General features: G+C 43.6%; 1 protein-coding gene across 3 annotated transcripts; it reads right to left on the bottom strand.

The window, feature by feature from the left end:
* Nucleotides 1–29,491: 29,491 nt before the first annotated feature.
* On the bottom strand, nt 29,492–104,576 carry vapb (VAMP (vesicle-associated membrane protein)-associated protein B and C). 3 transcript variants are annotated; one of them, XM_072238838.1, is made up of 8 exons: nt 104,438–104,520; nt 66,965–67,046; nt 64,136–64,288; nt 38,125–38,228; nt 36,743–36,823; nt 33,730–33,756; nt 31,351–31,524; nt 29,492–30,626 (listed from the first exon to the last, which is right to left on the bottom strand). In XM_072238838.1, exons 2-8 carry the CDS (start codon nt 66,999–67,001, stop codon nt 30,468–30,470), a joined length of 735 nt encoding a protein of 244 aa, XP_072094939.1. In that variant the 5' UTR covers nt 67,002–67,046; nt 104,438–104,520; the 3' UTR covers nt 29,492–30,467. The 3 variants fall into 3 exon arrangements, with proteins under 3 accessions (XP_072094939.1, XP_072094935.1, XP_072094943.1); XM_072238834.1 differs by lacking the exon at nt 66,965–67,046 and having other exon boundaries at nt 104,438–104,576; XM_072238842.1 differs by lacking the exons at nt 33,730–33,756; nt 66,965–67,046 and having other exon boundaries at nt 104,438–104,545.
* Between the last annotated feature and the right edge of the window lie 4,130 nt (nt 104,577–108,706).

The following is a 108,706-nucleotide window of genomic DNA, read 5'->3' as shown; positions in this document are numbered from 1 at the left end:
GCGCGCATCCCTTCCGAATGATATCGTATGTGTTAACTAGGGGGCTATGCACAATCCTGATTTGATGGAGACAGCCATGATAAGCACAGAGGAACATCTGGAGAAACCTCTGAAATGCTTGCTTCGCTGCCGCTGCTACTGCGCAATCGAGAATCTCCGGAAACGAAGGCCCCAAATCCTCGGCTTTGCCTATTGCCTGTTGCCGGGGCCGGGGTCGAAGCGCTTGGCAAGGATGGTGCTCAGTGTCGGAGAGCTGTTCGGAGGCTCGGAGTTTTCAGACGGACTCGGAGTTGGACTGTGGTCGGGTGCTTCCAGGATACTGCATCGGCAAGTTTGCGGCGCTGGAGATTTACCGTCTGTGTGAGATGATGGGACTTTCGAGAGACTTTGAGACCTTTTACCGTGCCCATGGTCTGTTCTCATCATATTACGGTATTGCTTTGCTCTGTTGTAACTATATGTTATAATTATGTGGTTTTTGTCAGTTTGTCATGTGTTTCTGTGATATCGTTCTGGAAAAACATTGTATCGTTTCTTAATGCATGCATTACTAAATGACAATAAAAGAGGACTGCATGTCCTCATAATCTAATAATCTAATCTAATTGGCAATTGTTAAATTGGTTCACTATTATCAAATCTACTGAAGTACGGTGAATAAAACGTTGGTTTCCATGCCATCCAAAAAGATCACTTTATCACGTGGAGGTAGTACAGATGGAAAATAATAACGGAATGCAGAATATAGTGTAAAGATACAGAGAAAGTGTATGCAGGCAGAAAATGAGGTACAATGGTAACACATTCTCCTACCAGTTCTTTTCCTGTGGCTGGTCAGATGGAGGAAGGGCCCCTGACATAGCATTGCATGTCTCAAGTTTGGTGAGAGTGACATCAACTCCCTTAGCATCAGCATAGCTATAGAAAAGGATAAAAACAGACAAAATAGGAAACTGCTTAACTGGGGAAGGGCTGACTATGAAGGGATGAGGCAGGAACTAGCGAGAGTAAATTGGAAACAAATTTTCGAGGGTGAAAGCACAGAAGTAATGTGGAGGAAGTTTAGGGATCACTTGTGCTGGGTTCAGGATAGATTTGTCCCACTGAGACAAGGAAAACATGGTAGGAAAAGAGAACCATGGCTGATGAAACACGTGAGGCAACTCGTCAAGAGGAAGAAGGAAGCATATGTTAGGTATAAGAAGCAGGAAGCAGGAGGGGTTCACGAGAAATATAGGGTAGCCAGGAAGGAGCTTAAGAAAATACTTAGGAGAGCTTGAAGGGGGCATGAGAAGGCCTTGGCATGTAGGATTAAGGAGAACCCCAAGGCATTCTATGCGTATGTGAAGAACAGAAGGATGACAAGAATGAAGGTGGGGCCGCTAAAGGATAAAGAAGGCAACATGTGCTTGGAGGCAGAGGAAGTTGGTGAGGTCCTAAATGAATACTTTGCTTCAGTATTCACAAGTGAAAAGGACCTTGGTCAGGGTGAGGTCGAAATAGAACAGGCCTGTGTGCTGGACAATGTGGAGATTAAGGAAGAAGAAGTGTTAGATCTTCTTAAAAACATCAAGATTGATAAGTCTCCAGGGCTGGATGTAATATACCCCAGTTTGCTGTGGGAAGTGAGAGAAGAGATCGCTGGAGCAGTAGCTATGATCTTTGAATCCTCTTTGGCTGCAGGGGGGGTGCTGGAGGATTGGAGAATGGCAAATGTAATTCCCTTGTTTAAAAAAGGTAATAGGGAGAATCCTGGGAACTATAGACCGGTGAGTCTTACGTCGATGGTCTGCAAACTATTGGAAAGGATTCTTAAGGATAGAATCTACGAGCACTTGTAGAAGTACAGTCTACTCAAGGATAGTCAACATGGCTTTGTGAAGGGAAGGTCGTGCCTCACGAGCCTAATTGACACGAAGATTGGAGGAGTTGTGGATGGAGCTGTAGGTTGTCGAAGGTTACAAGAGGATATAGACAGGACGCAGATTTGGGCAGAGAAGTGGCAGATGGAGTTCAATCTGGATAAGTGTGAGTTGATGCATTTTGGAAGGACAAACCAGAAGGCTGAGTACGGGGTTAATGGTCGGTTACTTAAGAGTGTGGATGAACAGGGGGACCTTGGGGTTCAAATCCATACATCCCTCAAGGTCGCTGCACAGGTTGATAGGATAGTTAAGAAGGCCTATGGAATGCTAGGCTTCTTTAATAGGGGGATTGAGTTCAAGAGTAGGGAGGTCATGTTGCAACTCTACAAATCTCTGGTGAGACCACACTTAGAGTATTGTGTTCAGTTCTGGTCACCTCATTATAGGAAGGATGTGGAAGCTATGGAGAGGGTGCAGAGGAGATTTACCAGGATGTTGCCTGGATTGGAAAACAAGGCTTATGAGGCAAGGTTAGCAGAGCTGGGACTTTTCTCTTTGGAGCGTAGAAGGATGAGAGGGGACTTGATACAGGTCTACAAGATTATGAGAGGCATAGGTAGGGTGGATAACCAGTACCTGTTTCCCAGGGCACGAATAGCAAACACCAGAGGGCATATATACAAAGTTAAGGGAGGGAAGTTTAGGGGAGACATCAGCGTTAAGTTTTTTACACAGAGGGTTGTGGGTGCCTGGAATGACTTGCCAGGGATGGTGGTGGAGGCTAAAACATTAGGAGTATTTAAGAGTCTCTTGGACAGGCACATGGAAAAAGAAAAATAGAGGGTTACGGGGTAGTGTGGGTTTAGTACTTTTTTAGGAATATATGGGTGGGCACAACATCGAGGGCCGAAGGGCCTGTACTGTGCTGTAGTATTCTAGTGTCTAGTGTCTAGTGTTTCTGCAATGGTAAGATTCAGCTGGAACTCTGAACATACAGCGAAGTGTGTCACTTGTGGCGTTGTTTTTGCAATGTGTTGGAGGCAGCCTGCAAGTCACCACACTTGCAGCACCAACATTGCATGCCCACAACTCACGAATCATAATTGGAGGTCTTTGTGTTGCGTACTTAATATTTCAGTAATATGGTAAATATATTGTTTGAGTAAGCATTCTTGTTTGTTTAAATAATTCATTATGGTTTCTATATAAAAATATGTAAATTGCAAATGTCAAGCCATGGCCAGGTCATACGTATGCACTTCACTTAGAGCAAAAAGTGAAGTTAAACTCGCATTCCTGGCTCCCTTGTTTTCTTCCGATCAGTTTTATGTTTTGGAGTTACAAAACCTAGGTGTCAACGAGGAAGTTTTATATGAACCTAAGGTGACTATCTATCTGTTGAAGCACAATGAGACATTTGAGTTTTTTTAAAAAAGCACAGGGCGACATTCAAATGACAAAAAGTAGTGCAGTGAGAAATGGTTGGAAGAAATAAATAGCACAGCACTTTCCTTTCTTTGGAAGAGGAGAAAGTCGGTCAAATTTAAAAAGGACAGAAAACAGAAATTCACGTATTCATAAGCAGCGAGTACTGGGTTATAATAATCATAAATTTAAAAAGGCAGAAATGGCTGGCCACATCAGTAAGATAGATTCATTCAATTGCATAAGAGAAAAATGGATTTTGAATATTTAATAGATTGAGCAGTATGTTGAAGCAAATGAATAGCCAATGAGATGCGAGTACCAGTTTTGCTAGATGCATTGAATTTAAAGGCATGCAGTTTGATTAGAGGTTTAACTGCTACAACCAAACCAGCTGAAATGAGCTTTGCTGAAAAAATGCAGGAATACTTAGAACCAAACGCTTTGCTGATCACAGAATACTGTCAGTTTTATTAGGAAGCAAAAGGAGGGGGAGTCCAATTCAGTGTACGTGGCTGAATTGAAGAGTTTGTTTGAGCAATGTCATTTTGGAAATGTGCTTAAAGATGCACAGAAAGATCATCTAGTTTGCAGAATCTTACAAGAAAATATTCAAAAATATCTCCTAACTGAAGCATAAATTTAAAAGAGCAGTTGAAATAGCTGTATCAATGGAAACAGCAGACAGAGCACATGAACATGAGAAAATCTGCAGATGCTGGAGGAACTCAGCAGGCCAGGCAGCATCTATAGAAAACAGTAAACAGTCAATATTTCGAGCCAAGACCCTTCATCAGACAGAGACACAATTGTGTTGCAGTCAGGAATGAAAGTGAATGTGAACAAAATTGCAACATCTGAACGAAAACCTGCCTGGTGGAACAAATTGTGTTACCATTGTGGCAGGGGCTTACATAAACCAGACCAATGCAGATTTAAAGGCAAAACCGGCAGTAAATAAACAATGTAGGACACATACAAGTATGTTGAGCAGACAAAAAAATAAATGGACTGCACAGAAATAAAAGTACAGTAAAATGTCAAGTCATGTTTTCAAAAAGAGCATTAATCTGCATGCTGTTAATGAAAAATCTGATAAAGATGAGAGTGACACAGGACTGAGTATCCTTGAGATTTACATTGTGAAAACTAACCTTCTGCCCAGGATGGAGGATATCTTTGCCAACCTTTCTAGAGCAAAACACCTCAGCAAAGTGGACTGAGCTGAGATCTACCTACAGATGGAGATGGAAGAAGAGTCCAAAGTGTTTCCCATCATAAACAGTCACAAAGCACTTTATCCCTATAATAGACTTATTTTTGAAGTAACTCCTGCACTCTGTTAGAAAGCTATGGAAAAGGTACTGCAAGGCTGCCCAGGCACTCAGTGTTCCTGGATGAAATCATTGTTACCAATAAGGATAGCAAGGAAAATCTCCAAACTCTCAAGATAGTGTTAAAAAGATTAGAATATTATTGGCTCAGAACAAGTGAGAATTGTTTAAACCAAGCATCACTTACTGTGGTCATACCATTGATGCACAAGAATTACTCAAGTGCGCTGAGAAAATTCAAGCACTGATGGATGCCCCCAGGCCAAAGGACATGTCACAGTTGTGGTCATTTTTAGGATTTGTCAATCACTATAACAAGTTCCTGCCAAACCTGGCAACTGTGCTCCACCCCTTGAACTCACGACTACAGATCGGGAAGAAATACCAATGGACAAGGCAGTGTGAGGTGGTTTTCAAAAAGGCGAAGGAAATGGTTATGTCAGACACTGTGCTCGTACATTATGATCCACATTGCCACTGAAGCTTTCATTGCAATTTAGGATGCCAACACGTACAGAGGAAAGGGGTCCAGAGCTGTCAGAACCACTTCCTGAAGTCCCAGAGTCAACTCCTACAAACACCACGGAGGAGGCCTCAGAATCACAACCTGGGATTGTTTTCACGGTCGCAAGTCTCACCCGTTAAGCAGAGTGATTCCCCTTGTCAGGAAAGACGTTATCCCACAAGAGTAAGAAATCCTCCACAGCAATTCAATCATTAGGCCTGAATAGGACAATTTAAAGTTGACTATGCTGTGGTTGTCTATATAGTAGCTGTATTATATAGTATACTGTGTGTGTATATATAGATAGATAGAAGTTGAGCTGCATTCTATATTGAGGTGGAGTTTTATATCTAAATAGGAAGGAGAGTTGAGTATTTGATATTCCAATAATAATTCGGTAATATTGTAAATATACTGTTTGATTAAATGTTCTTGTTCATTTAAATAATTTGTTACAGGTTATTTGGAAAACTACGTGAATTGCATACGTCATGACGCTACCACATCACATGTACATGGCTCGCTTAAAGTAAGAATTAAACTAAGATATGTTATTCCTGTCTCCATATTTTTGCTTTCAGTTAGTTTCGTGTTTTGCAGTTAGTTGGAGTGTGGGTTGAAACTGGAGTCACCGCAGGAAACCCACGTGGTCACGGGGAAAACATACTAACTCCTTACAGACACTGGTGGGACTCGAGCCCCAGTCAGTGATTATTGGCACTGTAACTGAATTGCACTAAAAAGAAATCATTTTGAATGGTGATGAGGAGAGCCCGAGGAATGGGACTGGCTGCATTGCTCATCCGAAAGACAGTATGATCCCGTGGATCGAATGTGCTGAAACAATTCTACAGTATGATTTCACTCTGTAAGTTACCTACCCACGTACAGTGTTTCATTTGCTGTGAAGCACTTTTTCAGATGCTGAGGCTATGAAAGGGAGCACTTAAAAATAAGCATTTTGTTTTAACACTCATACCAAATCATCTCTGAGAAGATCACAGTTCCAGCTGAGGAATGGTTTGACCTCCTATCTACTCGTGCTTATCTAAAAAGATAATTAGTATTTGCTCAAAATATCGTGGATGCTGGAAAAATACCAATGTGCTATTGCTGTGTGTTGAAATCTATCGTTATATGGTATGAAACTGGGAATTTTACCCTGTTGGACTCTGCTTTCAGTGTCCCGTTGACCGACAAAATGGTGGTATAAAATTAGTGAAATTTTCACTATTTTTTTAAGAATCCCTCGATCTCGAATGAAGAAATCTAATCCATGTGGCTAGATGCTGTTCCAGCTCCAACTACAAGTTTGCAGATGATTCCACTGTAGTGGGCTGAATCTCAAATAGTGATGAGTCGGTATACAGGCAGGAGATAGAGAGTTAGTAATATGGAGTCAATGTCACCAAAACAAAAGAACTGGTCATTGATTTCTTGAAGAGTGTTGCACGTATTCCTGTTTTCTGCACATCAATAGTGTTGAGGTTGGGAGGGTTGAGAGCTTCAAGTGCCTCAGAGTTAACATCACCAATAGCCTGTCTCGGTCTAACCACATAGATATCACAGCCAAGAAAGCTCACTGCCACCTCTACTTCCTCAGAAGGCTAAAAGAATTTGCCATGTCCCCGTCAACAATTACCAGTTTTTATCGATGCACCATAGAAAGCAAGCTGTCTGGATGCATCGTGGCTTGGCAAGCCAACTGTCTGACGTGTGACTGCAAGAAACTGCGGAGAGTTATGGGTACAACTCAGCACATCACGGAAAGCAGCCTCCCCTCCGTGGACTCTATCTATACTTCTCGCTGCCTCAGTAAAGCAGTAAATCACTTTGATTGATGAAGGCTATTGTGCCAAAAGCTTTCTTTATGACTCTGTCAAAAACACCACCAACCCGAAACATTCTCTCCTCTCCCCTCTCCCATCGGACAGAAATTACTAAAGTCTGAAAGGCTCAAGTGCCAAGGACAGCTTCTACCCAACTGTTATAAAATAGTTCCCCAGTACGATAAGTTGGACGCTTGACCCCACAATCTACCTTGTTTTATCTTGCATCTGCACTCTGTAAGCTGTTACACTTCATTCTGCAATGTTACTGTTTTACCTCAACGCACTGTGTAATGATTTGGTTTGTTCGAATAGTATGCAAGAAAAGCTTTTCACGGTACCTTGGTACAAGTATTTTATTGAAATTTTTATTCCAATACAACATAGACCCCATCCATGACTGTTTGTCCCACTCCCATCAGGAAGGAGGCAACACCAGGTCCACCAGACTCAAAAACAGTTACTTTTCCCGAGCAGTAAAGTTGATCAACACGTCCACCCACTAAGCCAGCCCTCCACACCCACAACCACAACTACTTTATCATTTCCTGCCTGAGTCACCTTATGTAGAGACACTCCTGTGCCTAGCATCACTTTATGGACATACAATCAATCTGAGTGTATAAGCTATCTTAGGTATATATATTTATTGTGTTTTTATTATTGTGTTCTTTATCTTTTTGGGTTTTTATTGTACTGCTTTGGATCTGGAGTTGTTTGTCCATCGTTGACGTCGATGAGGACCTTGACACCATTATGATCTGGAGTAATAATTATTTCGTTCTCATATAGTCATAGAAAAGTACAGCACAGAAACGAGCACTTTGGCCCATCTAGTCTGGCACAAACCATTTAAACTGCCCACTCCCATTGACCTGCACCGGGACCATAGCCCTCCCTACCCCTTCCTTTCATGTACCTATCCAAACTTCCCATAAACATTGAAATGGAGCTCGCATCTACCACTTCTGCTGGCAGCTCGTTCCACACTCTCACAACCCTCTGAGTGAAGAAGTTTCCCATCATGTTCTCCTTAAACTTTTCACCTTTCACTCTTAACCCATGACCTCTGGTTGTAGTCCCACCCAGCCTCAGTGGGAAAAGCCTGCTTGCATTTACCCTACCTATGCCTTCAAAATGTTGTATACCTCTATCAAATCTCCCCTCAATCTCTACGCTCCAAGGAATAAAATCCTAACCTATTTAATCTTTCCTTATAACTCAGGTCCTCCAGACCCTGCAACACCCTTGTAAATTGTCTCTGTACTCTTCAACCTTATTTACATCTTTCCTGTAGGTAGGTGACCAAAACTGCATACAATATCCAAACTGGGCCTCACCAACATCTTATACACCTTCAACGTAACTTCCCATCTCCTGTACTCAATACTTTGATTGATGAAGACTATTGTGCCAAAAGCTTTCTTTATGACTCTGTCTACCTGTGCCACTAATTTCAATGTATTCTCAGGTCCCTTTGTTCTACCGTACTCCTCACTGCCCTACTGTTCACTGTGCAAGACCTACCCTGGTTGGTCCTACCAAAGTACAACACCTCACACTTGTCTGCATTAAATTCCACTTGCCATTTTTCAGTCCATTATTCCATTTGGTCCAGATACCACTGCAAGAACTGAGGGCCTTCCTCACTATCCACCACACCCCCAACCTCAGTGTCATCTGCAAATTTGCTGATCTAGTTAACCACACTATCATCCACATCATTGAAATAGATGACAAACAACAACAGACCTAGCACCAATCTACTACTACTCTCTGGCTTCTCCCACAAAGTCAATATCTAATCCTATTTATTACCTCATCTTTAATGCTGAGTGACAAAACTTTCTTGACCAATCACCCATGTAGGACCTTGTCAAATGCCTTGCTGAAGTCTATGTAGACAACATCCAGTGCCTTGCCTTCATTTACTTTCCTGGTAACTTCCTTGAAAAACTCTATAAGATTGGTTAGATGTGACCTACCACGCACAAAGCCTTGGTGACTATCTCTAATCAGTCCATGTCTATCCAAATATTTATATATCTGGTCCCTTAAAATACCTTCCAATAACTTTGCCACAACTGATGTCAAACTCACAGGCCTATAACTTCCTGGTTTACTTTTAGAGCCTTTCTTGAACAGTGGAGCAACATTGGCTATCTTCCAATCCTCTTGTACCTCACCTGTCGCTAAGAACGATTTAAATATCTCTTCTAGAGCCCCGGCAGTTTCTGTACCTGCCTCCCACAGGGTCTGAGGGAACACCTTGTCAGGCCCTGGGGATTTATCCACCCTAATTTGCCTCAGGACAGCAAACACATCCTGCTCTGTAATCTGTATAGGGTCCATGAAGTGTACGCCGCTTTGCCTCACTTCTACAGGCTGTCTCCTGAGTAAATATAGTTGCAAAAAATTAATTTAGGATTTTTCCTATCTCTTTTGGCTCCACACATGGATTACCATTCTGATCTTCCAGAGGACCAATTTCGTCCATTTTGTCTATTGCAATCTTAGCGTACCCACAGAATCCCTCAGATTCCTCTTTACCTTGTCTACCCTCGTTTAGCCTTTCTGATCTATTTCTCTTGCATTTCTTACACTCTATAAGCACCCCATTTGTTCCCACCTGCTTATATCTGCTATGCACCTTCCTTTTCTTCCTGAACCAGGGCCTCAATATCTCCTGAAAGCCAGGGCTCTCCTTTACACTTGTGTACTGGAAATTGACATTAAACAGTCTTGAGTAGCACTGTTGGATTAGAAAGCAAAATTGTTATTTTTCTCAATTTAACTTTTCCTTTTCTTGCTTATAGTATTTTTATATAAGCACCTTTATGTGTGTAAAGGTTCAGTGAAGTTTCACTAATTATAATACGGCTGATTCTGCATTTTTCTAGAAATTTCTCTGCAGCTTGGAGGCATGCCATTGAACCTGACTATTTCCTAGACTACTTCTCATCATGGAACGTCTTGCTATCTCTCCAGCTTATACAAGATGACCTTCTGGTAAGATAGTAGGGCACTCCGACACAGCGGCCTCTCTGGGTCCAAACAAAGGTGTAATTGTTCATACTTTACGTTTTTTTTTCATGATGGCATGACACTGCTGGATATTAAGGACACCGAGTACTGCAGGTCTGGCTCACTAGCCGGTTGCTGGACAGAGGTGGAGCTGGACTTGTGCACCGCATTGCAGGCTGCTTCAAGCACCCCAGTGTCATGGATGGGAAATTTTGTTGTGATCACAAGACGTTTTTGGACAGTTGTAATGTAGAATGCTGTAAGTCTGATTCAAGCGGTGGGGGGGGGGGCGGGCTGGTGCGGTGGAAAGGCTGTGTGGTCTCGGTTGTGGCACAGGTCAGGCCCTCGTTATACTTTGGGGTTGTCTGGTGGACGAGGAAGGAAACACTGGAGCTGGCTGTGTCCTCACTGAGTTGGGGGCTGACCCCTCCTGTCGGTGCCCCCCCCCCCCAGTGCTGGATCGGTAGGAGACAGGATGAATTACCTTCGTCTGTGGCTGCGCTACACGATATGAGGAATTACTGCGAGCTGTTCTTGCGGAAACGTGACTCCAGGATAACATCCATGCACCATCAATCTACAGACCATCACACAGGGTGCTGGGCTTTATTATTACTTCTTTTAAGATTTATTTTTGTAACTCCTGTGTTTTTCCCCTATCATAATTGTATGAGCTATGTGTGATTGTTGCTTCTGTGAGTTGCACCTTGCTGTTCCGTTTGGTTGTATTGATGTGTTTGGTTGAATGACAGTTAGACTTGGACTTGAATTTAAACTTGACTTCTTTGTGCTTTGTTCTGGGTATTTCTTTTCACTCTTTGTTCATTCTTTGTTTTCTCTCTTTCTTACAGCAGAGTGTTTTGTTGGTTACAATTATCTTCTTTGTTATCAACCCCTAATAAATGGCTGTAACCACCAGCTTTATGCCTCATTTTTGATGTTTGAAGAACCTCAGGATCAAACACCTCCAGATCCCCTAGAATATCAACATAGCCCTCTTAGATCTGGCCATCAAACTTGTCCTTCTCCTTGGCGACTGCCAGTGCAACTACTCATAAGGACCTCACCTCAGCCACTTCTTTTGGCTTCAGGGATAAATTCCCTGCTTTCTCCTTTAGAAAACACACCCTTTCCCTAACTTCCCCGTACCTCTTGATATATGTACCAAATTCATTGGTATTCTGCTTAATCCTACTGCCAAGGTCATTTGACAGCTCCTTTTAGCTCTGCTAACTTCATATTCAAGATTTTTCTTACTTCCTTTATATTCCTGAAGGGTCTTCTCTGATTTCAGCTTCCTAAACATAGGACATAGAACATTATGGCACAGTATAGATCCTTTGGCCCACGACGTAGGGCAGCTCAGAAGTGTGGTGGTCAAGGCAAAGTTTTACAGCACAGGCACCAGGTTCAGTTCCTGCCACTGCCTGTAAGGAGTTTGTATGTTCTCCGTGTGTCCACATGAGTTTCCTCCATGTGCTCCAGTTTCTGTTTCTTCTCAAGGTCCAAAGACGTACCGGTTGGTAGGTTAATTGGTCATTGCAAATTGTTCCACGATTAAGCCAGGATTAAATTGGGGGATTACTGGCCGGCATCGCTCGAAGGGCTGGAAGGGCCTACGCCACACTGAAATGTCATGCCAACCTTTTAACTTACTCTAAGATCAATCTAACCCTTCCCTCCCACATAGCCCTCCATTCCTCTTTCACCCATAAGCCTATCTAAGAGTCTCTTAAAAGTCCCAATGTATCTGCCTCAGCCACCACCCTCAGCAGTACATTCTGTGTACCTACCATTCTCTGTGTGAAAAAACTACTTCTGACTTTCCTCCTTGAAATTATGCCCTCTCATATTTGCCATTGCCACCTGGAAAAAAGGCACTGGCTGCCCACCCTATCCATGCCTTTCACCATCTTGTTCACCTTGATCGTCACTTCTCTTCCTTCACCTGAAAGGGAAAAGCCCTCATTCACTCAACCTCTCTACATACGACATGCTCTCTAGTTCAGATGGCAGCATCCTGGTAAATCTCCCCTGCACCCTCCCTATAGTTTCCACATCCTTCCTACAATGAGGTGACTAGAACTGAATACAATACTCCAGGTGTGATCTAACCAGAGGTTTATAGACCTGCAACATCTCCTCATGGCTCTTAAACTCAACTCCCAGACTAACGATGGCTAATATAAAACCATCTTCTTATCCACCCTGTCAACCTGCGTGGCAACTTTGAGGGATCTGTGGATGTGGACCCAAAGATCCCTCCGTTCTTCCACACTACTCAGAATTCCACCATTAACCTTGTACTCTTCCTTCAAGATCAAAGGGAATCACTTCATATTTCTCTGGATTGAACTCCATCTGCCACTTCTTAGCCCAGCTCAGCATCCTGTCAATGCCCCATTGTAACATATGACAGTCACCAAAATTCCTATATACATTTCAGGCAGTTCCTACCTTTGTTCCTAAAACATTTTTTGATAGAATAGATTCTATAATCTTATCTTATATTTGGAATAATAAAAATCCTCGATTGAGTAAACCTTTATTACAGAAATTAAAAAAAGGTTGGTGGTATGGCTTTGCCAAATTTTAGAATGTATTATTGGGCAATTAATATTCGATATATTACTTTTTGGATTCATTACTCAAACATACATGAATGTCCTTCATGGTTGGATTTGGAGGAAAACTTGGTGAAGGGGTTCTTTTTGGCCTCTTTACTGGGAGCTCCTCTTCCCTTTTTGTTTTCTAAGATTAGTAGATGAGACTTTAATCCTATTATTAAACATACTTTAAGAATTTGAAATCCGTTTTGTAGATTTTTTTGAGTTAAATAATTTTGTTCTTTCTAGTAATATCGATTTTAATTATTTTTTTAAACCATTAATTTTCAATAAGACCTTTTCAATTTGGAAAACCAAGGGAATAACAACTTTTTCAGATTGTTTTTACAGGACTATTTAATGTCTTTTTCTCAGTTAGTGGATAAATATGGTTTACCTAATGTACATTTCTTTAGATATTTACAAATCAGGAATTTTTTACGTGGTTTTCTGCCAAATTACCCTTCTGCTTTTCCACCTAATATGACAGATGGTCTTTTTCAGCTTAAACCACTTCATAAAGGGTTGATAGCTATAATTTATAAACAGATATTGAATTTACGAATGATATCTAACGATAAAATTAAACATGCTTGGGAATTGGAAGTTCAAGAGTCATTTGCAGATAATCAATGGAGTAAAATTCTTTATTTGGTTAATAACTCATCCATTTGTACCCATCATTAGTTACTGATACAATTCAAGGTGGTGCATCGGGCCCATATGTCAAAGGATAAACTAGCATGTATTTTTTCCAATATCATTCCTATTTGTGACAGATGTAATAATGAGGTGGCCACTTTAACTCATATGTTTTGGTCTTGTATAAAGCTAGACAGTTTTAGTAAAGGTGTTTTTAAAACTTTATCAAAAGTATTGGATCTGGACTTACGACCTAATTTACTTACAGCAATCTTTGGGATTACCCCATCAAAACCAGGAAATATTCCTGTTTCTGCTCAACGTATGATAGCCTTTTCGACATTACTGGCTAGGAGAGCCATTTTACTGAAATGGAAGGATTTTAATCCACCTATGGTCTTTTATCGGCTCTCCTCCATTATGTCCTGTTTAAGTTTAGAGAAAATAAGAAGTCGAACATTTGATACATCCTTTAAATTTGAGCAAATCTGGCGACCTTTTATTCAATATTTTCATTTAATTTGATTTTTTACTCTTCCAATTTTTTTTTTGAAGTTTTAGATTTGATCAGAAAGTCTTTCTTTTTTTTGGTCGTATCCTCAGAATGGACTGCCCAGTCCCTTTTTTTTGTATAGTGCAGTGGGTTTTTTTTCTTCATTTAAAATTCAAAGTTTTTTCTTTCCTCTTCATGAACCGCTAAGAGGAGAATTGCTGTTTTCTTTTCTTATTATATATTATATAATAGCTTAACACTATGTATGATTTTGATAATGTTTATTTTAATCTCTGTTTGTATTGTTATTGATATATATATCTGAGATAATTCTCCTCTTGTCTGTATTTATGTTCCTTTTAAATCAATAAAAAGATTAATAAAGAAAGAAGACAATCTTCTAAACTGTCCACAACTCCATCAGCTTTTGTGTCACATGCAAACTTACATCACATCCACCTTTCCACTTCCTTATCTAAATCATTTATAAAAATCTCAAGGAGCAGGGGTTCTAGCACAAATCCCTGTGGAAGATCTTATTAAACCTTACTCTTTTTGACTGAACTGACAATATCTCTTGCCATTCATGTTTCCTGAACCTTGCCATCCTTATCTTTCATCCTTACAAGAAAATGCTGGTCCTGAACTCTAACCAACTGGCCTGCAAAAGACTGCCATGTGTCAGATGTGGATTTACTCTCAAATAGCTGCTCCCAATCTATTTGCCTGGATTAGAGGGTAAACAGGGGTTATTTTCTCAGGAGTGCCAGAGGCTGAGGGAAGAGCTAATTGAAGTTTATAAGGTTATGGGACACATAAATAGAATAGGCAGCCACTATATTTTCCCAGGGTCCAAAATGTCTAATACCAGAGAGCATCAGTTTAAAGTGAGAGGGGGCAAGTTCAAAGATGTGTGGGGCAATTGTGTTACATAGAGAGTGGTGGCTGTGTGGAACAGGGATTGTAGTGGAGACAAATATGATAGAGGCATTGAGGGATATTCAAAGGTTCAAGATTCAAAAAACTTTATTGTCATTCTAACCGTACATCAGCTCCACAGGGCAGAATGAGACAGCGTTTCCCAGGAGCAGTACAATCATAACATAACAAACACAACACTAAATAATAAACATAACAATAAGTAGTAAAACACAACAGCTACATGTCAATTAAAATCAAGTTATAAGTGTCCAGTGCAAGTTAAAAGTGTCCAAAGCAGAATCAGGTAGAGCAGCTATTTAGCAGTCTGACTGCCTGTGGGAGGAAGCTGTTAAGTAGCCTTGTGATTTTAGTTTTAATGCTCCTGTAACATTTGCCTGATGGCAGAAGAACAAATAGTTCATGGAGAGGGTGTGAGGGGTCTTTAATGATGTACCATGTCTTCTAGAGGCATAGACCCTGAAAGAGGTCTTGGACAGAAGGTAGGGAGATCCCAATAACCTTCTCTGCTCCCCTAACCACCCTCTGCAAGGCTTTTTTGTCGACAGCACTGAAGCTGGAGTACCAGGTTGTGATGCAAAAGGTCAGCACACTCTCAACCACGCCTCTGTAGAATGTAGTTAAGATGTTAGTGGGGAGTGATGCTTGTTTAAGCTTCCTCAGAAAGTGCAATCTTTGCTGGGCCCGTTTCACAATCCCAGTGGTGTTCCTGGACCAGGTGAGATTGTCCGAGATCTGCACCCCAAGGAACTTGATGTTTTCCGCTCTCTCCACTGTGGAGCCGCTGATGCTGGGGGTGTGTGCTCAGGCTGAGACCATCTGAAATCGACGATCATCTCCTTGGTTTTGGTGACATTAAGCATCAAGTTGTTATCCCTGCATCAGCTCTCTAGGTGTTTGACCTCCTCCCTGTACATAGTCTCACCATTTTTGCTGATGAGCCCCACCACTGTGGTATCATCCGCAAATTTAATGATCAGGTTCTCCTTGAATCTGGCTGCACAGTCATGTGTTAGCAGTGTAAACAGCAATGGATTAAGCACACAGCCTTGTGGGGATCCAGTGCTCAGTGTGATGGAGTCGGAGATGTTCCTGCCAACACGGACTGACTGTGGTCCCTCTGTCAAGAAATCCAGAATCCAGCGACACATGGCAGCGTTAAGGCCAAGCAGTGACAGTTTCTCCACTAGTCTCTGCGGGATGATGGTATTGAACGCTGAACTGAAATCAATGTACAGGATTCAGGCATAAATGTCTTTATTGTCCAAGTGAGAGAGAACTGTGTGCAGTGTGGTGGATATTGCATCCTCTGTAGAGCGATTTGGACGATAAGCAAACTGTAGAGGGTCTAGTGATGAGGGGAGGCTGGCTGTGATATGAGGCTTGACAAGCCGTTCAAAACATTTCAACATGGATTTTGTGTCAGCAGAAGGGATTACTTTTATTAAGTATTTAATTACTATTTTAAGGGTTCAACAGAACATCATGACCTATGTGCTTTCTTCATTTCCTGCATAATACTGTTCATCCACACCTTCACCTGAGGTCCAGTCTTATCCTTTTCTGCAACTGTTCAAAGCTTATGGAATTGTGATCATTATTTGCTAAATGCTCCCCCACTGAAACTTCAGTTATCTGGCCAGACTTATTCCTGAACGTAAGGTCAGATATAGCTCCATCATTTGTGGGACTACACGAGTTGTTTTAAGAAGCCCATCCTGGATTCAACCCCATGGAAGCCTCTTGCACTAAGGCAATCCCAGTCAATATTGGGGAAGTTAAAATCACCTACTATATTAACCGCACTAACTTTACATCCTTCCATGAGCTGCCTGCATTTCTGTTCCTCTAGTTCCCACTAGTTAAAGCCAAGGACAAATTTTGGGTAGCCTTCCACAAGCTTCTCACAGTAAGTTGCTGGAATTTTTTTCCATTCCTCCAAACAGAACTGGTGTAACTGAGTCAGGTTTGTAGGTCTTCTTGCTCACACACGCTTTACCATCACCTACGCTCTGTCCGCCAGAGAAAGCAGGATCTCCCAGTGGCCACACATTTTAATTCCACATCCCATTCCCATTCTGACATGTCTACATGTCTATCCACGGCCTCCTCTACTGTAAAGATGAAGCCACACTCAGGTTGGAAGAACAACACCTTATATTCTGTCTGGGTAGCCTCCAACCTGATGGCATGAACATCGACTTCTCTAACTTCCGCTAATGCCCCACCTCCCCCTCGTACCCCATCCATTATTTATTTTTATACACACATTCTTTCTCTCACTCTCCTTTTTCTCCCTCTGTCCCTCTGACGATACCCCTTGCCCATCCTCTGGGTTCCCCCCCCCTTGTCTTTCTCCCCGGACCTCCTGTCCCATGATCCTCTCATATCCCCTTTGCCAATCACCTGTCCAGCTCTTGGCTCCATCCCTCCCCCTCCTGTCTTCTCCTACCATTTTGGATCTCCCCCTCCCCCTCCCACTTTCAAATCTCTTACTAACTCTTCCTTCAGTTAGTCCTGACGAAGGGTCTCGGCCTGAAACGTCGACTGTACCTCTTCCTAGAGATGCTGCCTGGCCTGCTGCGTTCACCAGCAACTTTGATGTGTGTTGCTTGAAATTCCAGCATCTGCAGAATTCCTGTTGTTTGCATTGTTGTTGTTCTTTGGTGTTTGTTTTGTCTTGTCCTTGCCCCTGTGGGGTAAGTCAGGTTGTTCTGCTGTTGCCCTGTGGGGGGATCTGTCTTGTCTTGTCTTTGCCTCTGTTGGGTAAGTTCTGCTGTTACTCAACAGGTGGACCTGTCCCACCTTGGTGTGGAGATAAAGTTGAGTCCTGGCTTGTTTCAGAATAAGTCCTGGCTCTATATCTATGTACTGTCCAGTCTTGTGTTAGTGTCATGTTAAAGATGAGTTCTGGCTTTTTGATGGATAAGTCCCGGCTCTATGTCGATGTACAGTTCCCAGTCTGTCTCTGAGCTCCAGCCTCCGAGTTATCAGCTTCTGCATTCCAAGACCCAAGACCCCTGCCTGCAGCCTCAGGAGCCAAGACCCCAAGCCTGTCTCCAAGCCTCAAGGGCCAAGACCCCAGCCACGTCCTGTCCGGTAGCCATGTCATATCCTTGCCTAGTTCTGGGGTCCGAGCCCAAGGCAAGACCCAGGTCCTGGGTCCTTGTCCAGTCTCTGGCTTGGAGTCCAAGCCCTGGCTCCTAGTTCATAGTTCCTTATCCGGGTTCCCTGTCTAGTCCATGTCCAAGCCCCAGTCTGCATTCTTGTCCCTGTTCCTTGTCTGTATCCTATCACGTCCCTTCTCTAGTCAAGTCCTGTTCCTTGTACTTCAGCGTCTGTGTCATGCAATTGGGTCCGCTACCAGCACCCCCTCTGTGACACAATGATGATATGAGGTGGGTTGTAAACACCACAAGGGGGCTTCTGATGTTGGATCATCATTTTTTTTCAGACTGACCGTTAACTCGAAAGCCCTCACAGCCTTGGCAACACACAGCTCTGTGTGTGTGCGAATAGTAGCTGGAGAATGGGCTCTTGCACGGGTCTCATATGGGCGAGAAGGCGGTGGCGGTTGAAGATATTTCCGTCAGTGCGGAAGTTATTGTAGATGCTCTCCAAGGCGGTTTCTTTGGCTTCCTGTAGCACCATGCTGAAAAAGATGGCAAAGAGAGTTGGTGCCAAAACACGGCCTTGTTTCACACCAGTACTGACGGGGAATGTGTCAGACAAGTCGCCGTCGTGTTTCATCTGACTGCTTTCGCCTTCACGCTGCAGGATGGTAAGGAATTTCGGGGGACAGACTCTTCTGGAGACCATGGCCGCTGACTGCATCAAAGGCCTTGGTCAGATCAATGAATGCTGCATACAGTGTCACGTTCTGTTCACGACACTTCTCCTGCATCTGGCGCAGGACAAAGATCAGGTCAATGTGCCTCTGTTCGCTCTGAATCCGCACTGACTCCTTGTGAGGTTGCCTTCGGCAATGGGAGGGATGAGCCTGTGCAAGAGAATTCTGGTGAGGATCTTCCCGGCAGTGGACAGCAGGGTAACACCTCTGTAGTTTGAGCAATCTGATTTCTCCCCTTTGTTCCTGTACAGGGAAACAATTGCAGTGTCGCGAAGATAATTTGGGACTGAACCTTTCTCCCAACCGAGTGTGAAAAGGTTTGGGAGTTCGCTCAGGAGAATGTCTCCGCCCATTTTGTATGCTTCCGCTGGGATCCCATCACTGCCTGGGACTTTATAGTATTTCAGCTTGGAAATAGCGGCTTTGACCTCGTCCAGAGTTGGTGGGCCATCAAGCTTAAGCCTGACATGCTGGGGATCATTTCAATGGATGCTTTTTGTACTTGACGATTATCCCCGAGAAGGCTCTCGTAGTGCTCTGTCCATCGCCTCACGATGGCTTCCTGGCCCGTCAGCAGACTGAAGCCATTGGATGAGCATAGAGGGGCTTGAATCTGATGAGTTGGACCGTACACTACGTAGAAAGCTCGAGCGTTGTCAGTGTCTGCATGGTGCTGCGTTCGTCCTGCTAGGGCAGTTCGGCAATCGTTTTGCATCTGTCTCGGTTTGTTGTGGAGGGTGCGGCATGCAGCTCTGTGTTCTACTTGTTGAGGAGGAAAGGGTTAGATTGATCGTAGAGTGGGTTTAAATAGGTTGGCACAACATCATGGGCCGAGGAGCCCGTACTGTGCTGTACTGTTCAATGCTTTATGTTCTAGCCTGTGAAATTGACCTGGCTTATTAATATCCTTTGAACTCAGCTGTCCCTATGTACTTGGATTTACTCGTGTCTCCAGAGCTCAGGAACAGGGTTGACTCTATTCTTGATTTTTAAAATGGCTAACAAGCCATTCACTTAATGGGCAATGAGCGTTGGCTTTCCTCGCGGGGACTGTGAATGAATAAAACCATTGTTCACTGCACTTTGTAATGTGAATGTATGGGGGGTGGGCACAACTGTTGCAGGTGACAGTGTGGAAAACACGGAGCCAGTCTCATCTTTGGCTTTCAACAACATTTTCGAGTTTTGTTCACCAGTATTGTCCACCCATGATCAGTTCTCACTAGAAAGATCATATCTAAATAAATATAAACTGGTTGATAAAAATGGCTTTGACATTCAGGTTCCAAAATGTCTTGTAGATTAATATCAATGGAGTATAAATGTCAATGTATAACGAGAACGTGAAGAGTCTCCCGATACCCAACCTACTGCCCGCTACTGTGCCTATTATCTTGTTTATTATTTATTGTAATGCCTGCACTGTTCTGTGTACTTTATGCAGTCCTGGGTAGGTCTGGAGTCTAGTGTAGTTTTTGTGTTGCTTTACGTAGTTCAGTGTAGTTTTTGTGTTGTTTTATGTAGAACCATGGTCCTCGTTTTTACTGTGTACTGTACCAGCAGTGATGGTTGAAATGACAATAAAAAGTGACTTGACTTGACAAAGGCCTGTGCTTAATTTCAGTATTTGATCAGTTGTATTGAGGAACTGGAGAGTTATTTGGCCATCATTGTGCAACTGGCACAGACAGACAACAGAAACAGTGATCAACACCAATTCAAATTCAGAATCGGGTCTACTAACATTGATTTAAGCGACATGGCATTTGTTCTCTGGACATGCAAAGACATAGAATTAATAAAATTATAAAATAAAAGGAATAAAAAGGTAGTTTTCATTCGATTGTTGGAAATCCGGTGGAGGAGGGGGGAAAAACTGTTCCTAAATGTCTACAGAAAGTGATGGAGATTGCCCAGTCCATCACAGGCAAAGCCCTCCCCACCATTGAGTGCATTTACCCAGAGTGTTGCCAAAAGGGAGCTGCATACATCATTAAGGAACCCCACCATCCAAGCCATGCTCTCTTCTCACTACCACTATCAAACAGCAGGTACAGGAGCCTTAGGATCTCACACCACAAGGTTTAGGAACAGTTATGACCCCTCAACCATCAGGCTCCTGAACCAGTGTGGATAACTTCTCTCCCAACCACTCTGAAATAATTCCACAACCTACAGACTCACCTACCAGGATTCTACAACTCATGTTCTCATTTTGATTTATTTTTTTATTTCCACAATTTGTCTTCTTTTGGACATTGGCTGTTTGTTAGTCTTTGTGTATGTATATTTTTCATAAATTCTATTGTATTTCTTTATCTTCCAGTAAACGAATCCCAAGGTAGTATACGGTAACATATACACAGTTTGATAATAAATTTACTTTGATTTTGAGCGTGTGTCTTTGAGGCTCCTGTACCTCCTCCCTAATGATCTAACGAGAAGAGGGTATGTCCCAGATGGCAGGGATCCTCAGCGCTGGCACCGCCTCCTGAAGGTGTCCTCGATGGCGAGGCTTATGCCCACGATAGAAATGGCTGAGTCTGTGTAAGAATGGCAGCCTCTTTCAATCCTGTGCAAAGGACCCTCTGTACCAGTACTTACTTCCTGCTTGTTACATCAGTGGTGTTTACTTACTGCTCATTACATCACTGGTGTTTACTTCCTGCCCGTTACATCACTGATGTTTACTTACTGCCCATTACGTCCTTCATTTGTCTGTCTGTCTGTCTTTGGTTATCTCCTCTACTGTGTTCCAGGTGTGGTTCAGGGTCCTCGATGGTACAGCGCCAGGTTACCTTTGGTTTCCCACTTCTCCTTCGCCCTTCACAGGCCCAGAGAAGTGCTGTCTTAATGATGGAGTTGGCCTCTCCTCATCAGTTACCTAATCCATCTCCAGTGTTTCCTCATGAGGATTGTGGCTATGTCCTCTTGATGACTGTGAAAGAGTAGGGTGTGGTTGGATGTCTTTCTTGGCCAGAAACGATGGAGGATCTTCTGGAGGCTTGCAGTGTGGAATGATGACAGCTTCACAAAGTCACTCTCTGTCATACACCAGCATTCTGACTGGTACGAAAATGTGGACAGAACACAGCTCCAGCACAGCTTCAACTTGGTGTGGACATTGTATTTGGTTGATCCCCAGACATTGCTCATTGATCAGAGATATTTATAGGTTTGCTGTGTCTGTTGTCCTTGGTCCCACCATCCTGCTGAATGATGCTGCCCAGGTAGATGAATCTGCTGGTGCTGGGTAAGTTGATGCCGTATTCCTTGACGGGAGGAGATTCTACATTTAGGGTCATGGTCCCCGTCTTTCTCTGGGTGACTGAGTCCAACCTGTCCACCAAAGATACACAGCTGCTGAGTTTTCTCTTGCATGTGCTGGTATGTATGTGATAGTAATGCGAGGTCACCTGCAAATTCAAACTCTTCTAAAGTAGAGAATGGAGTCCACCTAAAGCCTTTCTGCTTATCGTTCGTTGTTTGCCTCATAACCCAGTCAATCGCCAGGTTAAACAGTATTGATGACATCACACAGTCTAGCCTGACTCCCATCTTGACTTCAACGCTCAAAATTGAGGTCCCCAACTGCGCAGGTGAAATTAGCACAGACACTCTGGATAACCTAGACAATTTTGGAAGGGATCCCATATGATCTGAGAACTTGCCAGAGGCTTTCCCTGTGGATGCCATTAAAAGTCTTTTCAAAGTCCACAGAATTTAAATGCAGTTGTCTCTGCCACTGTGCACTGCTCTATGATGTTATGCAGTGTGAAAATCTGGTCCTCACAGCCCCTGTTCTTCCTGAAGCTAGCTTGTTCCTTCCTCAAGTACACATTGACAACACCTGTAATCCTTGCTGGGCACTGACAAAAGTCTGATGCCACGCCAATGATTGGAATCACTTAGAGCTTCTTTCTTGGAGATTCCTAACAATATTTCCCTTTGTCCATTCCTTGGGTACTTGTCCCATTCCCAAATTATGGTAAACAGTGGTTGCAGAATGGCTACTGCAACTTTTGGTTCAGTTTTGAACAGTTCAGCATTCAAATTGTCATGTTCTGGAGTTCCTTAATGCTTTAATCACAGCAACAACCACTTCTTTCTTGGGTGAATCTGTGTTGATGTCAAGGTCCTTGACTGCCTCTTGTATGTCAGGCTCTTCCTCAGGAGGTGGTCTATTCAGTAGTTGTTTGAAATATTCTGTCCATCACATTTCTTGGTATTTCTGTTGTCAAAAGAAGAGCGTCCTCACCTCTCAAGGGATCACTGGATTTGGCCTGGAACTTTCCACATACTGTACCAATTTTGAAATCTTGTACATATTTCCCTGATCACCTTGACTGGCTACTGCTTTAGCCTCCTCAGCAAGGATGTGGACCCTATTATCCTTTCTTACAAGTCTCTTCACCTTTTTGTTAGCTTCAGTATATGCTAGTTGAATTTTCACCTTAATTCGTGTTGACTTTGCAGCTAAAACTTGCTTCTTAATTTTCCTTCTCTCTAAGGCTGCCCATGTCTCCTACCGTATCTACTCCTTCTTCTTTCCAGCTCTGCATCCTAGGCAAGCCTCACTGCTCTCCTTGAAGACAGAGGCAATCCATTTCCACATTGTGTAAACCTTATCTACTGACACAACCTCATCAAGGTCTTGCAAGGCCTGTCATCAGTTATTAAGCTGAATGGTGAAGGCAGATCTCACACCTCCCAACATCAAAACACCTTTGTGCATGTGTTCTGGTCTCAGTGCTTCTCAGCTTGAATTTCATCACTGCTACAAGGTGGTGATTACTTCCTGTATCTGCTCGTCTCTTCACCTTTGCATCCTGCTAGGATTGTCTCCACATACTATTGATCATCATATGGTCCATCCGGTTCTTGTCATGTCCATTGTACATCTGCAGAAATTTGCTACAATCTTTGGTGATGTACCAGATCTCCTCAAACTCCAAGTGAGTTAGAGGCATGCCTTCTTCATGATTACTTCAAAATGTTGGCCTATGGCAATGCTGATGTCCAGGAACTTGAAGCTGCTCACCATTTCCATCACTGACTCCTCAATAAGAACTGATGTGTATTCTGCCAAATTCACCTTGAAGCTCACAATTTCCTGGTCCTGTTGATATTGTGTGTGGTTGTTATTGTGACACCACTCATCCAGCTGAACTATCTCACCCCTGTGAACCACCATGTCACCATCTGCAATTTTACCTATGGGGGTGTTGATTAATGTGGAGGAATGTGGGGAGATACACTGCCAATCGGTGTTCCTGTGCACAAATCCACCAAACGTTGCCAGTAGTGTGCTGTACAGTCAAAAGTGTTAGCAACACTTAATCAATTCAACTGTACTCAACCAATCTCAATGTCACAGGCTGGTTAACACAGTATTTAGATACAGTCTAATTATAACTGAAGCTAGATTCTCTTAAGCTAACACATGGAACAGCTTTAAATGTCAGATGCAGAACAACAAAAATTTATGACACAAGGCCATTTGGACCATCATATAGAGTGTATTCTGGCTGGAGGCTCGTAGCCAGTAGTGTTCTGCAGGGATCTGTTCTGAGATCCTGCTCTTTGTGATTTTTATAAATGACTTCAATGTGGACGTAGAAGGGTGGGTTATTAAGTTTGCAGATGACATGAAAGTTGGTGGTGTTGTGGATAGTGTGGGAGGGATATAGACAGGTTGCAGAGCTGGGCTGAGCAGCAGCAGATGAATTTCAACTTGGAAAAGTGTGATGTAATACATTTTGGAAGATTGAAATTGAAGGTGTGGTACAAGGTTAATGGCAGGATTCTTAGCAGTGTGGAGGAACAGAGGGTTCTGGGGTCCACAACCATAGATATCTAAAAATTGCTGTGCAAGTTGATAGGGTGGTTAAGAATACGTTTGGCATGTTGGCTATTATTAGGCAGGGGACTGAACTCAAGAGCTGTGAGATAATTTTGCCGCTCTATAATTCTGGTCAGGCGTATTAGTATGCTTTTCTGTTTGCCTCATTATAGGAAGCTTTAGAGAGGGCGCTGAGGAGATTTACCAGGTGATGCCTGAATTAAAGGACATATCTTATGAGGAAAGGTTGAGCATGCCAGGGCTTTACCCTTTGGAGCACAGAAGGATGAGAGGCAATTAGATAGAGATGTACAAGATGATAAAAGGCATAGATAGAGTGGGTGGCCAGTGCCTTTTTCCCATGGTGGTAATGAGCAATACTAGAGAGCATCTGTTTAAAGTGAGTGGAGGAAAATTGAGGGGAGATGTCAGAGGGAAGTTTTTAACAGAGAGGTAAATGCCAGGGGCAGAGTACAGTCTCTCACAAAGGGGACATTAATTGAATTCTTAGATAGGAACATGGATGTAAAAAAAAGTGTTATGGCTGTGTAGAAGGAAGGGTTTGATTGATTGTGGTGTAAATTTACATAGATTGGCACAACATCATGGGCCAAAGGTCTTATACTCCCATGCTGTGCTCTACTGTTCAATGTTCTGTCTGAAAAAGAGGTACCTACCTTAAGCCTAGCACTTGTCTTCAGCCCTGCAGTTTACAGCTGAAGTAGCATCCGGTCACAGATTAAATACATAAGTATTCTGCTTCTCCCAACCTTTCAAGCGAAGCTCCTAATTACTTTAAATCTGCTTCTCTCTGCTGTGTGATAATTACATTTACTCTGCCTTAGATCTTTATAATTTTGTACACTTTAATCAACTCTCCTCTCAGCCTCCTCTTTCTCAAAATGAAAAACCCAATCTATCCTACTTTGCCTTACCACTACAATTTTCTAGCCTGACAACATCCTCATAAATCTCCCACGCCTCCTCCAAATATCGTTGTTGTTACTGAAGGCACAGCAGGACCTATCATTACATGGGAGGTATATCCAACAGCCAGTGGAGGGGCTTGTGACCTGCAGCAGAGAAAGATTGTCCTGCTGGGAACTGAGATGGAAGGTTAACTCTGCAGCACACCTCTGCACATTTACTGTGTTTGCAGCATGGAAAACGGCACATGGTCTTAAAAAAGGTATCCCTTACCAGAGAACAGCCAGTTTCAGACACGCCTTAAACGGTCACTAGCTGTAACTCAAGGAGACAGGAGATTTACATCATCTGCTCCAGAAACCTGAACCCAAATGTAGCTCAGACTAGCTGCCTGTGTCACTACACAGCAACACAAGATAGCAGAGCTGCTCTCTTACAGCTCCAACTCTTCCAGCACTGCCTGTGTGGAGTTTGCACATTTTCCTTCAGATACTTTGGTTTCATCCCACATTCCAAAGCTGCATGGGTTGGTAGGTTAACTGATTTCTGTAAATAGGTGTGTGATGGTCAGATGGACTTAGTGGGTCAAGGGGCCTGTTTCTGTGTTGTATGACTCCAGAAGAGCTCTTAGCCAAGATCCTATGTCTTTATAGGAAGACATAAAAATATCACGTTTCACAAATAGCTGAGTTTTCCCCAGTGGTCAGTACAGCACTGACCCCTCCAAACAACCATCGGTATAATTGATCATCAGGTAATATCACATTGTTTGTGCAATTGTTTCTGTGAAGTGTCCTGGTTTGTGGAGCACAATGGGATATTCTATATTATTAATAATGTAGCAGGTACAGATTTGCCAGTGTCACGTGTATCAGGGTTTCGATGCATGGGACAGTCACTCATGACTGCTGCTTCAATGGATTACAAACATATGCTTGACATTTACGGGTGTGATAAATGCCTTGTGAAATATTCTGGGGGAATTTCTCTGCTGAACCAAATTCAACCAAGTTCTGCTGGGAGACAGCTTAAGAAATCAACTGGACTGAGGAAAATATTTCTTTAAATTGCCATGACGCCTCCCTATTTCTGAAATTCTCACGAGTTCTGAACTGTCCATTTAAATCTCAACATAACCATTGCTTCTATGTTTCAACTGCTCTCTGCTCTCAGCATAGCTTTAAGAATAATTGTTGCTTCAGAGGTCAGAACTCTTCAGTGAATGATCAATAAATGCATACAGACACCCTAATGCAGGCATTTGCTTTTCTCTGTTCCATTAAGTGCAACCTGATTAAACCTAACCAAACTTGCAACTTAGATTCAAATGATCAGAGTTTTATTCTTTAGTTAGTGCTTTAGCACATGATGAATAACAGTGAGATAATTGGCATCAGTTTTGGCAGAGGAGGCCAACCAGTCCATTGGGTTCATGGTAGTTTCACTGTTCCATTCTCTTCTCTGCTGCTTCTGTCATCCTGATTATCTTACCATGTGGCAATCACACTGGAGGTTCTCAAACTTGTAAATGAGAACTTAAGTCTGTTTAGTCCATGAAAGGTATCACACCCTTCAAGCCTTCTTGGCTCCTCAGTTTCTCCTGTCCAATGTGGGCAGAAACACCAGACTGCTCAGTCATATCTGTGGCAATTCATTTTGACTAAAGAGAAAAGACTCCCAATACAAAATACAAACATTTGTATATGCTGACATTCAGGAGTTATGGGAGGGCAGCTTATGTTTTGGGCCAAGACCCTTCAGCAGGACTTGAAAGAAGCCAGATAAAAATTTCCTTCAATAGATACTGCCTGACCTGCTGAGTTCCTCCAGCATTTTGTGTGCATTGCACTAAATTTTGAGCACCTGCAAACTCTTGTGTCCTGTGTCAGGAAGTAAATCCTTTGTAATCTTGCAGCTGCATTATTGCAAATCATCTAGTCTTTTACCACACTGATATTTATGTGGCAGGCAACTCATAACATTGAGAATATACTGCGGTTAAATATGACAGCATCGGTGAAGTACCATTCACTTGCACTGTGTTCAGTGTATAGCCAATCATCGTGCTGTGGTCTCTACACTGCAGAACTGATTGCTTTGCAGAACTTCATTCCATCTGCAAGGGTGATCCTGCCCTTCCAGTGGCCTGTCATTTTAATTCTCCATCCCTCTCTGACCGCGTCTGCCTCCTGTCCTCTTCCAACCAAGCTCATGTTAAGGCATGTTGCAAACAACAATGAATTCAGATAGGTACCTAACTTTGATTCAAGAGTATCTAATCATTCTCAGCCCAAAACACCAACTGTCTACTCTTTTCCATAGACACTGCTCAGCCTGCTGAGGTCCTCCAGCATTTTGTGTATATTGCTATAACATTCACTGTTTTCTTTCACCACAGCCACCTTTGGATCCACTATTTCCAGCATTCTTCAATTTCAGATTTCCAGGCTCTTGCTTTGGATTTTTAATCCCCCCCATGCATTTTGTTCCTTTTATATACCTCAGAACAAGCTCAAATGATAGTCCCAACAGAAGTTATGAGCTGACAACCAGCAGCCTTGCTTCCTTCTCCCCTTCCAAGGGCTATGGAAGCTCAGAGATGTCTCCCACAGCAGCACTCTATCCACTAATTTATTTTCAAGATGGTACCGAATTGTGATGTCCATCAGGTTCATGGCTCAGACTTAGATTTTTAGGTTCATAGGGATGGTTCTTGGAAACTCCAAGGGAAATTACGGGTAGGCACAGAGATGAGGGGAGTGAAAGGTCAGGGGCAGTAAATGAAGAGTTAGAGAAAGCAACTAGAGGTTGGAGTGCTCCGAGATTGGAGGCCAGTGATTCCCCAGGAAGTATGTCTGAGCTTGAGGGCTGGTGATCCCAGACGTTGAGTCAGAGGTCAGTGAGTCTCGGATTGGAGGCCTGAAGACATTCAGCAGGTCCCAAGATCAGAGGCCCATGATCAGTGAGCCTGGACGTCGGAAGCCCACCTGCGTGTGAGTGGGGGAGTAGCAAAGGGCTTGTTTTATTGCTGTTGCATGTTGGCACTGGAATGTGTGGCGACGCTTGTTGGTTGCCCCCGGCACATCCTCAGATGACACCTTTTGATGTACATGTGATTAATGAATATATCTAAATTATATAAAGTTCATCAGCAGCACAAGGTATATCCATGGCTAGCGAAGCAGTTGATTAACTGTGGGTCCCTGTATTAAATTGCACTGTTCCGCAAGGCAACAGCATGGAGGCTAAATAACTGGATGCCACATTATCAAATATTTAATAGTAAGGGCTGTTTCAAATTTCAAAGTTGAGGGGAAGTGATTAAACTACGAGTAGATCTGAAGTGCAGTCACCATTTGCTGCAAGGCTGGGATGTCCAGTTACTCAATCAGCTGGATTTTCCTAATTAATTTGGTCCACTTAACAAACAGCACATGCTTCTAAGTTTAAAGTCAATTGCAGTTGGTTTCAACTCTCAAGCCTTGGGCTATAATGTTAGATCATTTCACTGGAAAATCCTGGCCCCCAAGGTATTATGACCAAGGAATTTCCTCAGCAATTGTTCCGGACAGCCCATTAAAAGTTGTTCTGCCTTTAAATGAACATTAGGCATTTGATGCACAAGTGAAGGGTGCGTGGAAACTTATCATGTTACAAAAAGAACCTCTATCATCATATATCCCCAACCATCCAGACAATGCCATCTTCTCACAGCTACCATCAGGCAGGTAGTACAGAAACCTGAAGTCTTACACCAGGTACAAGAGTTTCCCTTCAATCATTCAGTTCTTGAAACACCCACAAAATCTTAGTCATTACAGTTTAGTAACACCATGACTAATTTGACCACCTTGCATCTAAATGGTCTTTTTTAAGTTCTTGTGTTCTTTCTTGTATACATTGTGTATAATTTATATAATTCTCTTGTGAATGCTGCTATATGCCACGATGGTGCTGTAGGATTTTTCGTTGCACCTGTGCATGACAATAAACTTGACTTAGATCTTGCACTTGGAGTCAGCACTCTCAGTTACAGGCTCCTAGGATCAAATATTTTATCCAACACTAATGTTTGCTTGAAAGTATTTTAATCTGTTGCATATTACTTACATATTGAAATAACTGATTCATGTATTGTTCAAGGAACAGCTGCTGACAAACTCCAGATACCAGTAGAAGAAATTTTGGAAAATAATGAGATCAAGTAAAATCAATTAAATTTGGGCTTTATTAAGATGCTACATAGCCAAACAGAATTGGTCATTATGGCATGGACTATTTAACTACTAATATTCATCGTATTCTTTCTGATAAACAGTTAATTATATACAAAATAGTTGCCCAACTGCTGTATTCCAATGTTGGATGATCAAAGCTGATAGTACACGTCTAATTTCACTGTAGTGCCTAAGGCATATGTGGAGACGACTATTCCACAATGCAGTTCTCAGCAACAATGGTCTTCAGTCAGTCCACCTAACTGCCAACGTGGGTTGAGCAAATAGTAGGTAACAAACTGCACTGGACTTTAGTTACTTGTGTTAAGTGTGAAATGGAATACAGGAAGTCCTTTATTATTCATCAAATATAAGCATGGGACAACACCTTAAGGAATAAATGGGTCTAGCCATCATAATATTTTGTTTTGTTTTCTTTTGAAACCTTAACACGGGCCACTCTGAAAGACCGCATTGACAGAAGCTATTCAACTCCCTACATGTCAGGCAGTGGAAGGAAAGGGCTCTTGTGGAAATATTACATGGGAGTTGTTTGACCCTCCTTCCCAGCCAGCCAGTTCATTTCTACACACCAGATGTTAGAGGCAATCATACCAAGTACTTAAGAGGTAATCCTGTCACAGGTACCATAATCTAACATGATTAAAATGACACCTAGAATATGTCGTCACCACATCAAAATGGCTTTGTTCTCCCTCATACCCCATCCACCAATAACTTTGAGCTCTGTGTGCAACTTACTGTACAATTTTAATTAATACAAGGTTTCTCCCGATATCTTTCTTGTTGTGCAAAGGGGTAACTGAAAGGCAAGAACCTGTGATATGCTGTACATTAAAGTGTTTTTTTTGTATTTTAATTTTCGATCATGAAATAAATTCTACCCCATGATATGGCAGATCAAACAAAAAACAACCCAAGCTAACAGATCACCAGCATGCTGCCTTTCTACAACAACAACTTCCCTACAATTGTCCCCAGGATAAAGAACAGGACAACCATGGCAATCATCCGAGCGGCTGGTCCTTCTTCTTTCATCACAGTGTTGCTGGAAGGTATAGGATTACCCACCTGAGGCATCCTCCTCATTCGCAGCCCGTCATCTTCCTGCAATACAAGAACATCGCTAAGAAATCAGTCGCTTGTGCCCAGCGAGTAAGGGCATATTTCCACTTCAAACATCTCGAGAGTAGATGGATATGAGTGAAACTTAATTTGGACCTACCTCAAAGCCCTTTTGCACTATGTCCCATCAAAGACTCGAAGGATGTGCACAATATGAGATAGATTCAGAATACTGTTTCACTAACACCATACCACCAATTCTTCCAAATAGATTTCGTCATTTTGATCCAACACTATTTGCGAAGGATGCAATGGCAAGTCAGGGTCTAAACTCCAGCAATGAACTTTAGCGACCCCTGTTACCTCCATCCACACAAAGTGCTGAGATGCTGCTTTCAGCTTCAGAAGGACAATTTGTCCAAAATACAGAAATGCATAAGGCCTTTACCACTGTGCTTTTGGGAGAAGCGGCCAGGGATCTCATTGTGTTGACTTCTAAGTCTGCTGTGGATGACCACACAGGTGAAACTTGTCTTCGAAGTTTCTGAGAAGTAACAGCACTTTTCTGGAGATAAGCAAGGAGTTCCACTCTGCCTGGTGTCCTGGGTGTATTTATAACTCTTATATCTTCACTAAATAAATGACCAATTATCACACTGATGTTAGTGATCCAAGCACCACCAAGATGGTTGTCACTTTTTCTACTTTACAACTGTTTCTACTTTGAAAGTTACTTCACTCACCGTGATCATTCAGACAGCCTTACCTTTAACTGTTTGTTCTCCTCACGAAGCCTCTGAACCTCTGACTTAAGTGACCTGAAATCATCCATTAATTTCCTCATGTCTGAATCATCCAAGGAAGAACTGGTTGACTTTGACATCATGGAAGCTTCTGTTTTCAGTGAAGTGGAAGTAACTTTATTTATTTCCATGTCATGCTGCAGAAAGTGAGTGAAGTTACAATTAAATTTTCTAGTTCAAGCCCATCGAAGAGTTGGAATAAAATTTATATTCCTAACATCAGTTCTGTTACAAGTTAGTGTAATTGCAGAAGGGGATCAAATTCAGTGGTAGCATTCTCACCTCCAAATGACAGTATTACAGGACTTCGACATTAGAATTTCATCTTCCAGATGGGTACAACGGACCTCATTACAAGGAACACTCCTGTTCCACACTTTCAGCCAATAAATCTGCCTGTTTAGTTCTATTTTTGAGATTTTTCTTATACACTATCAACTGGTTATGAATTAGTAATGATTCAACACTTGACAACCACTTTTTATATTTAGAATGTGAAATAGACATCAGGAGATTTTTTTACTCTGAATTTAAGGATACAATGCTTTCAAAGTCCTTCAAGCATCAGACCATCCCTAGGCAACCAGAATCACAAGCTCACCCAGTCTAATCAGGAAAGGCCACTACAGTGCTGATACTTCCCAGATCAGGATTCCCCAAGTCTCTGAGAGAAGGGCAGTTCAATCACTACTGATTGAATAGGAATGTTTGCTTTACTGAGACTGTTCAACACTGTCCAGCCCCAAAGACTGGAAGCTTGTTCTGCAACATTCAGACAGTATTGCGTGGTCAACAGCCCAGCTAAAACAGTGACGATAAATAAACAAACTATTTCCCTTTGAAGGTTGAAAGATCTTGTGAGATGCTTCTTAGTCTTGTCACTGCCCTTCTGCAATCGTTGGCATGGAAAAGAAAATGCTCTAAATCAGAGAGGATGGGATGCTCTAAGGGGAAATTGAGAACCAACAGCATCTGACAAAGAAATGACAGGCTAACATGATAGGTGGAGTCAAGCAGGGTGGGTTAATACTGGAAAGTGGAGGTATGAGCACTAGTCTGAACCTTTTGTTCGGTAATCCTGGTAAAGAGCAATTATAGAAATAGTGATTTAAGAGCAGTCAAACTTCCTGCTAAGTTTTCACACGAATTGCATGCTTTTTGGTTACCATAGTACATTAGCTGAATCTCATTTTAGTGAGCCTTCACACACACGAGAGTATGCACAACCACTCATTTAGTGCACAAGATGGTCAGAGATGGCCCTTGAATAAAAGTATTTGCTCACATGCACGGGCACATTAAATCCATGGTAGAGATGCCACAATGGAGATGACTAAACTGCACTTGATGTCGCATGAATAAACAATGTGCCAAGAATTATAAGCACACCTTTCCCCTAATCAATGGAAAGTGTTGCACTCATTAAAAACATGTAAATGATGTTTATCTGAAATTTCAAAACACTGAACTTCCTATGATCTAATGCAACACTGAGGAGGTTTGAAATGCCAGCTCCTTTGTTCCTTTTATATCCACTAGAGATCAATCCACCTTCTGGAGAAATGGTCATTTACAAGTGTGGTGCATCAGAGTCTTTGATTCTTCATACAAAATCAATTCCAAGAAAAGGAGACCATTTTAAGGAAAACTTACAAACTGTGACAGTGGCATTGCTACCTGGAGTGCAGGTAACTATCAGTCAAGCTTGGTGATCACATAGCTAAGTTGAATAAGACTGGCTTTTTATGTATATTACATATGTGCAGGCATCATTTTGGACATTTCCCTGTACTCTTTAAAGACTGTTTTCCACAGCCCGATCTTCAAATTAATGCTACAAAATGCTACAGTGTGCCTGTGATATATATGGAGACCAGAACATGGGGAGAGGGAACATGGCAGCCATTTCAGATATGAGTATTCTCTTAGTTCCTGTTCCTGGTGAGAAAAGGAGAAAAAATTACTCACTGATCAATATCCCCTTGAACCTAGAGATTGTTGTAATAGCCAAGTCTGCCAAAGGTTACAACTAAAGGAGAAGCAGATGAGGAATCCTTACTCCTAGAATGCATCCGGGAGCTATTAACATCAGGAGATATCTTGTGACAGTTAAAATTCCAGGCTAGGAGTATGGGTCCATTATCTGGTATGGATGCAAAGCATTTGAAGACAGTGGTATTGAACCTTGCAGTGTTAACAGCAGCATTACTGCAATTGACATCATTAAGTGTTACAGGAGAAGACCACAGCATATATAATGCGCAACAGGGCATCACTATTCTGAGTGGTTAGGAACAAATGATCAGCGTTACAACCATGTAAGTGTATATCAATTTCCTTACGTTTCTCCTTATGCGTAGTGGACGCCACTGGAACATTAACAGAAAATGGTGCAGAGTTAAACATTCAAGAGAGCAGCACCTCAGATCTTTTAAAATTCCATGAGAATGTGCATTGCTCACAGTTGCTTTCCCTCATCAACTTCCCTCACTCACAGAGCTAAGCACTGGTTTATTCTCACAAGTATACAGTACCTTTGGTAGATATTTTGTTTATACAGTGCAGGATGAAGCTATATACCCATGAGCTAAACCATTAGCCTTACTCTCCACATTTTTCCTTTGCAGTTATTACAGCATTGGTCACTACTGTGCTGAGGAATCCTACCCAAATCAGTTTTTCACTTTAATATTCATTGTTCTGGACATTAATGATCTCACGTTTCTTTGCAACATAGACTGGGAAGGTGGGGGGGGGGTCTTTTGGTCCATTAGTCTATGAGCAATCAGTGCAATCCTATCAATCTTATTTTCTTCTCTCACATGCTCACCAACTCTACCCAGATTCTTTTATCACCCCAGCTACACTAGGAGTAATTAACCATAGAACAGTACAACGTTGTACAGACCCTTCGACCCACGATGCTGTGCTGAAGGTCAACCTAATTCTTCCCACCCACATTTTTCATAACCTTCTAGCACAATTTTTGGATGTGAAAACGCAAAGCATCTGGGAGAAACTCCATACAGACAGCAGGGGTCAGGATCAAAACCCGACCGCTGGAGTCAAGAGGCAATACCTGCCATATCGCTGTACTTCGTTCCTTTCTTCCCCCAATTCCACTCCCAATCGGAAGGCTCCTTTCCAGAATGCAGGGAGTATCATGTAATATTAAACAAAATAAACCATGAACGTCCATCTCTGAATGATTCAGAAGGTGGCCATTTAATGTTGGGTTTGGGTTTACCTGCCACCAGTCTTCTATTACAAGGGAGGCCAAACCGTTCAACCTCAGGCATCACAGCTATTTCTACTTCATGTTCACGGATGTGTACACTCCCTCAGGGTGACCAGGCAACTAACTATTCAGATAAGAGTCTCTTATTGTGTTTCCCATTTTGTGGGAGGCATGATGGTGCAGCGACTGGACAATATCCTGAGCTCAGGTGCTTAGTTTGGAGTTATGTTTCCCGTGGGGTTCCTATATCCCAAAGATGTGCTCGTGGATTAATTAGGTATTATTAACTCCTCATGGTGCACATCAATGGCAAAGAGAATCAAAGGGAAGATGCTGCATATGAGGGGGAGAATAAATTGCAGGAGCAGAATCAATGGGACTGCTCCTCCAAGTGCTGACACAAACCTATCGGGCCAAATGCCTCCTGCTGAATTATAAAGAGACGGAAGTTCATGTTTTGCAATACTTCATGCTACACAATACTTTCTGCATTCTGGAAAGAAGCCTCCCAGATGTGCATTGCTTCTGGTAGACTAGCTTGATGCTTAATTTAAAGAGGGGACAGGCAAGGGATTAAATAACCTGACATAGCAAGGACAGAGTTTCTGAAACTACAACAGTTAATATAGGACACATTTCTCCCAAAATTTCAAGTTTGGTTCCTTCCCACAATAGTTTGTGGAAAGTTGTAGCTAGTAATTTCTGCATTGAATGCACATGATGGAATTTAAATACATATCCTAAATGTTACTGAAGAAAAGCACTAAACAAGTGTAATAATTTTTCAAAAAAAAATTTCCAAGATCAAAATATCACCAATATGAAATATTGAAAAGCCTAGAAAGAGTGGATGTGAAGAGGATGTTTCCAATACAGGTGTCCACCACTTTCTGAATGTTCTCTCTACAACATTTCGCTTTTACGAAGGACCTACATTAGTACCTGTTTTTGTTAACCGAAACAGGATTTTCGCTTTTATGAAAAAAGACGCTCGCTTTAAACTTGTGCTTACCCCGAGAAAGACTACCATGACCATGAAGCCTTGCACGAGCAGGTGCATGCGCATGTGTGACGTGCGAATACGTGTACCTGTGTATGCGTGACATGCGTGTACATGCGAATGCGTGATGTGCACGTGTGTACGTGCCGATTTTTTTTTCAACAAATCGGTTTTGGCTCAACTTCCCGATTCTATTAAGTGAAACTACACTGTACATACATTATTTCTACTTTATAGAGGCTGTGTATTTATCACATCATTCCTGCTTTTACTATATATTAGTTTTATTTTAGGTTTTATGTGCTATTTGGTATGATTTGGTAGGTTATTTTTTGGGTCTGAGAACGCTCGAAAAATTTTCCCATATAAATTAATGGTAATTGCTTCTTCGCTTTACGCCATTTCGGCTTACAAACGGTTTCATAGGAACGCTCTACCTTCAGATAGCGGGGGAAACCTGTATTGGGAGAGACCAGGACCAGAGGGCGCAGCCTCAATATGAGGACATCCCTTTAGAACAGGGATGAGAAGGAATGTCTTTCACCAGATGGTGGTGAATCTGTGGAATAGATTGCCACAGATAGCTGATTAATAAGGGTGTCAAAGGTTATAGGGAAAAGGCAGGGATAATAAATCAGTCATGATGGAATGACACAGGAGACTTGATGGGCTGAATGGCCTAATTCTGCTCCTATATATATGGTCTTAATACATTTACACAGGATAATTTCCTTCACTATAAAGTGCAGGTATCACAGCATTCTCCCAGTCTGCGTTGCCCTGCCACAGATTCCAATATGTTTACCTGCTGACCTTCACGTGAGAGAACTACACTGCAGTTATCAAATCTCAGTTTTAGTGGAGAGATCTCAGGGAACCTAACCAACATTACTCTATCAAATGCAACTACTGCATTTTCATACATGTGAATACTGAAATACTTAAGTTGCAGGTAGCTATTCAACGTTGCTTTAGCCACAGCTCTGATTCAGGAAGGCCAAAGTTACAATAGTCCCCTACCACTTTTGGCATGGATAACAACGACGGGGTTAGAAAAAAATCGAGAATAGAACCCCCTGCCCCATCATTCAACTAGACAAGGAATATTCAAACTTACTGTTTTCTCATTCTCGGAGGGAAGCTCAAAGACACATCGCAGCTTGGAGTCCATTAAATCATCTGATTTTGCTTCTTTCCACTGTAAAAAAAAATTCAGAGACTACACTTAGTGTTTAATCACAATCTCAACACCTTATTGACTGAATCACATTGGGGAACAGCTGCTTCGAATCCATTTCTTAGAAACTTCGGATTCAGTAGGAGAACTGAAGAAATTCACATTGCTCACTGGTTCGGAACCCAGCCTGGGGTTTTGGCACGTGGCATTGTCACTCACCAAGACCATCCGTATTACAGCTAATGCAGCCGATTGGCAGTTCGGCTGCATGCTGAAAACTCTGAAGTTCAAAAGGGAGCCAGCTCAAAGCTAGCAATGGGGAGCCTGATTGTTTAGTGTATATCTCACAGAAGCTGTCCAAATGCACATATAAACCTGCACACACACACACAATCTGACAGTTTGACTCTATTAATTTCTAACCATTATTTATTAATGGTTCCCTAGTATGATAAAATGAACCCTTGATCTCCCAATCTACCTTATTATAACCTTGCACTGCACTTTCTTGTAGCTGTTACATTTATTCTGCATTATTGTTTTACCTTGTACTACCTCAATGCACTGTGTCATGGATTGGTCTGTATGAACCGTATGCAAGACAAGCTTTTCAATGTATCTTAGTATATGTGACAATAATAAACTAATTCTAATTCATTGTTTTTGGTCAGTAAGATCTGCTAGAGATAGCAAAAGCCCTGCTCCTTTGTGATTGGAAAGGTTATTTATCTCAGCCTGCTCTAATCATTTGCTTTCCACTGTAAACACAAAGGAGACTGCGTTCAAATAAGTTTAAAGCTGTGGAAAGCAGCAGAGAACTAAGATCCATCATATGGAGCAGGTGAATGTACATCTGTGCTATTACATAGGAATCTTCCAGGAGAAGCAAGGTGCATTTGACAGAAGATGGACAGCAGAAAAGGATGGGACAGAGTGAGTAGAAAAGGACAGGGTGGGGGCAGGAATTAGGGCAGATGCAAAGTGGAGTAGCAAGAGTAAAGCAGTGTCAGAGGGAGAGGGAAGGCCAAAAGGGAAGTGGTTGGGGCATCACAAAGGGTGGCTTTACAGGGCTTCAGAATGATCAGATCATTAAGATGGAGACAGGGAAATAATACCTCTGGGAAGAAGGGGGTGGGAAACAAGAACATGATTTAGTCATTGGTGACATTTAGATGTGCAACCACAAGGAATTTTTCACAAGGTTCTAGAATGTAGAATTTTCTTTTCTAAAAGGTTTACTCTTCAGGTTCTGCTGAACCTTTGCAATGAAGTTGCCCAGAAACCCTGGCATAAATGTAGAGAAACTAAAGGTGGGTACGTACTACTGCTTCCATGTCTTGGCAGTCTGCCGGAGCAAACATGGATTGAACCATAAATTTGTGCTTGCTTTTCTCATTCGGGTCATAGTCAAAAGGTTGTAGCATCACTGTGAAAAGAAAAGGAAAATGTGTGATTAGAGAATGGATCTGCACTGTTCCAATTATTATTGTTATTCCCCTTGCTGAACCCTGACTCCACAAATACCCAATTTTCAGCAGGTTCACTTCATGTAAATATCACCCATATCGTGGGGTACTGCTGTTCAGCTCTGCAAGATTTTTTAGGGGAGCACATTAGAGGATCTGCAAGTTGCTTTGTCTACATAGGCAATGCACACCTCATGCAGAGAAGCAGCATATTTCTGATTTTGACATATAAAAGCAGACATTCCCTATCCTCCGTACACACTGGGGCAGCAGGAGAGTGTAGCAGTTAGTGTAACACTATTACAGCACCAGCAGCCTGCGTTCAATTCTGCTGTTGTCTGTAAGGAGTTTGTACATCCTCCCTGTGACCGCATGGTTTTTCTCTAGGTGTTCCAGTTTTCTTCCACATTCCAAAGACGTACAGATTAATAGGCTAATTGGTCACATGGGTGTAATTGGGCAGCGTGGGCTCATTGAGCCGGAAAGGCCTGTCACTGTGTTGGGTCTCTAAATAAATAAAACTAATCCAATTTTCAAAGAGAAAGCAAACAAAAAGAACATTCAAGAGAAATGTGGATGGAAAGCTAACGCTCAACAATTGTGGTACTGTTCTTTTTGGTGATGAGGTAGCTCCCAGAGGCTTCAAATACCTGGTATGACCTGACGGAGTTAGAAATAAGCATCTTGAATTCTTAAGAACATTGGAACCAATGCTGAGGTGAATAAATATGCCTGAATTAGTTTTGTACAGATTCACATTGATGAGGTAGGATTGCTGCACATTGGTATTGAGAGACAAATCAAATGCATGGTCAATATTCAGAAGGGATTGCATTGCTATGTAACAACAGGGACTGGATCAGAATAAAATTGACAAAACTCAATGTAATAGGAAAAGAACCGAAAAGATATGGTCTACGTTAAATACTATCAAACAGGTGTTGCATTTTGGGAGATCAAACATAAAGGGAAAAGCACAAAGTTAATGGCAGGACCCTTAACAGCATTGAAGTACAGAGAGATGCTGGGGTCCAAGCGCACAGAACCCTGGAAGTGGCTGCACAAGACAATGAAAAAAAAACAAACAAAATAAACCATAATAAATAAGCAATAAATATCAAGAACACAAGGTGAAGAGTCCTTGAAAGTGCGTCCATAGATTGGGGTTCTGTTCAGAGTTGGGATGATTGAGGTTAAGTGAAGTTATCCCTTCTGGGTCAAGAGCCTGATGGTTGAAATGTAATAACTGTTTCTGAACCTGGTGGTATGGGTCCTAATGCTCCAGTACCTCCACCCTATGGCAACAGCAAGAAGAGAGCATGGCCTGGATAGTGGGGGTTCTCTGACAATTGATGCTGCTTTCCTGCAACAGTGCTTCATGTAGATGTGCTCAATGGTGGGGAAGGCTTTACTGTGATGGACTGGGCTGTATCCGCTGGGGTGTATGGACTGTTTCCATTCAAGGGCACTGGTGTTTCCAAACCAGGCCATGATGTAACCAGTCAATATACTCTACACTTCACATCTACAGAAGTCAATCAAAGTTTCAGATGACCTGCCGACTTCTAAGAAAGTAGAAGCGTTGCCATGCTTTCTTTGTATTGGTACTTACGTGCTGGGCCCAGGACAGATCCTCTGAAATAACACAACATCAAGGAATTTAAAGTTGCTGACCCTCCTCACCTCTGATCCCCCAATGAGGACTGGCTCATGAACACTGGTTTCCTCCTCCTGAAGTCAATATTCAGCTTCTTGGGTGTTGCTGACATTGAGTGAGAGGTTGTTCTTGTGGCACCACTCAGCCAGATAATCAATCACCCTTCTATATGCTGATTCATCACCACCTTTTATTTGGCCAATGATAGTGGTGCCATCAGCAAACTTAAATATGGGATTGGAGCTGTGCTTAGCCTCACAATCATAAGTATGAAGTATAATGTAAAGTGGAAGTGTACCCTTGTTAACTGTCAGATTGGCAAAATAAGGCAGTTTTAGTGGAATCTGCCCGGCATTTTTGCCAATGTTATTAAAACAAAGGTTACAAGAATAGTTACTACTTTGAGTGGTAAGGAGCAAAGGCTGCAAACAACAAAGTGGTTACCTGCTTGCATTTTGGAAAGCATTTAAAATAAGCAATTACAGCTCAGATTTGGAAGTCAGTTTAAATGCGACTGCTGTACGAAAAAGGTCCATTTAAAATTAAATAAAATCATTTATCCCTTAGTATAGAAGAATCCCCACCATAGGACCATAAATCCAAGAGTCCTAATCTTGCACCTACGGAATCTACACATTTCCTGAAAAACTGTCCCAACAATATTGAATTCAGAGTAACAGCAAACACTACAGGTTTCCAATGATTAACCATTTACATTCCAGTAATTTGCTCTACATTTCTGCTGCCTAATGTAGAAATCTAGAGCAAATTACTCAAACTAAATGAAGAGAATACAATTCTGAGCCAGCAAAGGAGAGGTTTAAAAAAATATGAACAAAAGCCTGGTCAAAGCAATGTTCTTTTTAAAGGATATCAAGTGGAGTGGAAACACATCTCTACCTAAGCAGGTGTAAGGTGCTCCTTCCCTCAGCTAGCCTACAGTTCACCCTTAGGCAAGGTGTAGCACCTGCTTAGCCCCTGCGATCATGAACACATGAAGCCATGGAAACTGGTGGTGCGCATCACAAGTCCTGGTTACATCACTGCTAAAGCCAGGCAGACAATCTCTGAACAGTATTGATACTGGTGGGGGGGGGGTCACCTGTCTTGTAAAAACACTACCCAGAAAGCAGCAATGGCAAACCACTTCTGTAAAAGAACTTGCCAAGAACAATCATGGACTTAGAAAGACTATGATCGTCCACTTCATACGACATGACACATAATGAATAAACAAATCAAAGTGGAAGATAGAGTTGGAGATATTTGGATAAGGAATTGCAGACAGTAGGACTGCAGTGACTGAAAGAATGACATAACCACCAACAGAAGCCCATGACCATAATCAAAAGAAAAGTAGGAAGTACTAGGAAGGGATCTAAACACTAGATTGGAAATAAAATTAAAGGCAATTATCAGGAGTGTATGCAAGTCTGCAAAGTCTAACACCATCAGCAAGGAAGATCTATGCACAGCACACTGTGGGTATACCAGTTTTTGTGTTGTTTCTATCTTAGCACTAAACTTTCTGCTTTTTATTGTGCAACTATTAAAAATGTGGTATGGTTTTGAAAAGTAACACAAAGTTTTATGGTAATATTTTAAATGCAATTGAGGGCTTCAAGACGTGTTCAAATTTGCACTTCACAATTATTCTATAAAAGTTAATTTAAAATAAATGTTCCAACATTCAGAATTCTAGCACCCTGTAGCCTTTCCATTGCCTGAAGGAAGAAAGCAACTGGAACTGTGCAGTTATTTAACCATGTTTTCCTATTTGAGGAATCCCTTTTTGTTCCTTGCATCATTAGCATTCATCCATATCTAATTCCAGGTTGAATCAAGAGACCCCAAGTGCTTTCAGACATCTGCTACATAAACACAAATAGTAACTGAAGCAAAGCTTCTCAAAGAGGTATGTGGTTTACAATGCAAATTTTCACAGACAGAGCAGAGATCTTGCCATATCTGAAATAAATACAGTAAGCACTGAAAAAACTCCAAGTCAAGCAGTATCTGTGGAAAGAGACACTTGCGTCTGGTCTGTGACTCTGTGAACAAGGAGAAATTAATTTTAATAAATGCTCCACGTTTCAAAGGCTTACACAATTTAAATACAGATACACTCTCAAGTCCTTGCAGGTCTTCCTTAACTAATAAATGCCAAAGAGATCTGACAGACTCACTTCACATTTCTTTCTTATGCAAACCTTCGGATTAATTTGTAACAATGTGGACACCTGTCCTGTGCAGGCTACAGTTGAGGTTGAACTAGGGAAACAGAAAAGTACAGCCTCTGCTAAAGCCTAAAGTACAAAGTGAAATGCAAATGGCTATTACCAACAAACGAAAGCCAATACAAGCCAAGTGTTTCTGCATGAGTTTACATATTGTGCCTAACAGCCAAAAGAGAAATAACTATACTACTACCTCTGCTTCTGAAATCAAGGACCGCCACTAGGCCATGCTCTCTTCACACAATTGTTTGCGTGTTATTAATTTAGGCAGATTGTGTAAGTCTATTATTGTGACTCAGATGAAGATCAGACATTTTATGAGTAATTAATGAGAAAACCAGGTAATTGCAAAGGGTTCACAAACTTTTTCTTGCAACTGTAAATGTCTGCAGGAACATGAACTCAAGATAGTATATTGTGACTGATAATAAATTAACTTTGACTTTGTTGGTCTGATCTTCATGTAAAACACAATAATAGACCAATACACAATTGTAATTTTCATGTCTTTATTGAACACATTGCTTAATCATTCATAGCCCAGGCTGGAAAAAGTATGTGAACCCTTGTATTTAATAACTGGTAGAACCTCTTTTAGCAGCAGTAATCTCCACCAAACGTTTCTTGTAGCTGCTGATGAAACTTGCACAACAGTGAGGAGGAATTTTAGACCATTTTTCCCTACAAAGCTGTTTCGGTTCATCAATATTTCTGGGATACCTTGCATGTCATGGCACAGCATCTCAATTGGGTTAAGGTCTGGACCCTGACTTGGCCATTCCAAAACATAAATTTTCTTCTTTTAAAATCATTCTGTTGTTGATTAACTCTTGTCTTTCAGATCATTGTCTTGTCGCATTATCCAACTATTAAGCTTCAGGTGACAGATTGCTACCCTGACATTCTCCTGTAAAATGTCTTAATAGAATTTTGAGTTCATTGCTCCCTCAATGATTGCAAGCTGTCCAGGCCCTGAGGTTGCAAATCAGCCCAAAACCATGATGCTCCTTCCACAATGCTTCACAGTTGGTATGTGTTTTGTTGTTAATGTGCAGTACCCTTTCCCCTCCAAACATAGCAGTGTCAAAAAGTTCAACTTCTGTCTCATCTGTCCACAGAAGATTGTCCCAGAAACATTGTGGAACATCCAGGTCTTTCACAAACTTCAGATGTGCAGCAATGTCTTTTTTGGAGAGCAGTGGTTTCCTCTGTGGTGTTCTTCTATGAACACAATTCTTGTTCAGTGTTTTTCTTACTATGGACGCAAGGACAGAGACTTCAGTACATTCTAGCAATTTCTGCAGGTCTTTTGCTGTTACCCTTGCATTCTTTTTCACTTCCTTCAGCATTGCACTTTGTGCTGTTGGCGCGATCTTTGCAGAATCCCCACTCCTAGGGAGAGTATTAACAGTACTGAATTTCCTCTATTTGTAGAGGATTGCTCTTACTGTGGACTGATGAACACTCAGGTCTTTAGAAATGCTCCTGTAGCCCTTTCCAGCTTCATGTATTTCTACAATTCTTCTATGGTACTCTGAAAGTATAAACACATCTTTCTTAAGGGCAGCTTGTGTGTGTCTTTGTTTTACAGGGAGGGCACTTGTAGAACCCACACCTCCAATCTCATCTCACTGATCTGAACACCTGACTCCAAATAACTTTTGTAGAAGGCATTACCCCAGAGGTTCACATACTTTTTTTAACCTATACTGTGATTGTTCAGATGGCGTACTCAGTATTGAAGATAAGTAGTACAACTGTTTGTGTGTTATTCATTTAGGCAGGTTGTGTTTGTCTATTATTGTGACTTAAATGAAGATCAGACCACATTTTATGAGTAATGAATGCAAAAAAAAAACAAGTAATTGCAAAGGGTTCACAAACTTTTTCTTACAAGAAGAAAATAAAGAAATACGACAGAAGTTATGAAAAACTATATACATAAAGACTGACAAACAATCAAAGTGCAGAGGAAGACTAACTGTGCAAATTAAATACTAATTTGTGAATTCTGTAAGGGCGAATTTCTCTTGCTGAATTTACTGTCATGCAGGGGTTGCCTGCAGTAACAGAATGTCACTGAGTGGCATCAGTGATGGGGAGAATTAGACTGCAAGCAGTACTGAGTTGCAGTAATACATAGAAACATAGAACACCTACAGCACAATACAGGCCCATCGGCCCACAAAGTTGTGCTGAACATGCCCCTTCCTTAGAAATTACTAGGCTTACCTATAGCCCTCTATTTTCTAAGCTCCATGTACCTATCCAAAAGTCTCTTAAAAGACCCTATCGTATCTGCCTCCACCACCGTTGCCGGCAGCCCATTCCACGCACTCACCACTCTCTGAGTAAAAAACTTACCCCTGACATCTCCTCTGTACCTACTCACCGGCACCTTAAACCTGTGTCCTCTTGTGACAACCATTTCAGCCCTGGGAAAAAGCCTCTGACTATCCACACGATCAATGCCTCTCATCACCTTGTACACCTCTATCAGGTCACTTCTCATCCTCCATCGCTCTAAGGAGAAAAGACCGAGTTCACTCAACCTGTTCTCATAAGACATGCTCCCCAATCCAGGCAACATCCTTGTAAATCTCCTCTGTACCCTATCTATGGTTTCCACATCCTTCCTGTAGTGAGGCGACCAGAACTGAGCACAGTACTCCAAGTGGAGTCTGACCAGGGTCTTATATAGCTGCAACATTACCTCTCGGCTCCTAAATTTCAATTCCATGATTGATGAAGGCCAATGCACCGTATGCCTTCTTAACCACAGAGTCAACCTGCGCAGCTGCTTTGAGTGTCCTATGGACTCGGACCCCAAGATCCTTCTGATCCTCCACAGTGCCAAGAGTCTTACCATTAATACTATATTCTGCCATCATATCTGACCTACCAAAATGAACCACTTCACACTTATCTGGGTTGAACTCCATCTGCCACTTCTCAGCCCAGTTTTGCATCCTATCAATGTCCCGCTGCAACCTCTGACAGCCCTCCACACTATCCACAACACCTCCAACCTTTGTGTCATCAGCAAACTTACTAACCCATCTCTCCACTTCCTCATCCAGGTCATTTATAAAAATCACGAAGAGTAAGGGTCCCAGAACAGATCCCTGAGGCACGCCACTGGTCACCGACCTCCATGCAGAATATGACCCGTCTGCAACCACCCTTTGCCTTCTGTGGGCAAGCCAGTTCTGGATCCACAAAGCAATTTCCTCTTGGATCCCATGCCTCAATACTTTCTCAGTAAGCTTTGCATGGGGTACCTCTCCTTGTCAAATGCTTTGCTGAAATCCATATACACTACATCTACCGCTCTTCCTTCATCAATGTGCTTAGTCACATCCTCAAAAAATTCAATCAGGCTCATAAGGCACGACCTGCCCTTGACAAAGCCATGCTGACTATTCCTAATCATATTATACCTCTCTAAATGTTCATAAATCCTGCCTCTCAGGATCTTCTCCATCAACTTACCAACCACTGAAGTAAGACTCACTGGTCTATAATTTCCTACTCCCTTCCTTGAATAAAGGAACAACATCCGCAACCCTCCAATCCTCCAGAACCTCTCCCGAACCATTGATAATTCAAAGATCATCGCCAGAGGCTCAGCAATCTCCTCCCTTGCCTCCCACAATAGCCTGGGGTACATCTCATCCAGTCCCGGTGACTTATCCAACTTGATGCTTTCCAAAAGCTCCAGCACATCCTCTTTCTTACTATCTACATGTTCAAGCTTTTCAGTCTACTGCAAGTCATCACTATAATCACCAAGATCCTTTTCCATAGTGAATACTGAAGTATTCATTAAGTACCTCTGCTATTTCTTCCGGTTCCATACACACTTTCAAACTGTCACACTTGATTGGTTCTATTCTTTAAACACAAAATAATCTGCAGATGCTGTGACCAAAGCAACACTTTCAGTACGTTGGATAAACTAAGCAAGTCGGGCAGCATCAGTTAAAAACGATGAGTCGACGTTTCGGGCCAGAACCCTTCATCAGGACTGAAGAATGAAAAGTGGGGAAGGATTTGAAGAATACTTGTAGCTTCAGTTGAAAGACCAGTAATTTGAAAGGCAAGGGGGTGGGGGAGGGGAAGCATTGACGTCATAGCCCTGAAAACAATGGGTAGTAGAAGAAGGAGGCAGAACCATGAGGGAGCTGGGGGAGGGGTAGAGTGAAATAGGGATAGAGGAAGGGAGGGGGAGGGAATTACCGGAAGTCGGAGAATTCTATGTTCATACCAAGGGGCTGGAGACTACCTAGATGGTATATGAGGAGTTGCTTTTCCAACCTGAGTTTAGCCTCATCATGGCAGTAGAGGAGGCCATGTATGGACATATCTGAATGGGAATGGGAAGCAGAGTTGAAGTGGGTGGCTACCGGGAGATCCTGTCTGTTGTGGCAGATGGAGTGCAGGTGCTCGACAAAGCAGTCCCCCAATCTGCGTCGGGTTTCACGTTCTACTCTTTCACGTCTGATCCTCTTGCTCTTCACATACTTGTAGGATACCTTGGGGTTTTCCTTAATCCTGCCCGCCAAGGCCTTCTCATGGCCCCTTCTGGCTCTCCTAATTTCCTTTTTAAACTCCTTCCTGTTAGACTTATAATCTTCTAGACCTCTAACAGTACCTAGCTCTCTGAACCTTTTGAAAGTTTTTCTTTTCTTCTTGACTAGATTTATTACAGCCTTCTGTACACCACGGTTCCTGTACCCTACCATAACTTCCCTGTCTCATTGGAACATACCTATGCAGAACTCCACACAAATATCCCCTGAACATTTGCCACATTTCTTCTGTACTTTTCCCTGAGAACATCTGTTCCCAATTTAATCTTCCAATTTCCTGCCTGATAGCCTCGTAATTCCCCTTACTTTAATTAAACGCTTTTCTAACTTGTCTGTTCCTATCTCTCTCCAATGCTATTGTAAAGGAGATCATTATCTCCAAAATGCTCTCCCACTGAGAGATCTGACACCTGACCAGGTTCATTTCCAATAACAAATCAAGTACAGTCTCTCCTCTAGTAGGCTTATCTACATATTGTGTCAAGAAACCTTCCTGAACACACCTAACAAACTCCACCCCATCTAAACCCCTTGCTCTAGGGAGATGCCAATCAATATTTGGGAAATTAAAATCTCCCATCACAACAACTCTGTTATTATTACACCTTTCCAGGATCTGTTTCCCTATCTGCTCCTCAATATCCCTGTTACTATTGGGCGGCCTATAAAAAACACCCAGTAAGGTTATTGACCCCTTTCTGTTCCTAACCTCCACCCATAGAGACTCTGTAGACAATCCCTCCATGACGTCCACCTTTTCTGCAGCCATGACACTATCTCTGATCTACAGTGCCACGCCCCCACCTCTTTTGCCTCCCTCCCTGTCCTTTATGAAACATCTAAAACCCAGCACCTGAAGTAACCATTCCTGTCCCTGAGGCATCCAAGTCTCTGTAATGGCCACAACATCACAGCTCCAAGTACTGATCCACGCTCTAAGGTCATCCGCTTTGTTCACAATATTCCTTGCGTTAAAATAGACACATCTCAAACCGTCCGTCTGAGCACGTCCCTTCTCTATCACCTGCCTATCCTCCCTCACACACTCTCCTAGCTTTCTCTATTTGTGAGCCAACCACCTCTTCCCCAGTCCCTTCAGTTCAGTTCCCACCCCCCAAAAATTCTAGTTTAAACTCTCCCCAGTAGCCTTAGCAAACCTCCCCGCCAGGATATTGGTCCCCCTGGGATTCAAGTGCAACCCGTCCTTTTTGTACAGGTCACACCTGCCCCAAAAGAGGTCCCAATGATCCAGAAATCTGAATCCCTGCCCCCTGCTCCAATCCCTAAGCCATGCATTTATCCTCCACCTCATTCTATTCCTATACTCACTGTCGCATGGCACAGGCAGTAATCCCAAGATTACTACCTTTGAGGTCCTGCTTCTCAACTTCTTCCCTAACTCCCTGTAGCCTTTTTTCAGGACCTCTTCCCTTTTCTTACCTATGTCATTGGTACCAATATGCACCATGACCTCTGGCTGTTCTCCCTCCCACTGTCGGGTATCTTGGACGCGATCTGTAACATCCCGGACCCTGGCACCAGGGAGGCAAACTACCATCCGAGTTTCTTTCCTGCGTCCACAGAATCACCTGTCTGACCCCCTAACTATAGAGTCCCCTTATCACTACTGCCTTCCTCTTCCTTTCCCTACCCTTCTGAGCCACAGGGTCAGACTCTGTGCCAGAGGCACAGCCACTGTTGCTTCCCTCAGGTAGGCTGTCTCCTCCAACAGTACTCAAACAGGAGTACTTATTGCCATGGGGTACAGCCACAGGGGTACTCTCTAATACCTGACTCTTCCCCTTCCCTCTCCTGACTATGACCCACTTGTCTATCTCCCATGGCCCCAGTGTGACCACCTGCCTATAACTCCTTTCTATCACCTCCTCGCTCTCCCTGACCAGACAAAGGTCATCGAGCTCCATCTCCAGTTCCCTAACACGAGCTGCAGCTCGACACACCGGGTGCAGATATGGCCATCCGGGAGGCTGGGAGACTCCAGGACTTCCCACATCTGACACCGAGTATAGAAAACCGACCTCGCACACATACTTCCTTTCCGCAATTAACACAGGTAGACCGACCTCATCCCGTTACAGCCAATGCCAGTTGAGCCAAAGCACTATGACTCTGCTACCTCTCACTCCGCTGCCTGCTGGATATGGCGGTCTTTGTTTTAAACTTTTCCCGCTCTACTGGTTGACGTTACATGCCTGCGCAGTCTTGCCTCTCTTTACCCCGAGTAGTAAGAATGCCTTCACTCTGGAAATCCTTAGCCATTCACTTGCAGCCTTCTTGCTCTGAATCCAGAGGAAGTCAAGGAGTTGAGGTTTTATCAAGTGACAATGGCATGGGCAAAGTAAAACAAAGCTGCACAGTGGAATTGCGATTAGCTGAACTGGAGACACCACCTAAATCAGGTTATCCTCAGTCGTATACATTAAACAAGGTGAATGCAAATACCCCTTCTGTTCTCAACAGTAGTCTAAAGCCTTGTGAATCAAATGAGTGCTTGACTTAAAATGCCATACAATGCTATGTGGTTGCTTAAGAGCAGCAGCACTTGAACAGATGTGTCACCAATATGGGATAATATCAGGAAAGCATCAGCCAGCAAGCTTATGTGGTCATAACTAGCCAAAGACTAAATAATGTTCTGATTTACCAGTGAAACAGGTCCTTCAACCTACTGTGTCAGTGCCAACTATCAGGCACTTATTTACATGCATCCTACATAAATCCATATTCTATCCACGTAACCCTCAACTGCCCCACAGATTCTACCATTCATCTACATACTAGGGATATTTCCTGTTGTTACTGCTTTGAAATTCTTAGGGCTATTATGTACCTGTCTACATCATTTCATTAATGTACAAGTCTCTGGGCATTGACTGATACTATATTATCACTATTTTGACTGACAGAGGGGGAAGGAGGAGTAAGAGACACTGATAGGGAGGGGAAGGGGCGTAATGGGTGCCATCATTGGAGAGAGCTGAGTTAACAAATTTGAAGCACTGATGAAACGCAGGTTTGAGAACTGAGAGGACTCACATATTAAGCGGGGCTGCTTTCCAAGGAAATGGTCCGTATCATGATTTTCTATAACATGTATACGGATAGAAACAAAGAAATACAGAAAATAGGTGCAGGAGTAGGCCATTCAGCCCTTTGAGCCTGCACCGTCATTCAGTATGATCATGGCTGATCATCCAACTCAGAACCCTGTACCTGCCTTCTCTCCATACCCCCTGATCCCTTTAGCCACAAGGGCCATATCTAACTCCCTCTTAAATATAGCCAATGAACTGGCCTCAACTGTTTCCTGTGGTAGAGAATTCCACAGATTCACCACTCTCTGTGTGAAGAAGTTTTTCCTCATCTCAGTCCTAAAAGGCTTCCCCTTTACCCTTAAACTGTGATCTACTATTTCCGGAAGATTATTTATCAAGAAGTGTGAATTGGGAAAAAAAATTTGTGTTGATTTATTTACTTTTCTCTCCCCCATACAAATTTGGCAAGAACAAACTTTATTCTATATCTCAAACTTTTGGGTAATGATTTTCTTGTATCAGTTGTGCTCATTCTATGAAACTGCAGTGAACTCTATAACAGTGAATTTATGTAACCCAAATGGCGAAACACGAGTGTTGCCTGTTGCTGCTGAATCAAGAATATTAATCAGGCTAAATCACATGTTTACTCTGCAACACTGTGCAGAAGCTGCACCCACTACATGGACCAAATGAGCACCAATTGACTGGATATACTGCAGGATCATTGACAGGCTCTTAATCATGCTGTTATCTAAATAGCTCCTGCTGCACAGCTATATCAGCAATTTCATTCTTTTTTTATATTTCAGTCATTAGTCCTAAATCAAGATGGATAACTTAAATTAGTAGATTCAATTTTCCCCATAGCTTTCCACTTTTTAAAACACATGCAATGATTCATGCCTCATTTGGAGTTTCTAATTATTTTGTTGGAGTTTCTAATTATTTTGTTGATGGAATGTACTTCAACAAATGTTAATGAATGTCATCAGATCAGCATCTTTCAACAGCTTATGGCTGCGGCTTAAATCTTGTAGAACATGGTCTCTGTTTTAGTAAGCAGATGTTGGGATAGCTATTTGTTATCTATATTAAAGATCTGGATGAAAATATAGAAAGAATAGTTAGTAAGTTTGCAAATGAAACTAAAATAGGTGCTGTTGTAGACATGAATTGCTGTGGGATCTTGACCGGCTGGGTGGGTGGGATTCAGAATGGCAAACAGAATTTAATTCAGCGAAACGTGAAGTGTGAATATTTTGAAGGACAAATGAAAATGTCCTTTTGACTAGGACATTTAATCAATGTTCTAATTAGGACATTTTATAATAAATGGAAGAATCTCAGTCCTGTTGTACATAGAAGGACCTTATAGTACAGGGACGACACAGTAGCAAAGCGGTTAGTGCTTGCCAGAAAAACACAGAACACAGCAAGCAACTAAACAACTACAGCAAAAAAAAAGCCCCTTTACTCCCTCCCACTCACACGGACAGTCCTCCAACTCCAGGACAGACCTCGAGTCTTTAGTATCTAGGCTTGGGCTGTCAGGCTCTGGATATCAAATCAACCTCTAGGCTTTGATCTTCAGCATCGATCCCTGGGCTCGCCGACTCCCTGACCACCATGCCTTCTGCTTGCGTGGGCATTCGATCCCAGGACCCATCAAACTGGCAGAGATTAATATCCACAGATGTCCGTCACCCACCCATGTGGTTGGCCATTTGACCTTGGAGCGGAGGCCTGGACTCTGGACCTCCTTCATCACACATTGAGGCAGGTACATTAGATACACTTAAATAGTATTTGGACAGGTATATATGGATGACAAGAGTTTAGAGGAATATGGGCCAGGTACTGAGAAATGGGTTTAGCTTGAATTAATGTATTGGTTTCCATGGACACAAATGGATTAAAGGCCTTTTTACATCCTGAACAACTCCATAATTCTAAATTAGCCATTTGTAAAGTAGTCTGTATGGGCAGAATAGGCTAATATTCTCCAGAGTTTGCAAGAATGAGACCTTACTCTGAAACACAATTTTTAAAATTGGATTTACCAAGATATAAATGGGAATACAGATGTGCAAGAGACTCTAGATTAGGGGTTCCGCCCTTTTTATGCCATGGACCACAAAGCAAGGGGTTCATGAACCCCAGGTTGGCAACTCCTGGTCCAGATGCTACAATCTGGAGCAAAAAGAAATAATCTGCTGAAGCGACTCAGCTGGTCAACCAGCATCTGTAAAGTTAGACTCGGGTTGCTTCATTTTCTAAGGAATTGCCAATAATGTTGAATATTGTGCAATATCAGTAAATATCACCACTGATCTTGTGACGGATGGAAAGTCAATTGATGAAGCAGTCGAAGATGACTGGGCCAGAAACACTGCCCTGAGAAACACCTAGGTCAAGAATTTCAACTGACTTCCAAGGTCCCCAAACATCTTCCTTTGAGTAATTACTGAAGTACCATTATCTTCAGTTTTACTGGAACATGGTCAAAAACTGCCTTGATGTCAGGGACAATTCTTTTCAGAAAGCTTCTGGAATTTAGCTCCCTGATACAAGTTAGGACAATAGCTCTGGAGAGGTCTGGTGACAAAAAATAGGAAGGTTATTGGTGAACAATTGCCATTTAATTACATTAATCAACATCTTCATTCACTTTGCTGATGAGGGTGAACTAACTGGGCAATTAACTAGCAAGTGAAAAATGAAAATTGCATATTTTGGAAATATGAAATGGAAACAGAAAATGTGTGTGTGTGTGTGTGTGTGTGTGTGTGTGTGTGTATGTGTGTATACACACATGCATAGGGGAGGCTCATGGAGACAAGAATCAGTGTTTCAGGTACAGGGGAGTTTGCCACAGCTTGGATAGAAGCTTGATCAAGTCTTGAGCACAGCTACTTCAGTACTGCAGCTTTGATGGAACCAAACCCTTTGCTCCACTTGGTGCTTTCAGCAATTTCTTGACATTACCTGGAGTGAATTGTACTGACGGCTGAAAACTGGCTTCTGTAAAGTTGAGGACCTCAAGAAGAAGCTAAACTGCATCATTCACTCAGCGCTTCACGAGAATGCTTCAACCTAGACTTTAGCACTCACACACTGGGTCTTGCAGTCATCAAGGATGCAAATATTCTTCAAGCTACCTCTTCTTGTTAGCTGTCTACTTTCACTCATGACTGGATGTGGTGACATTGCAGAGTTTCAAACTGACGGTTGGGAAATCAACAACTAGGCTTAGGTTTAAAGTGATAGGATCAGTGGTTAGTGTAACACTATCACAGTGCCAGTGAATAAGGCTCAATTCTGCTTCTGTCTGTAAAGGAGTTTGTACATTTTCCCGTGACAGCGTGAGTTTCCTCTGGGTGCTCTGGTTTTCTCCCACATTACAAGATGTAGGGGATAGTTGATTAATTGGTCACATGCATGTAATTAGGTTCATTGGGCCACAAGGACCCGTTACAGTGCCATTTCCCTAAATAAATACCTTGAGGTACAACCCTTTTTTTTTAAAAACACAAAGGTTGGTATGTATGAAAAATGAGCTGCCAAAGCAAGTGGTTGAGTCAGATACAATAACAAGTTTTAAAAGACAGTGGATCAAGTACATGGATAGGAAAAGTTTAAAAGGATGTGGGTCAAATATGGGCAAATGGGACTAGCTCAGATGGGGCATCTTTATTGGTACAGGCCAGTTGGGTGAAAGGGCCTATTTCCATGTTATATAATTCTACAAACTGTATAAAATATTTATTCTGTGCTGTTTAAATAGAAAACATCCTGTATTGAAACTTCAGCATGTTGGTATGTTTAAGTGTCTGGGCAACGCCGCTATCATGCCCTGCTGCATTCTTCATTGAATCAAGTTTGATCCTCCAGCCCAAATGTAACAGCTGACAAATGTACTGGGCCACTACACTGCAGATTATAACAATATATGTCTCTGCTCTTTCTGATCTACCACCATCTTATGAATTACCTTTTTTAAACTTCCAGATCATAGAGTCAGAATAATACAGCAGGAAACATAGTCCTTTAGCACAAGACCATGCCTACCATCAACCAACCGGTCCTGCACTAATCTTCACATTCTCAGCAGGTCCCCAGGTTCTACAACACACCTATGGACCAGTGATAACTTAATTGGCCAATTAATCTATTAACGTGCGCATCTTTTGAAAACTGAAATCTACAGGGTCAAAAGGAGAAAATGCAAACTCTGCACCAGAGGTCAGAACTGAACCTGGGACTCTGGCACTGTGAGACCAGTGTTTTGAGGCAGAGATCTGATAGACTAGTGAGCAAGTGCTACTTAATTACATTGGTAATAACACACTTCTTTGCTGATTAGGATACAGCTTTGCCTGCATATACACTTTGCAGAGGAAGGATGCATCTGATTAAGCAGGTTTATTTATTTTTAGATACAATACAGGCCATTCTGTCCCAACAATCCTGTGCTGCCCAATTACACCATTGTTGCCAAATAACTACTAAGCTGTATGTCTTTGGAATGCAGAGCATCTGGAAGACTCAAAATGAAAAATATGCCTTTAACTAATATTCCCCGCTGGTGAGAGCAACTTATGGCTTTGAAACCCATGCTAATACCTGCTGATCCAAGTTCTTCACATTGACAACATTTTGCACAAAGTGCTCAAATGTTTTTTCCTGTACATGTATTAACACTCAACCTAAAATGCAAAAGAGTGTGCATAATTATACTTTATACACACTAATTCACAGTAGTTTTGTGGACAGTGAATATGAGAATATGGAATGCAGGTTATCGGAAACATGTTTTTCTAAATAAACATCTATTTCACCTCTGCTCTACTTAGTTATGAAATTCCTTTCATTGATTGCCCAAAATATTGAACACTCTTACTTCTCCTCCAGAGCATGTGCTGGTAGGTTATCCATTGGTGGCAAGATGATTAAACCTTCAGCACAAGAGAAAATATCTGAAGTTGATGGCATTGTTTTGTTGTGAACTGATATGGACCCAATGGACTGAACTGCCCTTGTTACATAGTAAGTAACAAGACAAGCAATTCTGATACACTCAAATAAAAGAACAAGCAAGCTGTTTAATGTTGGAGAACGCGAAGCCTTGAACATCCACACTGCAGTTTCACTGGCACATCTGCTGTGAACCGCAAAAGAATCTCAGATCCTCTCCCACCAGGGGTACAAAGTTGCACTAATGCTAACTTCAGCGGAAACTCATTTGTTACATCACTGAACTGTTCTATTCAGTTTTGATTGCAGTTCCATCATTTTGACAAAATGTTAAACAGAAGCCTTTTTGCCAATTAAAAGACACAAGAATAGTGGAGATCTGCCCAAGTTGTTTGTGTAAGTAAAACATTAAAGAGAATCATTTTAATTTTACAAAGCAATCTCCTCCCCATGAGGGTCCTGGTAGACTACATCTGCTCCTATTTTCATGTGTTCCTATGTTATCAGCTGATATAACACTCACTAGACACTGAATGAGCATTCAGATTCCACTCTGGGAAGCAATCATGTTGAGAATCCATCCTCACACTGTTAGTCATCGAGTCACAGAATATTACAGCACAGAAATAGGCCCTTCAGCACAACTAGCCCATGGCAAATTTGTAAATCTGCGAACTCTCATCAACCTGAAACCAGACCAAAGTGCTGCATACCCTTCCCATCCATGTATCTATCCCCTTAAACATTTCACCTTTCACCCTTAACCTCCAGCTCTAGCTTCACCCTTAGTGCAAAAAGCCTGCTTACACTTACTCTATACACCCCTCATAATTTTGTGTACCTCTATCAAATATCCTACGATTCTCTTATGCTCTAGGGAATAGAAGTAGCAGCCTATTCCACTTTTCCCTCTAACTCAGGTCATCAGGTCCTGGCAACATCCTTGTAAATTTTCACTGCTCTTTTTCAATCTTATTGATAATTTCCTCTAGGTACTCCAACATCTTATACAGCTTTAACATAACATCCCCAATCACCACACTCAATACTTTGATTTATGGTCAAGTAACAAAAGCTATTTAGGACCCTATCTATCTGTAACACCACTTTCAGGGAATTACAGATCTGTATTCCCAGACTCTCTGTTCTACCACACTGCCCTACCACTCACTGTGTAAGTACTGCCCTGGTTTATCCTCCCGAAGTACACACCTACACCTGTTTGTATTTAATCCCATCTGCCATTTTTCAGCCTATTTTTTCCAGCTGCAAGCTTTAACAGCCCTCCTTACTGTCCATTAAGCCCCCAATCTTGGTGTCATCTGCAAACTTAATGATCCAGTTACTACATTATCATCCAGATTGTTGTTATCGATGACAAACAATAACAGACCAGCACTGATCTCTGTGGCATGCCACTAGTCACAGGCCTCCAGTTAGAAGGCAACCATCCATTACCACTCTCAGGCTCCTCCCGCAAAGCCAATGTCTAATCCAATTCACTACCTCATCCTGACTGCCAAGAGAATGAACCTTTTTGAACAACCTCCCTTGCAGGACCTTAAAGGCCTCGCTAAAGTCCATGTAAACAACATCCTCTGCCTTGTCTTCATTGACTTTCTAGGTAATTTCCTCAAAAAGCTTTGTAAGATTGGTTGATTCGACTTACCACACACAAAGCCATAATGACTATCCATAATCAAAGTTCAAAGTACATATATGTCACCAAATACAACCCTGAGGTTCATTTTCTTGTGGGCATATTCAATAAATCTACCGAATAATAACCATAACAAAATCAATGAAAGGCTACCTAACTTGGGCGATCAACCAGTATGCAGAAGACAACAAAATGTGCAAATACAAAAAGAAAGAAATAATAATAATAATAATAATAATAATAATAAATAAATAAGGAATAAACAGAGAACATGAGATGAGGTGTTCTTGAAAATGAGTCTACTGGTTGTGGAAGTATTTCGATGGTAGGGCAAGTGAAGTTGTCCCTTTTGGTTCAAGAGTCCGATGGGCGAGGGGCAGTAACTGTTCCTGAATCTGTTTGCATCGGTCCTGAAGCTCCTGATGGCAGCAGCGAGAAGACAGCATGTCCTGGGCTGTGGGGTCCCTGACGACGGATGCTGCATTTCAGTATTTCATGTGTTTCATGTAGATATGCCCATGGTGAGGAAGGCTTTACCCTTTATGGACTGGACCATATCCACTTTTCGTAGGAATTTCCGTTTAAGGGCATTGGTGTTTCCATACCAGGCTGTAATACATCCAGTCAACATATTCTCCACCACACATCTACGGACATTTATCACAGTTTTAGATATCATGCTGAATCTTTACAAACTCCTAGGAAAGTAGAGGCGCTGTCGAGCTTTCTTCGGAAATTTACTTGTGTGCTGAGTCCAGGACAGGTCCTCCGAAATAATAACACTGAGGAATTTAATGTTGCTGACCCTCTCCACCTCTGATCCTCCAATGAGGAAAGGCTGTTGGACCTCTGGTTTCCTTCTCCTGAAGTCAATAGTTAGTTCCTTGGTCTTGCTGACATTCAGAGGGTGCTGTTATGGCACCACTCGGCCAGATTTTCAATCTCCCTCCTATATGCTGATTTATCACCTCCTTTGATTTGGCCTACGACAACGGTGTTACCAACAATCTTGAATACGGCATTGGAACTGTGCTTAGCTACACAGTCATAAGTGTAAAGCAAGTACAGCAAGGGGCTAAGCACACAGCCTTGTGGTGCACCTGTGCTAATGGAGATCATGGAGGAGCTGTTTTGCCATTTGGGGGTTGATGTGCCTGTTCCTTTTTTGTGCAGGTAGGGAGGACTTTTGATGATCATGCTGCCTCTCTTCTTTCTTGATTTCATGGCTACCCTGAGAAGAAGAATTTCAAATTGTATACTTTGACAATAAATGAACCTTTCAACCTTTTTTTGAACCTTTGAACTGACTGGGGTCTGCAAGTGAGGAAATCCAGGATCCAATTGCACAAGAAGGTATTGAGGCCAAAGTCTTGGAGCTTCTTGATTAATTTTAAGGGGATGATGGTATTGAGTGAGCATCCAAATGTATGCATCAGTCCCTGACTATCCAAATACTTGTACATCCGGTTCCTTAGAATACCTTCCAATATCAGTCTCACCAGCCTATAATTTCCTGAGTTATTCCTAGAGCCTTTCTGAAACAATGAAAGAACATTAGCTATCCGTCAATATTCTGACACATCATCTGCTGCTAAGGGAACATCTTTTCAAACCCTAGGGATTCGTCCACCTTAATTTGCCTCAGGACAGCAAAAACCTTCTCCTCTGTAATCTATGTAGGGTCCATGACCTCACCACTGTTTTGTTTCACTTCTATAGATTCTATGTCCATCTTCTGAGTAAATACAGATACAGGAAATCCACTTAAGATCTCCTCCATCTCTTTTGAGTGCATGCATACAACATCATTCTGATCTTCAAGAGGACCAATTCTGTCTCTTGCTATCCTTTTGCTCTTAATATTTCCTTGGGATTCTTCTTCACCTGTCTGCGACAGAAATCTCATGTGTTTCTTTTAGCCCTTCTGCTTTCTTTCTTCAGAGTTCTCTTGCATTTCTTATACTCAAGAACTTCATTTGTTCCTACCTGCTAAGGATTTCATTTCTCTTTTTAACCAGGGTTTCAGGATCTCTTGAAAACCAAGATTCCCTAAAGTTTGCATCCTTGCCTTTTATTCTGACAGGAACATGGAAACTCTGTACTCTCAAAATTTTATTTTTGAAGGTCTCACACTTCCAAGCACATCTTTGCCAGAAATCAACCTGTCCCAATCCACACCTATCAGATCCTTTCTGACACCATCAAAATTGGCCTTTCACCAATTTAGAACCTCAACCTGAGGATCTGACCAATCCTTCGTCACAAGTACCTTGAAGCCAATGGCATTATGATCACTAGATCCAAAGTGTTCCCCTACACAAACTTCTGTCACTTGCCATGTCTCATTCCCTAACAGGAGATCTAATGTCACACTGTCTCTAATTGGGATCTCTATATACCGATTAAGGACACTTCCTGACACATTTGACAAACTCTATCCATCCAGCCCTTTTACTGTACAGTAAACACAAAATAAACTGCAGATGCTGTAAAAGATCAAAGCAACACTTTCAGTATGCTGGATGAACTCAGCGGGTCGGGCAGCATCAGTCAGAAACGATGAGTCGACCATCCTTCCTCATCTTTCACTCACCTTTACTGTACAGTAATCCCAGTCAATATGTAGGAAGCTAAAATCACCTATTATCACAACCTTGTGTTTCTTGCAACAGTGTACGATCTCTCTACAAATTTGCTCCTCTAATTCTCACTGACTATTGGATGGTCTATAATATAATCCCCTTAACATGGTCATCCATTTCTGATTCCTCAGGTCCACCCATGTAGTATCACCAGATGAGCTGTCCTGTCTGAGCACTATCACGACATTTCTCCTGACTGGTAATGCCAGCCCTCCCTCTTTAATCCCTCCCACTCTATCACGTCTAAGACAACAGAACTCTAGAATATTAAACTGCCAGTCCTGCCCATCCTGCAACCAAGTCTCACTAATGGCTACCATGTCATAACTCCACGTGCTGATCCATGCCCTAAGCTCATTCACCTTTTCTACAATACCCCTTGCATTGAAATATACACAACTCCTACCCTGTTCAATCTTTCAATTCCTGACTATCTTTCTCCACAACCACTCCATTAACTGCTCTGGCATTCTGGTTCCCATTTCCCTGCAACTCTAGTTTAACCCACTCCCCCCCCCCCTCAACTCCCACAGCACTAGCAAACCTTCCCGCAAGGGTATTAGACTCTTCCAGTTCAGGTGCAAACCACCCTTTCTACACAGGCCCCACCTTCCCACAATGGGAAGAGAGCCCATTGATCTAAAAATCTGAAGCCCTCCCTCCTGCACAATCTCTTTCACCATGTGTTAAACTCTATTACCTTCTTTTTTCTGGCTTCACTAGCACCTAGCACAGGCACTTCAACTTAGTTTTCAAAGGAAAGAACTAGAAAACAGAAAAGTACAACACAGGCTCTGGATCAATGTACTGATCATTTAACATACTCAAAGATCAGTCTAACCCTTCCCTCCTAAGTAACCCTCCATTTCTCTTTCATCTATGTGGCTAAGAGCTTTAAGTGACTCTAAAGTATCTGTCTTTATCACCACACACAGCAGTGCCTTCCATGCACTCACCAATCTGTATAAAAAAGAAACCTACCTGATATTTCCAATACTTTCCTCCAATCACCTTAGAAGTATGTCCTGTCAGATTAGTACCCACTGCCTTGGGAGAAACATACTGCTGTCCATTCTATGTGTCTTATCATATACACCTCTATCAAGTCACCTCTCATTTTCCTTCACTCCAAAGAGAAAAGCCCTAACCAGACATGTTCTCTAATCTAGGCAGCATCCTGGTAAACCTCCTCTGCATTCTTCCTATAATGAGACCAGAAACAAACACTAAGCGTGGTCTAACCAGTGCTTTAGAGCTGCAACTCTACCTCATGGCTCTTAAATTCAACCTCGTGACTATTGAAGGCCACCATTCACCTTTATTTTTTAAATCACCCCATCAACTTGTGCACAGCTTGGAGGGATCTATGGACTTAGTCCTCAAGATCCCGCTGTTCCTCCAACTCTCTGGAATACATTTCCTATTAACAGATTGCCAATTTGCTGTCTTCAAGATGAAGCCAGGTGGAAATTGCATCATAGAGAAAACCATTTTCTAAGCAGAGAACAAATGGTGCATGCAATGACCTGGATCTTTGAGCCCACGGATTCCAAATGTAAATACTTAGAGAACCTTTTCCTCATTGTCACTTAACTTTCTTTATCCATTTTTTATTTTAGAAATTACCTAGTTTGACCATGGAGAGAAAGTAGAGCAGAAGGGGCAGGAGGGAAGAAATTAAGTTTTAGAAGTAGGAATATATTTTTCTCACAACTATTCTAAAAGCAGGTTTGATGAATCTGATCTATCCCTGCCTTCCAATTGCACATCTTCATACGTCCCCACGACTATTTTCACACTTTACTCTCATTTTCTAAAGTTAAAATACCTTGAAGTAGGATTTTGTGAGCTAATCTACAAAGCATTGCGCATCATGTCACATCAAAAGAAATATTTCAATACCTGACAACAATTTACTAAAAATTAAAAACCAAAATTGAGAGGCTGAAAAAGTATTCATCCCCTTTGTAATTACTATGGTAATTTTCCTCAGTTGCAATATACATATTGCCTCACCACCTCACCAATTTGTTGATGTATGTAGTAAATTGGAGGATTACCTTTTCTCAATGAATTTATTAAGAATAATACCCCGTCTCTCTGTTAAGTCCAACAGTATGGTGGATTTTCAACAGACCAAACGAAAGTGAATGCAAAAGAGCATTCAATACAAGTCAGGGAAATGATAATCTATGGAAGGGTACAAGACCATCTAAAAGGCACTGAACAAAGCTCAGTGCAGTCCCTCATGAAAAAGTGGAAAAAATATGAAAACACAGCCACATTGTCTAGGTCAGACTGTCCCCTAAAGTTAGTGACCAGAGAAGAATGACACTTGTAAGAGAGACAACTGTGACACCAACAGTCACTCTGAATGAGCTGCAGAAGTCAGTGGCTGCAACTGGAGATGAAGTTCATGGCTCCACAATCACCAAGGCCTTGCACAAAATGGTTATTTATGGAAGAGTAGCCAGGAAGAAGCCCAAATTTTAAAAAAAGTATATTCTTGCCCGTCAAGACTTTGCATAGCATCACTCAGAAGATACCGTAAAGACGTGGAAGAAGGTCTTGTGATCGGATAAGATTAAAATGCAACTTTAAATCTAATAGTGCGCATCAGCCAGGTAACACCATCCCTACTGTAAAGTATGGTGGAGGTAGCATCGTGCTATGGGGATGACTTTCAGCAGCAGGGACTGGAAAACTGGTGAGGATTGATAGACGATGAATGCTGCTAAATACAGAGAGATCCTGGATAAAAACCTGCCAGCCTCTACCAGAAAGCTTAAAGTGGGGAGGAACTTCATCTGTCAGCAAGACAACAACGCAAAGCACACTGCCAGAGCAACCATGGAATGGCTTCAAATGAAGAAAACTGATGTCCTTGAGTGGCCCAGAGACCTGACCTTAACCCGATCAAACTTTTCTGGCAAGACCCTCAAGATTGCTGTCCACCCCCACTCCCCAATCAGCTTGAGCAATTTTGCAAGGAGGAATGGGCAAATCTTGCTCCATCACGTTATGGAAAGCAAATATGACTTATTCAAAAAGACTACTGGCTGTAATAGGTGTGAGAAGTGTTTCAACTAAATACTAAGGTAAAAGGATGAATACTTATGAATTGCTGACATTTTAATTATTGGATTTTTAGTTTTTCATGTTTTATAATTTTCACTCATTTTGGGCTATACCGTGGGAAAAAAGGAGCACATCAATCACAAATAAAAATTCTTAGTTACATTGATCAAAATCCTTGGTTGTAATGCTCATTTGTGACCAAAGGATTGGGGGCTGAATAGTTTTACAAGGCACTGTATTTTTACTACATACTCTTAGAAAATGAAGGCAGCAGAGTTCTCAATACTGAAGTGATTTGTAGAACATTCACTTCTAGTTCAAGTAAGGAGTTTCCTTACACAAAATGCAATATTAGAGAGCAGGTTCCAAATTTATTGTTCTGTGGAGATCACTAACTATAAGATGCATATATTACTTACATACATTTACCCAACAGATAGTTCATGAAAACCCTACACCAAAACAAAATCAACATCACTAAAGAGAATGAAAGTCCTTGGGGTTCCATCAGCAACAATCCTAATATCGTTACACAGCAAATTAGATTGGGATATCAGAGAAATATTCCCTTTCCGTTCTTTTAGAAAATTATGTGGAATACACAGGACTGAAAATGAACCACACTGGTGCTGGTTTAATTTAACATTTAACCTCAAAAATTGACAAGCGAGATAGTCCCCATGTGTGCAGTTTTCAGTCAACAGAGTGCCTTTTGCTCTGAGTTCTTAGAGGGAATTCTAGAGGAAATTCAGACATTAAATATAGATAAATCTAAGCCATAATCTTTAGATTTTTCTTTGTTTTCACATCAGCTTGAATAAACTAATCTTGTTTACGGAGGACATTTTTTGGGGAACAAGTTATAGGGTTGCCTTCACCAAAATAACTATTTAATGAGCAATTAAAATTTAAATCAAAAAAGAATTTGGTGTGGGTTAGTTGTCTGTGGGCCTGGTCAGGCACAATTGGTTGACTTCCTTACCGAAAAACCAATTAATTCGATTTTTATGACAAATACCTCACAGATACTCAATTCAGACAACTGAAAGGTACATTTTCTGAAGAGCCGGTTATAAGCTAACACACCCACCACTTTACCATTATACTGGGCTTTTGCTTGGTGCATTTCAAATACAAGCGAAATAAAATTTTTGGTGAAATCATATAATACCATTAAATACCATGTAGCACAAGCCTTTTTGTGGATGCTTGCCTGGAAAATCTTGAAACCATAAGGAATATCCCGAAAATCAGAGGAATTCATCAGGAAACCAGTCTAAAGAGAATTCCCCAGAGGACTCAGGTACTTGAAGGGAAATTTCAGCAATAGCTTGGGAACAGGATCCGAAATAAACCTGTCTCCTCTGTTTTCACAACTGCATGCCTTTTAAAATATTTCAGTCAAAATAAACTAAATCAGCTCATATAAGGATAGGAAATCCTCCCAAAATATCTAAAATACATTGACTTTAAATAATATGTCTAGTATTATATCTTACCTCACTAAGGATAATTACTAGGGTAAAAAAAATAAGACATCTACAATTATATACCAGCATGAAATTCACAACACTCATGAGATGAGCAAGTTTCCACTGTCAATTACATTACTGTTTCAAAAACCAGAATTAACCCCCTTCAAAGTTTAATGTTCAAAGTAAATTATCTAAGTATGTATATGTCACCATATACGTTCTTGAGATTCACTTTCTTACAGACATTCATGGTAGAAGAAATCTAATTGAATCAGTGAGAAACTCCACACAAAGATTGACACAAAGTCTGAGCCTTCGCTCAGCCATACCCCATGCCACCTCCAAAACTCATGTCCAAACACTCAAGGTTCCAACATTGTTTTTTTAAGCCATTAATATTCAAGTTAAGCTATGCAAGAGCAAAATTAAGACAATATTTAGGCAATGGACATCCATAAACAAATTTACAATATATAACTGCAATATGCCATACCTGATACATTAATTGAAGTTCCTGCATCAATAACTCCACTGTTAGGCCTCACACAGTATCTACGTGGAGCTGTAGTCTTCACTTTAAAACATACATTTTTATCTGATGGGTTACTCAGTTTCAAGTTTGTAGTAACAACATCAGTGAAAGGTCCTGTAACCAAAACAAGATAGTTAAAACTTTAATAGATTTAATAGTGTTAGCATTCGGCTATTAACCATGCAATCAGTTTTCTCTTGACATGTGATCATAATGTGTACCTCTAACTTGGCAGTCTCTTTAAAATAAATTCAAATTGTTATAAATATGACCGGAACATTTTTTGGTTTTAAACTGCAGGGAGAATCTGCAAAATTGTGATCACAATTAAACAAATGAAATACACAAGATAAAATTTGAATTTGATTAATATGCTAGGAATTTATATATTGTAGCCTATTATCATTGTTTAAATTGTTAATTATACCAATTTTATGTTTTATGGAGGTGAAAGCTGTTATATCTCTTCAGTAATTAAAAATAACTGAAGATCCTCAATTTTGCAAAATACCAATAGCCACCAATGGGGTAGAGCAGCAGTCCCCAGCCATGTGCATGTGCTACCGGGCCACAAGGAAATGATATGAGTCAGCTGCACCTTTCCTCATTCTCTGTCACGCACTGTTGAATTTGAACATAGGGTTGCCAACTGTCCCGTATTTGCCGGGACATCCCATATATTGGGCTAAATTGGTTTGTCCCATACGGGACTGCGCTTGTCCCGTATTTCCCCTGCTAAGGTAGAGCGTTCCTACAAAACCTTCCGTAAGCCGAAATGGCGTAAAGCAAAGAAGCAATTACCATTAATTATATGGGAAAAATTTTTCAGCGTTCCCAGACCCAAAAAATAATCTACCAAATAACACATAAAACCTAAAATAACACTAACATATAGTAAAAGCAGGAATGATGTGATAAATACACAGCCTATATAAAGTAGAAATAATATATGTACAGTGTAGTTGGGAAGATTAAACCAAAACCGATTTGTGGGGAAAAAAATTGGCACATACGTGCATGCGCACGTCATGCCTGCGCACACAGGTGCTCACGCAAGGCTTCATGGTCACGGTAGTCTTTCCTGGGGTAAACAGAAGTGTCCTGTATTTGACTGCTACCTTTGTCCCTTATTTGGGAGTGAGAAAGTTGGCAACACTAACTGTAAAAGACATGTTGAGGTGAGTTTAACCCAACTTGAACACCACCTGGGTCAGCAAGAATATTGTCAATATTAAACCGGTCTGCTGTGCAAAAAAGGTTGGGGACCACTGGGGTAGAGAATGAGACAGAAGGGATGCATTGTATTGTCAAGGAACGCACTACTCCAATACTAATGAAGGATACCCTAGAAGGCTCCTCATGAGATGATATGGGTGAAGATTAGAAACAAAAAGGCTATTATCATTTTGCTGGGGGTACTTTGCAGACCACCCAAAGATAAACAAGAGATGGAGGAATAGACATGTAAACAAAAAGCAAAGATGTGATAAAAATGGGGTTATTTTGCTAGGAGAATGTTAATTTCCCAAGTATTCACTGGGATTGTCTTAAAATAAAATACTCGTAATTGTATAACTGAAGCTCCTGCATGCAAATTCCCCCTAAGTCCAATAAGACTCTTGCCTTTGTTGCTCACCTTTCCTGCATTCTTGCCTCTAGTGAATGGCATACAAGAACATTGATGTCTCTTTGCACATGGAAACATCCAATTTAACACAATTTCAATAACATACCAACTTTTTCAACAAAAAGATTCATTTATCCATATTATTTGTTTTATTCCCACCCCCCACCCCAAGTTGTTTTAACTTATGAAGCCTCTTGGTATTCTCACAATTCCTAATTTCATCATTTAGTATCATTGGCAAAATTACATTTTACTAGGTTCGTTCCATGGATGACAGCTTTACTGTATGAAGAGAGATTGAGTAGATTAGGGCTGTATTCTCTGAAGTTTAGAAGAATGAGAGAAAACCTATCAAAACTTATCAAATGCAACAGACTAGATTCAGGAAGATTATTTAATTTGACTGATGAATCCAGGGCCAGAAGGCATAGTTTGAGAATAAGGGCTGGCTGTTTAGAACTGAGATGAGGAAAAATTACTTTATTCAAGAGCATGGTGAAACTCTGAAATTGTCCACCCTGGAATTCATTCAAAACAGGGATCAATAAGCTCTGGGTATTAAAGAAAGCAAGGAATATGGTGACACTGCTAGAAAATAGCACTAAAATGGAGTATCAGCAATGACTTTGCTGAATACAAAGCAGGTTCAAAGGTCATTTGCTTGCAATAAGGAAAATACACCATTGCTCTTGTTACCATCATCTCTGCCACCATCACCAACCCAACTCTGTCTCTCCATCAGAAGAGTGAACAGTTTCCTACAGAAAAAATACATCAATCTAATAGCTGAAGCATTAAGCGCATTCCATCATACAATCATTAAATCAGCACAGAAAGAACTACTAGGTTGTCTGTCTCTGAATACAGATGAAATTAAGCACAATTTAGGATATTATAAAAGGCAAATCAGTCCTATTTTTCTTAGAGGGAGACAGACTGCAATTACTAATAAAACTTTAACTTACCAGGAATAAATCTACTAACAGGTACCATCCTGACTTTGGGATGCAATGCAGGGGATAGATTTAGATTTTCCTCATCAGCATGAATTCAGCGCCATGCGAAAATGGATTAAATTCCTTAAGTGCTAATGAAACTTACCAATGCTAATTTAAATATATGAGCAAAGAAACAACCCTCTAAGATAAGCATTGAAATTTTACCTGCTGGGAGAGAAGAGTCTGACACAGAGGCATGCATGTGGTTCACTCCCAGGCAAACACTTGGATCAGAGGCATGGCTCCCCTATAATCATTAAGCACATTAGGGATACTCACATATGCTTCTGAATTTTATAACTAATTACAGAGCCCATCCTGTATCAACCTCCCATCTCTGACTGGAACAGTTAGAGAATGCACATAGGGTAAAACAGCAAAACACTGCAGATGAAATGAAAAAAATAGAAGATGCCAAAAAAAATAGATCAAGTAAATTTATGGAAAGAAAAACAGTCAACATTTCATATACTTGTCCCTTTATCGGATTTGGAAGCTGCACTAGAAATTTCAAATATCCATTTCCCTCCACAGATGCTGCCTCATCTATTAAGTTCCTCCAGATTTTTTTTGCTGCAAGTGAAAAGCAAGCCACAGAGTGGATGGGGAGAAGATAACAAAGGGAGTATCTGTGGTAAGTGGAGACCTAGGTTGCTCACATACACTGAAGATGCTGGAATGCTGATACAAGGAAAGAAATTGTTGTAAATACAGTCAGTCCATCCGTGCATATACACGAGCTTACGCATAAAAACATGAGCACAGTAGCTTCCCTATGCGCTGTTCTATTTTTGTATAAATAGGTCTGTAACGATACAATCTCAAAATTGGCAGCATAATTGCACATCCAGGAAGGCAAAATGCATTTCAACTATCCAAGTTCTACTACAAGCTGTAGGTAAGACTAAAAATTACTGGAAACACTCTGCAACAGATGATCAGCAGGCAGAAAGTTTCAGGCTGGACACCCTTCATCAGAGGAAAGTGATAACGACAAATGCCACCACTCAAAGGCCAATAAATTGTGGGGTCAAGGAGGTTATAAAGTCAAGAGGATGCACTGTATGCATACAAGAGATGCCATATAATTAGTCATTTCCTCTCTGACATCCTAGTGCACATATAACTATATTTAGAAGCCAAATGGTTGTCATCACAATGCAATGAATGCAGTACAAAGGCAAGCAGATACTTCGTTATTAGGTGGTTTCACAGATGTTAGCTTTTTTCTAAAATAATGAAGCCCACACCAACTTGAATTTCTTATTTATTACCTTACTCCAAATTTCCCTCCCATTTTACCGTAAAGACATTGTGTCTTAATGTATATGACATTAGCGCCAGTACATTTATACACACTTCCAGGAATGGTGACAAGATTTTAAAGCAACTGTAAGGAAAGAGTTAAATGTCATTCCTCCTTGGTGTATGCTAAAATAAAATGGAAGTTTGTAAGACAAAATGTGTTAGCTTGGAGTGGGATTGTTTTGAGAAAGTGCAAGATCCAGTCCACAACAATGTTCGAGAAAGTCAAGGAAGTATAAGTCTGCAGTCGTAATAGTGGAAAATGGTGAACAACAGGTCTGTTTGAACTGAAGGTGGTAGGAGATAAGGGGGATGCAGCTGGTACCAAGGGATGGGAAAGTAACAGTGTAAGAGGTTTTGAAGCGTATGTAAGGGGTTTTGAAGGATATATAAGACAGACACTTTCTTTGTGCAAGTGGGAGAGTTTTGTCGTAGGCTGGCTAGGTCATGGCCAGCACTAGCGAACAGGAAGTAAGTCATTCTTGTTCCCCCATGGAATGTGCAAGAAGATCACAGAAACTTGAAAAGAACAAGTCTCATCAGAAGTGACTCATTCTTTGAAATAGCAAGTGAGAGAGTAACATGGTTGCAGGGTGGGAGCTATTTGAAAAGAACAAGCTTGTCAAGTGAATTTTACCTCTTGAGCCAATGAAAAGAAGCGAGCTGTAAGCAGAACGGCCGCTGCAGGAGCAGCCATAGTATGAGTCGACCAGTGAATCATCAGGCTTTCACTCAACAGGCTTCAGTGAGAGCAGAGGATAAAGGTATTGAGTCACTCTTTATCATTTGTCTTGACTGTGGAAATAGGGCCTGAGAAGTTGAAGCCAAAGGTTTAACAAGGTCAGCGAGAAGATTCTAGGAAGTGACTTAGGTGAGTGTAAAACACCAAGGTTTCAGGGAGAAGGCACACAGGTAAGAGCAGGTAAGTCTTTTTTATTACCCGCATATCCTTAGTCTCAAGACAGAGAGTGAGCAGCCAGAGGTTATGTTGCACAATGGTACTCATAACATAGGTAGAAAGGGGAAAGAAGTTCTGCGCAGAGATCACAGGGAGTGAGGAAATAGGCTTAAGGCCAGGACCTCCAAGGCAGTAACCTCTGGATAATCTTCAGTGCCTGGTGCTGGTCAGGGCAGGAATACGTTGATAGTACACATGAATGAGTGGCTGAGGAACTGATGCAGGGGGCAGGGTTTCAGGTTCTTGGATCATTGAAACTCTTCTGAGGCAGGGGTGACCTGTATAAGAGGGACAGGTTGCACCTAAAGTGGAGAGGAAACAATATCCTGGCCGGGAGGTTCACTAGTGCTACTCAGGAGCATTTAAACTGGTCTTGGAAGGGGGATGGAACCAGAGCATCAGGTTAGAAAGTGGAAGGATGCAGAGGAAAGCAGAAAGGGCCAGTAAAAACAGGCAGGAGCAAAGCAATAGATATGACAGGATGAATAGTTTGAAGTGTATGTACAGGGAACTATGATGTTATGGACAGGAATGAGTGTTTAGTGTCCTAGACTTTTGATACTTTAGAAAAGATAGATAGGGAGGAAAAAGGGTGGGGTTGTTGCACCACCAACCAAGGACAATATCAGAGCTGCATTCAGAGGGGACATAATGGGAGGCTCTTCCACTGAGTCCATATGGGTAGAACTCAAAAATAGCAAGTGTGCAATCACTCTGATGGGACTCTACTACAGAACCCCCAATAGCCACTGGGACACCAAGGAACAGACATGCAGGCAGATTAAGGAAAGGTGGAAAAACAATAGGTTGTGGACATGGAAGAAGTAAACTGGGACATTCTAGTGCAAGTTGATTAAATGGGGCAGAATTTTTTTTTTTAGGTACATACAGGAGGATTTCTTAAATCAATATGTCGATAGCACAACAAGAGGAGGGGCTGTTCTGGATCTGGTGTTGGATAATAAGTCTAGCCAAGTGTCTGACCTTTCAGAGGGAGAAAAACTGGGAAACAATGACAACTGCTTAAGTTTTTAGACAGCTACAGATAAGGATAAGCACGGACATTGCAGGAGACTATTAAACTGGAGCAGGACAAATGAGAATCAAATTCAGGTTTAATATCACTGACATGTGTCATGAAATATGTTGTTTAGCAGCAACAGTACATTGCAATATGCAAAAAAATCTATAAATTACAATAATACCAAATAAGTAGTGCAAAAATAGAGTGAAAAAGAAAAATCAGTGATAGTGTACTTGGGTTTACCGTTCATTCAGAAATCTGATGGCGGTGGGGACAACGCTGTTCTTAAAGCAGAGTGTGCCTCTTCAGGCTCCATACCTCCTCCTTGACGATGGCAATGAAAAGAGGGCATCTCCTGAACGATGGGAGTCCTTAATGACAGGTGCTACCTTTTTGAGGCAGCACCTTTTGAAGATCTTGTCAATGCTGTGGAGGCTAGTGTCCACAATGGAGCTGGGTGAGCTTCCAACTTTCTGCAGCTTTTTCCAATCCAATGCAATGGCTCCTCCATACCAGATGCTGATGCAAACAGTTAGAATGTTTTCCATGGCAGATCTGCGGAAATTTACCGGGGTCTTTGGTGACATCCAATTCTCCAGACACTCCTAATGAAATATACCTGCTGATGTGACTTCTTTGTATTGCATCAATATGTTGGGCACAGGACAGACACCCAGGAACATGAAACTGTTCACACTTTCCACTGCTGATCCATCAATGAGGACTGGTATGGGTTCCCTTGACTTCTCCTTCCTGAAGTTCACAATAAATTCCTTGGTCTTACTGATGTTGAGCTGTGATACCACTCAACCAGCTGAAATATCATACTCCTGTACACCTCCTTGTCACCATCTGAAAATCTGCTAACAATAGTTGTGTTGTCAACAAGTTTACATACCGGTGATAAAAACCTGATTATGATATAGATGGTGTTTGAACTGTAACTAGCCACAGTCATGGATGTAGAGAGAGTAGAGTAGTGGGCTAAGCATGCATCCTTGAGGTGCGCCAGTGTTGATTATCAGTGAAAAGGAGATGTTATTTCCTATCTGCACTGACTGTGGGGTCTCCCAGTGAGAAAGTTAAGGATCTAGTTGCAGAAGGAGTTACAGAGACCCAGGTTTTAGAGCATGTTGATTAGTATTGAGGATATGGTTGTGTTGAATACTGAATTGTAATCTATAAACAGCAGCCTGATGGAGATATTGTTATTGTCCAGGTGATCCAAGGTCAAGTGGAGAGCCAGTGAGATTGCATCTGCTGTAGACTTATTATGGTAATGGGCAAATTGCAGTGGGTCAGATCCTTGCTTAGGCAGGAATTGATTCTAGCCATGACCAACTTCTCAAAGCACTTCATCACAGTAGATGTGAGTGCAACGGAGCAATAGCCATTGAGGCAGCTCACCCTGCTCTTGTTGGGCACTGGGATGATTGTCACCCTTAGGAACCTCCAACTGCAGCAGTGAGAGAATAAAGATGTCCTTGACCACTCCTAGCAGTTGAATGGGAGAGATTTTTAATGCTCTGCCAGGTATACCATCAGGGCCTGATGCTTTGCGAGGGTTCACTCCCTTGAAAGATGTTCTGACGTCGGATTCTTGAGGCAGTAAGCATAATTGTTTTAAGATGTTTAAAGAATCTATTGATCCTCAAAATCAGTGAACCCCAGACCGCAGACTCAAGTCACGAGTGCAGTTTCCTTTTAAGACAATAGAAGCACAGATGCAGTTACAATTGAAATTCAGAGCTTTCGACCACTCCTGACAAACAGTCTCTGGAAAATAAAATTAAAGACCTCAGAGCAAGATTGCTGTACCAGAGGAACAAAGGGGATTGCTGTTACTTTGCTTTACGGAAACATTTCTCGCCGGCGCCATTTCAGATGCAGTTTCACCATTCTCCGCAAAGACAGGACAGCTCAGCCTTTTCAAGGTAGAGGAGGTGGAGTATGTTTTACGATTAACTCATCATGGTGCACAGATGTAGTGGTTCTGTCTCAGTCCTGATTACCCGACCTGGAACACCTGGTGGTCAAGTTCTGTCAAGCAAGTTCTCCACCATCATTCGAGTAGCAGTGCAACTCAGGCCAACATCAGACAAGCTCTGGAGAAGCTCAGCACCATAATCAGCAGTCACAAAGCTGTACACCTGGATGCTTTTCCTATCACTGCGGGGCATTTCAACCAGGCTAGCTTGAAGTAGTCTCTGAACAACTACCACCAACATATCACCTGTGGAACCAGAGGAGCTAACACACTTGATCACTGTTATACCACCATCAACAATGCTTACCCTGCCATCCCACACCACCACTTTGGAAAGTCTAATCACCTGGCTGTACTTCTACTCCCAGCATAGGCAGAGACTAAAGACTGTAGTACCAGTGATGAGGACCAAGAAAGTATGGTCAAGGAAGGCGGAGAAGTGCTTACAGAACTGTTTTGAGTTGGTGGACAGGGCAATATTCAGGGACTCATTTCCAAATCTGAATGACACCAACTTTATTAAAACCTGTGTAGATGAGTGTGTGCTTTTGAAAACATACTGAACACACCCAAAGTTAAACCAAGAGCTGTGGATGAATCAGGAGACTCATAGGGCGAGATCTGTAGCATTCAAGACTGGTGACCCAGACACGACCTATGGAAGGGTGAACAAGCCATTCTGGTTGAGGTTCGATCCAGAATTGGATGCATGTTAGCTCTGGCAGAGTTTATAGACCATTACTTTATTTATTTCTGAGATATAGCATGGCACAGGTCCTTCAGACCCTTCCAGCCATGCCTTCCAGCAATTTCCATTTTAACCCTAGCTTAATCATGGGACAACTTAGAATGACCAATTAACTGGGTACATCTTTGGACTGTGGGAAGAAACTGGAGCTCCCAGAAGAAACCCACGCGGTCACAGGGAGAACAAACGCCTTACAGACGGCAGTGGAATTGAATTCTGAACTCTGACGCTCCAAACCAACACCAAGGGCTCCTAGTACAAACAAGATAAAATCTGCGGATGCTGGAAATCCAAGCAACACACACAAAATTCTGGCAGCATCTGTGGAAAAGAATACAGCCGACGTTTCAGGCTGAGATCCTTCAGCAGAACTGGAGAAAAAGGTGAGAAGTAGATTTAAAAAGTGGGAGGTGGAGAGGGAGAAACACAAGGCGATAGGTAAAACTGGGAGAGGGAAAGATGAAGTAAAGAGCTAGGAAGTTGATTTACACAAGAACATAAGACAGGAGCAGTAGGCCATCCGGCCCATCGAGCCTGCCCCTCCATTCAATAAGATCATGGCTGATCTGTCCGTAAACTCAGCTCCATCTACCTGCCTTTTCCCCATAACCCTCAACTCCCTTACTATGTAAAAACCTATCTAACTGTTTCTTAAATATATTTAGTGAAGAAGCCTCAACTGCTTCCCTGGGCAGAGAATTCCACAGATTCACCACTCTCTGGGAAAAACAGTTTCTCATCTCCATCCTAAATCTTCTCCCCTGAATCTTGAGGTAATGTCCCCTAGTTCTAGTCTCACTTACCAATGGAAACAACTTTCCTACTTTTATTTTATCTATCCCTTTCAAAATTTTGTACGTTTCTATAAGATCCCCTCTCATTCTTCTGAATTCCAGAGAGTATAATCCCAGGTGACTCAATCTCTCCTCATAGGTTAGCCCCTTCATCCCTGGAATCAACCTGGTGAACCTCCTCTACACCGCCTCCAAAGCCAGTATATCCTTCCTCAAGTACGCAGACCAGAACTGCACACAATACTCCAGGTGCGGCCTCACCAGTACCCTGTATAGTTGCAGTATGACCTCCCTGGTCTTGAATTTAATCCCTCTAGCAATGAAGGCCAACATTCCATTTGCCTTCTTAATAACCTGTTGTACCTGCAAACCAACTTTTTGCAATTCACGAACCAGCACTCCCAAGTCCAAGACAGCAGGCTGCAATCTTTCACCATTTAAATAATAATCTGCTCTTCTATTATTCCTTCCAAAGTGGATGATCTTGCATATACCAACGTTGTATTCCATCTGCCAGACCTTGGCCCACTCACTTAACCTATCTATATCCCTCTGCAGACTCTCCACATCCTCTATACAATTTGCTTTTCCACTCAGTTTAGTGTCTTTGCTACGCTACACTCAGTCCCCTCTTCTAAATCATCAATGTAAATGGTACACAGCTGTGGGCCCAGCACCGACCCATGCAGCACCCCACTCAACACCGACTGCCAACCGGAGAAACACCCATTTATACCAACTCTCTGCCTTCTATTGGTTAACCAATCCACTATCCATGCCAATGCACTTCCTCAGACTCCGTGCATCCGTATCTCATTTATAAGTCCCTTGTGCAGCACCTGATGGAAATCCAAGTATACAACATCCACCTGTTCCCCTCTATCCACTGCACTCATTATGTCCTCAGAGAACTCCAGTAAGTTTGTCAAACAGAACCTGCCCTTTCTGGATCCATGCTGCGTCTGTCCAATGGAACCACTCCTTTCTAAGTGTTTCGCTATTTCTTCCTTAATGACAGCTTCAAACATTTTCCTGACTGCAGATGTTAAGCTAACTGGCCTATAGTTGCCATCTTTTGCCTACATCCTTTTTTAAAAAGTGGCGTGACATTTGCTGTCTTCCATTCCACCAGGACCTGCCCAGAGTCTAGTGTGTTTTGATAAATGATTACCAACGCATCTACTATAACCTCCGCCAATTCCCTCGACACCCTGGGATGCATCCCATCAGGACCAGGGGACTTATCTACCTTCAGGCCCTCTAGTTTGCTCATCACCATCTCTTTAGTGACAGTGATTTTATCAAGGTCCTCACCTCCCATTTTGTCCATAACATCCTTCTTTGGCATATTAGACGTGTCCTCAACCGTGAAGACTGACACAAAATAGTTGTTCAATGCCTCAGCCATTTCCTTATCACCCAATATCAATTTCCCCTTCTCATCTTCCAAGGGACCTACATTGACTTTAGCCACCCTCTTCCGCTTTATATATTTATAAAAACTTTTATCTGTTTTTATATTTTTTGCTAATTTACTTTCACATTCTATCTTTACTTTCCTTATCTCTCGTTTAGTTGTTCTTTGCTGCTTTTTAAAGTTTTCCCAATCCTCCAGTCTCCCACTACTCTTTGCAACTTCGTACACATGAGCCTTTAAGTTGATACTACCTTTTATTTCCTTAGTTATCCAAGGCTGGCTCTCCCCACACTTACTGTCCTTACTTTTAACTGGAATATACTTTTGTTGAGCACTGTGAAAAATTTCATTGAAAGTATTCCACTGTTCCTCAGCTGTCCTACCAAATAGCCTGTGCTCCCAATCCACATTAGCCAACTCCTCTCTCATCCTGTTGTAGTGTCCCTTGTTCAAGCATAATACACTAGTTTTAAGATCTATTTCATCCTCCATCTGTATGCGAAATTCAATCATACTACGATCACTCTTTCCAAGAGGATCCCTGACTACAAGATCGTTAATCATTCATTTTCTGTTGTTATTTGAGGAGAGGGGCAGTATGAGCGTGAGGGCAGTTTGTTGTTCTCGGTGTCGGATGTGGGAGGCCCTGGAGTCTCCAAGTCTCCCGGACGTCTACATCTGCGCCAAGTGCATCGAGATGCAGCTCCAAAGGGACCGCGTTACGAGGGAGCTGCAGCTCGATGACCTTTGTCTGGTCAGGGACAGTGAGGAATTGATAGAGAGGAGTTGCAGGCAGGTGGTCACACCGGGGCCACGGGAGGCAGACAAGTGGGTCACGGTTAGGAGGGGGAAGGGGAAGAGTCAGGTAATAGGGAGTACCCCGGTGGCTGTGCCCCTTAACAACAGGTACTCCTGTTTGAGTACTGTTGGGGGGGGGGGGGGGGGGACAGCTTACCCGGGGGAAGCGACAGTGGCCGTGCCTCCGGCACAGAGTCTGGCCCTGTAGCTCAGAAGGGTAGGGCAAGAAAGAAGAGGGCAGTTGTGATAGGGGACTCGATAGTAAGGGGGTCAGATAGGCGATTCTGTGGATGCAGTCCAGAGACCCAGATGGTAGTTTGCCTCCCTGGTGCCAGGGTCCGGGATATTTCTGATCGTGTTCAAGATATCCTGAAGTGGGAGGGTGAGGAGCCAGAGGTTGTGGTACATATAGGTACCAATGACATAGGTAGGAAAAGGGATGAGGTCCTGAAAGGAGAATATAGGGAGCTAGGAAGGGAGTTGAGAAAAAGGACCGTAAAGGTAGTAATCTCGGGATTACTGCCTGTGCCACGCGACAGTGAGAGTAGGATGCGATGAGGTGGAGGATAAATGCGTGGCTGAGGGATTGGAGCAGGGGGCAGGGATTCAAGTTTTTGGATCATTGGGACCTCTTTTGGCGCAGGTGTGACCTGTACAAAAAGGACGGGTTACACATGAATCCTAGGGGGACCAATATCCTGGCAGGGAGATTAGCGAGGGCTACTGAGGTGACTTTAAACTAGAATGGTTGGGGGGTGGGAATCAAATTAAAGAGGTTAGGCGAGAGGAGGTTAGTTCACAACAGGGGGATGGGAACGAGTGCAGAGAGACAGAGGGGTGTAAAGTGAGGGTAGAAGCAAAAAGTACTAAGGAGAAAAGTAAAAGTGGCAGGCCGACAAATCCAGGGCAAGCATTAAAAAGGGCCACTTTTCAACATAATTGTATAAGGGCTAAGAGAGTTGTAAAAGAACACCTGAAGGCTTTGTGTGTCAATGCAAGGAGCATTCGTAATAAGGTGGATGAATTGAAAGTGCAGATTGTTATTAATGATTATGATATAGTTGGGATCACAGAGACATGGCTCCAGGGTGACCAAGGATGGGAGCTCAACGTTCAGGGATATTCAATATTCAGGAGGGATAGACATGAAAGAAAAGGAGGTGGGGTGGCGTTGATGGTTAAAGAGGAGATTAACGCAATAGAAAGGAAGGACATAAACCAGGAAGATGTGGAATCGATATGGGTAGAGCTGCATAACACTAAGGGGCAGAAAACGCTGGTGGGAGTTGTGTACAGGCCACCTAACAGTAGTAGTGAGGTCGGAGATGGTATTAAACAGGAAATTAGAAATGTGTGCAATAAAGGAACAGCAGTTATAATGGGTGACTTCAATCTACATGTAGATTGGGTGAACCAAATTGGTAAAGGTGCTGAGGAAGAGGATTTCTTGGAATGTATGCGGGATGGTTTTTTGAACCAACATGTCGAGGAACCAACTAGAGAGCAGGCTATTCTGGACTGGGTTTTGAACAATGACGAAGGGTTAATTAGCAATCTTGTCGTGAGAGGCCCCTTGGGTAAGAGTGACCATAATATGGTGGAATTCTTCATTAAGATGGAGAGTGACATAGTTAATTCAGAAACAAAGGTTCTGAACTTAAAGAGGGGTAACTTTGAAGGTATGAGATGTGAATTAGCTAAGATAGACTGGCAAATGACACATAGGATTGACGGTGGATATGCAATGGCAAGCATTTAAAGGTTGCATGGATGAACTACAACAATTGTTCATCCCAGTTTGGCAAAAGAATAAATCAAGGAAGGTAGTGCACCCGTGGCTGACAAGAGAAATTAGGGATAGTATCAATTCCAAAGAAGAACCATACAAATTAGCCAGAAAAAGTGGCTCACCTGAGGACTGGGAGAAATTCAGAGTTCAGCAGAGGAGGACAAAGGGCTTAATTAGGAAGGGGAAAAAAGATTATGAGAGAAAACTGGCAGGGAACATAAAAACTGACTGTAAAAGCTTTTATAGATATGTAAAAAGGAAAAGACTGGTAAAGACAAATGTAGGTCCCCTACAGACAGAAACAGGTCAATTGATTATGGGGAGCAAGGACATGGCAGACCAATTGAATAATTACTTTGGTTCTGTCATCACTAAGGAGGACATAAATAATCTTCCAGAAATAGTAGGGGACAGGGGGTCAGTGAGATGGAGAAACTGAGCGAAATACATGTCAGTAGGGAAGTGGTGTTAGGTAAATTGAAGGGATTGAAGGCAGATAAATCCCCAGGGCCAGATGGTCTGCATCCCAGAGTGCTTAAGGAAGTAGCCCAAGAAATAGTGGATGCATTAGTGATAATTTTTCAAAACTCGTTTGATTCTGGGCTAGTTCCTGAGGATTGGAGGGTGGCTAATGTAACCCCACTTTTTAAAAAAGGAGGGAGAGAGAAACCGGGGAATTATAGACCGGTTAGCCTAACGTCGGTGGTGGGGAAACTGCTAGAGTCAGTTATCAAAGATGTGATAACAGCACATTTGGAAAGCGGTGAAATCATCGGACAAAGTCAGCATGGATTTGTGAAAGAAAAATCATGTCTGACGAAGCTCATAGAATTTTTTGAGGATGTAACTAGTAGAGTGGATGGGGAGAACCAGTGGATGTGGTATATTTGGATTTTCAAAAGGCTTTTGACAAGGTCCCACGCAGGAGATAAGTGTGCAAACTTAAAGCACACGGTATTGGGGGTAAGGTATTGATGTGGATAGAGAATTGGTTAGCAGACAGGAAACAAAGAGTGGGAATAAACGGGACCTTTTCAGAATGGCAGGCGGTGACTAGTGGGGTACCGCAAGGCTCAGTGCTGGGATCCCAGTTGTTTGCAATATATATTAATGACTTGGATGAGGGAATTAAATGCAGCATCTCCAAGTTTGTGGATGACACGAAGCTGGGTGGCAGTGTTAGCTGTGAGGAGGATGCTAAGAGGATGCAGAGTGACTTGGATAGGTTGGGTGAGTGGGCAAATTTATGGCAGATGCAATTTAATGTGGATAAGTGTGAAGTTATCCACTTTGGTGGCAAAAATAGGAAAACAGATTATTATCTGAATGGTGGCCGATTAGGAAAAAGGGGAGGTGCAATGAGACCTGGGTGTCATTATACACCAGCCATTAAAAGTGGGCATGCAGGTACAGCAGGCCGTGAAAAAGGTGAATGGTATGCTGGCATTTATAGCAAGAGGATTCGAGTACAGGAGCAGGGAGGTACTACTGCAGTTGTACAAGGCCTTGGTGAGACCACACCTGGAGTATTGAGTGCAGTTTTGGTCCCCTAATCTGAGGAAAGACATCCTTGCCATAGAGGGAGTACAAAGAAGGTTCACCAGATTGATTCCTGGGATGGCAGGACTTTCATATGAAGAAAGACTGGATGAACTGGGCTTGTACTCGTTGGAATTTAGAAGATTGAGGGGGGATCTGATTGAAACGTATAAAATCCTAAAGGGATTGGACAGGCTAGATGCAGGAAGATTGTTCCCGATGTTGGGGAAGTCCAGAACGAGGGGTCACAGTTTGAGGATAAAGGGGAAGCCTTTTAGGACCGAGATTAGGGAAAACTTCTTCACACAGAGAGTGGTGAATCTGTGGAATTCTCTGCCACCGGAAACAGTTGAGGCCAGTTCATTGGCTATATTTAAGAGGGAGTTAGATTATGGCCCTTGTGGCTACGGGGATCAGGGGGTATGGAGGGAAGGCTGGTGCAGGGTTCTGAGTTGGATGATCAGCCATGATCATAATAAATGGCCGTGCAGGCTCAAAGGGCCGAATGGCCTTCTCCTGCACCTATTTTCTATGTTTCTATGTTTTTATGTCACAGGACTAGATCTAAGATAGTATTTTCCCTTGTAGGTTCACTAACATACTGCTCAAGAAAGCCATCACGGATGCATTCTATGAAGTCCTCCTCAAGAACTCCTTGACCAACTTGATTCACCCAATCTTGCGTAAGTTAAAATCCCCCATGACAACTGCCGTTCTGTTCTTACAAGTCTCAGTTATTTCTTGGTTCATCGCCTCTGCCACTGCAATATTTTTATTAGGTGGCCTATGGACAACTCCCACCAGTGATTTTTTTCCCCTTACTATTCTTAATCTCCACCCAGATGGACTCAACATTCTGCTCCATAGATCTAATATCGTCTCTCACAATCGCCCTGATCTCATCCCTAATCAGGAGCACCACCCCACCTCCTCTGCCTTCCTGCCTATCTTTCCGTATTACCCGATACCCTTGTAAATTTAATTCCCAGTCATCTCCAGCTTGCATGGGGGGGGGGGGGGGGGCAGAAGGGGCAATACCAGAAGTTCAAGAAATTGATGTTCATGCCTTCAGGTTAGAGGCTACCATTCAGGGCCCCAAACAGTCCATCCAGCTGAGGAGATACTTCACCTGTGAGTTTGTTGGGGTCATATACTGTGTCCGGTGGTCCCTGTATGGCCTCCTATATATCGGTGACACCCAACGTAGATTGGGAGAGCGCTTCGCTGAGTACCTACACCCGTCTGCCAGAAGAAGCAGGATCTCCCAGTGGCCACCCATTTTAATTCCATTTCCCATTCTGATATGTTTATTGATGGCCTCTTCTACTGTCCCGATGAGGCCATGTTAAAGTTGGAGGAACAGCTTATATTCCCTCTGTGAAGGCATAAACATCGATTTCTCAAACTTCCAGTAATACCCTTCCCCCCATCCCCTTATCTTCTTGCTTGCCCATCGCCTCCCTCTGGTGCTCCTCCCCCCTTTTCTTTCTTCCATGGCCTTCTGTCCTCTCCAATTAGATTCCCCCTTCTCTTTCACCAACTTCCCAGCTCTTTACTTCACCCCTCCCCCCTCCTGGTTTCACCTATTACTTTGTGTTTCTCCCTCCCCTTCCTCCACCTTCTAAATCTACTCATTTTTTTTTCCCTCCAACTGTCCTCATTTCCATAGATGCTGCCTGGTCTGCTGAGTTCCTCCAGCATTTTTGTGTTCCAAGAGCTCTTAAGTCCATCCCTCCCAAATACATCTGTTTATCACCTCTTATTGGAAATTCAAGGATTACAGGTTTACCCCACCACCCGAAGGTAGAGCGTTCCTATGAAATGGTTTGTAAGCCGGTATGTCATAAAGCGAAGACGCAATTACCATTTATTTATATGGGAAAAATTTGTGAGCGTTCACAGACCCAAAAATTAACCTACAAAATCATGCCAAATAACACACAAAACCTAAAATAACAGTAACATATAGTAAAAGCAGGAATGATATGATAAATACACAGCCTATATAAAAGTAGAAATACTTTTCCACAATCACTGCCACACTGTTCTCCGTAGCGAAAATCTCGCGCAAGCACTCTCCCAGAAAATCTCAAGCGCGCTCTCAGCAGAAACACTCTCTCAGTCTCTCCAGTAACCTTTAAGCTATGAAGCTGCCAAATCATACCAAATAACACATAAAAATACACAGCCTATATAAAGTAGAAATAATGTATGTACAGTGTAGTATCACTTACAAGAATTGGGAAGACAGCACCGAGCACACTGATGATGGTGTGTTAGGCTGAGTCGTCGGAGGTTGGGGTGGTGCAGTGGTCCCCACCCTCCCAGCCGCCAACTGATACCGATCCATGAAGCATGCAGCGGTCCAGCGGTAGCCGGGACGCACCCAGCACATCTTTAAGAACAAAGCCAAAATAAACAAGCTAATTAATTAGGTGCTGCCCGGCATGTAAATGTCAGCCCAGATCAGAGGTGATGCATCGGCAATTGCCTCTGATCTGGGCTGACATTTACATGCCGGGCAGCACCTAATTAATTAGCTTGTTTATTTTGGCTTTGTTCTTAAAGATGCACTGGGTGCATCCCAGCTACCACTGCATTCTCCGCAGCAATGTATCGGTCTACGGCCCGGGGGTTGGCATGGTGGGACACTGGGGTGTCATCTCATTGTCGTCTGTTTCCATCAGGGCAGACAGGTCATCTTCTTCACGTTCAGTTCCTGGACGACTTCACTTTCGGTCCATTCGTTACTGCATTCGGTTTCAATTGTTATCCTTCCCTCTTCCAATTGCATCAGCTCTTCATCTATCAGTTCTTGGTCACGGGATGCCAAAACCTCTTCAACATCATCTTCGTCAACTTCCACAACTTCCACTTTGTCCTTACTTCGTTCACCACGATCGAAACGTTTAATTATGTCTAGTGTTACACTAAGTGTAACACCCTTACAAGTTCTTTTAGGCTTTTCCGATACCTTAGAACTCATCTTGCTAACGGCTGCTCACAGGCACGTGTTTAAGCAATGCCGGCTAGAATGCAGTTCTGGGGGAGGAGCTTGGCTGCTCAGGGCGCACGCTGCCTTTTTCATAACAGTGAAAACACCTTCTGTTAGCAAAAACAGGTAACTAATGTAGGTCTTTCGTAACAGCGAGGTTTCGTAAAACGGGGGGACACCTGTACTACAGCACGGGCTGCAAGATATGATTCTTTGGATTTGTTGGCTAGAAGAAAGGTCTCTGAACAGATCAGTCTCTTCACACTGAAGAAACCCTCCATTATACTGTGTGGCATATCTGCTATGCTAATTGGGAAGGTTCAGAATCAATCTAACAGCTCAAAACAAGGTATTCAAAATCTTTTTTGTCAACTAGCAACAATAGATTTAAATTATATCTGAATTCGTAACTCCACGACCAGGTATATCCCTTAGCTCTGTCATTAATAGCAAGTAACTGCACCTGCTCAATAGATGCAGAAAGTGGCGTTGTTAACATAACCAATAGATCAGATCAGAGCTCCGCAGTTTTACTATGTCCAGGCATGAACAGCAGAGGAAAACTGGTTCCAAGAATATCTACATACACAACACTGGCACCCAAATACAGATAACAAGACTGAAGCATGCACAACCACTTTCAAACAGAATTGCCAAACACACACAATTAATAATGATTATATGAAAAGCAAAAATAAAAATAAAAATGCAGATGCTGGAAATCTAAAATATGAACAGAAAACACAAGAAACACTCAGTGATCCAGCATCATGAGAAGAGTTTCATTTCAGGTTGAAGACACTGCATTGAAACCCAAGTTCCACTAAGACACTCAGCCAATTTGACTCACGCAACATGATATAGAAATAAGAATATTCAATACGATGGATAGGACCTGCTAATAACATAACTACAGCGCAAACAACCTACAACTGCAGAGTAGTCATACCTGCTGCAAAAATGTCACAGCAAAACAACATGAGCAAAAGACTGACAATGCAGAAGATTTAAAAAAACACAGTAACTGGACATCTGAAATAAGAAGAAATAATTTGAATGCTCAGCAGGACATATAAAGAAAAATAGAGTTAATGTTTTAGAACAAGGAAATGAAAAATTAAATCTGTTTAAAGTTGCAGGAGGGAGGGATAAAGTGACCAATGGTGGAGATCAAGGTCAGTCAGAGGACAACTGCATTGGTGCCAACTAGTTAATCATAGCTAATCTGTCTTGAGGCAGACAAGAAGAATGCACAAGGGCAGCCTGGTGGAAAGGGAGATATACAACACAGAATTGCTGGAAATAAGAAATAAAAGAGAATGCTGGAAATTATCAGATCAGGTATCAACAGCAGAAAGAGAATATGCTATTGTTACAGGTACCTTATACGTGAACTGGCTAGGTCTGACACCATCAGGAAAAGCTGGTAATCTGAAACCACTGAATTTAGTAATCCCTGTTGCTACGTCACCCCTAGATGGAAAATGACTGTTCAAGCTTGCAGTGGTGGTCTTCACCAGGAGTAAGAAGAAGATTTTAAACATATTGATGCTTCGCTGCACGCCTGAGTGCTCAGTGGGGGGTGCTGACGCTTTTTTGCTGTTGGGGGAGGAGAGGGGATCATTGCTTTGCTGCTGCTTATTATGGGTGGGGGGCTTTGGGGTTCCAACATTTAGCTGTCATTCATTCTTTGGTTTTCGTGGTTGCGAAGAAAAAGAATTTCAGGATGTGTATTGTATACATTTCTCTGACATTAAATGTACCTTTGAATGGAGGTGTTCTGTAAGGCAGTTAGCTAATCTGTGTGGAGATTACATTGTGGACACTGCATGTAATATTCTAGACTGGTAGGAAATGTAGGTGAATTGCAGCTTCATCTTGGAGGACTGCTGTAAATTCTAGATGGCAGTAAGCGTCAGAGTTAACAGCATCTTTTGCAGTTCTACGGCAGGGGTCCCCAACCTTTCTTGCACTGCAGACCGGTTTAATATTGACAATGTTCTTGTGGACCGGCCGACCGGGGGGGGGGGGGTGTTCAAGTAGGGTTAGACTCACCTCAACATGTCTTTTCCAGTTAGTTGCCGACTTTCTCACTCCCAAATAAGGGACAAAAGTAGCAGTCAAATCCTGACCAAGGGTCCCGGCCCGAAACGTCGACTGAACCACTTCCTATAGCTGCTGCCTGGCCTGCTGCATTCACCAGCATTTTTTGTGTGTGTTGACGGGACACTTGTGTTTACCCCGAGAAAGACTACCATGACCATGAAGCCTTGCACGGGCACCTGTGTGCGCATGCGTGTACGTGCCAATTTTTTTCCCTCACAAATCAGTTTTGGCTTAATCTTCCTGACTACACTGTACATACATTATTTCTACTTTATATAGGCTGTGTATTTATCATATCATTCCTGCTTTTACTATATATTAGTGTTATTTTAGGTTTTATGTGTTATTTGGTATGACTTGGTAGGTTATTTTTTGGGTATGGGAACGCTCAAAAATTTTTCCCATATAAATTAATGGTAATTGCTTCTTTGCTTTACGCCATTTCAGCACAAAAGGTTTCATAGGAACGCTCTACCTTAGCAGGGGAAATACAGGACAAGGGCGGTCCCGTATGGGATAAACCAATTTAGCCCAATATACAGGATGTCCCGGCAAATACAGGACAGTTGGCAACCCAATGTTCAAGTTCAACAGTAAGTGACAGGGAATGAGGAAAGGTGCAGCTGACTCATATCGTTTCCTCGCGGCCCGGTAGCACATGCTTTGCGGCCCGGTGGTTGGGGACCGCTGTTCTATGGTAAAGTGAGATGGTGAGTAACTGGGAATGGAAGCATGAGAAAGGGAAGTTCAGAAAACTGAACAGGGAAAAACCATTACCTAATCAATATATACAGAGGTTATTCTCATTCATTGGCGCTATGGCTTCAGTTCTGCTCATGTTGGGCCCCACGGGTCACTAAATTCCAGGGCACATTATAGCCTTAGTCAGAATCAGAATCAGGTTTATTATCACCAGCACGTGATGTGAAATTTGTTAACTTAGCAGCAGTAGTTCAATAAAATACATAATTTAGAGGAGAAAAAAAAATAAAATAGAATAATAATAAACAAACAAGTAACTCAATTACTTATATTGAATAGATTACAAAAAAATGTGCAAAAACAGAAATACTGTATATTTTTTAAAAAAGTGAGGTAGTGTGCAAAGATTCAATGTCTATCTAGGAATCAGATGGCAGAGGGGAAGAAGCTGTTCCTGAATCGTTCAGTGTGTGCCTTCAGGCTTCTGTACCTCCTGCCTGATGGTAACAGTGAGAAAAGGGCATGCCCTGGGAGCTGGAGGTCCTTAATAATGGATGCTGCCTTTCTGAGACAACACTCCCTAAAGGTCTCCCGGGTACTTTGTAGGCCAGTACCCAAGCAAAGAGATTAATTCCATGTTATAATGATGTCTGGACTCAAAAAGAGCTGTTGGAACCCAACCTAAGCTACTTCTGAAATGAGTGTGATCGGAATAGGGCGTGAGGTGATGCATTTGAGAGTCATACCCGAGTAGGACTTATCCCATGAACAGCGGGCACCAATCAGTACTATGAAACAGAGACCAGGGTACACGTGCAGAGTTCACAGAAAACAGCCATGCACACAGACAGGGTGATGAAGGCAGCATTGGGCATGCTGGCCTTCAGTCAGAGCATCCACCGAGTTCAAGAGTAGTGACATTACATTGCAGTTATATCAATCATTTGTGAGGCTACAAATGGAGTACTGTGCACTGTTTTGGTCAGCCTGTCATAAGAAAGACACTGTCAAGCTGAAGGGGCTGCAGAAGAGATTTACGAGAATGCTACCTGGACTAATTGGCCAGAGTAATAAGGCGAGGTTGGTCATACTGGAGTGCAGCTAGACGTTTATGAATCATGAAGGCTATGGATAAAGTGGACAGGCATAGTCTTTTCCCGTGGGTTAGGGGGTCCACAACTAGAAAGTGTACAGGTGCAAAATATGGAGGGAGAGATTTAAAACAGACCCGAAGGTAACTTCTTTACAGAGGGTAGTGAGCAACTAGATTAATCAGGCAGAGGAAGTGGTGAAGGTGGATACAATTGCAACATTTCAGAGACATTTGGACATGAGACGGGGGTGGGGGGGGTGGGGGGGGTTGCTTGGAGGGTTATGGGCAAACAGGCGAGAAGGGTGTTGTGGTCAAGTGGATCATTTGGGCCAAAGGACCGACTTCCGTGCTGCATTAAGGTTGATTTATACTTGTGCGTACGGGCTACGCCGTAGGCCTGATTTATACTTTTGCGTAGCCCTACGCTGTAGCGAGCATTGTGTCTGCGTCGCTCTGCAATTCACCGCCAGAACACTAGTTGGTGGTGGGGTTTCTATGCCACTGTGTTGAGTTTCTTCGTGAGAGACATGGACAAGGAAATATTTTCGGATGTCGGCACATAGATTTGACGATTTGGTTCATCGTCTCCAACCATTTATTTCACATCACTGTATAGACATGGTAGAAAAAAGCAACCGGAAATGCATATGAGGAAATGCGATGCTACCAAGCAGACCAATCACAGTTGTTGCAGTCTGGTGTCACCACAATGCGTGAGTTACATTTTTGGGGAGGTGCACGTCACCCTACGGCGTAGGGCACGCAATACCTACGGCGTAAATTTAACGCACAAGTATAAATCAGCCTTTACTCTATGACTGTATCTCCTTAATGAAAACAAGTTTCTCTCATCTCTCCACATACTTAAGTTTTTATTTTGTGTACCATTCCAGTAAATCTCCCTGCACACTCTGCAAGGTGTTGGCACCTTCTCATGCAATGCCCAGAATCCCGAAGTAGCCCGATAAATGCTTAGCATAACTTGAAAACTTCTGAATTCTGTATTGCTAAAAGGCCAAAAATTTTGCTCCTATTAGAACAGCCCCATAATCAACCTATGCTGCAATGACCTTAATACAAATACCATCATTAATGAAGATGACCAAGGGGTTTCATTGAGACAATATCTGCAAGACCTCCATACTTTTGTACTCCTAAGGTCTTGTAATAGAGATCAGCACACTAATGTTTCCTAATTTCTTGCTAAGCTTTATTCTACCTTTCTGCATCTCATAAGCCAGCATACCAAGACCCTTCTGGCGTATTAATTTTTCCATTCTTCCAGCAGCCCCAACTGATCAACTACTTTTGTCCCCTCAATCTGCATATATCTCTTTGCAATCTCCATGTGTCAAAGCTCGCTTGTCCACCTGATTTGGGTCTAATGAACAAATGGACCTGAAACATCTCCTGTTTCTCTCCCATAAAGCCCAATCTGTTGAGTATGTCCAGAAATGTTGTTTCTAACCTTGATATACTACAATATCTATTTTCATCAAAGTTTTTAATAAAAAGTTGTGAATAGATGTGGTATCACATTAGGAATAGTTTGCAAGTGAAAGTAGCCTACTTGGTGTTGATTCCTTTACCCGCCTATCTGTCCAAACACACTTACTTTCAACCTTAAGAATACTTTTCATTAACTCAACATTTATGTTGTAACTATGAACAGTTTTACAACACTTGAAATTCTCCAATCTGTCACCAATTTCCACTTCCAGAGGATTGAAAGATTGTAGCCAAGGCTTCCCTATTTCCACCACTATAATGCCTTTAGCATTATCATGGAAAAGGATAGAATCAGAGAGGACAGGAAAATTTTTAATTGGGGAAGGGCAAATTATGAGGCTATAAGGCTAGAACTTGCGGGTTGATTTGGGATGATGTTTTTGCAGGAAAATGTACGATGGACATGTGGTCGATGTTTAGAGATCCCTTGCAGGATGTTAGGGATAAATTTGTCCCGGTGAGGAAGATAAAGAATGGTAGGGTGAAGGAACCATGGGTGACAAGTGAGGTGGAAAATCTAGTCAGGTGGAAGAAGGCAGCATACATGAGGTTTAGGAAACAAGGATCAGATGGGTCTATTGAGGAATACAGGGTAGCAAGAAAGGAGCTTAAGAAGGGGCTGAGGAGAGCAAGAAGGGGGCATGAGAAGGCCTTGGCGAGTAGGGTAAAGGAAAACCCCAAGGCATTCTTCAATTATGTGAAGAACAAAATGATGACAGGCATGAAGGTAGGACCAATTAGAGATAAAGGTGGGAAGATGTGCCTGGAGGCTGTGGAAGTGAGTGAGGTCCTTAATGAATACTTCTCTTCGGTATTCACCAATGAGAGGGAATTTGATGACGGTGAGGACAATACGAGTGAGGTTGATGTTCTGGAGCACTTTGATATTAAGGGAGAGGAGGTGTTGGAGTTGTTAAAATACATTAGGACAGATAAGTCCCTGGGGCCTGATGGAATATTCCCCAGTCTGCTCCACGAGGCGAGGGAAGAGATTGCTGAGCCTCTGGCTAGGATCTGTATGTCCTTGTTGTCCACGGGAATGGTACCGGAGGACTGGAGGGAGACGAATGTTGTCCCCTTGTTCAAAGAAGTTAGTAGGGATAGTCCGGGTAATTATAGACCAGTGAGCCTTACGTCTGTGGTGGGTAAACTGTTGGAAAAGATTCTTAGAGATAGGATCTATGGGCATTTAGAGAATCATGGTCTGATCAGGGATAGTCAGCATGGCTTTGTGAAGGGCAGATCGTGTCTAACAAGCCTGATAGAGTTCTTTGAGGAGGTGACCAGGCATATAGATGAGAGTAGTGCAGTGGATGTGATCTATATGGATTTTAGTAAGGCATTTGACAAGGTTCCACATGGTAGGCTTATTCAGAAAGTCAGAAGGCATGGGATCCAGGGAAGTTTAGCCAGGTGGATTCAGAATTGGCTTGCCTGCAGAAGGCAGAGGGTCATGGTGGAGGGAGTACATTCAAATTGGAGGGTTGTGACTAGTGGTGTCCCACAAGGATCGGTTCTGGGACCTCTACTTTTCGTAATTTTTATTAACAACCTGGATGTGGGGGTAGAAGAGTGGGTTGGCAAGTTTGCAGATGACACAAAGGTTGGTGGTGCTGTAGATAGTGTAGAGGATTGTCTAAGATTGCAGAGAGATATTGATAGGTTGCAGAAGTGGGCTGAGAAGTGGCAGATGGAGTTCAACCCGGAGAAGTGCGAGGTGGTACACTTTTGGAAGGATAAACTCCAAGGCAGAGTACAAAATAAATGGCAGGATACTTGGTAGTACGGAGAAGCAGAAGGATCTCGGGGTACATGTCCACAGATCCCTGAAAGTTGCCTCACAGGTAGTTAGGGTAGTTAAGCAAGCTTATGGGGTGTTAGCTTTCATAAGTCGAGGGACAGAGTTTAAGAGTCACGAGGTAATGATGCAGTTCTGTAAAACTCTGGTTAGGCCACACTTGGAGTACTGTGTCCAGTTCTGGTCACCTCACTATAGGAAGGATGTGGAAACATTGGAAAGGGTACAGAGGAGATTTACCAGGATGCTGCTTGGTTTAGAGAGTATGCATTATGATCAGAGATTAAGGGAGCTAGGGTTTTACTCTTTGGAGAGACAGAGGATGACAGGAGACATGATACAGGTATACAAGATATTAAGAGGAATAGATAGAGTAGATAGCCAGCGCCTCTTCCCCAGGGCACCACTGCTCAATACAAGGGGACATGGCTTTAAGGTAAGGGGTGGGAAGTTCAAGGGGGATATTAGAGGAAGGTTTTTTACTCAGAGTGGTTGGTGCATGGAATGCGCTGCCTGAGTCAGTGGTGGAGGCAGATACACTAGTGAAGTTTAAGAGACTACTAGACCGGTATATGGAGGAATTTAAGGTGGGGGTTTATATGGGAGGCAGGGTTTAAGGGTCGGCACAACAATGTGGGCTGAAGGGCCTGTACTGTGCTGTACTATTCTATGTTCTATGTTATAACTTCATTATGGAATTCTACCAACAATGGGTAAAACTTGCAGCATTCTGTTGTGAAAACACTGCACTGAAACGGTAACAAAAACAACAGGAATTCTGCAGATGCTGGAAATTCAAGCAACACACATCAAAGTTGCTCGTGAACGCAGCAGGCCAAGCAGCATCTGTAGGAAGAGGTGCAGTCGACATTTCAGGCCAAGACCCTTCGTCAGGACTAACTGAAGGAAGAGTGAGTAAGGGATTTGAAAGTTGGAGGGGGAGGGGGAGATCCAAAATGATAGGAGAAGACAGGAGGGGGAGGGATAGAGCCAAGAGCTGGACAGGTGATAGGCAAAAGGGGATACGAGAGGATCATGGGACAGGAGGTCCGGTAAGAAAGACGGGGGGGGGGGTGACCCAGAGGATGGGCAAGAGGTATATTCAGAGGGACAGAGGGAGAAAAAGGAGAGTGAAAGAATGTGTGCATAAAAATGAGTAACAGATGGGGTATGAGGGGGAGGTGGGGCCTTAGCGGAAGTTAGAGAAGTCAATATTCATGCCATCAGGTTGGAGGCTACCCAGACGGAATATAAGGTGTTGTTCCTCCAACCTGAGTGTGGCTTCATCTTTACAGTAGAGGAGGCCGTGGATAGACATGTCAGAATGGGAATGGGATGTGGAACTGAAACAGTAGTTCTTTTGTCACTTTAGAAGGATTACAAGACACTATAATGTACTCACATGTACTGAGATATAGTGAAAAACTTGTTTAGCATGCCATCCATACAGATCATTTTGAAACTTAAGTACTTTGACATAATATAAGGGAAAAGCAATAACAGAATGCAGAATATAGTGTTACAGTTAGAGAAAGTGCAGTGCAGGTGGACAAAATACTGCAAGGTAAATTGGGAGGCCAAGGGTTTGTTTTCCATTGTTAGAATCTCAGAACAGTGGGATAAGACTCTGGTGGTGCAGGTTATCAAACTTTTCTATCTTCTACCCATGAAAAGAGAATATCTCAGGTGAGAGTGGTCTTTGATTATGTTGGCTGCTTTTCTGAGGCAGTGAGAAGTGTAGACAGAGTCAATGGAGGAGAAGCTAGCTTTTGAGATGGACTGAGCTGTGTCCACAACTTTCTGCAATTTCCTGTCTTGGGCACATCAGATGCCACGTGAGGGTCTATAGGATTATGCTATTTTCCCTTCACTTTCTGAGCTTGCAGAGACACTGGTCATCGTGTCTACACGGTTGCACCAGATTAGCTACTAGTGATGTTTATACCTAGGACTTCCTTGAGGATCACCACCTTGTTAGTGAAGAGCTAGAGTCACTGGATCCTGGAATGGTTCCTGAGAACTGGAAAATTGCAAATGTCACTCCACACTTTGGGGGGGGGGGGAGGGGGAGGGAACAGAAGAACAGAAATTGTAGGCCAGTTAGCCTGACATCAGTGGTTGGGGAGTCTATGACGAGGCTTCAGAATACTTGGAGGCACATGATAAAATAGACTAATGTCAGCATGATTTTCTAAAGGGGAAATCTTGCTTGACAAATCTCTTGAAGTTCTTTGAGGAAATAACAGGCAAAATAGACAAAAAGTTGTTGTTTATTTGGATTTTCAGAAGATTTAACAAGGTGCCACAAATGAGGCTGCTAAACAAGATAAAGGGCCTATGAGATTACAGAATGACACTAGCACTGGATAGAAGACTGGCTGACTGGCAGGAGGCACAGAGTCAAAATAAAGTCACTGGCTGGCGACTAGTGGTGTGCCCCAGTGGTCAGTGTTGGGACCTCTTTTTTTCACGTTATTCATTAACAATTTGGATGACGGAATTGATGACTTTTGGGCAGGGTTTGCGGATGATACGAAGACAGGTGAAAGGGCAGGTAGTGTTGAGGAAGTGGTGTGTCTGCAGAAGGACTTAGATTGAGAGAATGGGAAAAGAAGTGGCAAATGGAATATAGCATAGGGAAGTGCATGGTCATGCACTTTGGCAGAAGGAATAAAGGTGTGGACTATTTTCTAAATGGGATGAAAAATTAAAAATCAATGGTGCAAAGGGACTTGGGAGCCCTCATGCAGGTTTCCCTAAAGATCAACCTGCAGGTTGATTTGGGGGTAAGTAAGGGAAATACAACGTAGAATTCAGTTCAAGAGAACTACAATACAAAAGCAAGGGTGTAATGCTGAGGCTTTATAAAACATTGGTCAGACTGCACTTAGGAGTATTGTGAACAGTTTTGGGCCCCCTTACTTAAAAGATGTGATGGCATTGGAGAGGTTCCACAGGAGGTTCACAAGAATGATCCTGAGATTGAAAGGGTTAACATATCTTAACATGAGGAGTGTTTGATGGCTCTGGGCCTGCACTCACTGGAGTTTAGAAGAATGGGGACTCTCATTGAAATCTATCTAATATTGAAAGGCCTGGATAGAATGGATGCAGGGAGGATGTTTCCTATAGTGGGAGAGTCCAAAACCAAGGCACAGCCTCAGAATTGAGGGATGTCCATTTAGAACAGACATGAGAAGAAATTTCTTTAGCCAGAGGGTGGTGAATCTTTGGAATCATTGCCACAGACAACTATGAAGGCCATGTCATCGGAAATAATCAATGCGGAAGTTGATGGGTTCTTGACACATCAGGGCTTCAAAGGTAATGGGGAGAAGGCAGGAAAACGGGGCTGAGAGGGATAATAAATCAGCTACAATGAAATGGCAGAGCAGACTCAATAGGTCAAATGGCCTAATTCTGCTCCTATGTGATACGGCCTCATCACGATCACAGCTGATGTTTCATTTCAATGGCAATTTCCTATCCTATCTTCATAACCCCTTGATTCCCTTAATATCCAGAAATTTACAGCTTCCAGTTATGAATGAACACATTGTCAGAGAGTTCCAAAGCTTCACCAAACTCCACATGAAGGAATTTCTCACTTTAACCCAAAATAGCCTACCTCTCGTTCTGAGACTATGGTCCCTAGTTCTATACTCGTCACCTAAAGGAAACATCCTGATGAATTCTCCCAACCAAAACAACTTAGTCTTCTGAACTCTATGGAAAACAGACCTTGTACTCAACTCCCCTCAGAAAGCAAACCCATCTTCCCTGGAATCAGTCTAGTGAATCTTCACTGCACTAAGTATAGCCTTTTTCCAGACAAGGAGATAAAACTGTATAGAATACTCCAGATGTAGTCTCTCCAAGGCCCTGTTTAATTACCGCAAGATATCCTTATTCCAGTACTGAAATTATTTTACAATAAAATTCAACTTGCCATTTGCCTTCCTAACATCTTGTCACTTGCTGGGTTTCAGTAAAAAACGTACAAGAACATTTTGGGTAATTTTGATAGGTATCAAAGAATATTGAGGAACAGTGGACTGTGAAGTATAAATTCATAGATCATTTAAGATGGTAACACAGATAGATAACACGGTTAGGAATGCATATCCGAAATTTTGGGCTTCACTGGTCACGGCAATGAAAGCAGAAGTAAGCAGGTTATGCTTCAAGTTTACAAACCCCTGACACATCTTAGCTGGAGCACTAGGTGCAGTTCTGGTCACCAAGGTGTATGAAGGATGTGATGTGGCAGAGGTGCAAAGAAGATCTGCTAGGATTTTGCCTGGAATGTAGTAGTTCAGTTATTAGGAGAAAGTGGAGAACCCAGGTCTTTTCACCCGAAGCAGAGGTCGTTAAGAGGATGAAGGGAGCATGATTGAGGATTTTATAATAATGAGGGGTATAGATGGGTAAAGGACAGAAAAATTCTCCCCATATCAGAGGTAGGTAAAACCAGAATACAAGATGTTTTGGCCAAGGATGGAGGGTGGGCAAGAGAGATATGGAGGAGGTATGAGGAGGACCTTCATCACCCAAAGAATGACAAGTGCCTTGAATGCAGTGCTTAAAAGGGCAGGTGAAGCTGGATCACTGAGAGCATTTAAGCACCTATTTAAATGTTCGGACACTTGAATTGCTTAGGCATCAAGGACTATGGACCAAGTACTGGGTCATGGGGTTAACAAGGAAGAGTGCCCACTGGTCGGTATGGATGAATTGGGTCAAATAAGTTATTTCCATGCTGTGTGATTCAATGAATATTGATATTCAATCACTCACTATCTAAAACATACTCTGTTTTGTATGTTTATATGGATAACTTCACATTTCCTAGATTATATTGCATTGCCAAATTCTTGCTCACTCAGCTTATCTATAATCCACTTTGCATCCTCCTCCCTCCTCAAAATTCTGTCTAGTTTGGTATCAGCAGCAAACACGGGAATACAAGATCTGGTCCTCTCAGTCAAATCACTGCTGTAGACTGTGGCAAAACTGGGGTCCAAGCATCAGCCCTAATAGTACACTATACATCATAGTCTGCCAACATGAGAATCCTTTTATTCCCCATTTTTGCTCTTGCCCCATAACCAATTCTCTATCAATATCAGTGTATTAACTCCAAAACCATATGCACTGTGCTAGCTGACATGCATGCAAATTTATCAAAAACCTTCTGAAAAATCCAAATTCACCACATCCACTGGCTTTTCCTGACTCACTTCTTCAGAACTCCCAACAGATTACAGAATAGTCAAATAAGACTTTCTTCCAATAAATCCAAAATGACTCTGCTCAGTTAGTCAAACCAATCTGCTCTGCTACTACATCCTTAAAAATTGACCGTAAGTTTCCCTATTTTTGATTATGCTAACAGACCTGTAGTTCAGTTTTCTCTCACCCCCCAACCATTGTCCAACAAGATGGAGCTGGTAAACCAAGGCAATATTCTGCAGTATAGGTACAATACTTCTAAACATACCTCTTTTGAATTACTCTCACTGCAATCTATAGCATGTAATTTCTCTTTAAGAAATGTACTTTTAAATCAACTTCATGATCTTCTGAAGGACTCAGTGGACCAAGCAAGTGGACAAAGATTATCACCACGGCCAGAAGTGAGGTGGGGGTGGGGAGGTGACTCCAAGCCAGGCTGAAATACAGAGGGGTGAGATGAGACTGCCCCCCCCCCCCCAACCCAGCATTTTGTGAGCAAGTGTGCAGTCACTGGAGAAGAAAATTGAGGACCTGATTGATGTATCAGAGGGAAATAAGAGATTATTGTGTTCTATGTTTGAACGAGACATGGCTTACTCCCAGCACGCCAGATACGACGATCAGACCCTAGGCTTTTCGATTCACAGGATGGACCAAACTACTGATTTGGAAAAGGCAAAAAGTGGAGATGTGTTCTATGATAAATTCTCGGTGATATTCCGATGTAGCGATTTGTCAAACTTGTGTTACCCCGACATTGAACACCTAACAGTCAAATGCCACCTGTTCTATTTACCTAGGGGGTTTCCATAATCCTGACCACAGTTTACTTACCACCAGCATCCAGCTATAATCAAGAGCTTGAGATACTGCATGATGCCATCTCCAAACAAGAAATGGTCCATCCTGACACATTTCAAATCAGTCAGGGATGTCAACAAGGCTTGTTTGAAGAGAACCCCGACCAATTACCACCAGTATACCAACCTGTAGCACCAGAGGTCCTAACACTCTAAACCACTTATACTAATATACGGAATGCCAACCGTTCCATGCTCAGACTGCATTTTGGTGAAATCTGATCACTTGGCTGCACTTCTCCCACCTGCATGTAGACAGAGGCTAAACAGCAAAGTTCCAAAGATTACATCAACAAAAAATGTGGTCACAGGAGACAGAGGAGTGGCTATGGGATTGCTTCAAGTTGGTGGACTGGGCCGTGTTCAAGGACTCATCTGTGGATCTGAATGAATACACCATGGTTATCATGGACTTTATTAAAACGGTTGTAGACGAATGTGGTCCCACAAAGTTATTCCGTCTTCTCCAACCAGAAGCCCTGGATGAATGATGAGATCTGCAATTTGCTGAGGGCCAGCTCTGAGACATTCAAATCTGGTGACCAAGAAAGTTATAAGAGGTTCAGGAATGATCTCTGGAAAGCCATCTCACGGGTGAAGTAACAATTCCAGACTAAACTTGAATCAACAAAGGACGCTTTACAGTTGTGACAGGGTTTGAATACCATTACCTCTTATAATGGTAAATCAAGTGACAGAGGTGACAACAGTAGCACTTACATTCACGGTAATGAAACATTATCAACACCTGCTTGAGAAACCAGTCCACAGCAGATACTATCTCAATGGCTCTTCAGTCAATCCTGGAACATCTGGACAGCAAATATGCATACAGCAGGATGATCTTTATCAACTATAACTCAACATTCAATACCATCGGCCCCTCAAAACTAATGAAGAAACTTCAAGACCTTGACCTCAATACTTTCTTGCACAATTGGATCCTCGATTTTGTCACTTGTAGATGCCAGTCAGTTCAGCTTAGCAACAGCATCTCCTCCACGATCTCCATCAGCAGGCTCACAATGCTGTGTGCTTAGTCCCCTGCTCTACTCGCTTTACAATTATGATTGTGTAGCTAAGCACAGCTCCAATGCCATATTAAAATTTGCTGACGACACCACTATCACAGGCCAAATCAAAGGTGGTGATGAATCAGTATGTAGGAGGGAGATTGAAAATCTGGTTGAGTGGTGCCATAACAACCTCTCATTCAATGTCAGCAAGACCAAGGAGCTGATTATTGACTTAATGAGGAGGAAACCAGAGGTCCACAAGCCAGTCCTCATCGGGAATCAGAGATGGAGAGGGTCAGCAACATTAAATTCCTCAGTGTTATTATTTTGAAGGACCTGTCGTAGGCCCCACATGTAATTGCAATTACGAATAAAGCACAGCAGTGCCTCACATTCCTTAGGAGATGGTGTAGATTCGGTATAACATCTAAAACTTTGACAAACATCTATAGATGTGTGGTGGAGAGTATACTGACTGGCTGGATTACAGCCTGGTATGGAAACACCAAAGGTCTTGCACAGAAAATCCTACAAGTAGTCATGGATACGGCCCAGTCCATCACGAGTAAAGCCCTCCCCATCACTGAACGCATCTACATGAAGTGTTATCACAGGAAAACAGCATCCATCATCAGAGATCTTCATCACCCAAGACACGCTCTCTTCTCACTGCTGTCATCAGGAAGATGATACAGGAGCCTCAGCAGACACAAAACCAGGTTCAGAAACAGTTATTGCCCTCAACCATCAGGCTCTTGAACCAAAGAGGATAACGCCACTCAATTTCACTTGCCCCATCACTGAAATGTTCCCACAACCTACGGACTCACTTTCAAGAACTCTTCATCTCACGCTCTTGATATTTATTGCTTATTTATTATTTCTTTCTTTTTGCATGCCACCTTGAGCACACTGGTTGAAAGTCCAAGTTGATGCAGTCTTTCATTGATTCGATTATGGTTATTATTCTATTTGAATTTACTGAGGTTGCCTGCAAGAAAATGAATCAGCATTTATATGGTGAAATTATGTACTTTGATAATAAATTTACTTTCAACTTTTAAGTAGTGGGGTCATATTTGCAGCAATCAAGTTTCTGGTTAAGCTGAAGCCAAGCAAACTCTAGAGGAAAATCATAATTTATAAGGGTATTATTCATTATTATTGATTATTTATAGAATGGCCTTCATTGTGAAGAAACTGGTCAAGGAGAGAGCCAAAATAAGCCAGTGGGAAACAAAACACATCTCCACACAATTATAGTGAACATGGGTTGTAAAATTAGTGAAATAAAAACCAAGCTCTAAAATACACATGGAAAGTTCCTGTTATTTTCAGGTGCTCATTCCGATACATACTCGGTCTTGTTGGAACCTAAACCAGCAAAGGAAATAAAACTTCCATAGCATTCTAGCAAACTCTACAAAACAACAATAAGACCCATCTACCTGACTACAAAGTTGCTGTTGACCATCCACTAGATGACTTCATTTAGTGAATGTTATGAAATGTAGTCAAAAAACATCTTCGGGCAGCAAATTCCTTTCTAAACCTGGAAAACAGCTTAGTTCCAAGATATCTTTTCAATAAAGTATCTGCATAGCAGAAGTAAGTTGCTCTCAGTCAGGATGGGTAATAGAATGCTTCACATGGCTTCAGTACACTGAATAAGAAGGAATGAAACAGCTCACCATCTTGTATCCTACATAGTGGAATATGGATGGGAGCTAATAGCTATTTGAGATTAGGATAAAAATCAGATCATATTGTGATACTTTAATTTACTGGATGCTATCCACAATATTCAACAGTATGGCCCTTCCTGAGATTCTACCACTAAGACCAAACAAATCCAATGGAAAAATAGAAAAAGCATTACCCCAACAATTGTGAGAATGTGGAACTTGCTACCAGAGGAATAGCATGTATGTATTTAAAGAGAGGCTACACGTCAAGGAGCGGAAATGGAAGGCAACACTCACAGGGTCAATATGGCACCATCTCAGTATTACCAAAGGTAACAGCTGGCAAGTCAAATTCAGGCTACTTAGGCAAAAAAGCACACTTTCAAAGATAACTGCATAAATTAGCTGGAAATATAATTGACAAGTGGACACTTCAACATACCCCAAATACTTCAACTCTTTAGCATTCCACAAGACAAAAAGGCACCATTTCAATGTCATTTAAATTCTTTTCTGCTACCAATACTGAAATATTTCAAAAATCATGTTAGATGCTTTTGAACACGTTTCACCAAACTGTCTTGAACGAAATTTCTATTGGTAAACACAGTAGTGGGTTGGTCAGTCATTTCTGTTTCAGTCAATTCCTACGCTACAGCTGCAATAGTTCGGTACTTCCTTTGTTAACTGACAATTACCTTGCTGAACCTTGCAGACCACAACTGGTTTTGCATCTACTCCAGCAATGCTATTGTATTTTAATCTACCAATGCATAAACACTGACAGCTGATTCAACTTCTCAACAGAGTCCAAACTGGTGCAAGGAGCAGCACGGCAGCATGGCAGCATAATGGTTAGTGCAATCACTTTACAGCACCAACAATCACAGATGGGAGTTCGATTCCCACTGCCGTCTGTAAAGAATTTGTACAATCTCTCTGTAATTGCGTGGGTTTCCTCCCACATCCCAGAGACTTATGGTTAGGATTAGTAAATTGTGGGCATGCCATGTTGATGACAGAAGCATGATGACACTTGCAGGTCATCTCCAGCACAATCCTCGCTGATTTGATTTGACACATTTCACTGTATATGTAACAAATAGTGTTGATCTTTTTCTTTATAGGAGTGCTTGCAATTGAAACAGATGAAAAATCCTACTTCAATTTCATCCCCCCACCATGTCAATATTTGCTCTCCTGAATCCAAATACAGTGCAAATAGAGCCTGAAAGAATCCTATGCTGCTTCCTTCTCTACTTCTCAAGTAATCACACAAGGACCATTCCTTAAAGGAAAACTACAGTATTTTGATGACAATAGTCAAGAATGACCAAACTCTCAATCATCCTTACTTCATGTGGCATTTACAACACACTGTCATTTCAGAATAGGTCTTAGAATTACCAGAACAGATCAAGTTCCAGAGTTTAAAATCTGGCATGAACAGAGCTGAGAAAATATCACTGAAAACTATTGAGAGGATGAGGGAAACACTCAAATGGTAAGGGAAAACATGTTTTGCAGAACTCTTGATGGATTTTAGCCTATGTTAATTTCAGAACAGATCTAAAGTCCCATTTTACAGAAGAATTCGCAAAGAGCCTCTTGCAACTGCTTTGAATTAAGGGTCACCACAAAAAAAAAATCAAATCTGTCCCATTGGGTAGGGGGAAGACAAGAGAAATCTGGAAACAAACTAGAAACAGAAGATACTCAACATGTCAGGCAGCGTCTGTGGGGGAGATTGACAGATAACACTTCAGGCTGAGACTTTTCATCTAGACTGGCGAGTTGAAGAGTCTTAGCCTGAAATGCTGACAGTCCATTCCCTTCACAATTGCTGTCTGACAGTTTCTCCAACTTCATGTTTGTTGCGCCCGATTCCAGCATCCGCAGTCTCTTGCGTCTCCAAGAGAAATCAGGAAGCTTTGTGGGGAAGAAATAGTAAGAAGGAAATGAGGGGAAGAATATTAAAGAAAAGCAAACAAATAGGTTGAAGGAGGGATGGGATAGTTTTACAGCACAGAAATGTGCCTTGAGCCCAATCTATCTTTGCCAAACACGATGCCTATCTATGCTACTCCCACTCGTCCACAGCCCTTTACTGATTTCCTATCCAAACACCTGTCCAAATCAATTTGAAAGCACTGTAACTGAAGAGAATGAGATCAGGGGAGTGGGAAGTATCAAAGTCTCTGGGGTTAGAGGCAGATGGCAAGGCAAGGTCCCAAATAGTTGAAAGAGCTGGAAAAGTTGTGGGGGGGGGGGGGGGAAGGACAATTATGGGTGTCCTGTGGAGAGAGGGCACAAGTGATATCTGAGGTGGGTAATCCATTTAGGAGAGCTGCAGAAGAGAACCACTAAAGAGAAAAAGGTTCCAGAAGGTGGAACTCATTTTGCAAGATGTAAGGAGCTTGAGCAGCTTAGGCAACAGTACTGGGTGTCCAGAGAAGGAAGGTAAATAGTGTACAAGGCAAGTGAGGTTTTGGGAGGGCTGGGGAAAGGAAGAATTCAGAAGAAATGGAACTCATTTTGAGGGCATCCTTGAGGAGGTCAAGCACCAGGGCGAGAGGGAGGGACGGGGAGATGAGGTTGGGACAGCCTGTGGGGGGGGCGGAGAGAGGGAGGTGGGATAGATGGAGGGAGGGGAGGATGGGGGAATGCGGGGAGGGGAGGATGGGGGGACGCGGGGGAGGGGAGGATGGGGGGACGCGGGGGAGGGGAGGATGGGGGGACGCGGGGGAGGGGAGGATGGGGGACGCGGGGGAGGGGAGGATGGGGGGACGCGGGGGAGGAGAGGATGGGGGGACGCGGGGGAGGAGAGGATGGGGGGACGCGGGGGAGGAGAGGATGGGGGGACGCGGGGGAGGAGAGGATGGGGGGACGGGGGGGAGGAGAGGATGGGGGGACGAGGGGAGGAGAGGATGGGGGGACGAGGGGAGGAGAGGATGGGGGGACGAGGGGAGGAGAGGATGGGGGGACGAGGGGAGGAGAGGATGGGGGGACGAGGGGAGGAGAGGATGGGGGGACGAGGGGAGGAGAGGATGGGGGGACGAGGGGAGGAGAGGATGGGGGGACGAGGGGAGGAGAGGATGGGGGGACGAGGGGAGGAGAGGATGGGGGGACGAGGGGAGGAGAGGATGGGGGGACGAGGGGAGGAGAGGATGGGGGGACGAGGGGAGGAGAGGATGGGGGGACGAGGGGAGGAGAGGATGGGGGGACGAGGGGAGGAGAGGATGGGGGGACGAGGGGAGGAGAGGACGCGGGGAGGGGAGGAGAGGATGGGGGGACCCGGGAAGGGGAGGAGAGGATGGGGGGACCCAGGGAGGGGAGGGGAGGGGAGGGGAGGGGAGGATGGGGGGACCCGGGGAGGGGAGGGGAGGGGAGGAGAGGATGGGGGGACGAGGGGAGGGGAGGAGAGGATGGGGGGATGAGGGGAGGGGAGGGGAGGAGAGGATGGGGGGACGAGGGGAGGAGAGGACGCGGGGAGGGGAGGAGAGGATGGGGGGATGAGGGGAGGGGAGGGGAGGAGAGGATGGGGGGACCCGGGGAGGGGAGGGGAGGAGAGGATGGGGGGACCCGGGGAGGGGAGGGGAGGAGAGGATGGGGGGACCCGGGAAGGGGAGGGGAGGGGAGGGGAGGGGAGGATGGGGGGACCCGGGGAGGGGAGGGGAGGGGAGGAGAGGATGGGGGGACGAGGGGAGGGGAGGAGAGGATGGGGGGATGAGGGGAGGGGAGGGGAGGAGAGGATGGGGGGACCCGGGGAGGGGAGGGGAGGAGAGGATGGGGGGACCCGGGGAGGGGAGGGGAGGAGAGGATGGGGGGACCCGGGAAGGGGAGGAGAGGATGGGGGGACCCGGGGAGGGGAGGGGAGGATGGGGGGACCCGGGGAGGGGAGGGGAGACCCGGGGAGGGGAGGGGAGGAGAGGATGGGGGGACCCGGGGAGGGGAGGGGAGGAGAGGATGGGGGGATCCGGGGAGGGGAGGGGAGGAGAGGATGGGGGGACCCGGGGAGGGGAGGGGAGGAGAGGATGGGGGGACCCGGGGAGGGGAGGGGAGGGGAGGAGAGGATGGGGGGACCCGGGGAGGGGAGGGGAGGGGAGGATGGGGGGACCCGGGGAGGGGAGGGGAGGATGGGGGGACCCGGGGAGGGGAGGGGAGGATGGGGGGACCCGGGGAGGGGAGGGGAGGAGAGGATGGGGGGACGCGGGGAGGGGAGGGGAGGAGAGGATGGGGGGACGCGGGGAGGGGAGGGGAGGATGGGGGGACGCGGGGAGGGGAGGAGAGGATGGGGGGACCCGGGGAGGGGAGGATGGGGGGACCCGGGGAGGGGAGGAGAGGATGGGGGGACCCGGGGAGGGGAGGGGAGGAGAGGATGGGGGGACGAGGGGGGGGGACGAGGGGAGGAGAGGATGGGAGGACGCGGGGAGGAGAGGAGAGGATGGGGGGACCCGGGGAGGGGAGGATGGGGGGACCCGGGGAGGGGAGGATGGGGGGACCCGGGGAGGGGAGGAGAGGATGGGGGGACCCGGGGAGGGGAGGAGAGGATGGGGGGACCCGGGGAGGGGAGGATGGGGGGACCCGGGGAGGGGAGGAGAGGATGGGGGGACCCGGGGAGGGGAGGGGAGGAGAGGATGGGGGGACGAGGGGAGGAGAGGATGGGAGGACGCGGGGAGGAGAGGAGAGGATGGGGGGACCCGGGGAGGGGAGGATGGGGGGACCCGGGGAGGGGAGGATGGGGGGACCCGGGGAGGGGAGGATGGGGGGACCCGGGGAGGGGAGGAGAGGATGGGGGGACCCGGGGAGGGGAGGAGAGGATGGGGGGACCCGGGGAGGGGAGGGGAGGATGGGGGGACCCGGGGAGGGGAGGGGAGGATGGGGGGACCCGGGGAGGGGAGGGGAGGATGGGGGGACCCGGGGAGGGGAGGGGAGGAGAGGATGGGGGGACGCGGGGAGGGGAGGGGAGGAGAGGATGGGGGGACGCGGGGAGGGGAGGGGAGGATGGGGGGACGCGGGGAGGGGAGGAGAGGATGGGGGGACCCGGGGAGGGGAGGATGGGGGGACCCGGGGAGGGGAGGAGAGGATGGGGGGACCCGGGGAGGGGAGGGGAGGAGAGGATGGGGGGACGAGGGGAGGAGAGGATGGGAGGACGCGGGGAGGAGAGGAGAGGATGGGGGGACCCGGGGAGGGGAGGATGGGGGGACCCGGGGAGGGGAGGATGGGGGGACCCGGGGAGGGGAGGAGAGGATGGGGGGACCCGGGGAGGGGAGGAGAGGATGGGGGGACCCGGGGAGGGGAGGAGAGGATGGGGGGACCCGGGGAGGGGAGGATGGGGGGACCCGGGGAGGGGAGGAGAGGATGGGGGGACCCGGGGAGGGGAGGGGAGGAGAGGATGGGGGGACGAGGGGAGGAGAGGATGGGAGGACGCGGGGAGGAGAGGAGAGGATGGGGGGACCCGGGGAGGGGAGGATGGGGGGACCCGGGGAGGGGAGGATGGGGGGACCCGGGGAGGGGAGGGGAGGATGGGGGGACCCGGGGAGGGGAGGAGAGGATGGGGGGACCCGGGGAGGGGAGGGGAGGATGGGGGGACCCGGGGAGGGGAGGGGAGGATGGGGGGACCCGGGGAGGGGAGGATGGGATGGGGGGACCCGGGGAGGGGAGGGGAGGATGGGGGGACCCGGGGAGGGGAGGGGAGGATGGGGGGACCCGGGGAGGGGAGGAGAGGATGGGGGGACCCGGGGAGGGGAGGGGAGGATGGGGGGACCCGGGGAGGGGAGGGGAGGATGGGGGGACCCGGGGAGGGGAGGGGAGGATGGGGGGACCCGGGGAGGGGAGGATGGGGGGACCCGGGGAGGGGAGGATGGGGGGACGCGGGGAGGGGAGGAGAGGATGGGGAGATGCGGGGATGGGAGGATGGGGGGATGGATGGATGTAAGGATGGAGGGAGAGTTGGCAGCCGGCATCTGTCCAGCCGCTGGTCCAGTGATGTGCCTACCCTGAGCAGAGAGAGTCCGGCTCCCCCACCCCCCTCACAGCAGCACCGAAGACAAACTTGCGGTGAGAGGGCAGTAGGCAGCACTGGACGAGCCCGCAGCTCGGCTGGAGAGCTGACCTGACGGCTAGCGGGTACCGCGGCATCCGAGGCTCCAGGCTCCGGCCTACGCGCCCTCCCCGCCAAGCTCGGACGCGAAGGACGTCGGAGACGGTCGAACAGCGCTCCAGGAGGAGAGGAAGGTTGCGAAGAACGCCACCCAGGGCAGCAGCCCCCGCTGCTTACCTTTGAATTTGAGCTCGTTGGGCGGCTCCAGTACGAGGACCTGCTCGGTGCGGGCCATGGCGGACAGAGCGGCACCGACAAGAGGAGTGACCGAGCCGGAGCAGCGCGTGACGTCACGCCGGCCCGCTATCGCCGCCAGCGGCGCCAGGCCGCACTGCAACACGCCCGCCCGTCCGTCCGTCCTGTCCCGGGCTCCCAGCACCGGACGGGGACGTGCGCTGCCAGGTGGTTCCTTTTCGCCGCTGCAGCGCTGGAAAACATAGCACCACGCCCCCCAACAAAAGCCCTGCCGCACACCACAGGTGCACACTTTAATTCCCAGGTAGCTGCGAAACCCTAATTTAACACGCCTGGAATATGCAAGTCCGCGCTCCGCACCGAATCACCGCCTCGCCACTGGACTGCAGCGCACTGCAATGGGGCTGTCATGGCCTGCAACACACTGCAATACGCCAGTGATGCCCTTCCATGGGGCTCGAGCATACGGTGCAATGTCCCTGTAATACCCAACTGCTAAAGCAAAGATCTCCCTCTTCCTTCCTCCAAGGTTCTCATCCCCAGTTCTTACAATCACCCATCTCGTGTCCCCCATATCCTCACGAGACAGACCCTCGGGGATCGAGGGTGACTTGTTTCCAGTCTGAAGTGACTGGTGCAATTAATGTGAGAATCACAGACTCTTTTGCAGACAGGGGCAACTAGGTGGGTGAGCTAGCACATTCCTTTCCTGGGGGACTGAGTGCCCATGCAGAGATGCCAGCTTCCCACTCCAATATTCCTTCTCCACTTTGAGAAAACTCAGGATAGGTATTCCCAGGAGTCAGCAGGGCATGCTTCTTCCTTGAACCTTTTTGCCTGTTCAACTCTTAATTCCCAACTTCAAATCAAAGTCAAGTTTATTGTCATAGGTGCCACCATTATCTGGGGAGTTTAGTGTCAGCATGCCCACTTGCCTGACAGAGAGTAATTAAAAGGCCTCTGTGCCAGGTTGCTGGCTGAGAGAGGGAGCTGACTTGGCCCCACATCCCTCCTGTGAACGTGGGGACCCAAAACCTGTTGACCTTCCAGCACTGCAAGGGAATGCTGCCGACTGTCACAGTCCAGGCTGCAAGTGTGCGTATGGAGGCATATACTGAAGGTTGGTACAGTATACTGAGTGCTTAGGATGTGGGTAATTGGAGACATGGTAAAATAGGCTGAGGTCAGCAGGGTTTTAAGGGGAACCTGTTGCAATTCTTTGAGGAAATAACAGGCAGGATAGACAAAGGAGAGCCAGTGGATGTTGTTTACTTGGATTTTTCAGAAAACCTTTGACAAGGTGTCACACATGATGCTGCTAATCAAGACAGGGGGTCATGGTATTGCATGAATAATACTCGCATGGACAGGAGGCAAAGAGTGCCTTTTCTGATTGCCGTCCGTGACTAGGGGTGTCCCACTGGGGTCATTGTTGGGACTGTTTCTTTTCATGTTATATGTCAATGATCTAGATAACAGAATTGATAGCTTTTTCACCATATTTGTGGATGAAACATAGAAATCTACAGCACATTACTGGCCCTTTGGCCCACAATGTTGTGCTGACCATGTAACCTACTCTAGCCTCTGCCTAGAATTTCCCTACCACAGAACCCCTTTATTTTCCTAAGCTCCATGTACCTATCGAAGAGTCTCTTAAAGGACCCTATTGTATCAGCCTCTGCCACCTTCACTGGCAGTGCATTCCACACACTCACCACTCTCTGCGTAAAAAACTTACCTCCGACATCCCCATTGCATCCACTTCCAAGCATCTTAAAACTGCCAACACTCACAACAAGCTGGAGGAACTCAGCAGGTCGGGCAGCATCCGTGGAAAAGACCAGTTGACGTTTTGGGCTGGAACCTTAAAACTGTGCCCCCCACCCCCCCCGTGTTGGCCATTTCAGCCCTGGGAAAAAGCCTCTGACTATCCACATGATCAATGCCTCTCATCATCTTATACACCTTCATCAGGTCACCTCTCATCCTTCGTCACTCCAAGAAGAAAAGGCTGAGTTCACTCAACCTATTCTCATAAGGTACACCCTCCAATCCAGGCAACATCCCTGTAAATCTCCTCTGCACTCTCTCTATAGTATCCACATCCTTCCTGGTGAGGTGACCAGAAATGAGCACAGTACTCTGAGTGGGGTCTGACCAGGGTCCTATATAGCTGTAACATTACCTTATGGCTCTTAAACTCAATCCCACGGTTGATGAAGGCCAACACACCATACGCGTTCTTAACCACACTGTCAAGCATCCTATGGCCATGGACATGCTGATCCTCCACACTGCCAAGAGTCTTACCATTAATATTATATTCTGTTCTCAAATTTGACCTACCAAAATGAACCACCTCACGCTAATCTGGGTTGAAGTCCATTGCCACTCTCAGCCCAGTTCTGCATCCTAGCAATGTCCCGCTGTAACCTCTGACAACCCTCCAGACTATCCACAACACCCCCAACTTTTGTTTCATTAGCAAACTTACTCATTCCTCCCTTCCACTTCCTTGTCCAGGTCATTTATAAAAATCACAAAGGGGAGGGGTCCCAGAACAGATCCCTGCAGAACACCACTGGTCACCATCCTCCACACAGAATAAAAACCATCCACAACCACCCTTTACATAGAAACATAGAAAATAGGTGCAGGAGTAGGCCATTCGGCCCTTCGAGCCTGCACCGCCATTTATTATGATCATGGCTGATCATCCAACTCAGAACCCCGCCCCAGCCTTCCCTCCATACCCCCTGATCCCCGTAGCCACAAGGGCCATATCTAACTCCGTCTTAAATATAGCCAATGAACTGGCCTCAACTGTTTCCTGTGGCAGAGAATTCCACAGATTCACCACTCTCTGTGTGAAGAAGTTTTTCCTAATCTCGGTCCTAAAAGGCTTCCCCTCTATCCTCAAACTGTAGCCCCTCGTTCTGAACTTCCCCAACATCGGGAACAATCTTCCTGCATCTAGCCTGTCCAATCCCTTTAGGATCTTATACGTTTCAATCAGATCCCCCCTCAATCTTCTAAATTCCAACGCGTACAAGCCCAGTTCATCCATTCTTTCTTCATATGAAAGTCCTGCCATCCCAGGAATCAATCTGGTGAACCTTCTCTGTACTCCCTCTATGGCAAGGATGTCTTTTCTCAGATTAGGGGACCAAAACTGCACACAATACTCCAGGTGCGGTCTCACCAAGGCCTTGTACAACTGCAGTAGTACCTCCCTGCTCCTGTACTCGAATCCTCTTGGTATAAATGCCAGCATACCATTCGCCTTTTTCACCGCCTGCTGTACCTGCATGCCCACTTTCAATGACTGGTGTATAATGACACCCAGGTCACGTTGCACCTCCCCTTTTCCTAATCGGCCACCATTCAGATAATAATCTGTTTTCCTATTTTTGCCACCAAAGTGGATAACTTCACATTTATCCACATTAAATTGCACCTGCCATCAATTTGCCCACTCACCCAACCTATCCAAGTCACCCTGCATCCTCTTAGCATCCTCCTCACAGCTAACACTGCCACCCAGCTTCGTGTCATCCGCAAACTTGGAGATGCTGCATTTAATTCCCTCATCCAAGTCAATAATATATATTGTAAACAACTGGGGTCCCAGCACTGAGCCTTGCGGTACCCCACTAGTCACCGCCTGCCATTCTGAAAAGGTCCCGTTTATTCCCACTCTTTGCTTCCTGTCTGCTAACCAACTCTCCACCCACACCAATACCTTACCCCCAATACCGTGTGCTTTAAGTTTGCACACTAATCTCCTGTGTGGGACCTTGTCAAAAGCCTTCTGAAAATCCAAATATACCACATCCACTGGTTCTCCCCTATCCACTCTACTAGTTACATCCTCAAAAACTTCTATGAGATTCGTCAGACATGATTTTCCTTTCACAAATCCATGCTGACTTTGTCCGATCATTTCACCACTTTCCAAATGTGCTGTTATCACATCCTTGATAACTGACTCCAGCAGTTTCCCCACCACCGACGTTAGGCTAACCGGTCTATAATTCCCCGGTTTCTCTCTCCCTCCTTTTTTAAAAAGGGGAGTTACATTAGCCACCCTCCAATCCTCAGGATCTAGTCCAGAATCTAACGAGTTTTGAAAAATTATCACTAATGCATCCACTATTTCTTGGGCTACTTCCTTAAGCACCCTGGGATGCAGACCATCTGGCCCTGGGGATTTATCTGCCTTCAATCCCTTCAATTTACCTAACACCA

The sequence above is a fragment of the Mobula birostris genome, chromosome 2 (genome assembly GCF_030028105.1).
Source record: "Mobula birostris isolate sMobBir1 chromosome 2, sMobBir1.hap1, whole genome shotgun sequence".
NCBI lineage: Eukaryota > Metazoa > Chordata > Chondrichthyes > Myliobatiformes > Myliobatidae > Mobula > Mobula birostris.
Note: the sequence above shows the minus strand (reverse complement) of the source record. Positions and strands in the feature narration are given on the sequence as shown.

Bases quoted from the DNA above. Each gene is read 5' to 3' on its own strand.
- vapb (XM_072238834.1), bottom strand. From the start codon at position 104,495: ATGGCCCGCACCGAGCAGGTCCTCGTACTGGAGCCGCCCAACGAGCTC. The intron at 38,229-64,135 runs GTATGGCATATT...TTCTTTTCACAG, and splicing joins AACTTCAATTAATGTATCAG to TGATGCTACAACCTTTTGAC. The intron at 31,525-33,729 runs GTAAGGAAATTG...CACTTTCTGCAG, and splicing joins CACTACGCATAAGGAGAAAC to CATGACATGGAAATAAATAA.